The sequence below is a fragment of the Narcine bancroftii genome, chromosome 5 (genome assembly GCF_036971445.1).
Source record: "Narcine bancroftii isolate sNarBan1 chromosome 5, sNarBan1.hap1, whole genome shotgun sequence".
In the NCBI taxonomy this organism is placed as follows: domain Eukaryota; kingdom Metazoa; phylum Chordata; class Chondrichthyes; order Torpediniformes; family Narcinidae; genus Narcine; species Narcine bancroftii.
The window spans coordinates 11076580-11212043 of NC_091473.1; the positions used below are offsets into that span (position 1 = coordinate 11076580).

Below are 135464 nucleotides of genomic sequence, written 5' to 3' on the forward strand. Positions count from 1 at the left end.
GGAGGGAGGGAGGGAGGGAGGGAGGGAGTAAACGACACTGTATATATTTAAGAAGGAAAATGTATGTATCTTGATCAATATGGTTTATAGTGTGAAAAATAAAAAATTAAAAAAAAAACATGTAAGCCACTGACTTTTGATCTGTCAGCAATGTGAATCTTTTCCCTGCTAAATAGTGTCTCCAATAACAAATGAACTCAACTATAGACTGCTTCTTTTTCAATGGAGGAACACCTCAGTTCTGACCCTTGTAATGTCTGTGAGAAAAAGGTTACAGGTCTACCAATTTGGTTTAGTGAGGCAGCTAGAGCACAATCAGAGGCATTAGATTCAACTTGGAAGGGCAAATCCTCGTCAATAGCAGACATCAAAGCTTTGACGATGTCTAACTTAATGCTCTCAAACGCTTTGTGGGCTTCCTCTGTGTGATGGTACACCACCGGCCTAGTGCAGGGGGCAACCTTTGTACCTGCTGGAGTGTAAGGGGACAGGACAACACTTGGCCGGCTGTCAATCAGTCGGCCTGAAGGGATCAAGCCCCACCCGGTCAGGTGTCAATCACCCTCCGGGATATAAGCCTTCGCTGGCCTCCCGAGGCCTCACTCAGAGTTACTGCAGCTGCAGGCAGCCTGGCTCTGTGGAAGTCTTTGTGGATTAAAGCCTGTTGTACACTCTTTACCTTGTGTGTGTCTGTTTCTGGCTAACAGCGCACCACACACTGACAAAAGATAAACAGTAGTTTTAAAAAGTGGTTGTGCCTTGTCTGCATAGGTCGGAGCCTAGACAACATTTGAGAGACTTCTGTGTGGTTGGGGGAGGCAGTTCCATGAGATGTTTCATTCTTTCAGGGTTGGGGCTGTTTTCACCCCTTTTGACAACATAGCCCAGTATTGCCAGGCGCTTAGTGCGATATATAGAGTCGATTGCCCACAGGTTGTCTCCTGGGGTACCGTGATCGAAGGTAGTAGCCCATTAAATGCCAGTACTATACTCTTCATTTGGCATTGGACATCTGAGCGCATAAATTGGGCAGTACATACAATTTAAAATCTTTAGACTCTGTTCCTTGCACATTTAACGTTACAGCAGTTTGCAATTTCTTTCTTGAGTCTATAATATGCCATAGAAATTTGGCGCCTTAAAGGGTACAGTTTAAGCCCCAAAGAGTTCGCTGTCGCAGGGTGGATCTAGCTGTCAGTACTCTCAGAATTAAAAAAACAGTCAGCAGGTTTCCCATTTAACCTTTACCTTCATCATGGAATGTTTCAACCCGTGGCATTTGTCTTGATCAAGAGTGATAGATGCCAGGATGGGGCCATGAGGCTGCGACATGCCGCAGAGGCTTCCCTCATCACCGGTCATTCCGTTTGCGGTCTTGGAGGAATAAAAAGTGTCAAACGAGTCGTCGGTTCTCCAGGTAGTCATTGTTGTCTTGCTGTGATGTCTCATCTTCTCCTTGGTGCCTGTCGTCTTCGCTTTTCCTTTTCTAGCCTCTCGGCGTGGGCTGGGTGATAACTCCTGAGCTCAGCAGGCTTTCACAAAGTTCCTTTTTCCACATCTGCCACAGTCAGCTCGTCAGGCAAGGCACAGTGAGCACAAATGCAGCATCTTCCCACAGAAGTAGCACTTCCTGAAGCGGTTCCGTCATGACTGCTTGGTTAGACTCAGCAGTGGGTCATCATCGCGGGAAACAGACTTTGAGAGAGTAGCTTCAGCACCTCAACCCACCTCATCCCCTAGGGCTTTAGCACTCTGCAGCACTGCCCAAGACAAAGACTGAGGGTCTTTGTCTGCAGTAGGGGACATTAAACATCAGGTTGGGGGTCTCCAGTTGGCATTGTCTAATGTACTGATGAAGGTGTAACAGTGGCCAAGGTACAGACTCTTGACGGTCCCTTCAGAAACAGAGCAAAAGCATCGTCGCTTTTATCGGGATGTTGTTTTCGGGTGTGAAGTTGGTGCCTCGCAAACAGTGTGTTCTGTGGCATATCATAGTAGGTTCTGAGTAGACCAAGGGCATTCTGATATATGATGGTGTAGGGTGCGTCAAAAGAACCAAAGACCTGTTGATCCAAACCAAGGCTTTTATTAACTAGAAGACTGGAGCATATCACAAGTAGGTCAACCAGTCCAGAATGACTTGGCCTGGCTAGGAGCAATCCTTTAAGACCTGCCAGTAGGTGTGGCTACACTCACAGTCATCCTACACTACCATCTGTACATATACACATTGGTGATAGAATCTGTACTATCACAGTCGGTTTCCCTGATCCCTGAGTAGGGAACCTCTACGAGGAGAACGACTAGATGATCCATCTTCATGGGGTTTTGAACCACATTGTTTGCTCGCATCTGCTTTGAAGCACTGGAGCTAATGATGACGTATTTTGCAGACTCTTAGAGCATCTTGATCTCTCTCCAGTCTTCCAGGTTTCAAGGAAGTTGAGTCTGTTAATAAAATTGATATGCCATCAAGAAGAGTTCAGACAAGTGAATGGAATAATTCTTGGATTTTATTATCAGACTCAATGCTACCTTAGTCTGGCCAGTGGGACACTGAGCACCATCTAGGCAGCTGGGCAGACAATCCTACAGCAGTAACCAATACACAAGTACATCTACGCGAGTGACAGAGAGTAATAATACACTCCTCTCATTCTTCTGAATTCGAGTGAGTATAATCCCAGGTGATTTAGTCTCTCATTGTAGGGTCAACACCCCTCATCTCTGGGATCAACCTGGTGAACCTCCTTTGGACTTCAAGCCAGGTACATCCTTCCCCAAGTATGGAGACCAGAACTGCACACAGTACTCCAGGTGCAGCCTCACCAGTACCTTGTATAGTTGTAGCATGACCTCCCTGTTCTTGAATTCAATTCCTCTAGTGATGGCCAACATTCCATTTGCCTTCTTAATAACCTGTTGTACCTCCAACCTAACATTTTGCGATTCATGAACAAGCACTCCCAAGCCCTTCTGCACTACAGCATGCTGCAGTCTTTCACCATTTAAATAATAACCTGCTCTATTTTTCCTACCAAAGTGGATGACCTCACATTTACTAACATTGTATTCCATCTGCCAGACCTTTGCCCACTCATCTAACTTAACTATATCCTTCTGCAGCCTCTCCACATCCTCTGTACAATCTGCTTTTCCACTCAATTTAGTATCTCCTGCAAATTTCACCGCACCACACTCTGTCCCCTCTTCCAAATCATCAACGTAAATGGTGAACATCTGTGGGCACAGCAATGACCCCTGCAGCACCCCACTTATCACTGGCTGCCAATCAGAAAAACACCCATTTACCCTGACTCTCTGCCTCTGTCAGTGAACCAATCCTCAATCCATGCCCATATACATCCCCCAACTCCATTCATCTGTATCTTATTGATAAGTCTCTTGTATGGCACCTTATCAAATGGTTTCTGGAAATCCAAATATACAACATCAACCTGTTGCCCTCCATCTACATCCCCCTTTATGTCCTCAAAGAACTCCAGCAAGTTTGTCAAACATCTGCCTGGTGGAACCCTTTCATTCTAAAAGTCTCACTATTTCATCCTTAATGACAGCCTCTAGCACTTTCCAGACTGAGGTAGCATTAGACGTTAAGCTAACTGGTCGATAGTTATCTGTCTTCTGCCTACATTCCTTTTTAAAAAGTGACATGACATCTGCTGTTTTCCAATCTGCTGAGACCTGCCCAGAGTCCAGAGAATTTTGGTAAATGTCTATCAACTCATCGACTATAACTCCCACCATTTCCCTCAGTACCTTGGGATGCATCCCATTTGGACCAGGGATTTGTGGATTATTTTTATTTAAAATCTCGCGACGTGGTGTCTAGGCCAAAGATTGGAGAATCTGTGATTGGCAGCTGCCACGAGGAGTTGCAGACTCCAAGGAAGCAGAGAACTGGCGCAGGGCACCAGGAAATGGGGGAACCCCTCCCCCCTGTCTGAGAAGGAGAAGGAGAGGAGATGTCCCACGTGATGGTGACCATGGCAGCGGACCAGTGAGGGGTTCTACAGCTGAAGGACCCACACAGGCTGTTGGTGACTTGAAGTGAGGAACTCACGGAGGCTGCGGTCTGCTGGAGACTGGCTGAAGAGGCACCAGGTATAGGAGCCGGGATGTGAGAGGGTGCTGAAGGGTTCCTAATGGCATCATAGGTTTGAATCTGAAGCTTGGGTTGCTGATGATTTGGACTGGACTCTGTGTGGCTGCGGGGGCACTCAGCAACTCTGGGGTGGTGGGGGGCTTTCTTTTGCTTCTCTTTGACTGTAAGAGGCGTTTCAAGCAAATTCTGCCAATGGCCAATCTGTCTGCCTTACAGCAGGCAAAAGCAATTTTGTGTAACATGACACTGTTTTTATTACAATGGTAATCAATTGTCGACTTGAACGTCGGTCTGCCCTCATTGCACATGAACTCCTCAGACTTGACATCGACATAGCCGCTCTCAGTGAAGTCTGCCTGGCAGATGTAGGCAGCCTCCAAGAACGCGGTGTGGGCTACACACTCTACTGGTCTGGCAAGCCTATGGATGAACGACGCCTATCTGGTGTAGGCTTCATGGTCAAGAACTCCATTGCCTCCAAACTCGAAAACCTCCCGACAGGCCACTCGGACCGGATCATGTCCATGCGACTCCCCCTTCAAAACAAGCTTCGCATCACCCTCATCAGTGTCTATGCTCCAACCCTCCAGGCGGAACCAGCAGAAAAGGACAAGTTCTACACTGACCTGCGCAACCTCATTCAACGCACCCCTACAACCGACAAGGTTGTCATCCTTGGCGACTTCAACGCTCGCGTCGGCAAAGACTCAGAAATCTGACCAGGAATCCTGGGCAAGCATGGTGTCGGCAAGTGCAACGACAATGGGCGCCTCCTGTTGGAGCTCTGCGCAGAACAACGGCTTGTCATTACAAACACCCTTTTTCAGCAGAGGGACAGCCTGAAGACTACCTGGATGCATCCCCGATCCAAACACTGGCACCTCCTGGACTACGTCCTGGTACGAGAAAGAGACAAACGAGATGTGCTCCACACCAGGGTCATGCCCAGCGCGGAATGCCACACTGACCACCAGCTGGTTCGCTGCAAGCTCAACCTTCACTTCAAGCCAAAGCCCAGGAACAGTAAAGCCCCCAGAAAGAGGTTCAATGTTGGAAACCTGCAGTCAGACGAAGCGAGAGGAAACTTCCAGGCAAACCTCAAAGCAAAGCTCGACGATGCAACCCGCCTCACGGACCCGTCCCCTGAAACCCTCTGGGATCAGTTGAAGACTACCATACTGCAATCCACTGAAGAGGTACTGGGCTTCTCCTCCAGGAAAAACAAGGACTGGTTTGACGAAAACAGCCAGGAAATCCAGGAGCTGCTGGCAAAGAAGCGAGCTGCCCACCAGGCTCACCTTACAAAGCCGTCCTGTCCAGAGAAGAAACAAGCCTTCCATCGCGCATGCAGCCATCTTCAGCGCAAACTCCGGGAGATCCAAAATGAGTGGTGGACTAGCCTCGCCAAGCGAACCAAGCTCAGCGCGGACATTGGCGGCTTCAGTCGTTTCTACGAGGCTCTAAAGGCTGTGTACGGCCCCTCACCCCAAGTCCAAAGCCTGCTGTGCAGCTCAGACGGCAAAGTCCTCCTCAGCGACAAGATCTCCATCCTCAACCGATGGTCAGAACACTTCCAATCCCTTTTCAGTGCCAACCGCTCAGTCCAAGCTTCCGCCCTGCTCCAGCTCCCTCAACAGCCCCTAAGGCTAGAGCTGGATGAGGTCCTCACCCAGGATGAGACATATAAGGCAATTGAACAACTGAAAAGTGGCAAAGCAGCAGGTATGGATGGAATCCCCCCCAGAGGTCTGGAAGGCTGGCGGCAAAACTCTGCATGTCAAACTGCATGAGTTTTTCAAGCTTTGTTGGAACCAAGGAAAACTGCCTCAGGACCTTCGTGATGCCATCATCATCACCCTGTACAAAAACAAAGGTGAGAAATCAGACTGCTCAAACTACAGGGGAATCACGCTGCTCTCCATTGCAGGCAAAATCTTCGCTAGGATTCTCCTAAATAGAATAATACCTAGTGTCGCCGAGAATATTCTCCCAGAATCACAGTGCGGCTTTCGCGCAAACAGAGGAACTACTGACATGGTCTTTGCCCTCAGACAGCTCCAAGAAAAGTGCAGAGAACAAAACAAAGGACTCTACATCACCTTTGTTGACCTCACCAAAGCCTTCGACACTGTGAGCAGGAAAGGGCTTTGGCAAATACTAGAGCGCATCGGATGCCCCCCAAAGTTCCTCAACATGGTTATCCAACTGCACGAAAACCAACAAGGTCGGGTCAGATACAGCAATGAGCTCTCTGAACCCTTCTCCATTAACAATGGTGTGAAACAAGGCTGTGTTCTCGCACCAACCCTCTTTTCAATCTTCTTCAGCATAATGCTGAACCAAGCCATGAAAGACCTCAACAATGAAGACGTTGATTTCATCTGGTACCGCACAGATGGCAGTCTCTTCAATCTGCGGCACCTGCAAGCTCACACCAAGACACAAGAGAAACTTGTCCGTGAACTACTCTTTGCAGACGATGCCACTTTAGTTGCCCATTCAGAGCCAGCTCTTCAGCGCTTGACGTCCTGTTTTGCGGAAACAGCCAAAATGTTTGGCCTGGAAGTCAGCCTGAAGAAAACGGATGTCCTCCATCAGCCAGCTCCCCACCATGACTACCAGCCCCCCCCCCCCACATCTCCATCGGGTACACAAAACTCAAAAAGGTCAACCAGTTTACCTATCTCGGCTGCACCATTTCATCAGATGCAAGGATCGACAACGAGATAGACAACAGACTCGCCAAGGCAAATAGCGCCTTTGGAAGACTACACAAAAGAGTCTGGAAAAACAACCAACTGAAAAACCTCACAAAGATTACCGTATACAGAGCCGTTGTCATACCCACACTTCTGTTCGGCTCTGAATCATGGGTCCTCTACCGGCATCACCTACGGCTCCTAGAACGCTTCCACCAGCGTTGTCTCCGCTCCATCCTCAACATTCATTGGAGCGCCTTCATCCCTAACATCGAAATATTCAAGATGGCAGAGGCCGACAGCATCGAGTCCACGCTGCTGAAGATCCAGCTGCACTGGGTGGGTCACGTCTCCAGAATGGAGGTCCATCGTCTTCCCAAGATCGTGTTATATGGCGAGCTCTCCACTGGCCACCGTGACAGAGGTGCACCAAAGAAGAGGTACAAGGACTGCCTAAAGAAATCTCTTGGTGCCTGCCACATCGACCATCGCCAGTGGGCTGATATCGCCTCAAACCGTACATCTTGGCGCCTCACAGTTCGGCAGGCAGCAACCTCCTTTGAAGAAGACCGCAGAGCCCACCTCACTGACAAAAGACAAAGGAGGAAAAACCCAACACCCAACCCCAACCAACCAATTTTCCCCTGCAACCGCTGCAACCGTGTCTGCCTGTCCCGCATCGGACTTGTCAGCCACAAACGAGCCTGCAGCTGATGTGGACATTTACCCCCTCCATAAATCTTCGTCCGCGAAGCTAAGCCAAAGAAAGAAAAGAATCAATTGAATCTTGATTATTCAACTATTTCCCCCAGACAAAGGCTTTTAGAAATGCTTCCTTTACAGTTTCCTCGATGTTACATGATGCAGTCTTCCCATCTGCCATTTAAAGGCATTTTGAAGCCGAACGTGAAACTTTCCCCACTGTTAAATGTGTCAATCCAAAACCTGATGACTACAGGGGATCCATCTTTTGTCTTCAAACCTTAGCCAAATTAGATTAACAAGGAAACATATTTCTGATCCACCACAAGCGTTCAAAAACTATTATACTGTATACAGTAGTCATTCCCAACCTCTTTCTTCCCATTCACGTACCACTTTAAGTAATCCCTAAGCCATCAGTGTTCTGATTAATAAGGGATTGCTTAAGGTAGGATGTGGATGGAAAGAAAAAGTTTGAAATTTAACGATCCATAAAATTCCTTCTTAACTTTTTCTTAAGGATTTCAGACCTGAAATAATAGCAGTGTCCCTTTCCAAAGATTCATTGATTCAGCTTCATCCACAACTCCTCCAACTTTCGTATCATCCGCAAACTTACGGACCCATCTTTCCGTTTCTTCATCCAGCTCGGTGGTTTTCAAACTGCCCCCCAAAACTCAAATTTCACTTTCAGTTATCCCTATGCCGTCAGTTCTCTGTGATTAGTAAGGGATTGCTGAAGGTGGAATGTGAGTGGGAAGGAAAGATTGATAATTACTGCTCTTGAACCAATTGTGACTGAAATATTATGCTTGAGAAAAATTGTAATTGCCCCATTTCCTTTGGAGGTATGAAACTGTGCACATTAAGAGTCAATGAGGTACGATTAAAGCAGTGGTTTTCAAACTTTTTATTTCCACTCACATCCCACCTTAAGCAATCCCTTACTAATCACAGAGCACTGATAGCATAGGGAATACTTAAAGTGAGATGTGAGTGGAAAGGAAAAGGTTGAGAACCAGTAGTGTACCGCCTCTGTAATTATATCAAAGAATGCTTTTGTATCTCACTGAAACTGGTTCTTCCTTTCTGTGGCATTTGCCCAACTAATTTGAATCATAGATGGTCCCCAGTAAACATTTATGCACGTTTCTCTTTGCGACTTAAGATTTTCTGATCCACCCAAAATATTTAGTGCCTTGAAGGTTCAAGGTTCCTTTATGGGCACAAAATACATGTAATTTGTTTTCTTTTGTCTGCTCCGTAAAGGCTCAAAGAGGTGCCACTAATCCAATGCCCCCTGTTAAGAAGCAAAAGAGAGCCATTGAGTGTCTGGGGATCCTGCCGCCTCCTCCAATGCTGTCTCATCCTGTGTTCCCCTAACTTTCCATCCACTCTAGCAGTGAAACCAAGCTTCCAGGCATCCTGGTTCTGAACCCTCCATACAATTAGAAAGCTGCCAGTGCCCGAGCCTTGCTTGCTATCAGAACCCAAACAAATCTTGGTACCAATAAATCCTTCCCGTGAGCCAGCCTGCAGGATGATGTGAGTCTTTCAGTGGACTCTACCCTGAAGGATCCTCTCGCAGGCTTCTCCTTCTTACTGTTGGTGTGTTCTCCCGCCATGTCTCCTCCAGAGCACACAAACGTTGTGTGGACTGCTCAGCGCAAGGGCACCACCATCTTGGATTTAGACCTCCTGGGCTCTTTCCTATGTAAAAGAAAAGCCACCTGCCCCATTCCCAGATTTCAAATTTATTGTTAGAGTACATACATGACATCACACTCAACCCTGAGATTCCTTTTCCTGCGGGAAAGGCAGAATTCTAATGCAAAAAAAATTTGTACCCAATGTGCATAAAGAAATGTAAACAAACTGCAATACAGAGAGAAAAAAAATCAGAAAAATGCACAAATAAGAGTCCTTAACTGATTGAGTTTGTTGTTGAGGAGTCTGATGGTGGAGGGGGAGTCTTGTGGCAGCTATACCTCTTTCCTGATAGTAGCAGCGAGAACAGTTGGTGGAGTGGTTAGTGCAATGCCTTAACAGCGCCAGCGATTGGGACCAGGATTTGAATCCCGTGTTGTCTGTAAGGAGTTTGTATGTTCTCCCCGTGTCTGCATGGGTTTTCCCCAGGGGCTCCAGTTTCCTCCCACCATTCAAAATGTACCAGTGATGTAGGATAATTGGGTGTAATTTGGCAGCACACACTTGTGGGCCAAAAGGGCCTGTTATCTTACTGAATGTCTAAATTTTTTTAAAAAACAGTGTGTGCTGGGTGGTGTGGAACTTTGATGATTGCTGCTGCTCTCTGGCAGCGTTTCCTGTAGATGTTCTCGATGGTGGGGAGAGCTGTGTTGTCCTGGGCTGTGTCCACTACCTTCTGCAGGGATTTGCACTTGGGTATTAGGTGTTCCTATACCAGACCTTGATGCAACCAGTCATTTCACCATCTATAGATTTTGCCAAGATTTTCAATGTCATACCAAACCTCTGCAAACTCCTGAGGCAGTGGAGGCGCTGATGTGCTTTCTTCATGATGCCATTAGTGAGTTGGATCCAAGAAAGATCCTCTGAGATAGTGACTCCCAAGAACTTAAATTTCCTCCCCCTCTCCTCCTCTGATCCCCCAATGATCACTGGATCGTAAACCTCTGGTTTTCCCTTCCTGAGCTCAACAATCAGCTCCTTAGTTTTGGTGACATTGAGTGCAAGGTTGTTGTTGGTGCACCATTCAGCCAAGTTTTCAATCTCCCTCCCGTGTGCTAACTCATCATTCTTTTTTATACAACCTACTTCCGTGGTATCGGCCTCAAATTTGTAAATGGTGTCATACCGAGCTGCACAGTCATAGGTGTAAAATGAGTACAGAAGGGGGTTAAGAATGCAGGCAGTTTGAACCTGGACAAGGCCATTGGGAGTGATGACTGGACAGTGGGACCCTGCGAAGGAATAGTGAATAGAGCATCTCTGCTCTCCCGTTACTCCCAGGTCTGCAACAGCACTGCCAAAATAGATTTGACGAAATGTCCTCTCTTTTCAATGAAAATTATACCCCTCATGGGCTATGGGGGACTTCCAAAAATCTAGATAAGGGTAACGTACATCCTTATACGGAACCTATCTTGCACACAAAATGTCAGATGTCCGGGTGTTTTTGTCCCTAAGTAATGAGTGGGACATCGACATTCTTCATGTCCTGCTCTGCATTATCCATTTTTTCGGCAAGGTGATTATGGATCTAATTTTGAACTGAGACAAATAAATCTGGTTTCAAAACAAGCAACTCAAAAGAAATTCTCTGCAATGTACTTCAAAAATAGTCAGGGAAAACTAATCTCATCAGTTTTCAACGGAGAAAATCAAAGTTAGTTCTCCTTTGGCACCTTCCTTAAAGAGTGTTAGTTCCTGTTTATTATCGTCTGTGCACATACAACCGGGAAAAACAGAGTTCTCTGAGCCACTGCGCTTGCATAGAATAATCACATACTGTACATACATGAAGATATCATTTAAAATAAATATATATATACATTTTTTACATCAATCTCGCAGCCCATGGGAAGAAGCCAAATGAGAAAAGTGTGAAACGTGTCCTTGTGTTCAACCTAACTTCCATGGAAAATTTCAGATTTCTCGGTTGTTTTATCACTGAGCTGCGCACGCGGCTCATCTACATTTAATTCTGTTCGATATATATTTAGATGTGGTTTGGAAGAGTGAAGTTGCTGAGACCATTAATGCTGAGCAGAAGGGGGCTTCACTGTAGACACCTAAACCATATATCAATTCATCCCAACATGTGCATCTAGCCACACTAACCTCACACATAACCCTGAATCTGGCATCTAAATATATAATCCAGTTTTGAATGAGAATGATAATGTTAGACTGAAAACAAAACTGAGGCATTGCAAGTGAGAGTGGGAAAATGGGAATGAAAGTAAAGAATGTAGGAGCAGTGTTTGAGGTTTGGAGGCAGAGCAGTAGCGTGGGCAGCAGTAAAAGAAATGACATTGTTCGTGTTGATATGTCAATGACAGGTGCTAAGCATCAGTACAGATAAATGAGATCAGATTTCAGATTTATCAGATTTCAGATTTCTTGTCAGAGAACGTACACGGCATCACACACAAGCCTGAGATTCCTTTTTCTTGCGCGTTTGGCAGAATTGCCACTAATTGGTAGTGCAAAAATACACTGTAGGATCGATCTTGGGAGGCATGTCCAGCTGGCAGTAGCCAATCACAGCATTACTGTGGTTTACCACCCTCCCTTTCACAGATTTCCCCCCGCCAATCATGTAATTTAATGCCACATACACCTATCTTGCCTGTATACATGTAAACAAGTAAATAATTAAACAGATAATGAATGTAAACAAACCAAATGTGCAATACAGAGAGGAGAAAAAAATTATAAAATGCACAAGAGTCCTTAAATGAGTCCCTGACTGAGTTTGTCATTGAGGAGTTAGATGGTGGGGGGGGGTTATGGAGAGCAGCTGTTCCTGAACCTGGTGGTGTGGGTCTCGTGGCACCTATACCTTTTTCCTGATGGCAGCAGCGAGAACAGAGCGCATGCTGGGTGGTTGTGGTCCTTGATGATTGCTACTGTCCTCTGACAGCAGCATTCCCTGTAGATGTTCTCGATGGTGGGGAGGTTTTTTCCTGTGATGTCCTGGCCTGTGTCCACTAGCTTTTTGAGGGCTTCATGCTCAGGGGTATTTGTGTCCCCATACCAGACTGTGATGCAGCCAGTCAGCACACTTTCCACCACACCTCTGTAGAAATTTCCCAGAGTTTCTGGTGTCATACCAAACCTCTGCAAACTCCTGAGGAAGTAGAGGTGCTGACATGCTTTCTTCATGATGCCATTAGTGCGTTGAATTCAGGAAAGATCCTCCGAGGTAGTGACCCCCAAGAACTTAAATGTGCTCCCCCTCTCCACCTCAGATCCCCCCAATGATCTCTGGATCGTACACCTCTGGCTTTCCTTTTCTGAAGTCAATAATCAGCTCTTAGTTTTGGTGACATTGAGTGTGAGGTGGTTGTTGGTGCACCGTTCAGCCAAGTTTTCAGTCTCCATCCTGTATACTGACTCATCCCCTTCCTTTATTCAACCCACTACTGTGGTATCATTGGCAAATTTGTAGATGGAGTTATTGTTGTATCAAGTCACACAGTCATAGATGTGACTATCAATCAACTATTATTGCAAAATTATCCTCCTGTTTACAATGGATCCCTTTTGTAATTTGTAACGTTGATCTCTGAAAGCAACTGAAGGGTTGGAAAGATTCTAATCATACAAGGCAGACTGTAATGGTCCTTAAGCTGTCTTCAACAGAAAAAAAGCACAAGTACAATAGTAGGTGAAGAAAGTTCCGGTAAATGAAAACAAATGACAGACACCCTCAAATTGTGCTTCTTTTCTCTTAATAAGAAGAGATTTAAATGTTTTTGAAGAATCTTGCCTTGAGGAGAATAAAATCCATGAGTGAGGGCATCTTTTCTCGATCTGTACAATACACAAAGTCTGCATGAACACTTCCATTTTTATTCAGCTTTTGTTCAAATACTGCAATTGAATACATTTTCTTTTGCTGTAATAATGTGAGCTTTGTTTAAACTCTCTGATGCACCATCAATTACCACAAAAGGCTGAGGTTATGAAACTGATAGGCTTTTATTGACTATCGACTGATCCTGGCAGAATGAATGGGGGAAGCATGCAAGGGATTGTGGGTAGGATCGATCTCAGGAGGCATGTCCAGCTGGCAGTAGCCAATCACAGCATTACTGTGGTTTACCACCCTCCCTTTCACAGATTTCCCCCCCAATCATGTAATTTAATGCCACATACACCTATCATGCCTGTAGGACCTACAAATATGTGTGGAAAGATGGAGGAGCTAGAACCAGTCCAGGGAGTGAGTGTACCCATGCAGAACAGACAAAACATTCACCCACAAACATTTTGCCAATTCTCCTTCTCAAAGTTGCACTGATGGAGCAGACACAACTAAACATCTCTTTATCAAATTTATTCTGCTTTCAGGATAAATTTGCCATATTATTAACACCGACTTACTATGTTTAAAAATGCATTGAAATGGAACAAAAAATCATTTTAGTATTTTTTTAAAAATTTAAAAATTGTAACAGGCCAATTCGGCCCGACGAGTCCGTGCTGCCCAATTACACCCCATTAACCTGCACCCCAGTACGTTTTGGATGGTGGGAGGAAACTGGAGCCCACGGAGAAAACCCACACAGACATGGGGAGAATGTACCAATTCCTTACAGACAGTGCAGGATTCAAACCCCAATCCAGTCCCGATCGCTGGCGCTGTGGAGGCATTGTGCCAACAGCTGTGCCAACCATGCTGTCCTTTTATTTTTCACTCTCTGGTCTCAGAAGCCCATAAAATTTGATGTGCAGATAAATTCTGGTTTAATATGGGATTAGATTGAAATATTTTATTTATATCCCAGCATCATTTACTTTTGATATGTGAAGTTAATATACTGGTTAATTATCTAATTTTTTATTGTTAATATTTATTTAAGACTTTTGCCTTTTATTTTGTTTATTTAGTAAAATAAATGTTATGGCAACCGGTCATTCATTATGGCTGATGATATACTCACATTATATTTATTGAGCTGGTATCCCAGCAAGGATTGCAACCAGTAATTAAAGGTGCTTAGAGATCACGCATATTTTGAGTGACAGCTTCATGTATTTGTGCTTTGAAATTAATTGCAGACATGCTTGAAGTTTGTGATGTTAAATTTCAGTAAAGAGGGTTTCCTTTTTGTGCACCAATTACCTGCTTAAGTTTATGATCAGTGAATACTAGTTACTAATGATATGGTGTCGTGTTGGGAAGAATATCAGGTTCAATGGGTTCATCAACAGACGAGTCTGGACATAAGTGTTACAATCACATGTCAGTTGCTATTCCAAGATATTTTATTCTACCAGTCTTCCATTTAAATTGACTTCCTTTTTGGTATCTTTCAAATTCAAATTTTGTTAATGGCATTATCTCACTTTTGTCCATATTTATTTTATAACCTGTTATTCTTCCATATTTTTTGAGTGTTCCTTGTAATTTTTCCAAAGATTTAGCAGGCTTTGATAGGTATAGTAGCAAATCATCTGCAAATAGACTAATTTTATGTTCTTCTTGTCCAATTTTTAAGCCCTTTATATCCAGATCTCCTCTTATTATCTCCGCCAGTGTTTCAATTGCTAAAATAAAAAGCACTGGGAACAGGTGGCATCCCTGTCTCCTCAATCTACTCAAGGGGAAAACCACTGGCACCTGATTATTGGTTATAATTTTAGCTTGTGGTTTATGATATAAGGTTTTTATCAAGCCTATAAATATTCTGTCTATACCAAATTTTTCTAGTGTTTTAAATAGAAAGAGCCATTCCAAACAGTCAAATGCTTTTTCTGTGTCCAGGGAGACTGTAATACTTGGATTCTGTTTGAATTTTCCATGAATTTTTCAAATAATCTTTGAGGAATGTCTTTCTTTAACAAATCCTATCTGGTCTGTATGTATCAATTTTGGGAAATATTGTCCTAACCTATTAGCTATTACCCCTAGTATCTTGCAATCAGCATTTAACAGGGATATTGGTCTATATCAGTGATTCTCAACCTTTTTCTTTCCACTCACATACCGCTTTAAGTAATTCCTATGCCATTGGTGCTCTGTGATTAGAAAGGGATTGCTTAAGGTGGTATGTGAGTAGGAAGGGAAGGTTGAGAACCACTGCTCTGGACCCAATTGTTACTCAAATATTTTGCTTGAGAAAAATTGTCATTGGCCCATTTCATTTGGAGTCAATTAGGTATGATTAAAACAGTTGTTTTCAAACTTTTTAATTTCCACCCACATACCACCTTAAGCAATTCCTTATTAATCACAGAGCACCTATGGCATAGGGAATACTTAAAGTGGTATGTGAGTGGAAAGAGAAAGGTTGAGAGCCACTGGTCTACATGATGAAGTTTTTAATGCGTCCCAATTTTTTTTTTGGTATCACTGTAATGATCACAGTTAAGAATAATCCCAGGAGGTCTGTGTTTCTACTGTTTGGTCCAGAACATCCATTAACAGAAGCATTAATAATTCTTTGTATTGTTTGTAAAACTCAGGTGGGAATCCATCCTGCCCTGATGATTTATTAGGTTGCAGGGTGCCTAAGGACTTTTCAATTTATTCTCTTGTAGAGGGAGTGTCTAGTTCTCTCCTTTCTCTCTCCTCTAGTTTTGGAAGTTCAACATTTAACAAAAATTCTTCTATTTCATTCTCATCTGCTACTAATTCTGATTTATATATAATTTAATGCAATATTGTCTAAAGATTAATGATTTCCATTTAGATTATTTACTAAAGTGTCTGTCCACTTTTTATTGTGTTTGTCATTCTTGATGACTCCTCTGCTTTAATCTGCCAAGATAAGACTTTGTGTGCCCATTCACCCAATTAGTTTTTAATATAGCTTTCTCTCTCCTATATGTTTGTATTGTATTATATCTTAGCTTTTTATTCTCCAGTAATCTGTATTCTTCTCGTAATCCTGTTCTTTGATATTTTTTTCTAATTCTACAATAAGTTTCTCCAAACTGTTTACTTCTACCATATATTCTCTTAAGATTCTTTGTGTAGGATATAATTTGTCCCCTCACATATGCTTTGATCTTGTCCCATATCAAAAAAACTATTGTTAGTAGATTTCTGATTTCATTCACAAAATATTTCTATCTGTCTCTTTTATAAACTCACAGAAGTCTGTTCTTTTAAGTAGTGTATTAAAACACCATCTGTATATATTTTCTTGCTTTTCCATTTTTGCAATAGTTAATGTTTGTGGTGAATGGTCTGATAGAAGTCTCGCGAGGTATTCTGTTTTTATAACTCTACTTTTTATCTGGGCAAACGTTAAAAATAAATAAATCCTTGTATGTGGATCGTGCAGCCTTGAGTAAAAGGAGTAGTCTCTCACTGAGGGGTTTAATTGCCTCCATATATTCATAAGATTTAGATCCTTCATATATGAAACTGTGGTTTTTGCTGCTTTTGCTCTCATTACTGTTATTGCAGATTTATCTAGTATTGGGCCCAAGCAAAAATTAAAATCTCTTCCAACCAATATACTTTGTCTTCCCTCTACTGTTGTTAAGAAAATAGAATCTCCCCCACTCTCGAAGGAAAAACACCTATCCACATTTACTCTCTGATAATTTTAAATACCTCTATCAAATCACCCCTCAATCTTCTACGATCCAGGGAATAAAGTCCTAGCCTGTTTAACCTTTCTCTGTAACTAAAACCCTGAAACCAGGCAACATTCTTGTAAATCTCTGTCTATTTTGTTGATATCCTTCCTATAATTTGGTGACAAAAACTGCACACACACAAAATTCCAAATTTGGACTTACCAATGCCTTGTACAATTTCAATATGACATCCAAACTCCTGCACTCAATACTCTGAACCTACCAAATGCTTTCTTCACCACCCTATATACATGTGACTCCACCTTCAGGGAATTATGTACCAGAATTCCTAAATCCCTTGGTTCTACTGCACTCCTCAATTGTTCACCATTTAACGTGTATGACCTTTAACATGTGTGACCTTTGCTGATTATTCCCACCAAAATGTAGCGCCTCACACTTCTCAGTATTAAACTCCATCTGCCATCTTTCAGCCCACTCTTCTAACTGGCCTATCTCCCACTGCAAGCTTTTAAAACCTTCCTTCACTATCCACAATATCATCTGCATACTTATTAATCCAATTTACCACCCCATCATCCAGATCATTAATGTATATGAAAAATAACAATGGACCCAGTACCCTGAGGCACTCCACTAGTCACCGGCCTCCAAGTTGACAAACAATTTTCCACCACTATTCTCTGGCATCTCCCATCCAACTATTGTTGAATCCATTTCACTACTTCAATATTAATACCAAATGATTGAACCTTTCTAACTAACCTCTTATGTGGAACCTTGTCAAAGGCCTTACTGAAGTCCATATAGACAACATGCACAGCCTTCCCTCATCAACCTTAGAAATGATTGCCAAGCTTCCAGTCTCGGCATCTTGCTGATGGAAGGCAACTTTGCAATCACCAAGTTAAAGGATGTGGTTGGGGGAATGTCTCCTCATGGTGGACCATCTCCTCATGGTGGACCTGAAGTACCATGACACCCCACTGATGCACCATCAATCACTTCGACTAATGTAGAGAAACTAATAGGTTTTCATTCACTTGAGAACTTAGCATATCCCTACTGTTTGGCTGACCTTCACTGAGTAACTGGACTGTGGAACAGTTACCTTTATACAGGAGCTTTTGGGGAGCGGCCACAGGTAAAATCGGCCAATAGGTATTCTTGACCAAATAATTCTACATGACAATGGTTTACCACACCTGCTCCAGCTGATCAATGTATACACCTCGCCCATGCCGAACAAGAGGCCAGCCATCTTCCAGCAGCTCCCACCATTGCTGGCGATGCCCAGGCCAGTCATTCTGGCCAGTGACTTCAACTGCATCATAGCTGCAGCTGGATGACTTGGGGTCCCGAATACAAACTAGACAGCTCCTCCAGACTCCAGAGAGCTATGTGACGCCTTCAGCAACCTGCAGGTGGAGCATTGCCGCAACTCACCTGGTCGAGACCAGATGGCTCAACCTGGTCTCGGAGGGATTTTATCTTAGTATCAAAGGCTGTCACAGTCAGAACCACCGACATGATGCCAGTGTTCTTCTCCTCCTGCCACCTACAGGAGGACCAGGGGGCAGGCAGGGGAATTTGAAAGCTGAATATGAAGTTGCTGGCCCCAGAAAACATAGAAGAACTATGGAGAACCTTGAAACCCTTCTTTGACTGTATGATGACCTGGTGGAAAGTGACCAAAGAGAACATCAAGTGATTCTTTATCCTCAAAGGTGTTTAGAAGGTAAGACAGAGACAATGAGAACTGACCCAACTCTAGACAATCCTCCTTCTGCAGTCGAGGAGTGGATGTGAGGGAGGAACTCTGAGAGGTGCAGAGTGAGCAAGCCATGGCTTTTCACGAGAGTTTTCCAAGATCATCTTCCAATCCAGAGTCTACACAGTGGAGCAAGATGAGACATGCTCACATTTCTTCTTCAGAGATCTTAGAAAGTGGGTGACTTCTGCACCAATCACTCTGGGGGAGCTGACAGACTCCATCTGTCCTTCAGGTTGAATAAAACTCCTTGAAGTGATGGCCTACCGGCTGAATTGTACACGGGTCTGTGCAACTGGGTGGGTCCAGACCTGCTGGAAGTATACAATGCTATGCTCCTGGGTGACTCCATGAGGAAGGGTATCATTACCCTCATCTTCATACAGAAGGTGGAGAATTAGGATATCAGGAATTAGACTCTTATATCATTGTTAAACGTTGACCACCAAATCCTGTCTAAAGCCATCGCCAATCGATTCAAGCAGAAGAACCCTGCACAGATCCAGGAAGGAAGGTTTCTGACATTCTCATGCTGCTCAGTGATTCTATTGCCCATATGCAGGACAGGGGGGTGGACGCCTGCTTGGTCAGCTTAGAATGGATATCACACATATACATGATGGACGTTCTCTCCATTATGGGCTTTGGGATTGGAGAAACCTGCTCTACTCAGACATCTGCAGTGCAATCCAAATCAATGGACGGGAAACAGAGAGCTTCCCCATCAAGACTGGATTCAGGCAGGGACATTTGCTGTCTCGTTATATTTGTATGTTGTATAGAGCCCTTGGCTGAATCCATCAGGAAGGATGAGGCCATAAGGAGTGACTTTGCAAGGTAGCTGGGGCACACAGGTCAAGGCCTCCCTGTACATGGACAACTTCAGTTCAGCCACACGATCAGTCTGCAGACTGATCTGCATCTGCAGCCATTTTGAGTCTGCATCAGGCATCAAGATAAACTGGAAGGAAAGTGAAGCAATGCTCTTTGGTGTCTGATCCACCTCCCCTTCATAGTCAGGTATAAATGCCTGAAGGTGTTGGGGATCTGGTTTGGAGGGGCCGAGGCATATGTCAAGAATTGGTTGTAGTGGATTGCAAAGGTCCACCAGAAATTGGGTCTGTGGGTGCAGTGCTCTCTTTCAATTACAGGGAAGAATCTGGTCAACAGGTGTGAGGTGCTTTCAGTCATCAGGTGTGCGTGAGACAGGTGTGATCATCCCCTGTACCTCTGCCATGGCGGTCACCAGACATCTTCTGGTTCATATGGAGTTCAAACATGGAAAAGGTTTGAAGGGGCACCACGTACAAGTTGCCAGAAACAGGGGTAAGAACATATCTATAGTGGCCCCCATCCTGATTACCACCTTTGTGTGTGTGGCTGCATCAGGCTGTGCGTGGAACCCAAGTACGAGGGCACCAAGTGCTGCTATGTGTAGAGGTGCTACTTGTCCCGAGTGTTGTGAAGGATGGGCCTGGCCCCAGTGCCACACAATAACCCAGCTAGCTGGACTTTGCCACACTACCTGTCTTTCATGAAAACGTTTTTCCAGTCACCCTTGACCACAAGACCATCAGGCAATGGTCAGCATGGAATGAGAGATGAGGACTCGATGGACCCGGTGGGACGGTTTCCTGAGCAGACCGTTCAGGTCATTTAACGGAATGGCTCAACATCAGGGCTCACCAACAAGCACCAGGACTTGGCCTGGCTGGTGGTGAGTGGAGCCCTCCCAGTCAGATCCTTCCTGTAGAGAAAATCACCAACCATACATGTTGTCCCCGAGGTGACTGTAGTGGAGACAGTTGCCCATCTCTTTGCAGATTGCAGATTCACTGTGGAGAAGGTTGCAAGGGTCTTTGTCACAGTTCATCCCCAGCAGCAGCGTGACAGAGATCTCTCTGATTTATGGGCTGTTCCCAAAAATACACACAGAGCCAGACATCCATAATTGCTGGACGACTATCAACTCAGTGAAAGATGAACTTTGGTCTGCCTGAAACTTATTGGTCCTGTAGCAGCTGCTACTGCTGGAGAGGTTTCGCTCAAAGAAGAGACACACGCTGCAGGAGTGAATTCACCACTGGTTTATTGTGTTGGCAGCTCTGCTTATAAAAGGGCTCAGAAGCCCATCTCTGACATCATCAAGCTCCCCGACTGGTGACATTATGACCCGCTTCTTGGGATTGGTCGTTTAGTGCTATCCGGGGAGCGGCCAATCAGTAAGCCCCTCTCATCCCCAGGTGTGGCTGCTTCCCTAGCTTCATCCAGTTGGTTGCCTCTGGCCAGCCCATTGGAGTGGGGCACAGCAGACATGTGGTGCTGAGTCGAGCACCGACTTCAAAGTGCGTAGCCCATCTCGGCTGGCTGTGTAGGCCAAGGGCTCCTGGTGTTGGGTCGCCATTTCAAGCATGGCGTGTTCGAGCCACCCCTGGCAGGAATCTGCAGTAAAAATTCTCCTTGCTGGCCAACTCTTGTAGTCCCCTTACTGTTGTAGGCTTGGGAAATGCCCGAATGGCCTCTAACTTGTCAGGTGGTAGTTTAGCCCTGTGGCAATCGATCCTGTGACCTAAAAAGTCAATTGAGTCTTTGCCAAACTGCATTTTGCTGGATTAATTGTCAGGCCAAACTCACTCAACCTGTGACACAACTGCCTGATGTGAGCGACGTGTTCAGCATAGTCACAGTTTGCAATCAGAATGTCATCGAGGTAGATGAACATAAACTTCAAATCCATGCCAACAGCATCCATAAGCCTACGGTCTGCTCAGGAAACCGTCCCACCGGGTCCATCGAGTCCTCATTTCTCATTCCATGCGGACCATTGCCTGATGGTCTGTGCGGTGCTTTTTAGGCTGAAAGGCATTCTGAGGAATTTGAACAGCCCAAATGATGTAATATTGGCAGTCTTTGTAATATCCTCAGGGTGAACGGAATGATGATAGCCACGGATGAAGTCAACTTTGGAAAATATCCATGCCCCCTGCAGATTTGCAGAAAAGTCCTGAATATGGGGGACAGGGTATCTATCCGGCATGGTAGCTTCATTTAGCTGGTGGTAATCCCCACATGGTCCCCAACCCCTTGATGCCTTAGGGACCATGCGGAGAGGGGGCATGGACTGTTGGGGCAGCAGACAATGCCAAGCTCCTCCATTTAAAAAAAAACTCCTCCTTGGAGAGGTTGAGTTTATCTGCCGGGAGGTGGCGTGCTCTGGTGTGAAGTGGGGGGCCTTTAGTGAGGATGTGATTCCTGTCACATTTGTGGCCCGAAATGTGAAGTTAAGGAAACATTAAACACAAGTTTATCAGGTAAACTTCTTAGTGTCTTTATTCTCCCGTTTCCTTTGTCCTCTTGCTTCTGCTCTTATCTCTCTCATACCACGTGACTTCCGGTATATCTCATACATATTCATTATCATGACATCCCTCCTTTAATCAGAAATAAACTTTACCTTCACTTACCAATATCCCTCAGAAACATACAAACATCGTAACTAATGGTAATACTATAACTCAACTACATAAAGTTTACTTCCTACAGCATTCATACATGCACTTTATGATATAAGATTAAAATACTGTCCCAAAGTTCTTATTAAAATTATGGCACAATGTCTTCGTATCGTTTGGGCACTTTCCGGTTTCGTTTCGGCCTGCCTGCGATATTGTCGTCGCTTCTCGGTTGTTCACTCTCGGCGTCGGAAATACTGCTCACTTCATCAGGAGTGCTGGTAACTGCCTCTGGAACATCATCAGGTCTCTCAGTTTCAGCATCTCGTATTGGCCTTTCAACCTCTTCACTAGATGTATCTCTGGACTGGTACCTTTATAAACTTGATACATTTCTCTTATACAGGACTCCAGTTGGAGACTTGACTGTCACCATACTGCCACTTCTGGATACGACAGTATAGGGTTGATGGTAATAAGGTGTGTCTAGCTTACCACCAGTTTCATGCCTCACTAGAACATTATCTCCTGGCATGATGTCTGAATACTTGGCTCCACGTTTCAAATCTGTGTACAGCTTTGCTGCACCTTTCTTTTCAGCATCGTGGTCCCTCATCTCCTGGTCGTCTCGGATTTCCTTTATTTCTGGCATTTTTGTGCAGATTTTTCTCCCAAAAAATGCTTTTGCAGGACTTTTTTCCATTGGTTGCATGAGGCGTTGCTCAATAGACAGCCACATAAGATAGCAATGCTTCTCGCCAATTTTGTCCTTCTGCGTGTGCAATTCTCAATCGTTTTTCAATGGACTGATTTTGTCTCTCTACTTCTCCGTTGGCTTGCGGCCATTTCGGAGTTACTTTATGATGGTGGATACCTGTGGTCCTCATGTATTCTGCAAATGTCTCTGAAATGAATTGTGGACCATTGTCAGAGTATAATGTAACAGGTAATCCATATCTTGCAAATATCTCTGCAAATGCTTGTATTGTTTTTTCAGTGGTTGTGGACTTCAACACCACGTACTCATAGTATCTGCTGTAGTAATCTATCACTACCATAATTGATTCACCCGTCGGTAAAGGTCCAAGAAAATCAACAGCTACGTCGATCCATGGTCCTGTTGGAAGTTGCGTACTCCGGATCGGTTCTGGCGGATTACTCCTACTTGTGATTTGACATCCATGACAAGTTTTAACAAATTTCTCTGCGTCTTTATCACAACTTGGCCACCATACCTTGGTCCTGAGGTTTTGCTTGGTACCAACAATGCCTAGGTGTCCTTCATGCGCTAAGGATACGATCTTCGGTCTCAATCTTTGCGGAATCACCAATCTGCAACCTCTCAATACACACTGTCCGATGCAACAAAGTTCGTCTCTAATGGGAATGTAAGCCTTGTGAGTACACTTGTCCCATTGTCCACTCTGTATGCATTCTCTTACTTCCATGAGTTCTGGATCACGTTCGGATTCTCTCTCGACCTCCTTCGTAGTCACAGCTTTCGGTGTCGACTGAATAGCTACGAAGCGTACAAAGCTCTCTGCTTCTGTCCTCAATTCTGACTTGGATTGTGGGCATCCATCCTTCACCAATCTGGACAGCGGATCAGCAATGTTTGCTTTCCCGGCAATGTGAACTACTTTATATTTGTAGGGTTGGAGTCGGAGTACCCATTGCTCTATTCTGGCACACGGTTTGGATCTAGCAGCATAGATCACCTCTAATGGCTTATGATCTGTGATGAGTTCAAATTCAATGCCGTATAAATATGCATGGAACCTCTCACAGGCCCATACAAGTCCGAGTGCTTCTTTCTCTGTCTGAGAGTATTTTCTTTCCACATCTGATAACGATCTGCTGGCATAGGCAATGATTCGTGGTCCTCCATCATGCATCTGGACCAACACGGCTCCTAAACCAACTTGGCTGGCATCCGCTATGACTTTGGTTGATGCTGCCGGATCATAATATCCAAGAGTTTTTGCATCTGTCAGGCTTTGCTTCAGCGCTGTGAACGCTTTCTTCTGCTCAGATCCAAAATGAAATGGTACTCCTTTCCTGGTTAGTTTCCTTAGTGGTTCTGCCACTGTAGCGAAATTAGGAATGAACTTTGCACAAAAATTGACTAATCCCAGGAAACTCCTCACCTCTGTTGCGTTCTGAGGTGCACGTGCATCTGCAATAGCTTTCACCTTGGCCTCTGCAGGGTTTAGTCCTTCCCGTGTAAGTCTGTGTCCCATGAAGTCCATTTCTGACACACCGAACTGGCACTTGTTTCCATTCACGGTAAGGCCTGCCTCCTGTCGTCTAGATAGTACACGCCTCAACCGTTTGTCATGCTCTTCCTTCGTTGGTGCATGGACTATGATGTCGTCAGAAATATTGGCAACTCCAGGAATACCTTGAATCACTCGATGGATTTCATACTGGTAGATCTCCGAAGCTGCATTAATTCCAAATGATAGTCTCTTGTAACGATACAATCCACAGTGAGTCACAAATGTTGTTACATCTCGGGAACCTGGATCCAGCTCTAATTGATGATAGCCCCATTTCAGATCAATTTTTGAGAATACCTTGCTGGTAGTTAGTTCTTGAAGTATTTCCTCCACTGTTGGCATAGGGTGTCGTTCTCTAATTATAGCTTCATTGGCCATTCTCATGTCAACACATAGTCTTATGTCACCCTTTGGTTTGGGCACAATCACTACGAATGTTCCACCGGTTCAATAATGTCTTGTTCGATCAATTCTTTAATTTTGGCTTCGACTTTCCCACGAAGTCCAAACGGAGTTCGGCGCATTGGTTGTGCCTTGGGTTTGACCGTTTCATCTACCGCTAGCTTCAATTGTCGACCTTTCAGCTTTCCTTCTCCTTGGAAGACTGCGGGGAATTCTTGCTTCATATCCTCATATGACTGAATTGAATTGACACAAGCTCCAATATGAAGTATTGCCAGGTCTTGCGCTGTGCTTCTACTCAGCAATGGTTCTCCCCTCTCTTCTATGACCATAAACTCTGCTTCGGTGTACTTATCTCCAGCTTCAACAGTTGCAGTAAAACATCCAATGGTCTGCAATGGCTTGGTTGCTGTGTATGGATACAGTTTCTTGGAACACTTCTTTGAGGTACAGATGATCTTTTTCCTTTTCATCTTCTCCCATAAATGTTGATCAATCACATTACTGTCACTGCCTGAGTCTACAATGACCTGCACTGTCACTCCACCAATGATCACTGGGACCTTCTCATGATGTCCTTCATTCAACGTAAATTGGTAACAACTCTGTTCCTCCTGGGTATCATCATCATCACCATCTATCTGGCGAATGGTATCTTTCTTTCCAGGATACTTTCCTTTCCCCCAGGCTTTGCCTTTGGAAGTTGTACTCTTCCTCTTCTGGTCTGCATTGGACTTGCTTTTGCACTTCTTTGCAAAGTGGTCCTTACCTCCACACTTTCTGCAAACTTTGCCTTTGGCCGGGCAATATGGGTCTTTTCCAAAGTGACCTCGGTTTCCACATCGATAACACTCCACGTCATGTGTCGGCGTATATCTTGGCTGATTATGGCGATGTGAGAGCCTCTTAATTTGCTGGCTTGAGTTGTCTTTCAGGGACATGGTATGAAATTGCCCTTCAACAGCCTCTAATGCAGCAGCAATGGTTAAAGCATCAGTGAGTTCCAACTCACTCCCTCTTTCCAGTAGACGTCTTCTGAGTTTATCTGATCTGCAGTGCTGTACAACTTGATCCAATAATTGGTTGTCCAAATCAGCTGGCATGTAATTGCATCCAACAGCTAGCTGGCGTAGTCTCGTCACGTACTGAGCAACTGTCTGGCCATCTTCTTGTCTCGTTCTCCGAAACAAATGGCGTTGAAATGTAGCATTCGGTGTCACTACATAGTGTGCATTTAATGCATCTACCGCTTTCCGGTACTAATCCTTTCTTCCAGTATTCAAAAGTGTCTTAAATGTTTCCCGAACTGCGGGACCAGCAGTGAAAAGAAGTAACGCCCTTCTCTGTGCTTTTTGTTCAACTGTACCGCTATCTAGAAACAGGCCACGACTGTCGGTGTAGGATTCAAATTCTTCCAGCCATGCCTTCCACTTCACACTTACAGTGCTTGCATCACCCGTTGGGTCAAAATAAGCAATTCCACTATGTGTTAGAAAGTCACTGTCTGCACCAGCCATGAGGAAATATTCCAGCCCCAAAAGTACTGAGACAAGAGAAAATTCTTATCACCTTGAAGTTGTCTGTCAACCTCTGTATTCTTGTTTAGTCTTTAATTTTCTTCAAGCTTCTTTCATCCTCGTCGCCAATGTCACATTTGTGGCCCGAAATGTGAAGTTAAGGAAACATTAAACACAAGTTTATCAGGTAAACTTCTTAGTGTCTTTTTCTCCCGTTTCCTTTGTTCTCTTGCTTGTGCTCTTATCTCTCTCATACCACTTGACTTCCGGTATATCTCATACATATTCATTATCATGACAATTCCTTACCCCGTGTTCAGGCGCAGTGGAGTTAAAGTGCGGCATCGCAATGGAGGAAACTTAGCTAGAATCTTGGCGAACTCATTGCTTGGACTTGCCACCGAGTGTAGGTGGGAAGCAGTCAATTTGGTGCCTTCCAGTGCAAGGGTCTGAAAGGTCTTTGCGTGTACTAGCCAGTGGCCCTTAATGCCGAGTAGGAGGGAGCTGGCCCTCAGGAAGTCCGCCCCCAGGAGAGGCTGGTGGATGTCTGCTAAAACAAATCACCAAGCAGTGGTTACCAAAATGAAAGGGGATAATACAGGTGTCTGTATTGAAGACTTATTAGCAGCCCATAACTGCCGCCCTGCCTTCCGGTGGCGAGCATTGGAGGTGGAGGGGGGTGGATGCTGACCTCAACCTCAATGTTGACCAGGAAGCGTTGGCTGACACTGAATCTAAGACGTGGAGAAGGCTGTTGTGTAGGCCAGCTGTTGCAGCCTCTAACGATGGCCAGCATTGGCATTTCCCAGGAACCTGCAGGGTGATAGGCATTGGTGGACCTCAGCACCCCATCGCTGATGGTAGAAGCGATATGGCTTACTGGGGTTTGCAGGCTTGGAGGCAGACACTGGTTGGTCTGTCGAGTGGTCTCCTGGTAGGCCGATGATCATGATAAGAGGTCACGTGGTCTAACAAAACACAGGTGTCCCTTTTTAGGCACCCAGAGCAGGTCGGCTCTGGCGGCTACCTTTCTGGGGTCCACAAAGTTCTCCAGCTATGAGTAGCCTGATATCCTCGGGTAACCTCTCCAGGAAAATCTGCTCAAGTAGAGCATAATCATCATTCAAGGCAAGCATACCGCTCATGGGGGTGGATGGGACCCTGTCCCCCAAACCGTCCATGTGTAGCAGATGGGCAGCATGGTCGCACTGCGAAAGCCAAAAGCTTGGATTAGTTGCTCATTGATGGCCTGATATTTCCCTTGGTCTGGAGGTTTCTGGAGCAAGTTGGTAATATAAGCTGCCATATCCTGTTCGAGGGCGCCGACCACATAGTAGCTGCGAGTGTTGTCAGCGGTGATCTTCTGTACGGCGAACTGCACCTCGGCTTGCTGGAACCACACCTGTGGCTGTGATGTCCAGAAACTGGGTGGCTTCAACAAGACCAAGATTGCAGGCTGGTCACGCATTCTTCAGGTCCACATGCTGGTTGGACCAATCGGGGTCACCACCGTCACGGCCACTTCTGCTGGAGAGGTTATGCTCAAAGAAGAGACACAAACTAAGGGAGTGGATTCAACAGTGCTTTATTGTGAAGGGTGCATGAATGGGAGGGGTAGGAGGGTGCAGGTCAATGGGAATAGAGGGCAAGTGGTTTGGTACAGACTTGAGGGGCTGTTTCTGTGCTGTAATCTACTTTGAAACTGTTTTTCCCAGAAGGCGCTGAATCCATCCGCTGCCCACTGAAGCAGAGGAGGCGACCCTCAGTCAGTGTATTTAAGACGATGTTGGATAAATTTTTAACCAAGCTGGGGAATTCAGGGACATGAGCCTGACGGGCCGGGTGGCCAACTCCTGCTCCTGTTTCTTCTTTTAAATCTCACTCCCCAAGCAGTCAGTCAAATGCATTCCAACCCCCAACCGCAGACTGCGTAATCCGAGAGTCGGAACCAGGAGCCACCTAACAATCCGCTTCATGCATTCCGAAACAAAAAGAACTCGCATTCGGCAGCTGCTCTGGAGCCTGTTGAACGCGAATGAAATCGCCTTCTGGGCGGGGCCGGCCGATCCACCAGGGAAGCCCTTTGGGCTCGTGTGGCGCGAGCGGGCGCTCGAACCCCGCGGGTGCGCAGGCAGGGCACTTGCAGACACTGGCGAGTGCGGAGTTCACGCTCACCGGGACGCCCGTGGAAGAGGGAAGGGGCATCGGCTCGCGGCCGGGCTGCCGGTGCTGAGCGCCAATGGAGAGGGTCACGTAGGGAGACGGGAGCGGCCGGTGCCATGAGCTGGGCAGAGCGAGCGGGCTCCAAACACAGCGCGGCGCCGACGATGCGGCTCCTGGTCGGCGTCGCCCTCTGGTTCGGCGGCGTCCACAGCCTGGAGAAGTTCCCGGGACCTTGGTTTGAAGCCGCTTGTCTCCGAGGGGTGAGTCTTGGTTCTTTTCTAACCTTCGCCCGTCCGGTGACCTTTCTTTCCCTACCCCAGTCGCCTCACTACTGTCAACAGCACTTTTAAAAAACTTTCTATGTCGTCGTCCCGACGCTTCGGGATAGTGGCTGCGTTAGGACTAGGGTGGCCATTCCAAAGGGGGACCGTGGTCTTGTAACGTGGGCAGCTCCTCCAGACCCACTTGCACGACGTTGTTTCACTCATAGGGTGTCAGCAGCAGAACCGCGGAACGCGACGACGCGCAGAAAACAGGCCGCTCGGCCCTTCTACAGTCGGTGCCTGCCGCGAGAGTCCCACTCCTTAACCCTCCAGACCTCTCCCATCCATGGTCGAGCCCGCATTCACTTCGTTCCACTCTGAGTGAACTTCCCCCCCCCGACCTTTCAGCTTAAAACTATGACCTCTAGTATTTATCTCCCCCAATCTAAGTGGGGGAAAGTCTGTCTGTGCCTCTCATTATCTTGTAAACCTCGATCAAATCTCCCCTCATTCTTCTTCGCTCCAAGGAATAAAATCCTAACCTTTTTAATCTTTCCCTGTAATTCAGTTCCTGAAGACCCGGCAACATCCTAGTAAATTTTCCCTGCACCCTTTCGATCTTATTGATGTCTTTCCTGTAGTTAGGCGACCAGAACTGCACACAATATTCCAAATTTGGCCTCACCAGTGTCTTAAACATCTTCAGCATGACATCTCAACTCCTATACTCAATACTTTGATTTATAAAGGCTAAGATGTCAAAAGCTTTCTTTACAACCCTGTCCACCTGTGACACCACCTTCAGGGAATTATGTAAAATAGGTCATTTTAGTCCATTGAGCCTGCTCCACCACTTGAATCATGGCTGACATATTTTTCTTTATTCCCTCATTCTCCTGCCTGATCCCCATAATATTTGACACCCTTATAAATTAAGACCTCATTCATATACCCCATGACCTGACCTTTACAGACATGTGTATGCCCACAGATTCACCAACCTCTGGCTATCTAAGTTTCTCCTTGTCTCTGTTCTAAAGGGATACCTTTTTATTCTGAGGTTGTGTCCTCTGACCCTAGATTCTCCCACTGCTGAAAATATCTCATTAAACCAGGAAGTCTGCAGATAAAACAAACTTGCTGGAGAAGCAGCATTCTTTATGGCAAAGATACATAACCAATGCTATAGGAAATGATAGGGGGATGACTTCTCTTCTGCCCTCCCTTTGTATCCATCTCTTTGTGCTCCTCCTCACCCTACCATTTTATTCAGGTGTCTGCCTGCATTTTGCTAATACCTTGACCGAGAGCTCAGGCCCAAAACATTGGTGATGTATCTTTGCCATAAAGACCTACTGAGTTTCTCCAGCACTTTTGTGTGTTAAACTGAAGATATCCATGTCCACCCTGACAATTCCTTTCCATATTCATAGTTCATTAGAGGGAGTGTAAATATTTGTCAGAACATGGAGGATAGCCCCCACCGCCCCCACTTCTCCACTATAATTACATTGGATTGTTAAAATTCATCTGAGATTCTTGGTCTCCTCCAAAATGGGACTCCTCCATCAGTATACAGCATCCTGTCACTGGCTCTGCCCATCATTCTGGTTGACACACTGGAATTGTTCTCAAAGTCAGGGGTGCAGTGGTGCTGGAGCTCACTGGAGTTCCACTCCAGGCACCTCCTTGTCACCGTTTTTAGTGAGCTCCAGCACCTAAAAAAAAAAATTAGCATGGCCCCCCCCCCCCCCCCCCGCTCAAAGTTATAAAGTTCTGACTTCACTGCACTAGCTGAGTTGCAAATAACACTGATCCCTTGAACCAGGGGATTGGTAGAGGTGGGGAGGGGAGACAGGACCATGATCTGTTCGCTAAATTATTTGTTTTATATTGATGGTAAACTTGCTCTTTTGAAACAGGATTGTTGAATCTCAGAGCTGGGATGAGCCAATGTGTGTAATCAATCTCAACATATGTTGCATGTGATGTCCAGGGTACACAGGAAGTTATAGTGAGAGCAGGAAGAGATCAGTCAAGTCAAATGGCACGTTTCAGTGCCTCATATGCCATTTCTTATCTCTCAATGTTGACAATTCTGAGAGAGTGAAGCTAATCATAGCAACTCAAAACCACAGCCCACCTGGCAAATGTATGCATGGAATTGAATTGTTTAATGATACAGTGAAAAGCTTTGTTTTGCATGCTATCCAGGTAAGTCAGCCCATATTTGAGTACGGCAGATAGTATAAAATAAAGTGTAGGGTATAGAATTTGAGGAAGGTATGGAGAGAAAGCAGTTAAACAATGGGGAGTGTCGTCTTTTCCTGACGAGTAGTCCATTCAAGAGTATGATAACAGCCGAAAAGAAACTGTCCTTGAACCTGGAGGCTTGTGTTTTCATGCTTTTGTACCTCCTGGGGGCTCAAAAGGGGTAGCAGAAGAGAGAACAGCCAGGATGGGATCAGTCCTTTAATATCTTTCCTGAGACAGTGGAAACAGAGTTGAAAATCAGGGGCCAAGGAGACAATACAATAGAAAATAAAAGAGAACCGTTCTACTAGTTTGAATGCATATTCAATATATTTACTCACTTTAAAACAATGGTTGTAATGTATCTATCTTAAGAATTTTCCTGGTTATTTTATGCAGAAAGTAACAACTGGAGTTGAGAAATGAGGACCTGCCCTGATTTCTCTTTCCCTATCTTCCCCTTCAGTGGAAATAATGCTGGATTCCTGCACATTTAGTCAACCTTGACATGTTGTAATTGCCTTGGAAGTATTTTGGAGGAATTATGCTTTGCATACTTTTCAGGAATATTGGTGCATAATGCCATGATTTTACAAGGTCTGTTGTAAAAGAGACCTGGAATGTGAACTGCAGTGTAGACCAGTATTTATTAATCTGTGGTGTGCAGAGATTTAGCCTCTTCAGCCATTAAGGTATGTACTACCAAATGAGTTTTGCAGCATTCCTTCTTCTCTTTAAATTGGTGGTTTTCAACCTTTTTTTTCCACTCACATTCCACTTTAAGTATTCACTATGCCATAGGTGCTCTGTGATTAGTAAGGGATTTCTTAAGGAGAAATGTGGGTGGAAAGAAAAAGGTTGAAAACCACTGTTTTAATCGTACCTAATTGACTCGTTATGTGCACTGTTTCATAAGGCCAAATGAAATGGGCCAATAACAATTTTTCTCAAGCAAAATATTTCAGTCACAATTGGGTCTAGAGCAGTGATTCTCAACCTTCCCTTCCCACTCACATCCCACCTTAAGCAATCCCTTAGTAATCGCAGAGCACCGATGACATAAGGCAATGGTTCTCAACCTTTTTTTTGCCCTAGGCCCCACTTTAATTCTTCAAAATAAAACGTACGCCCCGCTATTAGTATAAAAAAGTTATATATTCAAAAGACGTTTTAATCAAATCTTTTACTGCAAATGTATTTCAATGCAATTAAGGTCGGGAATACACTGGAACACATATTTCATATTCAACTTCTAAATCAATATGTCATCCATTTCAAACACACATTCATCAATTGTCGTCACTTCAATGGTAACCTTGCCCTTGCCCCTGATGCTGACTACAGATTTTTTTTTATTTGAGGGACTAATTTTGTTAGTTTCAACCTTAGATATCCACATTTTGTAATTTCCAGTCAATTTCTCTTAGCTTGTAGCAAATCACTAACCGCACTGAAGCCACATTCTACTAAATAAGGCGATGAAAAATGTATTAATAGTTCCTTTGCTAAAGTAGTGGAGTTTGGGTATTTCTTTTCGATCTTGTTAGAGAGCCACATCATGGTTCCTTTCACTTTGAAGAGAGTTTTCACAGATTCATCATGTTGCAACTCGGATAACTCCTCTTGGTATTGCACTGGAACTTAAGACAAGTCCACCAGCAATGGTTGAGTTAACCATGAAGGAAAATCCATTGTCTTTAAATCACAAAATCTATCATTGAAGTCAATAACTTACATTTTCAAATAGTCAACAATGACGTTTCTAGCAGCATTAGTTACCTCCCATTTATTGAACCAATTGAATTGACTGAAATTTCTTGCAGAAATATTCCTTTGGCATAATTCTAGAAGTGTCATGAATCCAAATATCTTTGTTTCTGCATCAACAGGCATCATATTTGGTACTTGGAGTTGCTTGTTCAATGTACTTAGTTTCTCAAAAATGTCCATCATGTAACTCACATAAGCTTTATCATCTGTTGTTAGCAAGAGCTTCATTTCAGGTTTGTCCTTCAAAAACTCTCTGAGGAGATCAAACAGTTCCATAAACCTTTTGAAGCAGTTTCCCTTTGACAACCACCTTACTTCAGAGTGAAGCAATAATCTCACATGTTCTGCATTTTTATCAACACAAAACTGCTTAAACAGACGTTCACATTTGACATTAGATTTGATGGCATTGATACACTTGATCACAGAATGAAGTATCTCGTGTAGAATGGGAAACTTTCTTGACAACTAAGTTTTCTCAGTGGATAACATAATGCACAACCAACATGTTTGGATTTTCATCCTTCATTAATTTTAAACATCCTATTTTTTTTTTAACCTATAATAGCAGGTGCACAAGGTACAATGTTTCCTTTTGGTATTTCATTTTCATCCAAATATGATTCACAAAACATCTCTTCTTGAAACTCTTCCTGATCCATGTATCTCTCGTATGCAAATAACAGAGCCTCACTGTCCCACACAGTAGATTCATCCAATTGTATTGAAAACTTTTGTGATTTCACCTTCTCAATAAGCTGTTTTTCATCATCTTGTCCCATGTCATCTATTCTGCTGCAGACAGAACCATTAATCAATGATATTGCTTAGACATCTTTGTCATGCTTTTGCAGAACTGTTTTGAGAAACACTGATATTGCAGGTTTATTCAGTTCCTCCCCAGTCGTATGATTCTTCCCATGTTTTGCTATCAGCAGAGAAATTTCATAGCTAGCTTCAAGGGTACAATTCAAGGCTGTAGTTTGTGCAGCCAATAATAAAGTAATTTTTGATCTATTTTTGAACTTCTCTTTCAGTGATTTAAAATATTCCAATTTTGAATTGACATAGTTGGGATGTTTTACCCTCAAATGAGCTTCAAGACTGCCTGCTTTCATTGATTCATTTGTCAAAGTCTGTTGGCATAATAGGCAAAATGGTGGACGTTCATCGTGTACAGGAGGCATAAACCCAAACTTCAAGAACTCCACTGAATATTGATGAACCTTTTTCTTGCTTGGTCTGCTCATTTTGAAAATACAACAGTGCGAACTCCCTGAAACAGATTAATACAACAGCGCAAACCCCCTGAAAGATTAATCAATATTTTATTATGTCTTAGAATTGAAAAATGTAATAAAAGTAATGATCGAATCAAAGGAAGAAATACTGACCCTAAAAAAAACATGGGGAAAAAAAAACACTATCGTGGTTTCTGACATTTTTTCTCACAGAGAGTGTATCAAAACTGTGCTCGCCTCATGCTTTATTTTCTGGGGTCCCTAATTTTTTCCTCAATTTTGGTGCCCCCCCCCCCCACTCAGTCTGGTGCTTGGGGCAGACACCCCTCCCCCCACCCCTCCATCAATATATTCGTGCACAAAGATGCGTACAGATACAGGCCTCACTCACGACTGAACTGAAAAAGTAAAGGGGAATGGATGGAGGCGTGATTGTTGAGATCATTTGGAATGGACGATAATAAGACCAGTCAGAAAAAATATTATTATAATGTTAACCAAGGATAACAGCAGTTAAAATAAAAGATACAACAGGGAAACATTGGAAGAGCAAAAACACGTTATGAAAATAAAAAGAACAAAGTGATTTTACTTGGAAGTTACCACAATTGTGTTTTACTGACAGTGTTGCAAAGTCACATCTTTCACACCAACATAAAGAGTTTATTTTTTCAAACCAACTTTTTAATTATTTCCCAAAATATTTCAACACCCCACTAAAATATTCTTAAGACCCAAGCCCCACCAGTATATTCCCACACCCCACCTTGAGAATCTATGGCATGGGGATTACTTAAAGTGGTATGTGAGTGGAAAGAGGAAGGTTGAGAACCACTGGCTTAGATAGACATCTTGATCAGCATGGACGATTTGGGCTGGAGTCTGTTCTCGTGTGCTATAACTCTGTGGATCCATAAGAAAAACATGTACACACGGGACTATATATGAGTCATTAATCAGCCTTTTAATATGCATCATATCCTGTAATCCCATATGACATCATTAAGTAATATGCTGCAGGAATGCCCTTTCATAATGTATGGGTGAATATATTATTTTTCATCAAGACGTGTCATATTCTGCCAAATTCAGTTTAAATAAGTTTTGCAATATTCTCATGTCAGTTGAAATAAAATGTTCAAATCTGTTGCATCAAACCAATATCCTGTTAGAATGCTGTTGCATATTGTATTTCAACACGGCTACACTGAGGAAGATATGTGGGAGAAAGCCTTCATAAAAGAAATGAATTAAAATGGTATTGTTCATTGGTACAGGCACTGAGATACAGCGAAAATCCACATTTTGCATATTATCCTCTCCTGAGCATGGCAGGGGGAGCAAATTCAAACAAAGGTGCAGAGTATAGTATTGTGGAGAAACTGTTCAGTTGAAATAGTTCAAGGACAGCGTTATTTTTACAAATGAGAGGTCCATTTAGTGACAACAGCAGGGAAGAAAGTGTGGTTGAAATCTGCTGGTGTGTACTTTCAAACTCGCATCTTCTTCGAGGTGGGAGGGGGAGACAAAGAGAGTTGACCAGGATCTTTCAGAATGTGGGCCATTTTCCTGAGACAGTGGGAGACATAGATGGAATCGTTGGAGGGAAGGATGGTTTGTGTAATGGCCTGAGCGGTGTTCACAACTCTGAAATTTCTAGTGGTCTTGGGGAGAGCAGTTCCTTTACCAGCTGTGATGCATCCAGAAAGGATGCTTTCTATGATGCACCAATAAAAAATTGGTAAGAGATATTGGGAACAAGATTCCTTTAGACTGCTAAGGAAGTGGAGGGGTTGGAGCACTTTCTTGGCAGTAGTGTAGATGTGGTTGGACTCGAGCAGATTGTTCGTGATGTTCCCCTCTCTTGTATGTACAGCTGCAGTAAACTGAGAAGCTTTGATCATTGGCCTAACAGGAAGTGCGGATGAATTGGAAAGTTTGTAAATGTAATTTGTGTTGACAAACATTCAAAGCTGAAATAAACAGGCAAGAGCTGATTATTTTGATAGACTTCTTTTTTGCATTCTTTCAGCATTAAGTACAGCCCAGTCACCTGTCATCCTCTACGTGAAACTGCAATATTTTATGAAACCAGATCATCAGATGTAGGAGGAGAAGTAGGCCATTCGGCCCATTGAGTCACTCTGCCTTACCATCGTGATAAAGGTTAAGAGTACAGTGAAATTCCCGTTATCTGGAATTCAAGCAGCCTCAAGTAAGCAGCAAAATAATCACGGAAAATATACAGGTTTAAAAAAAAATCAAAGTTTGAAATTGGTGCCCATTAGCGGTTGGTTTGCCAATCACGCAACATTCAATCTCAAGCAATTGGCAAAATCATATATCCGGCATCTACCAATCCCCCATAGGTGCTGGATTCCGGAAGTTTTTTTTTAAACTGTATTTCACTAAACCATAGGGGCTTAAGATTTCTTACCAAGCAAGGAGTGTGACTATCATCTATGACTAGAGTGGAATGGAATTGCAAAGATATTGGGGCTGAATTGCACCACTCACAAAATTTAGCCGAATTGTATATCGTGGTGGTAATTTCACATGTAATGTCATTTCTGGGACAGATGCCCTTGAATGATGTTATTCCCTTGCCCTGGAAAATAAGTTGCTTCGTGCACTTATGGAGATTACTAGGGAACACTACACTGAAACCAATCAGTTACAGCACATTGCTACACAGAGCACCTCAATGCTGTTCTGTCAGCCTCCCTTGATCTTGATGCAACTTTCACAATTCCTGTAGCATTGCTATATCACTAATTATTGAAAGCACTGCAGCATGGACTTTGGATATGATATAAAACTCTAATATGAACTTCCCTGAGGCATTGGTGAGGCCAAACTTGTGTTGTGTCACCAAAGTTTAGGAAAGTTATCAACAAATTGGAGAGAGTGCAGAGAAGATTTATAGAATGTTGCCAGGGTTACAGGGTCAAAGTTAAATAAGTTGGGTCTTTATTCTTTGGAACGTAGAAGGTTGAGAGGGGATTTGATTGAGGAGAGGCTTTTTTCCTTTAAGAAAGGGGGAGATACAAATGAGAGGACATGAGCTGAGAGTTGGGGGGAAAAAGTTTAGAGGAAACATGAAGGAGGACTTCTTTACTCAGGGAGTGGTGGGTGTGTGGAATGAGCTTTGAGACGAAGTGGTGGAGGCAGGCTCGATATTAGCATTTAAAGAGAAGTTGGATATGTTTATGGACGGGAAAGGAATGGAAGGTTACGGTCAGTGGGGTTCGGTGGGAGAAGGAGTTCGGCATGGAGTAGAAGGCCCAAGTTGGCCTGTTTCCATGCTGTAATCCTTTGATATCATCAGCTTTTTACTTTCACTCTGTTTCTCTATCCACCCATTGAGAACTTCCAGAATCTTCTGTTGTATTAATAGAACTAAATGGTCAAAATCATGATGCAATCTGACAGTGCAGAAACTGGCTGCCACATGCCACATAGTTTTAGCATGTCCTGTGATATTATTCAGATGATGATATTCTAGGGAGTCTGGGATCACCACCAAGTGCTCGCTTGCTTAGTTATCTTCTTCAGCAGTCCTCTCCATCCTCCCATCAAGGTCAACATTCCCCATCTCCTGCACACCCTTTGCCCCTTGACACCACCTCAACTTGCCTTCGAAGATTCTCACTCCCCACCCCAAAAAAAATCCCCCAAATCTGCACACAAATTCCCACCTCTGACTCTCCTCTGATTCTGATCCTGATTTGCAGGCTCTTCATGGTGGAACTGCCAAGTTCTCCAATCTTGCACATGGCCTCACTTCCCAATCAAGGTATGGACTCCAATGCCCAGTGTACGCATTTGTTTCCTGCTAATTATGCTGATTCGGGAAGGTGCTGAGGGCGAGCAGGGCTTTCGATGCGCCTTGTGCTTTGACAGCTGCCTGATCATTTTGGGGGTTCAGGGCCCGGGGCCAAGGAGGGTAACTTAAATGTCTTGGAGCTGGGGGTTCACTGCTAAAACAGGCAGGGGCCATACAGCTACAGAGGTTATGGGAGCGCAGGAGGCGTCCATGGGAGGAGGTGACAGAATCCACAGACACAACATTTCTGAAGGGCCCCTCTTTTGCTTCTTGGTAGGGCCCCTGGACATGTGGCATTCTTTGACTTTATGGGTAAACAACTAGATACAACATAGGAACTTTGAACCAATAACATTAAAACGAGTGTAAGTTGAATTAGCTGTAGGGCAAAAGATTCGGACAGGTCACCAAGGTAATGAGAAAATAACTAATTATTTAATGCACTGGTTCTCAACCTTTTTCTTTGCACTCACATCCCACTTTAAGTCATCCCTATGCCATCAGAGCTCTGTGATTAGTAAGGGATTGCTTAAGGTGGGATGTGAATGGGAGGATTGAGAATCACTTCTCTAGACCCAATTGTTACTGAAATATTTTGCTTGAGAAAAATGGTCATTGGTCCATATCCTTTAGAGTTATAACGAGTCGATGAGGTATGATTTAAACAGTGGTTTTTGAACTTTTTCTTTCCACCCATGTCCCACCTTAAGCAATCCCTTACTAATCACAGAGCACCGATGGCCTAGGGACTACTTAAAGTGGGACGTGGGTGGAAAGAAAACGGATGAGAACCACCGATATAACGTAATCCACATCAATAGGCAAACTAACTCAGCAGGTCAGGCGGTATCTGTGGAGGGTAAGGGATAGTTGAGTTTGGGCCAAAATCATCCTTCCAAGAGAGAGGGAGGGGTTGGTAGATTAAGAAAGGATGCACGGAGCCAGGTGAGGAAGCAGAGATGGAGTTGGAGACAGAAGCAGGAAAGTGATAGATGAAAGCAGATAAAGGTTTTTAAAAAAAAGCAAGTAGAGGCAGGAGGTTGTACTGATGTGTTGACACATCATGTGTTGCCGCTGATGTGTACCTGGGGAGGGCAGGGAGCGGAGACTCAGCGCTCCCGCAGAGTCCAACTGTCCAGTCTGACCGCTGTCAGCTCTGCTTTAAATAGCCTGTAAATGGTTTTATTTAAATATTTTGTGACTGTGGGGCTTATATCCAAGATGACGGACAGTGCCTGTGTTCGTCAGCAGCATGAGGGGCTGCAGGCTCTGAAGAAGTGAAGGACTGGCACAGGGCACCAGAAAACAGGGAGACCACCCCTCACCTGAGAAGGAGAAACACAGGAGATGACCCACGGGATGGTGATCCAGTGAGGGATTCTGTGGTTGACAAAACAAATAGGCGGCAGACCATTGGTGACTCGAGGTGAGGAAACCCACGCGTGCTGGGGGCTGCTGGTGACGGCGATTGAGTGATTCACACCCATCGGCGGGCTGCTGGAGACTGGCTGAAAGGGTGCCAGGTATCGGAAAGGGAGCCGAAAGCACTGAAGAGTTCCTGATCGTGTCAAAGGTTCGGATCTGGAGCTCTGGCTGCTGTTGGTTGGGTCTGGAGTCCGGCTGTGGGGCGCTGAAGGCGAATCCACAGACCCTCGGTGACTAGGGGGATCTCTCTGGTGCTTCTCTTTCTCTGACTGAGGCACTTCATGCAATTTCTGCCGATGGCCTTACAGCAGGCAAAGACAATTTCTGTGTAATATTACACTGTATTTTTGAAATCTTGAGGGAGGAGACAGTCTCTGGGAACTGACATGAATGAAAGGTGATTGAGATTGATTGAATATCGTATCAGAATGTGGGTTTTGCTGGAAGGGCCAGCCGTCATTTCACATCTCCGTTTATCTGTGATGATGTGTTCATGTGCTTTTGTGGAAAGAAATTTCGAGAATAATTAAGTGTGAGACTGTGGTGGTGTTACAGGTACCAAACCTTTTATCTGGGATTCCGAGCACCGGCAACCTCCAAAACCAGCACTTACTTCGGTAGATGACATCTGCTCATCAAAGATGGAGTTTGGTGCCGATGTGACCCTCGTTCAACTCCAGTGTATCCTGTCATTTTCCGCAACTTTATAAGTGCCTCCAAATTACCTTTCATGATGCCCGTCCAGCATCATGACGCTTTCCTCCTTCGCAGCGGCAACTCAATGGCCATCATCGCTACCCATAATGCCCACACGGCTGATATGGCTGTGCCAGCGCAGGGGAACTGAGAAGGGGGTGGTTCCCTTGGCACTGGTACAGCGGTGGGGGGGGGGGAAGAGTAGGAAGGGGGTGCTGGGGAGAGAGAGACAGCAGCAAGTCACGGGTGAGGATAATGGGGGAGAGACAGCAGCGTAATTCAGGCAGGCGAGGGCGGGAGATGAAGACAGAAGCCGATTTGGGAGGTGGGGTGGAGACAGCATCGCGACTCGGGCTTCAAGGGACGGAAATCAAAATGATTCCAAAATCCGGAAGATTCCAAACAAGGGCAGGTGTGCAGTCCCGACAATCTGGATAAAAGGTTAGGCACCTGTAACAGGCTGGGCAGAATAATTCATTTCATTTTAGAAGTATTACTGCATGAATATGCATGCAAACATTTCGAATGCAGTTTGAAACTACAAATCAAACTCGCTTCGCAAGATCATCCTCAGCAAGGAAAAAGTTTTGTTCCAGTGGTTCTCTCGCAGGGTAGGGTTGGGTGGTTTCAAGTAGACTGCTGATTCCATCGAGAAATTTTTAGCATGTTACCCACAGTCAAAATGATAGCCCCTCAGTGCCCCATTGAACCATTATTATTGCGGGAAGTTTCCAAATAGTGGCAGAAGGAGAACATTCGAAGGCCAAGTCATTCAGTGAGGTGCAGAAGAGGCCTCCATTCGCACCTCACTGAAGTGGCAAAGCTACCATGCACGTGAGGAGGTGGTCCATGGTGAACTTGAACTTTTCTCCGCGGGTTGATACTGGGCTGGAAAGGGTGACTGGTATCTCAGGAAGTGCTTACCGTGTTTATCAAGTGCCTTATTTGTGGCAACGGCACCCATGTCTCCCATCGAAGTTCGTCTTATTGTGTGAATGTGAGAGTTAATCTTTGATGTTTCTTTGAAGGCTCCTGTGTGGAGTTGCTCACGAGCACACTCCCTGGGTTGTCTGCGAAGATCACTGTGAATCTGATTATATTCTGTGATGGTATTGGGATGGAACAGAAACGCTATGACTTGTGTTCAACTGGGCTTGACTTGCTTTGTTAATCAGCATTTTAACCATTTACAGCCAAGTGTTAACATTTGTGTGTGGAATGATGTACAGTCAGGTGTTTGATTGGAATGATATGTAGTACAAGGTGTATTAAAGGACAATCCATTATAAAATATCAGGAAGAGTGGGGGCTGTGGACTAGTGAATATGGGAATGGTGTACCAACGTATATGATACAGTGTTCAGCTGTTTAAGAGATTAACTGGGTGATGCATTGTATTCGAAGAGAGGGGACATTTCTTTTGTGACTACAATAAAAGGTCTGGACTTTAGAGCCCACACTTTTGGAACAAGTTTATGGTGGCATTTTAATCAATAACGAGTTTAGTGATAAGAATAAAAGTGAAATGCTATCAAATGTTTCTGCTCAACACGCAAGAGTTTTATGTTTGCGTTTAAAATATGGTTTGAACTTGAAGTAAATGTCCAAGGTCATTTATCTGGGTACGTTTCAAATAAGTACTATTTAATTTAAAGCAGCCTTTATCTTGATAAGACAAATTATTATGAGCTCCCATTTCATTTAGGGACTGACATTTTAAGGATTCATACACAACTGTGGAGAGAACTGAATGGTAAGAGCAGGTATAAACTATGCCCAAAGTTGATCCTCTGGAGGAAGAGAGAGAACTTTTTGTTGATTTATCTAGGGATGGGTAGAGGGAGAGAGAGAGACATGTGAGAGAAACATTTAAAGGAACAGCACACTTGGTGATCAGCAGCCATCTCATGAACACCGTGCTGGAGTGACTCCATGTGAAATGGACAGGTTCTCCCTGTCAGAGGAATTATTGAACCCCACTGTGACCAAACGAAAGGTCACTTCGACTGGACTGTGTCAGAGTCTTTGGAAGCATAGTAGAAGACAGCCAATTCATTTCTCCTCGCCAAGGAAAAGGGGAGTTGGGACAACCATTCATCCAAGAGGATAGTTCTCAGAAGCAACTCAACAAGGATTCACAAGTGTTCAGCAGTGCAGTCACTCAATCTCTCCCATTTCCTCGTGATTACTTCTGTGCATCAGTTTAAAAGTCTGAATTTCGACAATGAATTTCTGAGACTGAACTGTGAACAGACATTCCAGAATTGTGCCTAAGCTGTAATGGTTTAGGTATTACACGCACACACATATATTCGCGCATAGTTGGGGGTTCAATTTAGCTAAGTTGTTGTATTATTAGTATTACATTTACTGCTCTTCCTTCATCAATGTGCTTAGTTACATCCTCAAAACATTCAATCAGGCTTGTAAGGCACGACCTGCCCTAGACAAAGCCATGCTAACTTTTCCTAAGCTTGTTAACCTCTCCAAATGTTCATAAATCCTGCCTCTCAGGACCTTCTCCATCAACTTACCAACCACTGAAGTAAGACTCACTGGTCTATAATTCCCTGGGCTATCTCTACTCCCTTTCTTGAATAAAGGAACAACACCTGCAACTCTCCAATCCTCCAGAACCTCTCCTGTCCCCATTGATGATTCAAAGATCATCACCAAGGACAGTCTCCTCCCTCGCATCCCACAGTAGCCTGGGGTACATCTCATCCCATCCCAGCAACTTATCCAAAAGTTCCAGCACATCCTCTCTCTTAATATCTACATGCTCAAGCTTTTCAATCTGCTGCAAGTCATCACTACCATCATCGAGACCCTTTTCCTCAGTGAATACTGAAGTAAAGTATTCATTATGTACCTCTGCTACTTCCTCCGGTTCCTTTCCCACTGATACACTTGATAGGTCCTATTCTTTCAAGTCTTATCCTCTTGCTCTTCACATATTTGTAAGATGCATTGAGGTTTTCCTTAATCCTGTCCACCAAGGCCTCATGGCCCCTTCTGGCTCTCCTCATGTCCTTTTTAGACTCCTTCCTGTTATCCTTGTAACTTTCTCGATCTCTAACATTACTTGGCTCTCTGAACCTTTTGTAAGCTTTTATTTTCTTCTTGACTAGATTTTTTACAGCCTTTGTACACCACAGTTCCTGTCCCCTACCATAACTTCCCTGTCTCGTTAGGATGTACCCATGCAGAACTCCATACAAATATCCCCTGAACATTCGCCACATTTCTTCCGCAATTTTCTCTGAGAACATCTGTTTCCCAATTTAAGCTTCCGATGTCCTGCCTGATAGCCTTATAATTTCCCTTAAACATTTTTCTAATTTGTCTGTTCCTATCTCTCTCCAATGCTATTGTAAAGGAGATAGAATTATGAACACTTTCTCCAAAATGCTCTCCAATTGAGATATCGGACACCTGACCAGACTCATTTCCCAATTCCAAATCAAGTACGGTCTCTCCTCTTATAGGCGTATCTGCATATTGTGTCAAGAAAGCTTTCTGAACACACCTAACAAACTCCACCCCATCTAAACCCTTTGCTCTAGGGAGATGTCAATTGATATTTGGGAAATTAAATTCTCCCATCATGACATCTCTGTTATTTACTACACCTTTCCAGAATTTGTTTCCCTATCTGCTCCTTGATAACCCTGTTCCTATTGGGCAGCCTATAAACAAACACCCAGTTAAGTTATTGACCCCCTTCCTGTTCCTAACCTCGACCCACGGAGACTCCACAGACAATCCCTCCATGACATCTACCTTTTCTGCAGCCATGACATGATCTCTGATCAACAGTGCCACTCCCCCACCTCTTTTGCCTCCCTCCCTGTCCTTTCTGAAACATCTAAAACCTGGCAATTGAGTAACCATTCCTGCCCCTGAGGCATCCAAGTCTCTGTAATGGCCACCACATCATAATTCCAAGTACTGATCCATGCTCTAAGCTCACCTGCTTTGTTCACAATACTCCTTGCGTTAAATAGATGCATATCAAACTGTCCACTGGGGATGTACTTTCTCTATCACCTATCTATCCTCCCTCGTACACTGTGTCCAGGCTTTCTCTGTTTGTGAGCCAACCTTCTCTTCCCCAGTCTCTTCAGTTCAGTTCCCACCCTCCAACAATTCTAGTTTAAACTCTCCCCAGTAGCCTTAGCAAACCTCCCCGCCAGGATATTGGTTCTCCTTGGGATTCAAGTGCAACCCGTCCTTTTAGTACAGGTCCCACCTGCCCCAAAAGAGGTCACAATGGTCCAGAAATTTGAATCCCTGGCCCCTGCTCCAATCCCTCATCCATGCATTTATCCTCCACCTCATTCTATTCTTATTCTCACTGTTGCTTGGCAGTAATCCTGATATTACTTCCTTTGTGGTCCTGCTTCTCAACTCCCTCCCTAACTCTCTGTAGTCTTTTTTTTTCAGGACCTCTTCCTTTTTCCTACCTATGTCATTGGAACCAGTATGTACCATGATCTCTAGGTGTTCTCCCTCCCACCTCAGGATATCTTGGACGTTATCTGAAACATCCTGGACCCAGGCACCTGGGAGGCAAACTACCATCCGAGTTTCCTTCCTGCATCCACAGAACTGCCTGTCTGACCCCCTAACTATAGAGTCCCCTATCACCTCTGCCCTCCTCTTCATTTCCCTACCCTCTGAGACACAGGGCCAGACTCTGTGCCAGATGCACGGTCACTGTTGCTTCCTCCAGGTAGGCTGTCCGCCCTCCCCCCAACAGAACTCAAACAGGGGTACTTATTGTCAAGGGATACAGCTGCAAGGATACTCTCTAGTCCTTGACTCTTCTCCTTCCCTCTCCTGACTGTGACCCACTTGCCTGTCTCCCGTGGCCTGGTGTGACCACTTGCCTATAACTCCTTTCTATCATCTCTTCGCTCTCTCTGACCAGATGAAGGTCAGCGAGCTACAACTCCAGTTCCCTGACACAGTCATTTAGGAGCTGCATTTGACACACCGGGTGCAGACATGGACATCCGAGACTCCAGGACTTCCCACATCTAACATCAAGCATAGAACATTGGCCTCACACATGTACTTCCTGTCTGCAATTAACACAGGTACCTCGACTCGTTACTGCCTAAGCCCATTGAGCCAAAGCCCCACCACTCTGCTACCCTCTCACTCCTCTGCCCGCTCTGAACGCTGCCCGCTGGATATGGCAGTCTTTTAAAATTTTTCCCACTGTACTGGCTGACGTCACGTGCCTACACAATCTTGCCTCTCTTTTACCTGAGTAGAAAAATGCCTCCTGCAATATTTTCATGCTCACCTGTGAGTCAATGCATAAACTGGCTAGTTCAGAATTCCCTTCCTGATGTGATTAATTGTCTCTGTAGTAATCCACATTTTTGGTTGCCAGACCAACAGATGAGATGGAACTCAACATGGAATGGAAAAACTGCAACTACTGGAGATTTGATATAAAAGTGCAAAATACTGGGAAAACTCAGCAGTTCAGGCAGCAAGAGAAATGTTTTGGTTCAAACTGATGAACAGTTTTTGGCCTGAAACTTTAAATTTATCCTCTTTCTACAGATACTACCTAACCTACTGATTTTGAGAACTTTGACATATTTGATGTGATCATGTTTGGCTACACCAGCGGTTCTCAACCTTTTTCTTCCCACTCAACATACCTATGCCATCGGTGCTATGTGATTAGTAAAGAATTGCTTCAGGTGGCATGTGGGTGGAAAGAAAAAGGTTGAAAACCATTGTTTTAATCGACCCTAATTCACTCATTATGTGCACGGTTTCATAACTCCAAAGGAAAAGGACCAATGACAATTTTTCTCAAGCAAAATATTTCAGTAACAATTGGGTCTTGAGTAGTGGTTCTCAACCTTCCCTTCCCACTCCCATCCCACCTGAAGCAATCCCTTACTAATCACAGAGCACCGATGGCATAGGGAATACTTAAAGTGGGATGGGAGTGGAAAGAAAAAGGTTGAGAACCACTGCTAGAAGAAGGGTGAGCTGTTTGCTTGAGCAATATAATTTGCACTGTTACTATTTTCCGTAATGTTCCCAATGGAGAGGAGTATTTTCTAGTATTCTCATTGAAAGCATTGTTGAGAGAGTATTGTGTGCAACTTTAAAGGCTTTGGACCTTCATATAGATGTTTGGAAAACCAGAGATGCATTTTTCAATGATTACGTTTATTGTCATAGACCTAAATTCAATGTAGAAAATGCATCAAAATTCTTACCTAATGCAGATTTTGTAAAATAAACGAAATACTAAAGTCACCTTTATTTATCGTTCATACCATGCTCGCACAATAAAAACGAGATAGCATTTCTCCAGGACCACAGAGCCTAAGCAGTTAAGGTATTAAGACGTATACACTGGAAATCCATGGTGCACTATGCATATCTATACTGGGAGTTCAGGGGCCTGATGGCTTGGGGGAAAAAGCTGTTTCCCATTCTGAACGTAAGGGTTCAAGTGCTACGGTACCTCCTGCCAGTTGGCAGAGGGAGAACAGTTTGTGTGAGAGGGGGTGTGGAGTCCTTCATAATGTTTATTGCCTTTTGCCTGCATCGAGTGTTGCAGATGTCCTTCATGGTAGGAAGAGGTTCCCCAATGATCTTTTCCGCTGACTCACTATCCTCTGCAGGGTTTTGTGGTCGGAGGAGGTACAGTTTCCAAACCAGGCGGTGATGCAATTGCACAGGATAATCTGTAGAATGTAGTGAAGATGGAGGGTGGGAGATGAACTTCCCTCAGCCTTCGCAGGAAGTAGAGGCACTGCTGGGCTTTCTTGGCTATGGAGCTGTGTTAATGGACCAGGTGAGATTCTCTTCCAAGTGCATTCCCATGAACTTGAAACTCTTGATGACCTCAACGATGGAGCCACCAATGGTCAGTGGAATGTGGTCCTCCTGAAGTCAACAACCATCTCCTTTGTTGTTTTTTAATGTTTTTCTTAACGGTTAAATTACCCCTGTACAGAAAGAGATAATAAATAGAAAGTATTGATAAGCAGCAAGAAGAGTTTGTGTCCAGGGTGATGGGGTTGCTTTATGATATTAGCTTCCTTTTTAATGCAGTGTTTTCTTTCCTATCTACTCATGGATAAAACGTGCAAATGTATGATAAGTCATCCATTGCAAAACACTACCAACCTCTGTCCATTTTAGGCCTGCATTGAGCTTCAAAGCTGCTGGTCTCCATCAGCAATGTTCCATGTAGGTTTTCTCAATAGTGGGGAGAGTTTTGCCTGTCACTGTGTCCACTACCTTTTGCAGGGCTTTCCACTCAGATATTGGGAGCCCCATACCAGGCCCTGATGCACCTGGCCAACAGACTTCCCACGAGTCAACTTTAGAAATTTGCCAGGGTTTCCGATGTCATCCCAAACCTCTGCAAACTCCTGAGGAAGTAGAGGCGCTGTCGTGCTTTCTTCACAATGACATTGGTGTGTTGGGTCCAGGAGTGATCCTCTGAGATAAGATTCCCAAGAACTTAAATTTGCTCACCCTCTCCACCTCTCATCCACCAATGATCACTGGATTGTATACCTCAGGTTTTCCCTTCAAACATCCACAAACATCTCCTTAGTTTTCATGACATTGAGTGCAAGGTTGTTGTTGGTGCACCATTTAGCCAAGTTTTTCCCTCCTGCATGTTGACTCACCACCCTTTCTATACGACCTACTACCATGGTATCATCAGGAAACTTGTAGATGTTATTGTTGTCGTGCTGAGCCACACAGTCATAGGTGTGAATCGAGTGGAGTGGGGGGGGGGGGGGGGTGTAAGAACGCAGCCCTGTGGTGCTTTATTACTGATGGAGATTGTGGAGGAGATGTTCTAACCAATCTTCATTGATTGTGATCTTGAGATGAGAAATCCAGGATCCAATTACACAGGAGGATGTTAACTCTCAGGTTTTGGTGACTGCTGATCAATTTTCAGGGGATGACTTCACGTATTAAATTTCACCTGCCATTGATCTGTCCTACTGACATATATTGCCAATTAGATAGTTTCTGACTGATCAGAATCAGTACCCTGACTGAGTCTGGCCAGTTTGAATTTATATTCTGAATTTTAGTAAGTGATGATTTACAAGGAGATGATTATGGACTTCAGGAGGGAGTCAGGTCCATGACCCACTCTTCATCAAGGGCTCAGTAGTGGCAAAGGTCAAGAACTTCAAATTCCTGGGTGTCAACATCTCCGAGGATCTGTCCTGGAGTCTCCACATTGATGCAATCATAAAGACACTTACTTTGTGAGGTGTCTGAAGAGATTTGGTATGTCACCGAAAACTCTCATAAACTTCTACAGGTGTACCATGGAGAGCATTCTGGCTGGTTGCATCACTGCCTGGTATGGAGGCACCAAATCTCAGACCAAGGAAAAGCTCCAGAGAGTTATTAACTTGGCCTGCGTCATCACAGCACCAGACTTCACTCCATCGAGGACATCTACATGAGGCAGTGTCTTAAAAAAGCAGCCTCTATCCACAAAGATCCCCACTACTCTGCTACCATCGGAGAAAAGGTATAGGAGCCTAAAGACGAGCACTCAGTGGCACAAGGACAGCTTCTTCCCCACTGCCATCAGATTCCTGAATGATCAATGAACCAAAGACACTGCCTGACCTTTCATGCACTGTTATTTACATTTTTTATAGTAATGTTGTAAAATGGTTATAATATGATATTTGCTCTGTGATGCTACCACAAAACTGAATTTTATGACTTATTCATGGCAATAAATCCTGAATCTGATGCAGTTTAGAAATGGCAAAAATTTCATCAGAGGGCTATTCAAAGAACTTCTCACTTGATGTGGCACAACTGCTCAAACAAGTACCTATCCATTCCTTCCTCAAACAAGTACCTATCCATTCCTTTCTCAAACAAGTACCTATCCAGTCCTTTCTCAAACAAGTACCTTTCCATTCCTTCCTCAAACAAGTACCTATCCATTCCTTCCTCAAACAAGTACCTATCCATTCCCTCCTCAAACAAGTACCTATCCATTCCTTCCTCAAACAAGTACCTATCCATTCCTTCCTCAAACAAGTACCTATCCATTCCTTTCTCAAACAAGTACCTATCCAGTCCTTTCTCAAACAAGTACCTATCCATTCCTTTCTCAAACGAGTACCTATCCATTCCTTTCTCAAACGAGTACCTATCCATTCCTTCCTCAAACGAGTACCTATCCATTCCTTCCTCAAACGAGTACCTATCCATTCCTTCCTCAAACGAGTACCTATCCATTCCTTCCTCAAACGAGTACCTATCCATTCCTTCCTCAAACGAGTACCTATCCATTCCTTCCTCAAACGAGTACCTATCCATTCCTTCCTCAAACGAGTACCTATCCATTCCTTCCTCAAACGAGTACCTATCCATTCCTTCCTCAAACGAGTACCTATCCATTCCTTCCTCAAACGAGTACCTATCCATTCCTTCCTCAAACGAGTACCTATCCATTCCTTCCTCAAACGAGTACCTATCCATTCCTTCCTCAAACGAGTACCTATCCATTCCTTCCTCAAACGAGTACCTATCCATTCCTTCCTCAAACGAGTACCTATCCATTCCTTCCTCAAACGAGTACCTATCCATTCCTTCCTCAAACGAGTACCTATCCATTCCTTCCTCAAACGAGTACCTATCCATTCCTTCCTCAAACGAGTACCTATCCATTCCTTCCTCAAACGAGTACCTATCCATTCCTTCCTCAAACGAGTACCTATCCATTCCTTCCTCAAACGAGTACCTATCCATTCCTTCCTCAAACGAGTACCTATCCATTCCTTCCTCAAACGAGTACCTATCCATTCCTTCCTCAAACGAGTACCTATCCATTCCTTCCTCAAACGAGTACCTATCCATTCCTTCCTCAAACGAGTACCTATCCATTCCTTCCTCAAACGAGTACCTATCCATTCCTTCCTCAAACGAGTACCTATCCATTCCTTCCTCAAACGAGTACCTATCCATTCCTTCCTCAAACGAGTACCTATCCATTCCTTCCTCAAACGAGTACCTATCCATTCCTTCCTCAAACGAGTACCTATCCATTCCTTCCTCAAACGAGTACCTATCCATTCCTTCCTCAAACGAGTACCTATCCATTCCTTCCTCAAACGAGTACCTATCCATTCCTTCCTCAAACGAGTACCTATCCATTCCTTCCTCAAACGAGTACCTATCCATTCCTTCCTCAAACGAGTGCCTATCCATTCCTTCCTCAAACGAGTGCCTATCCATTCCTTTCTCAAACGAGTGCCTATCCATTCCTTTCTCAAACGAGTGCCTATCCATTCCTTTCTCAAACGAGTGCCTATCCATTCCTTTCTCAAACGAGTGCCTATCCATTCCTTTCTCAAACGAGTGCCTATCCATTCCTTTCTCAAACGAGTGCCTATCCATTCCTTTCTCAAACGAGTGCCTATCCATTCCTTTCTCAAACGAGTGCCTATCCATTCCTTTCTCAAACGAGTGCCTATCCATTCCTTTCTCAAGCGAGTGCCTATCCATTCCTTTCTCAAACGAGTGCCTATCCATTCCTTTCTACCCACATATTCTCCATTGACGTAGAAAATATTTGTATAATCAGTGTAACGCATTTGTGTTAATCTTTAGCTATAAAATATATATTTCTTAGTAAACTTAAGCCCCTTTTACACTTGCATCCCACTAAATTGGCCATTCAGTGACCTGGGATAGGGATGGGGGTTCTGCTTTTCACACTTGACCACTCTTAACTGGGACACTGAATGCTTTCACACTTGCAAGGAGCCATTCCCGGGGTTAGGACTGTTCTACCTTCTACCGGTAATGTCATGATGCATCGAGCGATGGTGGACCTGCCCTAAATCCTGATCGATGTATTATGAACTTATATTTGAACAAAATTAATTATGCCTCATTATGTACAGCCCAGTATGAGCCCTTCAGCACCTGTGGCTGTTGGGCCAACCAAAATAAACATTTATTAGGGACTATTGGAAGGTGCTAGGAATAAATAGTGGTAGCAGACAATTTGAAGCGTATCGCATAAAATTTACCCAGTGTGGGACAGTTGGTAGCGCTGTCGTACAATTTATCCAGGGTGGGAAAGTTGGTAGCGCTGTCGTACAATTTATCCAGCATGGGAAAGTTGGTAGCGCTGTCGTACAATTTATCCAGTGTGAGAAAGTTGGTAGCGCTATGTACAATTTATCCAGCGTGGGAAAGTTGGTAGCGCTGTCATACAATTTATCCAGCGTGGGAAAGTTAGTAGCAGTGTCATACAATTTATCCAGGGTGGGAAAGTTGGTAGCAGTGTTGTACAATTTCTCCAGCGTGGGAAAGTTGGTAGCGCTATTGTACAATTTATCCAGGGCGGGAAATTCGGTAGCGCTGTCGTAATATTTATCCATCGTGGGAAAGTTGGTAGCGCTATCGTACAATTTATCCAGGGTGGGATAGTTGGTAGCGCTGTCGTACAATTTATCCAGGGTGGGAAAGTTGGTAGCGCAGTCGTACAATTAATCCAAGATGGGAAAGTTTGTAGCGCAGTTGTACAATTTATCCAGGGTGTGAAAGTTTGTAGCGCTGTCGTACAATTTTTCCAGGGTGGGAAAGTTTTTAGCGATGTCGTACAATTTATACAGCGTGGGAACGTTGGTAGCGCTATCGTAATATTTATCCAGAGTGGGAAAGGTGGTAGCACTGTCGTAATATTCATCCAGCGTGGGAAAGTTGGTAGCGCTGTCATACAATTTATCCAGCGTGAGATAGTTGGTAGCGCTGTCGTACAATTTATCCAGCGTGGGAAGGTCAGTAGTGCTTTTGTACAATTTATACAGCATTGGAATGTTGGTAGCGCTGTCGTACAATTTATCCAGTGTGGGAAAGTTGGTAGTGCTGTCATACAATTTCTCCAGCGTTGGAACGTTGGTAGCGCTGTCGTACAATTTCTCCAGCGTGGGGAAGTTGGTAGCTCTATCGCATACAATTTATACAGCGTGGGAACATTGGTAGCGCTGTCGTACAATTTATACAGCATGGGAAAGTTGGTAGCTCTGTCGTACAATTTATCCAGCGTGGGAAAGTTGGTAGCGCTATCGCATACAATTTATAAATATCATGAGGAAAAAATGATGAGAAGTTTTCCATCCCAGAATGCCATGTGACATAGAAAGGGCTGCTTGCATGGAACATTGATGGAGGGGTTTCTCTGCCACATGGCATTCTGGGATTTCCCCACGGTCTTTATAAATTGTGTGCTGTAGCACTAGCAGTTTACTCAAGCTGTTTAAAAATTGCCTGCTATTGCTATTTATTCCTATTTCTCTCTCTCTCTTCCCTGCTGCGACTTTCCCACAGCAAAGTTTATACCTTCATTTTAATCTTTTCTTCCTTCATGTTCCTGCACTCAGGCCAAAATTTGGGTAATTTCAACCCCACAATGTTTCATAATACCTGTTTCATAATTGCCTGATTGCATCTGCAGATACTGGGGATTGTATTAGGGGTCAAGGCCATCAATCCCCAGTATGAGACGATGTTATCTGATGCTGGCATTGAGCTGATTTTGCTTTCACACTGGACACTTTAAAGGCCAATTGGTGGTTAATTCCTGGGATCATTTGCAAGTGTGAAAGGGCCTTTTGTTTGTGGGCTGGATACAGTGTCACATATAGGTCACATCACATTTACAGAGACTCAGAGAGAGTTTATTTCGGAGTCGCTGAGTCTGGAAGGACAAAGTCCTAATGGAATTGAAGTGGGTCTTAATTGATTCAGGACAATGATGTGAACACAGCATTATGATGGCAGCTGTACAATTAAACAAGTTCTTCCTAGAGTGACACATGCTCAGACTTTAAGGAGACGTGAACCACCTAAACCTCTTGGACAGAGATGAAGTCAGATGTGTAATTTTAAGGAAGGCAAAGGGTCATCTACTGTGATTATGTTTTGGACAGAAATGAAACTGAAACAGTGGTGATGTCATGTCACATGATTTCAGAGAAACATAAATGAAGTCCAAGAGAGACATTTTGTAACTAGACTGAAGAAATTGACCATCCTGTGAAAGACACAGCTGTGACACAGTAGGGAGATGGTGTTCTGTGTTGTATTATTCTTATCATAGGAGATACACAAAATAAGGGGTTATAAAGTTCGTATAAGACCACTTCACTCTTGATTAAGAAAGATCAACGTTCCATAACCTTAACAAAAAAGAGGGAAACTTGTGAAAACATGCGTATGAAGACCATCTCTCTGAAAGACAACTTATCAAAAGACTTGCGAGTTCAAAGAGAGCTGAAGACATGTTTAAAAGTGCTTCATAATGACCTCTGAACTGCGATTTAAAATTTTTCAACCAACACAAGATGTTTGAAAAAGATTAAAATTGACTTTTCAGACACAAGCTCAAACTTTAATGGTTTGGATTTGGATTTTCTCACACACACACACACACACACACACACACTTCCGCATAGTAGTAATTAAGTTAGGGTTAAATTTAGCAATCAGTAAGAAATGTTATTAATAGTTTAATAAAAACTATTATTTTGAATTTACCATTGTCTGGTGAATTTTCCATTGCTGTTCCTTTGTTAATACTAATAAGAATTTATTAGTTCGTAACAATGGATAAACTTCTATATATCACCTTAATCCTTTGTCAAGAGATTAAAGTGGATGGCCACACAATTTGGATGCACCGCATTTCTCTACCTGTGCTCTGCAGACCATAGATGGTCCACGGAGATGGGAATGGAGCTCTCTCCCCCTCTGGTGTTAAAACAAGTTGGATGGATGGCAGAGAGTGGGCGGTGAACATATGACAATATTTCAATAACTAGGCAAGTTGAACAGGCCATTTTGACCCACGAGTCCGTGCCGCCCAATTTACACCCAATTGGCCTACAGCACTGGTATGTTTCAAATGGTGGGAGGAAACCAGAACATCCAGGGATCCAGAATGTACAAATTCCTTACAGGCAGCCAGGGATTCAAACCCCAGTCCTGATCGCTGGTGCTGTAAAGGCGTTGCATCAACTGCTACGCCAAATGTGCCAACCCCTAAAGGAACAACAAGAAAAAAAATCATCTTTGTCAAAACAGAATAGCTGGTGATGGAAAAATATTAATATTTCACTTCCTGTAAATGCTCTCGTACCGTGTTTAAGTGAAAGAATCGTATGACACAAGAGATTTTGAATAGCAGGTAGAGGAGGAGCACAGGCTGACTGGAATGTGAAGAATGACATCCAGCTCAACTGGAATAAACAACTGAAACACAAGGAAAGCAGAGGCTGGAACCCTCAGTCAATTAAAAACAAAATGCTGGAGGGACAGAGCCGGTCAGGCTTCATTCTTGGAGAGAAATGGCCATCAATGTTTGGGGTCAGAGCCCTGTAATGAGATGGGGAGGGGAGATAGCACACATAAAAAGGGAGAGAAAGCTGAAGGACTCTGGGTGGGGCCAAGGAAAGAGCATACTGGACTAAAGAACATAGGAGAGGTGCTGCAGGAAGTCACTCAGTGTGGTGGAAGGAATGGAAAGTTTTGACAGAGAAGTGAGAATGGGAAGATGGAAATAGTGGAGAAGAAAAACACATCTCATAGTTTGATGAAGGGCTCAAGCCCAAAACATCAGTGTTGTGTTTTTACCTTGGCTCTACAGAGGACACTGTTGGACCTGCTGAGTTTCTCCAGCTTTGTGTTTTTTACTTCAGTCATGGAGTCTGCAGAATTTTGAATTTTACTTCCCATGGAAATAATGGAACTGGATAGAGGTGTGGTTTCCCAAAATTGAAAAAAAAAACAATGTTCATATCATGAGGTTTAACCCTTTGGACGCCAACCATTTTTAACCTTGGATAGCATATACTCCAGTCTGCATCCAAGGGTAAACGACAGTATGAACAGCTGGTGGTTGGGTATAAAACCAGCCCTGGAAAACTGGGACACGGAGTACATGAGGTTATTGTGGGTCCCTGAAAACTGAGACACAGAGTATGAGCTTGTTGGGGGTCCCTGAAAACTGGGACACCGAGTATGAGCTTGTGGGGGGGTCCCTGAAACTGGGACACAGAGTATGAGCTTGTTGGGAATCCCTGAAAACTGGAGCAAGGGGTATATGAGCTTGTTGGGGGTCCCTGAAAACTGAGGCACAGGGTATATGAGCTTGTGGGGGGTCCCTGAAAACTGGGACACCGAGTATGAGCTTGTGGGGGGGACCTTGAAAATTGAGACACTGAGTATGAGCTTGTTGGGGGTCCCTGAAAATGGGGACACCAAGTACGAGCTTGTGGGGGGTCCCTGAAAACTGGAACACAGAGTATGAGCTTGTTGAGGGTCCCTGAAAACTCGGGCATGGGAAATATGAGTTTGTTGGGGGTTCCTGAAAACTGGGGCACGGGGTATATGAGCTTGTTGGGGGCCCCTGAAAACTGAGGCACAGGGTATATGAGCTTGAGGGGGGGTCCCTGAAAACGCGGTATATCAGCTAGTTGGGGGTCCCTAAAAACTCGGGCATGGGGTATATGAGCTTGGGGGCGGTCCCTGAAAACTGGGACACCGAGTATGAGCTTGTTGGGGGTCCCTGAAAACTGAGGCACAGGGTATATGAGCTTGTGGGGGGTCCCTGAAAACTGGGACACCGAGTATGAGCTTGTGGGGGGGACCTTGAAAATTGAGACACTGAGTATGAGCTTGTGGGGGGTCCCTGAAAACTGGAACACAGAGTATGAGCTTGTTGAGGGTCCCTGAAAACTGAGGCACAGGGTATATGAGCTTGTTGGGGCCCATGAAAACTCCAGCATGGGGTATATGAGCTTGTGGGGGTCCCTGAAAGCTGGGACATGGAAAGCTCTTCCAGTATTTCCTCTGTCCTTTCAAAAGCCAGTCTCTGCTAAAATTACACTGCACAACTTTTTTTTCAAAATGTTTGCTTCCTGTAAAAATAAATTGGGGATTATGATAGACAACTTCAAGCTGAACACAAAGATCATTTCAGATTTGCTGTATCACACAGGAAGTTGGAGAAATGTTAAATTAACTTTTATTGAATTTAGCATGTTTAATCGCATAGTGATGCTGACACATTGTGCTTGTTCAACTGATCTAAAAATATTTTTCTGCTGATTTTCATTTGTACTCAACATCTGATGCCTCTCATGTCAGTGGCCAACACTGATGGATTGCAGTTGCCCTGATACTACGTTTCCATGGTTGCAATGTCCCGGTGAAACCTTTCACCGTGTTCGTCACCAACTGCACCAGGAGATGAATTTTCAATGTCATATTGCACTTCATGGTTGTCTGAAGCAGGTTGTCAATTAGCTGGATGTAGTTTGGTGCTCTGTATTTGCCAAGAAAATCCTCAACATCTTTAAATGCCTTCCATACCTAAGACAACATTTACACAGCACCTGCGCTGAGTGCATGCCCAGGCATACTTGGACTGACCGAAACAGCTTGCTTTGGGAGCAATGTACTAGCGGAACTAAAATATGAAAGGAAATCACAAAATAGGTTGTATCTTTAAAAAAAAAAGGTGCGTGATAGAAAAATTATCAGTTGATTTTCATGATCAGCAGCTCAAAATCCATAAAATACACCCAAAAGTCCTCAGGAAGAAAAATTGTCATTGCCCAGTATTATTAAATAATTCTTGAGAAAGCCAATGGGTAATAAAGAGTGTGATTCATTTATGTTTAAAAGAAATGCATTATCTCCCAAATGTAAAATAGTGATGAGGGCAAAACTCAAAAGTCTGCAGACATTGTGACTGAAGTTAAAACACAATGCTGGATAAACTGCTCTCCATCCGAATGGCATTAATATCAACTCCTCCGGTTTCTGTTAGTCCACTCCCCATTCACCCTCTCGTCCCCATCCCTCTGTCTCCACTCCTCCAGTTTTCTACCCCTTCCCTCTCCATTCACAGAGCCATCCCCTCTCTGTGCCCTCCCTCCCTTTTCGACCTCCTGCTTCTGGGACTGTGCTCCTCCCTGCCTCTCCCCACCATTTTGTTTGGACGTCTGACTACATTTTGCTTGTGCCTTGAAGAAGGGTTCAAGCCTGAAATGTTGGTTACCTTTGTTATATGAAGTACACTGTTTGACCTGCTCGCTTTCTCCAGAACTGGGTTTTTACTAAAATAGTGAGAACAATTTCTACAGTAATTTCATGACTTACCTCTGTGAAGTGCAATATTCGTACAGTCTCATTAATAACAGGAGCTGGAGTCACACAGGAGGCAACAGACGATGGAATCTAGAGCAAGGAACATAGTGGATTGAACTGCATCAGTGGGAGAAAAAGACTTCTCGACATTTCAGGCTGAAACCCTTCATCAAGCGGTTCTGGTCCAAAATATCAACTGTTCTTTTGCCCCCCCCCCCCCCCCCCCCCCCCCCCCACCGATGCTGCTCTGTCTGCTGAGTTCCTCCAGCAGAGAGTTGATTGCAAAAGCTAAATGGCTGGACTGATCACACAAACCTTTTAGGTGCAACCTCAGCAGGAATTCATTTAATTAACTCTTGTCCAATCTCAAATGGACAATGAACTTCCAGTTGCCAATTAATTGGAGTTTTGTGACAAAGAAGCAGGCTACAGCCTAAGACGTCTGGATTTCCCTGGTTCGCTCGAGATGCTCTGCGAGGATATGTCAATAGCCACCCTTATTAGTGAAAGCAGCCTCATGATATCCATGGATGATCAGAATGAACCGGCTGAGCTCTGCCAGTGGTTCTCTAGCTGTGCTTTGTTGTCTGACTCTGCAGGGGTCCCACAGTGAGGAGAATCAAAGTTTAGTTGTATGCCTTTTTAGTCAAGAGTCTATGCAAAATATATTTGATTGTATGTTTAGTTTAGATATGTATGAGTACATTACATGCCTATACAAGAGAGGTTCCCTGTTATCAGATGTGCTTCTGACATCGTGGACCTGTTTCCCAGGGCAGGATCGACAAACACCAGAGGACACGTGCACAAAGTTAAGGGAGGGAAGTTTAGGGGAGACATCAGAGTTGTGTTTTTTTTACACAGCCTGGAATGCCTTGCCAGGGATGGTGGTGGAAGCTGAAAAATTGGGGGGGATTTAAGAGATTCTTAGACACATGGTTGAAAGAAAAATAGAGGGTTACAGGGTAGGGAGGGCTTGGTACATTTTTAAGGAAGGAATATATGGGTTGGTATAACATAGAGGGGCCAAAGGGCCTGTACTGTGCTGCAGTGTTCTATGTTCTGTAACAAACAGTCTCTCTTTGAAATTATGGGAGGTGGAAGCCCTTTATTCTTCTCCCAGAGTAACTCAGTCCTTGTTTCTGGATGTTTGCCCAGGTGTGGGTGCAGTGCATATTCAGTACATTGCCTGATTTTTCCCTGAACGGAGCTTCAAGTCCCATGAATCTGTGTCATCACATTCTCAACACAAGGCATGAAAAATAAATTCACACCTATATTAAATCCCATTCAAGAGTAATCCCATCCTGTCAAATTTTCATTTGCTCTTCCAATAAATTTTGGCCTTGACCTTTGTGAATCCTTCTTTGCCTCATCCATCCCGACACCCTAACTTTACACTCACTGCCACTGCTTTGCCTCCTGTGTGAAATCTATATAGAGGGAGAAACACAATGGGCTGCAGATGCTGCGATTGTAGTAAACACACCAAAATGCTGGAGAACTCAGCTGGTCTTTTCAGCATCTGTAGGAGACAAAGATATGTTGCCGACATTTTGGGCCTGAGCCCTTCTTCAAGGAAAAATCAGAAAAGGCAGAAGCCGGATAGATCAGAAAGTCTCAGAATTCAAATAATGGGGGAGGAATCCAGACCAACAAAAGGGGTTAATTGGATATGATAAGGGACTAGGTAGAATTTATCATGTCTGTGCAAAAGGAGATAGACAACAACGAGGGAAGCAGGGGGAAGACAGAGGTCGATATTAATGCCATCCGGTTGGAGGGTACCCAGTGGGAAGATGAGTTGTTGTTCCTCCAATTTATGGGTGGTCTCAGTCTGGCAGTACACGAGACCATGGACAGACATGTCAGCAAGGGAATGGGGTGGAGAATTGAAATGGGTGGCCACTGGGAGATCCCCGTTATTGTGGGTGGACAGAGCGGAGGTGCTCAACAAAGTGATCTCCCAGTCTGCGTCCAGTCTCCCCGATATAGAGGAGACCACAACGGGAGCCTTGGATGCAGTAGACGACCTCTGCAGATTCATAAATGAAATGTTGCTTCACTTGGGAGGACTGAATACTTCTTCCTGCCACTGCTTTTTCTCCTCCTACTTTCCTCCAAAGCAGCAAACATTCACAAACACATTAAAGGAATAGTATATGTTGAAATAATGTCATAACCTATTAAAGTTAGAAAATAAATGTTTTCTAATAAAAGTTCAGATTTATTGTCTGAGTACATACATGGTATTACATACAACCCTGAGGTTCCTTTTCCTGCGGAACAGGCAGAATTACCACTTTCTTCTTTTTACTATTATGAGAAAATTATGCTCTAAGATTTGTAATGTTTGCTCGGCGATAAGTGGAGCCTCTAGCCTTAAAGCCCCCCACCACCCAGGCCACACCTTCTTCACTCTGCTACCATCGGTAAGGTGGTACAAGAGCCTGAAGACAAGCTTCTTCCCTGCTGCCTTCAGATTTCTGAATGATCAATGAACCAACTGCCTTACTTTTCATACACTGTTATTGTTATTTTATATTTTATTGTTGTAAGATTAATGTTTGCACTGTGACGCTGCCGCAAAACACCAAAATTCGTGACTTGTTCATGACAATAAATGCTGATTCTGAATGTGGAATAAAATAATGATTATAATAACTAAAATATTTTTTTCTTCTTTCTTTGAAGGTTGTCTCCTGTGAAGCAATGAGTAAGTATCCTTTTAATAACTTTTTGTTTGGTAGTAAGAGGCAAACTGATTTCCTTGATAAGTTTATATTCTCTATTATTTGTCAGCAAAGAAAAATATTTTAGTTTCCAAGAGTAGTGATGTACAGATTTCTTGGTAAATTTGGCAATGGAACCCCATACTCCTGAACCATCTCGTTAATGGTCAACTGGGTGATGGAGTGAAATTAATCCTGTGAATTGGAGGGTTTCAGGAATTCCAGGAACTGCTCAAAGAAAGAAACAGAGCAAGGGTTCTCCTTTCAGGGCATCATATCAACATAGGACGAGACAGACAGATACCGATCTCTCCAGTCTCCTTTGTACTCCTGTTTCCTTCCCATTCTAATACTTGCCCTGTACATGTGAATGTTAGGACCTTGGTGGTGTATAAAATGGGGAACTTGAATGCACTTAAGGACTTTGTACTTTCTGCTGGTTGGAGTGAAACATCAGTGAAACATTTCAATCATCACGCTGCTCAATTGGGTACTTTTCACCATACATTGTTTTGGAAACTTCCTAAAACTGATTCCATGCTTGGATTAGATATGATGGAATCTATTTTAGTAACCCATAGATTCTCAAGATGCAGTGTATGCCCCACTGGTGGGGTGTGGGAATATTTTGGTGGGGTGTAGGTCTTAAGAATATTTTAGTAGAGTATTGGAATATTTTGGGAAATAATTAAAAAGTTATTTTGAAAAAATAAACTCGTTATGTTGGTGTGAAAGATGTGACTTGGCAACACTGTCAATACGACACAATTGTGGTAACTTCAAAGTAAAATCACTTTGTTCTTTTTATTATCATAATGTGTTTTTGCTCTTCTGATGTTTCTCTGTTGTTTATCTTATTTTAACTGTTGTTATCCTTAGTTAACATTATAATTATATTTTTTCTGACCAGTCTTATTATCATCCATTCCAAATTATCTCATTGATGATGAGGATTCCAAATTATCTCAACAATCATGTCTATGTCCATTCCCCTTTACTTTTTCAGTTCAGTCGTGAGTGAGACCTGTATCTTTATGCATCTTTATGTACGAGCGTATTGATGAGGGGTGTGGGGGATCTGCTCCAGGCACCAGCCTGAGGGGGGCGCCAAAATTGGGGAAAAAATAGGGACCCCAGAAAGTAAAGCACGAGGCTAGAACAGTTTTGATGTGCTCTCTGCAAGAAAAAATGTCAGAAGCCGTGCTAGTGTTTTTTTTAGGGTCAGTATTTCTTTCTTTGATTCGATCATTACTTTTATTACATTTTCCAATTCTAAGACATAATAAAATATTGATTAATCTTTCAGGGGATTTGCACTGTTGTATTAATCTGTTTCAGGGACCTCACACTGTTGTATATTCAAAATGAACAGACCAAGCAAGAAAAAGGTTTGTCAATATTCAGTGGAGTTCTTGAAGTTTGGGTTTATGCCTGCTGTACACGATGAATGTCCACCATTTTGCCTATTATGCCAACAGACTTTGACAAATGAATCAATGAAAGGAGGCTGTCTTGAAGCTCATTTGAGGGTAAAACATCCCAATCATGTCAATTTGAAATTGGAATATTTTAAATTACTGAAAATAGGTCAAAAATCACTTCATTATTGGCTGCGCAAACTACAGCCTTGAATTGTACCCTTGAAGCTAGCTATGAAATTTCTCTGCTGATAGCAAAACATGGGAAGAATCATACGACTGGGGAGGAACTGAATAAACCCGCAATATCAGTGTTTCTCAAAACAGTTCTGCAAAAGCATGACAAAGATGTCCAAGCAATGTCATTGATTAATGATTCTGTCTGCCACAGAATAGATGACATGGGACAAGATGATGAAAAACAGCTTATTGAGAAGGTGAAATCACAAAAGTTCTCAATACAATTGGATGAATCTACTGTGAGGGACAGTGAGGCTCTGTTATTGGCATACGTGAGATACATGGATCAGGAAGAGTTTCAAGAAGAGATGTTTTGTGAATCATTAAAAACAACCACTACTACAGTTGATATCTACAGCAAGCTCAAAAATTATTTGGAGGAAAATTAAATACCAAAAGGAAACCTTGTACCTTGTGCTGCAGAGGGTGCACCTGCTATGAATGGGTAAAAAAAACAGAATGTTTAAAATTAATGAAGGACAAAAATCCAAACATATTGGTTGTGCATTATGTTATCCACTGAGAAAACTTAGTTGTCAAGAAAGTTTCCCCTGTTCTACACAAGGTACTGCATTCTGTGATTAAGTATATCAATGCCATCAAATCTAATGCAAAATGTGAATGTCTTTTTAAGCAGTTTTGTGTTGATAAAAATGCAGAACATGTGAGATTATTGCTTCACATAGTTGAAGGGAAACTGCTTCAAAAGGTTTATGGAACTGTTTGATCTCCTCAGAGAGTTTTTGAAGGACAAACCTGAAATGAAGCTCTTGCTAACAACAGATGACAAAGCTTATGTGAGTTACTTGATGGACATTTTTGAGAAACTAAGTACATTGAACAAGCAACTCCAGGTAGCAAATATGACACTCGTTGATGCAAAAACAAAGTTATTTGGATTCATGACATTTCTAGAATTATGCTAAAGGAATATTTCTGCAAGAAATTTCAGTCAATTCTATTGGTTGAATAAATGTGAGGTAACTAATGCTGCTACAGATGTCATTGTTGACCATTTGAAAATGTTGGTTACTGACTTCAATGATAGATTTTGTGATTTAAAGGCAATGGATTTTCCCTCTTGTTAACTTGGCCATTGCTGGTGGATTTATCTGAAGTTCCAATGCAATACCAAGAAGAGTTATCTGAGTTGCAACATGATGAATCTGTGAAAACTCTATTCAAAGTGAAAGGAACCATGATGTGGCTGTCTAACGAGATTGAAAAGAAATACCCAAACTCCACTACTTTAGCAAGGGAACTATTGATACATTTTCCATCGCCTTATTTAGTAGAATGTGGCTTCAGTGCTGTTGGTGATTTGCTACAAGCTAAGAGAAACCGATTGGAAATTACAAAACATGGAGATTTAACAAAATTAGTTCCTTGAACCAAAAGAATCTGCAGCCAGTGTCAGGGGCAAGGTTCCCACTGAAGTGACGACAATTGTTGAATGTGTGTTTGAGATGGTTGACATATTGAGGTAGTAGTTGAATATGAAATATGTGTTCCAGTATATTTTCAACCTTAATTGCATTGAAATACACTTGCAGTAAATTATTTAATTAAAACTTCTTTTGAATATATAATTTTTTCCACTTATGGTGGGAATTAAATTGGGGCCTATGGCAAAAATGTAATCCCTGTGATTTTAAACCCAGATGCATGTCATGTTAGAGGGCTAAAGATCCTCCTGGCCTCTAGAGGAAGTTAGAGAATAGATTGTTGCATCTTGGGTAGATTCAAGATGGATACCTGTACGCGGAAATGCGTGAGTTAATAAAGTATAGTTGTTTCAAAAAACCCAAGTTTCTTTATTACAATAAAAGAAACATAACATGGTACCAGGAGTGAAAACCTGTCGATATAGCAGCAGAGAAATGGAAAGTGTGAAGGACCCTGATGCTGTAAATTGGATAGGAAATGTCGGCCATGAGTGGAGGTTGTTCAAACAAAGATTCATGCTGTATCTGCAAGCTATTGGACTTGTTAGAAAACCTGATGCACAGAAGATTGCACTGCTACTTACTGTGGAGGGACCTCAAGCACAAGAAGTTTTCAATACATTTGTTTTTTCCAAGGCAAAAGACCAGGGCAAGTTCATCAAGGTTATCAAAATGTTTGATGAACACTGTTCACCAAAGAAAAATGAAACATTTAAGAGGTACATGTTTCCTTTGTGCACTCAGCTGCAGGGAGAGTGCTTTGATACTTTTTTAATCAACTTAAAATTAAAAGCAAGAACATCCAATTTTGGGTTGCTGCAAGATTCAATGTGAGCAAATTGTGTCCAGGATTATTGATAAGAAAGTGAGAGAGAGGTAGTTGCGAGTGACTGCGCTTACCTTGGTGGGAACTGTGAAGATATGCCATGCCAGTGAATTAGCTCTGCAGCATGCGATAAAGTTAGGTGAGAGTGCAAAAGCCAGTGAAAATGAAGGAACAGCTGCAGCCACATTGTATGGACACACACACAAACAAAAAAATGAGACATCGGAAGCAATGTGGAACTCAACAAGCACCAAAACATTATTCATTCTATGGAAAAGTCTGTAATAAGTGCAAAGAGTAGAATCACTAGGCAAAGCAATGTTTTTCCAAAGGGAAACAAAACAGAAGTGAAAGCATGCACACTATGCAAACTATAGAAGAAACTGCTCTCAGTGATACACTCTTCGTTGGCATGGTAGCACAAAAAGATTATAAACCAATGGATACTGAACAGCCAAACATGAACAGAGTTGAGCAAGATAAATGGACTGTGTCATTACCTACAAATGGAGCAGATACTCCTTTCAAACTGGACACAGGGGGCAAAGGTCAATTTGATCTGTGAGCGCGACATCAGGGCAATAAAGATAAACCCTCACATCCATGCAAATCCTGTACTGCTCAAAGCCTACAATGGATAGAGCATCAACACGAAAGGTACATGTAAACTGTTAGGTAAAACATCATGAGATGGGACCGGAGAAGGAGTCACCCAGTACTAAGGAGTAACAGAATGCATCCTTGTACTTACAAGATAAGAGAGACATTGATGGATTGAGAGGCAGGAAGCTAGCAGGGAAAGGATAGCAACAGTTTTAGTCATTGGACAAGTAATGATATGATGATGTTCTAAGCATGTATCCAAGGGTATAAAAAATCACCATTTTGCTGATAACGGCAGAATGCATTCTCCGACTAACCTGGTTGGTCGCAAGTGTTACAATCCGGTAATAAAGAACAAAGAACCCTGATTTCGACTCAGCCTGGTGTTTGTCTCACTCATTCATGAACAAAGCAGACCTAACAAAACTCAAGGTGAAATTTAAAGATAAAGAGCACCACCTCAGGTTCACAGTAGTCCCTGATGGACGTGAATCACTGCTTGGTAAAAACTCATGTGAAAACTCAAGCCAAGTCAAGAGAGTCTACCGCATTAACAGTGACCATGCACAGAACAGTGTAGAGGAAATACTGGATCAGTTTCCCAACATCCTCAAGGGGTTTGGAGTTCTACCATTCACCTATAAGAATCAATTAAAAATGGACGCACAGCCAGTAATGCCTGCCCCGAGGCTGGTTCCAGCACCACTAAAGGAAAAGCTCAAGCAGGAACTCAACCGAATGATGGCACTAGGGGGGTCATAAAGAAAGTGGATGAGCCCACAAAATGGGTGAATTCATTGTTATGTGTCAAAAAGAAGAACAGTGACCAATATGGACCCAAAAAGCCAATATAAAGAGGGGACATTATCAGATTCCAACCAGAGATGAAATTACAAGTGAGATGGCCAGTGCAAAGTTTTTAACTAAAATGGATGCATCCCAGGGCTTCTGGTGAATAAAACTAGATGATGATAGCACAAAATACTGTACATTTAATACACCGTTTGGCCGATACTCCTGTCTGAGGATGCCTTTTGAAATTTCCTCAGCTGCAGAGTGTCCCACAGGATAATGAAGCACATCATAGAAGGTATAAATGGGGTAAGTGTTGTACATGGATGACTTGATCTTATGGGGATCCACACAAAAACGGCACAACAAAAGGCTCATCGAAGTGCCTTCACAGACCCAGAAGTATGGATTAAAGTTAAACAAAGCAAAATGTCAGATTAGAGTGAAGGAAATCACCTTTCTGGGAGGTGTGGAGCCTGATAAGGGCACGGTGAAAGCAATTCTATAGATGCCCAGACCCACTGACAAAAAAGGTATATTGAGAGGGCTGGGAATGATCAGTTTCATTGGTAAATTCATACCAAACCTGTCTTCCAAAACAATGTACCTAAGGAAGTTGTTACAGGATAAATGTGAATTCAGGTGGGCAGACAACCACAAGGAAGAATGGGGATGACTGAAGACCATTTTAACTACAGAACCAGTAGTATTGATGCTCTTTAACACATCAAGAAAGACAAAAATATCCACGGACACTTCAAAAGATGGATTAGGTACCACACTACTTTAGGCTGTGAGAGAAGATTGGAGGCCAGCAGCATACACATCAAGGACAATGACAGCATCTGAATGTCAATATGCACAGCTCAAGGAAGAGTGTCTAGGACTGGTCTATGGACTTGAGAAATTCCACAGTTATGTGTATGGTCTACCAACATTCATGGCAGAGACAGACACAAGCTATAAATAGCAATAATCAAGAAAAATCTCAATGAAATGTCACTGAGAATCCAAAGACTGATGATGAAGCTACAACATTATGACTTTGAATTGGTGTTCACACCAGGGAAACATTGATGCGGTGTCCAGGGTAATGACAGAGTGAAGCACACGATGAGAGTTCCACAGAAACAGATGTGAATCTCTAACTGAACCTGATCACTGAATTTCTTCCTGTATCTGACATGAAGTCCAAGATCCTACACTGTCAGAACAGAGGATGGTCAAATAATGAGGAGGAATCGAAAGAGCCTGCTGAAAACCCAAGAGACGCTGCAAAAAAAGACAAGCACAGAAGATCGAGCCTGTATAGCAACAGAGGAAACACCACCAGTGCTAGACAGTAGTGGACCAGCAGAGCTGACACAAGCACCTGTGTTAAGAAGATCCACACGTGTTAACAAAGCACCTGACAGACTGAATCTATAAAAGAAAGAGAATTGCGCACTTAAAAGTTTGTGTGGCTGATGTTTGTGCTTACATTTGTGTTGAACTTTAAATTTAAATTAATACTGTATTAGTATGTCATGTTGCTAGAGTAAACATCTCAGGGAAAAGTGATAGATTGCTAAAGGTCTTCCCGACCTCTAGAAGGAGTCCGAGACCAGTTGCACCTTGGGTAGATTCAAGATGGATACCATGAGTGAGCTCTTTAGCTAATAAAGTATAGTTGTTTCAAAATAACCCATTTGTCATTACAATAAAATAAACATCACAGGTGCAGTTCATTATGGACCAGCCATCCTGCTGATGAACAGGTACTACTGTTGGTTTAATGGTTTCACTTTGATCCTGCCTCAGCATTATTTCAATGTCACAGTCCTCGCAATTTCTATTTTTGATTTGACGTGCAATTACCATGCTGTCCTTTTTTGTGACTTCTGTCCAACAGACTGTGGGCCTGAAAAAATTAATGAAGACATCCCACCACTACTTCTGACTAATTTAACAAGCTCCACTATACTCTACTGCGAGCAGAACAAGGCATGCATCCCCTGCATTCGTGTCCAATTAACAGCATCATTGGCAGGTAAAGCTTAAGTATTAAAGAGCCAGACTTTCCAAAAGGTCAGAATCTAGGACTGCAGATAATTGTGGGAAAATTACAGCTAATAAACATTTTTCCAACGTTCACAGGTTGGTTTGAAAATTCTTTATTTCTGTAACTTGTCCTCGGCTAATTTTTTTTCCATCAGTGCAGAGCTGGCAGAGGCTGCGTATTGTATTCTCCTTCCAAACTTCACCTCCATTGAAGTCAATTTTAGAAGCAGAGTTCAATATGCTGACAATAGAAAATATGTACCTTTAACAGGGGCAGCTGATCATGAATTTATTTTGTTTACCTGTTGCTTCAGTATGTACTCAATTACATTTCGATGCTGACCACATTTTAAGCATCGAGTTCAATTATGGTCACACCTTAATAGGAAAGAAGGTCAGTCAGCCCAATAGAAATTCCAATACAAGTATGCACCACTTAATGTCCGTTCAGGCAACATCTGACCCCATATACATACGTGGTCCCATAATTAATCAGTTACTGCAAGCAAGTCCGCAGCAATTTAGAAAAAGCAATTGCTAGCTATAGGTAATTGTTACTGTTTACCCATACTGATTCAACTGGACCACTCTCTCCCCACAGCCCTGTATCAGATCCAACTAATCCTATTGCCCCTCTCTCTTCCTACAGCCCCGTGTCGTTTCCCACACTGATCTCACTGCCCCACTCTCTCCCCATTGCCCTGTGTCGGTCTCCACACTGATCCCACTGCCCTGCTCTCTCCCCACAGACTCGTGTCAGTCCCTACACTGATCCCACTGCTGCGCTCTCCCCACAGCCCCGTGTTGGTCCCCACACTGATCCCACTGCCCCATTCTCTCCCCACAGCCCCATGTCGGTCCCTACACTGATCCTTACTTACAAACAAAATGTTTACAGGTACTCTCCAGTATCCCATATCGCTTTGCTAAGTATATAATATGGTGCTCGCACAATGTCCACATCGTATAACACCCAATTTCATAGAACGTATTATGGACATTAAGCAGCAGATACCTGTACTTTGAAGATTTGTAGGGAAACTATGGGATTGGGGCTGACTGAATTGTTACAACACGCTAGAATGAATTTAATGGGCAGTGTTGTCAGCTCCTCTGTTGCACAATAATTCTGTGATTATAGTATACAATTTAACAGGTCATTCACAAGTTTAGACATAAAATAATTCATGGGCAGTGAGGGGCTTTAGGGTGCCCTGAGGTATGGTTTATTTCTTTAGAAGGGATGAATAAATTGTATCTGCGACTGTTTTGGCCAGCATCTGAGAATGTGTGGAGCTTGGGTGGAAACGGAAGTGGATCCACAAAAAACAAAGACCTTGACACAGATGAAGACAATAATGAAGGTAAGAGTGAAAAATATCCATGGAACTCACATAAGCAAAGGATCAGGACACTCCAATTATGAGGAATGTAGATTTGTATGAATTGGGCTCACAAAACATTAAATTTATTTCATACATTATTTTCTAATTCAGGAAAGTAATGTCCTTCATGGACTCCAATCCCGAGTTGTTGTGGAATAATCCAAATGAAAGGAATATTTTGAGGCAACCTGGCCTGATCCACCATTTGCACCACCAGTTGAACAGGGTAGGGTAGTTAACGAATTAAAATCTATCCTTCTCTTACAGTCACTGGGTGGATATATATTTCCACGCATCAACCCGAAGGGGGGATAAACTTGTGTGCACAGGTGAAGATTCAGTTTGCAGACTACAACACATCAAGATCCACAAAAATAGTAAGTAGCATAACCAGAACTGAAACTCAGTGCAGTTTCTTTTGCTGTAACATTGCTTAGACTCTCTTTTGGCTTTGGCAATCTACATTCTTTATAAAAGAAGAAACTAAACACTACTTTTTTCATTCAAAACATCTTGTTCCAACTTTTACAGATGTGAGGAATTTTGGGGGTAGGCGAATTTTCTTCATCAGGACTTGGAATGCTCTGTCTAATAGTGTGGCAGACCTTCAAAGTGAACTGCTTAAATAGTGAAGGAAAAAAGATAACTGCAGGAAAGTAGAGAATGTCAGATTTATTAGATTGCTCTGTGAAAGAGTTGTTGCCGATTCAGCAGATTGAAAGAGTCTCCTGTTCTTAGCCACTCCATGATACTAGGCACCAGAAGCAAGCTCTGTTCCTAGAACATTGAGTTGTGAATCTTAGGTTGGATTGAGGATCGGATTTTTAATCCGGGGCTGACCTCGAGATGTGCACGCGGTTATCAGTTGGAGAAAGAAGGAGCAACTAAATGTCATAGCAAGCAGCGAGAGCACTGTAATGTAGAGGCTCCAATAGCACAATGATTAGAGGAGTGGCCGTGTAAACCAGGGGTTGTGAGTACAATCCTCGCTAGGTGCGCTGCCACAAAGTAGCAACTTAAGGTAGACATGTTACATTCTAAATGTAGTGTTACATGAATCTTTACATGCGTGAACTTTTACATGGGTAATGCTCGAATGAAAACATCCTTGATGTGAGGTGCCAAATTTACTAAGTGGGGGTGCAGGGTTATTTCTCAGGTTCCATGCCCATACTCTCTCCATCACTTGATTGAGGTTGGGGATGGGGATGTTCAGTGGTGGTAGTGAAGGTGAAGGAAGGCTGGGGGGAAGAAGGGAAGACTCTGGAGAGGTGAGGGTGGACCGGTCTCTAATGATAGGATTATCTCTTTCAGCATGGATTAGAGACCCTGGACCAAAAGATGCTCAAAAGATCCAACATTTCCCTCCTTTTCTTTTCCTACAAGATTTCAATACTAATCCAACGCAGTCAAAACAAAATTTTTTTTTTCAAAACAAGGCATGCTTGGTCGTTGACATGCTTTGATATGGACCATTCTCTAAAAACTGATTGGGCAACAGCTTTTCACTCTACCTCCATGAGATGGTCAGTTGTTGGGCAAATGAGATGTGAGTTTGGATTGAATGGTTTCAGCATTCCCAATTCACCAGTTCATTAACTATTTGTGGGGTGGAAGTGGCTCCCATGTTTTAGAAAGGAATGTTTGAATGGACAAATGGCAAACTGTGGCTGACAAAAGAAGTCAAAGCCAACATAAAGTAAAACCGTGGGCATACAAGGAAGCAAACAGTAGTGGGAAGATAGCGGACTGGGAAGTTTTTTTGTAAAAACGAAGGTAACTTAAAACTCAAGGAGGGAAAGATTAATTATCACTGTAGGGTAGCAAATAATATCAAAGAGCATACATGAAGCTTCCTCGTATATAAAGAGTAAAGGAGAGGTAAGAGGCAATATGGGGCCACTAGAAAATGATGCTGGAGACATAATAATGGGAGGCAAGGAGTTGGCAGAGGAACTAAATGAGCATTTTGCATCAGTCTTCACTATGGAAGATACCAGCAGTATGCCCGCTGTCGAAGGGCATCAGGGAAGGGAGGTGAGTGCAGTGACTATTTCAAGGGAGAAGGTGCTTAGAAAGCTGAAAGGTCTAAGGGTGAATAAGTCTACTGGACCAGACAGATTGTACTTTTGACTCCTGAAAGAAGTAATGGTAGAAATTGTTGTATTTTTACCTTTGCTACATAAAGGAGAACGCTTCCACCAGCGTTGTCTCCGCTCCATCCTCAACATCCATTGGAGCGCTCACACCCCTAACGTCGAGGTACTCGAGATGGCAGAGGTCGACAGCATCGAGTCCACGCTGCTGAAGATCCAGCTGCGCTGGATGGGTCACGTCTCCAGAATGGAGGACCATCGCCTTCCCAAGATCGTATTATATGGCGAGCTCTCCACTGGCCACCGTGACAGAGGTGCACCAAAGAAAAGGTACAAGGACTGCCTAAAGAAATCTCTTGGTGCCTGCCACATTGACCACCGCCAGTGGGCTGATAACGCCTCAAACCGTGCATCTTGGCGCCTCACAGTTTGGCGGGCAGCAGCCTCCTTTGAAGAAGACCGCAGAGCCCACCTCACTGACAAAAGGCAAAGGAGGAAAAACCCAACACCCAACCCCAACCAACCAATTTTCCCTTGCAACCGCTGCAATCGTGTCTGCCTGTCCCGCATCGGACTGGTCAGCCACAAACGAGCCTGCAGCTGACGTGGACTTTTTTACCCCCTCCATAAATCTTCGTCCGCGAAGCCAAGCCAAAGAAAGACATAAAGGAGAATGTTTGATCTGCTGAGCTTCTCCAGCATTTTGTGCTTTTTTATTCAACCACAGTGTCCACAGGTTTTCATGATTTACTATGGGTAGAGATTGTGGAGGCATTGGTAATGATCTTTCAGGAATCAATAGATTCTGGTATGGTGCTGTAGGACTAGAAAATTGCAAATGTCACCCCACTATTCAAGTAAGGAAGGAAGAAAATTATAGATCAGTTAGCCTGACATCAGTGGTTGAGGTTACGGAGTATTTGGAGGCACATGACAAGAAAGGCTAAAGCCAGCAAGATTTAAGGGAAAATCTTGCCTAACAACTCTATTGTAATTCTTTGAGGAAGTGACAAGCCAGCTGGATAAGGGAGAGGCAGTGGTTGTTGTGTATTTGGATTTTCAGAAGGCCTTTGACAAGGTGTCACACATGACGTTACTTAACAAGAGCCCATGGTATAACAGGAAACATACTAGTGTGGGTAGTGCATTGGTTGATTGGCAGGAACCAGAGTCAGAATATAGGATCATATTGTGATCAGCTGCCAGTTACTATTGGTGTTCCAGAGAGATCAGTGTTGGGGCTGCTTCTTTTTATGTTGTATATTAATGATTTGGATTGTGGATTGAATGGCTTTGTGACCAGGTTTCCTGACAATGCAAGGGTAGGTGGGGGAGCAGGTAATGTAAAGGAAACAGGGGGGCTGCAGAAGGACTTAGATTAGGAAAATGGGCAGAGAAGTGGCAAGTGAAATACAATGATATAAAAAATAAACGGGAAGACTATTTTCTAAATGGGGAGAAAATTGAAAATATCCAGATGCAAAGGGACCTGGGAGCCCTTGTGCAGGATAGCCTGAAGGTAAACTTTCAGGTTGAGTCAGTGGTGAAGAAGGAACATGCAAAGCTGGCTTTCATTTCAAGAGGGATAGAATACAAGATCAGGGATGTGATGTTGAGGCTTTATAAGGCCCTGCCTGGTGAGACATCATTTGGAGTATTGTGAGCAGTTTTGGGCTCCTCATTTAAGAAAGGATGTGCTGACTGTAGAGCTCGTCGAAAGAACCAAAGACTTGTTGATCCAAACCAAGGCTTTTATTAGCAAAAGACCGGAGCTCTTCACAGGTGGCCGACCAGTCCGGAATGATCCGACCTGGCTAGGGACACCACCCTTTAAGGCCCAGACAATAGGTGTGGCTTAGCTCTCAGCCAATCGCTGTAAGCACAGTCTAGATACAGTAACTATATACACTATGTACATTGGTGATAGATCTGTACTATCACACTGACTTTGGAGACAGTTCAGATGAGGATCACAGGGATGATTCTGGGAATGGAAGGGTTATCCATGAGATGCCTTTGGCATCTCCTGATACTCTTTGGAATTTAGGAGAATGAGGAGGGATCTCATTGAAACATTTTGAATGTTGAAGTGCATTGACAGAGTAGATATAGAAAGGTTGTTTCCCATGGCGGGAGAGTCAAGGACAGGGGTGGGCCACCCTTTTTTTTAAACTCACATTCCACTTTAAGTAATCCCTATGCCATCAGTGCTCTGTGATTGGTAAGGAATTGCTTACGGTGGTATGTGGGTGGGAAGAAGAAAGTTTGAAAGCCATTGTTTAAATCGTACCTCATTGCACGGTTTCATAACTCCAGAGAAAATGGGCCAATGACAATTTTTCTCAAGCAAAATATTTCAGATTTCAGTAACAATTGGGTCTAGAGCAGTTATTCTCAATCTTCCCTTCTCATTCACATCCCACCTTAAGCAATCCCTTACTAATCACAGAGCACCAATGGCATAGGGAATACTTAAGGTAGAATGTGAATTTTTTTAAAAATGGTTGCCCAACCCTGGTCTAGGACAAGAGGGCACAACTTTATGATTGAAGCGCGTCCATTTAGAATAGGGATGTGGAGGAACTTCTTCAGCCAGCGGGTGGTAAATCTGTGGGATTTGCTACCACAGGTAGCTGTGGAGGCCAGGTCATTGGTTGTCATTAAGGGAGAGATTGATAGGTTCTTGATTACTCAGGGCATCAAAGGCTATGGAGAGAAGGCTAGGCAGTGGGACTGAGTGGGAGAATGGATCAACTCGAAGGGCTGGCTGGTCTCATGCAACTAAAAAACAGAGCAGAAATCTATAAAACAAATAGCTTGACAAAATAAAACAGCAACTTTGCTTATAAAGTGAAAGGAGGATTCTGTATTCATTATCCTCCAAATGATGACAGGGGAAACAAATCTCAGCAATGTGAAAGACTTCTGGGGGTAAGAGGAGGGTGAAGGAGGTGGAAAGGGAGGGAGACAGACATAGCCTTTCTTGTAAACAAAACCATGATGGAAATGATCTTCTGGTTAAAGGAAGGGCATCAAAGATTATGGGAGAAAGGAGAAGAAAGGAGTTTAAAGGAGAATACATCGACCATGATTTGAATGGAGGAGCAACTCAAAGGGCAAATGGCCTAATTCTGCTCTAAAATTGTATGGTCTTCGGTCTAAAGAAGGCTGAGTAAGGAGGTCTTAATTTAGGCAAGAGTCTCCTTGGAGCTGCACTGACTGAATTAAAGAATTATCCTTATTTTTCTCACTAGGCTTCTGTAGAGTTGAGTTGCTTTCCAGCAGCCATGAAGAGTGAAGTTCGAATAAAGGCTTTCACGACAAGTGAAGACATGGAATTGGGCCACATACATAAAATGGAAGGTGAGTCCATGAGCAGAAGGCAGTGTTGTGATTCTTTCTTCCAAGAGGGTGAACCACCAGTGCAAGTGTGTTCATTATGATGGGGGAAGGGACGTGGATGGAATGAGCCTGCCGCACACACAGTGGAGACAGACATACCAACCATTTTCATGGCTGTGCCCGAGTAGAATTCTATTAGTAAGGAGCTCTTTCATTGAGATTGGGTGGGGTGGCAGGGTTTCTGATGTACCTCCATAAGGCTTGACAGGCCAAAGGAGGAGTGAGAAGGGCCTAGCATTTGAATGGTGGGAGAAGGGGCAGGTTTATTTTTATTTGTCCCTGGGGAAAGTTCTCCTGATCTTTGGAATGGAGGAGGGTGAGGGGAAATGGTTGAGAAACATACATCATGAGGAGGTCTGAATAGAGGAAAAGAGAGGCCATATTTTTTCTCAAAAGATGTGTCCATTTTTCTGCTGTCTTCAGTTAATATCTTATTCAAGGGATAAATTAGGTCCAACATTGACCTTACTGCAATGTACTGAAATAGAAGGGGATCACAAAGAAATTTATCTCAAAAATGTATTTCTTACTTCAGACGGAAGCCCTAAACAAGGGCTAGACAGATAGATGGGAATCAGATTTGGACCTAGAAATTGATCCATTTTGCTGGTCTGACCTCTGTCAGGACAGCATGAGCCATACAATTAATGTAAGGTATAGGCTGGTGCAATGTAATTTCTTCACATCAGCTGTACCTTACTCTGCAAAAATTAAATAGATTGAAATCTGAATTATCCAATTTATGTTTTCGATGTAGTCAAGATATAGGAACTTTTTTGCATTCAACCTGATCATGCCCTTCTGGGAAGATTTGGGGAATCTCCCAGAACAAATTACCGGAATTCAATACCCTCGTGTGTCAGAATTGTTTTTTTTGGAGGAGGGGGGAATTAGCAGATATAAGACCTAAAATGAGGCTGTTGAAATATCAATTGAAATTCATTAAACTCGCTTTAGCGGTGACCAGGAAATGCATAGCCATTACTTGGAAATCTGATTCTGCTGGAATTCAGAAATAAATAGTTGTGTTCCCCTGGAGAAGATGACTTTGAACTTCAGAAATTGTTACAACATGTTTTTAAGAATATTGAACCCATATTTAAGATACACAGGAGTGTACCTTAATGATTCCGGGTCTCCAACACCACTATCTCCAGTGTCCCTAGTGATGTCTATGTGAAGACATTTATCCCTGAAGGGAAGAAGTAAGCTCTGGATGAATCACGTAATGTTTCATCTGTTGGAAAATGGGTGATTTTGGGGGGTCTTTTGCTTTTCCTTTTTTCTGTTTCCTACTTTTCTTTGAAGAATTGACATGGTGTGTAATTTTATATTTATAAACAATAGGGCAGAATTAGATCATTGTGATAATGGGTTGATTCTTCCTTCTTTGTACATCAGCATCACAAGATTACAAGAAAAAGGAACAGAAGCAGGCCATTTGGCCCATCAAGAGTGCTCCATAAAACCTCCCTGAGCTAAACTGTTCTCACATCTTGTTCCAAGTTCCTTGTCCCCATATCCCTTAATACCCTGACTAATTAGATACCTATTAATTTCCCCTTTAAACTCCCCCAGTGATCCTGCCTCCATAGCTGCAATGAATTCCACAAATCCACGACCCTCTGGCTAAAGAAATTTCTCCTCATCTCTGTTATAAATTGGTACTTTTAAATTTTAAGACTGAGCCCTTTTGTCCTGGATTCACCCAGCAGCGGAAACGTCTTATTTACATCTACTCTGTCCAATCCATTCATTATACAAAATGTTTCTATGAGATCCCCTCTCATTCTTCTATATTCTAATGAATAGAGTCCAAGATCAGCTAGGCATTCCTCATATATTAGCCATCTCATTCTGGAATCATTCTGGTAAACGTCCTCTGTACCCTCTCCAAAACTGCACACACTACTCCAAATAAGGTCTCACCAGTGCCCCACAGAGTCTCATCAACACCTCTTTATTCTTCTACACAATCCCCTGAAACGAATGCCATCATAGCATTCGCCTTCTTTACCGTCGATCCAACCTGGTGGTCAACTTTCAAGTTATCCTGCACGAGGACCCCCCCCGAGTCCCTTTATACTTCTGAGGTTTGAATTTTCTCCCCATCCAAATATTAATCCCACCGTTTATTTCCTCTACCAAAATCCACAGCTGTATATTTCTCAACATTATGTCTCATCTGCCATTTATTCGCCCATTCTCCTAAGCTGTCCAAGTCTTCCTGAAAGCTTTTGATTTCTTCTACACTTCATACTCTACCACCTGTCTTGGTGTCATCTGCAAACTTTGCCATGAAACCATTTAATCCACAATCTAAATTATCAATACACATTGTAAACAGCTATTTTCTGAAACTACATGGAATTCTATATTGAAGCGAGTGCATTCATGCTCTCTTTGTGTGAGACATTCATTATTACAGTTTAAGGTCGTACTCTGGACCCATTACCCCAAAGTCCAATTGTTTAAATTCTAATCTCTCTTCTAAATGTGACAAATGTGGAACTGAAGAAGGTTCACAGTATCATATGTTCAGATTATGTCCTTCTCTTTCCAGTTTTTGGGAAGGGGTATTTCGTATACCTTGTCTTTAGTTCTTTACATTCCAAATCCTTTTCATTTGACTCCAAATCCTTTTCATTTGACTCCAAATCCTTTTCTCACTCTTTTTGGAATAAGTGGGCCAATGGTCTGATATTGTCTGCTTCAAAATCCCATGTCTTTACCCTTGCCTCCCTGATTGTGAGAAAGACCATATTAATGAGATGGAAAAATGCTGTCCCTCCCACTCACACTGTGGTTGCCGATATGAAGGCATGTCTAACTTTGGTAAAAAAATTAAATGTTCCACGACTGAAATGAATCTTCATTTTGTTTCTTTTTTTTTTAATTTTTTTATTTTTCACACCATAAATCACATTAGCCATGATATACACTATTTCTTTTTCACACATATACAGTGACTTTTTCTCCCCACCCCCCCCCCCCTTTCCTCCCAAACCACCCTCCCCACCCCCCCCTCTCATCCATTTTAGGTATACAATCTAGGTTGCATTAAGCCAGTCAGACAATGTTGTCATTCAACAAAATTACACCAGAAATTCTACTGAGTCCATTCTTTTCTTTCCTTCTCCTTCCATCAACTTAGGTAATGTTTGTCCCCGGTAAGTTTTCGCTATTGTATTTAATGTAAGGCTCCTATACTTGTTCGAATATTTCAATATTATTTCTTAACCAATATGTTATTTTTTCTAATGGAATACATTTATTCATTTAAATTTGGGAGTTTCTTCCTTTTAATTTGGTTATGTATTCCATTAATATTTAAAGACATATAGTTCAGCGTAGCCCTTTTATATTTTGTTTATCTTCTCTTTCCGTTTTTCCATCATTACCTTTCCTCCTTTTCCATTTCTGTTTTCTTATTTTCAACTCTTTATAAGACAACATTCCTACAACATCCAACATTTTCCTTATTCTCCTATTTCTATCTTATTTATCCCCAATCTCCCCTTCACCTCCTGAGTTGTCCTTTATCCCTTGTCGGACAACCACATCTCCCCTCTCCATTTGGATTTGCGAATCCACTCGCAAGCGTCAACTGATTTTGCAGTGACCGCTATTTCCCCCCACCCCGCCTCCCCCAGAAAAGATTTCACTTTTCATATGTCACAAAGGTCACTCTTTTAATTCCCTCCTTATTCTCTCTATTCCATTACTTTCCCTTATTAATTCTTGTCTATACTATCTATATTTTCCTCTAAGTACAGATACATTCATGTATGCTCATTGTCTCTATTCACTCTTATACCTCTTTACCCACATACATATCAATCGTGATCATTTTTACTCTCATTACCCGTCTTCATCCCTCAGTCTATTTTTGTCTTTACCCACATACATATCAATCGTGATCATTTTAACTCTCATTACCCGTCTTCCTCCCTCAGTCTATTTTTGTAATTGTTCTGCAAATTTTCGTGCTTCTTCTGGATCCGAGAATAGTCTGTTTTGTTGTCCTGGAATAAATATTTTCAATACCGCTGGATGCTTTAGTATAAATTTATACCCTTTCTTCCATAAAATCGCCTTTGCTGTATTGAACTCTTTTCTCTTCTTTAGGAGTTCAAAACTTATATCTGGATAAATGAAGATTTTTTGCCCTTTATACTCCAGTGGTTTGTTGCCCTCTCTTACTTTTTCCATTGTCTTCTCCAGTACCTTTTCTCTTGTAGTATATCTTAGGAATTTTACTACAATAGATCTTGGTTTTTGTTGTGGTTGTGGTTTAGAGGCCAATACTCTATGTGCCCTTTCTATTTCCATTTCTTGCTGTAGTTCTGGACATCCTAGGGTCTTAGGGATCCACTCTTTTATAAACTCCCTCATATTCTTGCCTTCTTCATCTTCCTTAAGGCCCACTATCTTTATGTTATTTCCTCTGTTATAATTTTCCATTGTATCTATTTTTTGAGCTAGTAGTTCTTGTGTCTCTTTAGTTTTTTTATTAGATTTCTCCAATTTCTTTTTTAAGTCTTCTACCTCCATTTCTGCTGCTACTGCCCGCTCTTCCATCTTGTCCATTTTCTTTCCCATTTCTGTTAAGGTCATCTCCATTTTATTTATTTTCTCTTCTGTGTTGTTTATTCTTTTTCTTAAATCCTTAAATTCCTGTGTTTGCCATTCTTTAAATGACTCCATGTATCCTTTAATAAGAGCAAGTATATCCTTTACCTTGCCTTTCTTTTCTTCTTCTATTTCACTGTACTCTTCCTCTTCCTCTTCTTCTTCCTCTGGGTTGACCATCTGTTGTTTCTTTGGTGCCCTTTCCTCCTCTTCTTTCTTGTTTCTATTGTCTTCTGTGGTCTCTTCTTGCTGCAGGTGTTCTGCAGCTGTCGTTGCCGGCTGTGGAGATCGACTCCCCAGCTGGTCCCCCCTCCCGTCGGTGTGTTTTTTTTCATTCGCATCGCGCATGCGCGAAGTATCGCGCATGCGCGGTTGCGCACTTTTACTCGGCTCTGCGAGCCATTTTTGTAGTCCATTATTTACCGACCTGAGGGAGCGGGTTTCTCTCTCCGCAGCGGGCCTCTTCGGACAGGTAAGGCCTTCACCTTTTTCCTCCTTTGTTTTCTCTTCCTCTCTTCTTACCGTTGCTTTCGGTTTTTCTTTTTTTGTCGCCATCTTCTTTCCACCTTTATACTCACTTTTCTGTAACTTTTATTTCTGTGCCTTTGTGTTTTCCTTTGTTTTTCCCGACTTTTCTGGAGAGGGCTGGAGTTCACCGTCCGGCCACTACTCCATCACGTGACTCCTCCCAATCTTCATTTTGTTTCTTTATGGGATTCTTTTCTCAATTATTTTCAAAATGTGTAAGATGAATTAACTTTTGGTTTTTTGACCCCATTGATGACCTTCCTTTTTATTATCAGGTAGTGGACTGCTCATGTTTAGACAGTACCCTCAGGGGAGAGGGTGGGGGGGTAATGATATTTAGTATAGTGTTTCTTTTTAGGTTTTTTTAGCTTTTTCTCAATGCAATGTAGGCCCTAATACTATTTTTATGTGATTTGTTAATACTTTATTATCATGTACCCAGGTAACATTTATGTGATGAAGCCAATAAAAATATTGAAAAAGAATTCTCGAGAGAAGTAGAGACTCAAAGCTTCTAAAAAATCCTGTGCATTTCCATTAGAAACCGCCAACACAGCAAATATGGAGCAAACTTCCATTTTTCTCACGGGAGCCTCTGGCTTCAGTGCAACTTAGTTGAAAGAGTTATAAATTAAAACCGAGCATAGTGGAAATACTCAGCACATCTGTCCGCATCTGTGAGGAGAGAAAGATTCAAGTAACAGAGCTGATTACACTTCAGCAGATAGTTCCCTCCCTGTTGCTTGAAGACTGTACAAAATAAATCTGTTGGCATAAAACTTCCCAATGATTCTGTTTTTCTTTGCAGACTGCACATTGAAAGATTTCCTGGAGAATATTGAATGGTGCAAAGGTGAGGATACTTTGAGTGATGTGAAAGTGATAAAGGAAATTAGAAGAACTTAATTTTGTAAATGATAATGTCATTTCTAAAGCTATATGGAGGCATGTAAAAAGTGAACAAAAAATGCAACATAAAGAATAATATATCCTCATAGTTAATCCCTTCTAGGAACTACTCAGGGCTGTAAAGACAATAGCTTTATTTCTATTATAGCTTTAACGTATAAAACGGCAGAATTCAGAAAATTTTATTGGACAAAAGCTGATATATTTGGTTATAAAAAATCTAAAATAAAATAAGAAAATTGATATTTTGGACAGGGAGGAGAGAAAAACAGAATGTTTCAGGTCAATAATATCTTCAATTTGAATCACTTTACATAGAAAGCTGCTGACCTCCAGGGATTTTCCTGCAATTTTTGCTTTTATTTCTATCTTCTGACATCCAGGGTGCTTTTGCAAAGAGCTATTAAGGTGCTCAAAGTTTGGGAAAGGTAGTGGGATAAGAAAGTGTACCTTAAGAAGCCAAGGAATGAGCACTGAGAGAGTTTGGGTGAAAAAAACTCCAGATTGTAGGGAAATGAGGGCATAAGCACTGGGGGGGACGACATTGCAAATCAGCGATGGATGTGGCCAGAATTGAAGGATGTCACCTCCACAGAGAGATGGAATTAATGTGGATTTCAATGCATGAATAGTGTTCTATCCCTTTTCATACCATTAAAATAGAACAAGAAAGTTAGTTGCTGATATTGGATGGAATATTGGAAATTTTCTGCTAATTGTACTTAATTGATTCCTGCTTAAAGTGTTCAGTTGGGGAAGGCCTGGAAGCTACAACTATGTTACACCCTGCTACAATTATTGAGGGGAGGTTTATACCAATTGGGAAAGTACATAATTTAGCTTTTCCAGTTTGGAGAGGAAGGAGCATCAGAAGTAGGAACAGGAGTAGAACATCTGCTACAACATTAGAAAGCATCCTGGTTTCATATTGCTTAGCCCCTGAACAGCATAAACAAAGCTTTGTGTTATCAATTTTCCCTTCTTATAGTAAGAAATTCAGGAATCCCAATATCGTGTACATGTAAATCATTAATAGCCAATATGAGATTTTCTCATCCCAAACTTTTTTTTTTGCATTACAGTCCCAAAAATAAATATCACATTGGAAAACGACATACAAATGGCTGTTGTTAATGTACCACAGAATTACTACACAAGGTTCAAGTATGAAGTGATGCCACCCTTTGAGAGCAAAAATCCACTGGACTTTGACAAATTGGTAAGTAGCATTAGGTAAACCTCTAAATGTTACCATTCCATCAGATGCCATGCTCGTTTTGCATAGAATTGATAGATAGCCCCTCATTCTCCATGAAGCATTTCTTCTCAGTGGTGACTTTTCAAAGAAAGATGATGAAACAAGGGAAGTTTGATCTGAATAGCTTCTAATGCTGTTCCTGATTGTCTCTCTTCAAAGTACACTTTCAGGTTTGACCTCAGGGCAGCCAAGACGGCAATAAAGAAATCAATTTGCCAAGATGCTTCACAGCTCCGAAGAATTTTAAATTGCTTATTATCTACTAAAGTAATTAATCTGTCTTGTTTGCAAGTTTGAGATGCGGGGTTTGACAGCGTTGAATTTTAAAAGTTTCAGGCTAAATTTTTAAGATCTTTCCAAAAATTCACTTAAAATACCTGTGTGGTGCGCTGCAGTGCGAACAAGCAGGCACAAACAACAAAGGCCGTACTACAGGCTTTAATTAGCTTAAAACTTGCACACCGGGTTCTGTATCCTTTCTGGCTCTGTGTGCTCTGCTCCTGCCCAAGGAGCTTGCTGGCATGAGCCTTAATGTGGGGCCGGTGATTGGCAGGAAGTAGGAGGAGCCAGCCTCCCAGGTCACCTCCCTGCAGGTACAGTGGGTTTCCCCCTGCAGTAGGCAGTGCAGGAATGCAGATAGGTGCAGGCATTCACAGACAGTCCAGTGGTTTTAACACCATGACCTGACACTGCAATTAAAGGCCTGCTTTTTACTCTGATTTTATTGGTTTTCAGTGGGTAATTGTATTTAATTTTCAAAGCCACCTAACCTTTCAACATGATTGTACATATAAATTATGACCAACTGTGACCCTACATTAATTTTATGGTTAAGAAGTCCTATAGTGAAACCATGAGATTTAGTTACTTAGATATTCAACTAGGGTGGGGTGGGGGGGGGGCGTGGGTGGAGATTGCAACAAAATGTTTACACCTTTGGGAAGCTAATTTTAAAAAATATTTTATTTATAAATTTTCAAAGTCAAACAGTTTCCGGTAATCAATCACAAATTACACTTATCCATTATATACAAAATTCACCGACAAGTCCGAGCCATTTTTCTCTCCCCACACTCACAGACCACAGTTACCCGTAACATTCAAGACTCCCCCAAAGGTAGGGAACACATCAGGGATTTGTCACAGCCCAACAGCTGGCACCTAGACTGTTATATTTTTCTTGACTTTACTTGATTGGGCTGGAATGGACCGCCGTCCCACCCACCACCCCTCCCTCAGGAACAGGATAAACAGGGAAAGCAGGGTGGTGAGACACGAAAACTGTGTTCCAAAGAAATTTAGAAACAGTTGCAAAATTTTTAGGAAAATGTTGTATTTTTTCCTTAAGTTCTAGGTAATTTTCTCCAGGGGAACACAGCTTTGCATTTCCGTATTCCAGCGCGCAGTGCCCAAGTGGGAGTCAGATTTCCAGATAACCGCTATGCACTTTCTGGCTAGGAAGCAAATATGAGTGAGGAATAAATATCTGGTGACCATTCGAGCTGGGGACCTCAAATTGAAAAATGATTGCTACGGAATTTCATTAAGGGTGAAATTAGTTTTTGGCATTCCTACAAAACTAGAAAGCAAATCGGATGTTCATTCCATACCTGATATTTCATCTGGAAAAGGAAAACGGGTAGATTTTAAATGATAATCAAGAATCATTGATTTTGTGCTTTCTGCAAATGGTGACTTTTTTTTAATATAACTACATGGTGTAATCATTTGTTCTTCCCTTTTTACTAGAAAATGACCAAAGTGTATCGCAACTTCTCAGACATTGTCCCGTGTTTGTGTATGGAGGTATGTGTCAACCATACGGATTTACTTAATTGTTTATGACATGTATTATGAAGTTCCTATTAAATATAATTTCCTGGGTGTCAGCATCACTCGCTAGACCTGCATTTATTTCCCATTCCTAACTGTCCTTGAGAATGTGTTGGTGAGCTACCTTCTTGAACTGATGAGGTCCTTCTGGTAGGTGACAACTGTGGTTCATTATTGAATTTGCTTATATATTCCCCTTGCTTTTAATAGTTGTGGTCTGCAACAATAGAAGATGCCAGAAGACGTAAAGAGTGCCCCTTCTCAGAGAGTGAGTTTAATCAAGTCCTTTTGTCTTTTTGTGATTTCGTGATTAAAACATTATAAGATCTACCATATATTTTGGTGTATAAGTCAATCCTCTTTTTCAGCCTTAGTTTAAGGGTTTTATGGTATATCTGGCGAATAAGTCAACCCCCAAAGCTTGCGATACCTGAAATGGGCCGTTGACTGGCATAAACATTGACCGACTCTTCCCACCCCCGCAATAGATCATGTGGATGGATCTGCTGGGCGTTGACTGGAGGTGATTGCTATCACGGAGGGTCCATTGACACAATGCAGCACATGACAAAAATATGAAGTGAGCTTTAAGCTAAAAGTGATAGAAATGGCCAAGAAAACCAACAACTGCACTGCTGCAAGAAAATTTGATGTACATGAGAAGTTGGTAAGAGATTGGAGGAAGAAAGAAGAGCCTTTAAGAAAAATACCAAAAAGGGCAATGTCCTTTGAGGAATCATTCATTGGCCAGAGTTGGAAAATCACGTTGCAGAATGAGTACGTGAACAGGGGCAAGATTACTACATAGCACCCGAAATAAAATAAGAACATTTGCACTGCAGTGGACCAAGTCACACCCAGACCTCAGTGATGATTTTGAGGTTACAGTCGGCTGGTGCAATCATTTCATGTACAGGAAAAATCAGGTATTACACCAAAAAACAAAAATTGCACAGAAACTACCAAAAGATCTTGATCATCAAGTTATAAGTTTTAACTAGTTTATTATACAGAACTGGCAGAAACACCAGTTTGTCTTGGCAAATATCAGAAACATGGACAAAACCCCCATGAATTTTGACATGATGGACATTAAAACAGTGGAATGGAAAGGTGTTAAAACTGTGCAAACCAAAAGTACAGGCCACGAAAGGACCAGGTTTACCATGGTGTTATTGTGCCTGGCCAACGGGACAAAGTAAAGATCCATGGTAATCTTCAAATGCAAAATTAAACCAAAAATGAAATTCCCTGCAGGTATTTTTGTACACTTTCATGAAAAATATTGTAAAATTATGGATAGACATTGTGTAGAACAGGCAGTTTACACAAAGAACAGTTTGCTGGTCTGGGATATGTTTCGTAACCACTTAATTGAGAATACTAAAAGTAGGCTAGCACTACATAATACTTACATGGCAGTTATCCTGGAATACATAGATGTTGAGTGCAGAAAAGTCATTTACTAAAGGCAAAGAAATGCATGCTGCATCACTTGATGTACTGTGTAACTTCGTGATCAAGGCACGGGACAAAGTTAAAGAGAAGACTGTGATAAAATCGTTGAAAAAGTGAGGTGTCTCTTGTGCAATTGATGGCACGAAAGACTATTTATTGTGGGACACTGATGACGAAGCTGATACATCAGATACAGACTGGGACCCATGTGAAGACTCTTTAAACAGTGAGAGTATTGATGTACTTGCTGTCATCTTTGCTTCAGACGATGATAACGAGTGGGATTTTGAAGGGTTCTAAATATGTTGTTGTTTTCAATTAAAATCTGTCGCAGTCAGGTTTTTCAAGGGTTGACATCTGGATCGGCACTGATTGGATTTTGAGTTGCATGAAAAGTCTTAGAAGTGTAGAGATTTTTTGGGGGGGTTTCGTGACTTATACACCAAAATATATGGTATATTTTTAACATTATTTCTCCCATTGGAATTTGTTATAATGTAAATAATGTGAAAGATCAGTTAAGTGAGACAGAAGGACAGGATGTTTATAATCTTCTCAGCAACCAAAAAGCATTAATTCCATTAACAACCCCAATTCTCTGATTTGCTCTTCACAGTGAGCAACACAGAATGGAAGAACCCAATGACATCATCTCTCTAAAATTAAGATTCATAGGTTAGATTCATTACTGGGGGCCAGGCTGGGTGGTAGTGGTCTGGTTGCCTATTATACATGCTATCAGGGGAAGAACCTCTAAGTCTCACTGTAATACTGCTATTTCTCCACCTTCCTGCATTCAGAGCATACCTGTGAAGGAATTGTGAAACAGTAGTCAGTAATATCAGTTCAGTGACAGGTATCTCTAAAAAACTGGTCTCGGGCTGGGAATATCACTATTTCCTTGTCATCTTGGAATTCCAACCTCACTGTTGAAGCAATGTTGTCTATCTAATTTCACTACCCAGTCCATTTTAACATGGCAAATCCATGCAAGAATGGGGGAGCTATTCCAGCTCCCTGACAAATCCTTCTCTCTCTCTCTCAATAAAATCAAGTTATTTGGCCATTATCACACGTTGCTCTTTGTGGGAACTTCTTGTTTTCAGAGTGACATAATTGAATCTGACATTATAGGAAGGATATCAACAAAGTAGAGAGAGTGCAGAGAAGATTTACGAAAATGTTACCTGGGTTTCAGAATCTAGATTACAAAGAAAGACTGAGCAGATTATCTTTTTATTCTTTGGAGCATAGAAGGTTAAGGGGAGGATTTGATAGAGGTATTTAAGATTATGACAGGGATAGATAGAGTTGATGTGGATAGGCTTTTTCCCTTGAGGGTAGGAGAAATTGAAACAAGAGGTCATGAGTTAAGGGGAAAAAGTTTAGAAGTAACATGAGGGGGAATTTCTTCACTCAGAGAGTGGTGGTTGTGTGGAATGAGCTTCCGGGAGAAGTAGTGGCGGCAGGGTCCATTTTGTCATTTAAGGAAATGACAAATGGGAGGGGAATGGAGGATTATGGCAGGGTGCAGGTAGATGGGACTAGAGGAGAGTACTTGGTTTGGTGTGACACATAATTCCATGGCCACTGAAACAGTTAAGGTGTTCCCAAGGCAAAGGACACTACCTTACTGTAAATGAACCTTTTTGTACAAGCACTGCCAGTTGATATATTTTAAGAGTTGCTTTTAATGTCTGAAAATATGTTTTTTTTGCTTTAATTAACGTTATCAGAAGATGGACGCAAAGCTTATTTGTCTTTTGCTAACTTGGTTAAATTCTTCTAGTTGAAGAATTTCAAGAAAACGTTTGGAAACTGAGCAGCTTGGCCGTGGAATACAAGGGCAAAGCACTTCAATGGACACTAGCCTCCCCATGCAATATGTCGGGGGAGATCTTGCTATGTTCCAAATCAGGAGATGGTGAATTTTGTCAGGAGATCCCACACTCCAAAGAAAATGTTCAAGTTAATGTAAGTCCTTTATTTCATCATTAAGTGTTTCTGTGGCAGTCCCTCGGGATTGTGGATGACTTGCTTTGCTTTTATTGGCTTTGATGTTGTCTGATCAGGCGAATGAAGAAATAACAGACTCTGTTCACATCAGTTATTCCTCTTGTATGTCTTCCCCTTTTAGAAGCGAGCTCAGGAATGAACAAGTAACTCAATTGACAGACTATTAGTCCCATCTGAGGGTGACTGGGAAAAATGTACAGTCGGAGAGTGAATAAACCATAGATAGGGTAGCCGTGCCTGGTAGGGTTATGGGTGGGGAGTTGTGAAGTGGTGCACTCATTCTGCTCTTCAGGCAGGACTTCACTTTATTCCAAAGTATGGACCTGATATTTGTGTCATTTTAAGTCCACCCTGAACATTTATTTACAGTTTGAAATCGAGCTTGTCGCTGGTCAGACAGGGAATCATGATTAATAGGCTTTAATCAAAAGTGTCAACACAGCTTGGATGTTGCTGGCCTGGTTCCAAGGCAAGTACCAAGGGAGGGGTTTTTGGGGATGTCTGGGAAGGAGGAGTTACAGGTTCAGGGGCGGGCCAGCCCTTACAGCACATACATAGTGGTAGCCCCACAGAATCATCAACACAAGATTCTCAAACCATTGCAAAGTATTCTCATATGTTAACCCCTTGCCCTGCTGTGTACTCTTTCCATTTTTCTCTTCCTACCCAATTTCCTTTCTTTGTAGCGTAGATTTTTTTTGCTCACATGAACTGTTAATTGGGATTTTTTTTTCCTTTGTCCCTTCCTTCCCTGTCGGCTTTTTTCCTGACGAATTTTAATTCACATCAGTTTTGAACATCATTGCTCATAGTGAGGTATTGCAGATATGTGTTTGACTGGTACTAGATTTTGATTTCTAGTAGTTGTTTAATTTCTTTATATATTCAACCCACAATGGCAAGAATAGAATTCTGAGACTTCCCCCACTTGCCCTGAAAGCAATTAAACATACCTGGGTACAAAAAATGCCTGTGAAGCCAAATGTCCCAAATGTTGTGGTGCCCTGAAATGAGGGAACTATGTATAAACAGTGCTGTAATTTCTACATGGTCAAACCAAAATGTACACAAATAACCTTGAATAAAATCTGGAATGTGCACTTTAATCACATGTAAATTGTTTGATTACAAATTTAAAACTGTGGGGCACAGGGGCTAATAAAAGAAAAAAGTGTCTTTGTCCCAAACATTATGGAGAGCCCTGTTAGTGAACAGGAAATTTAGACATACAACATGGTAACAGGCCATTTCGGCCCATGAGTCCATGCTGCCAAATTTACACCCAATTAACCTCCACCCCCTATACGTTTCAAGCAGTAGGAGGAAACCAGAGCCCCTGGGGAAAACGCACACAGATACAGGGGGCAGGTTGTACTGAACCACAAGCAACTTTTTCCCAAAGTCCTCACAGATATTAGATACTTCAAGATTCAAACATTGTGGGATCTCTGTCACCAACAGAACCAAATATCTAGAAAATGGATGCATGTTAGAAGCAATGAACTGGATCTTGCTGGTTAATATGCACAATTCCAAACAGAAATGATGATATTTACATATGTAAAGTCCAAAACTTCCATATGGAGCCCACCCTCAGGGCCTAATCTTGCTAAGATTCCCCAGCATTTATTATAGAGGATCACCTCTTGAACCCTATGACTGGTTAGATCTGCCATTGGATCTGTAACCTGAGAATTGCCGGGTTTCGCCTTGGGAGGTGAAAGGTTGGTTATACTTTTTAAATTATTTAGTGTTTTGAATTATTTATCAAGCTCTGACCCAGTACAACTGATTGTGGCAAGCTGATAAAACTGGTATATTCACTGCTCTATTGGGATATCATGGAGGCAACACACTCACTGACTGAAAAATTTTTGATCAGGTGGTCTTCTAATGGGTAGATATAATTGATATACGTGCCATGATTGGCTGCTGCAGGCTGGACACGCCTCCCGAAACTGATCCTACCCATAGGCCCTTTTTCTTGGCTTTGATAAGATAACAGAGGCTGTTGGTAGTTCCTGGCTTCAGTTAATAAAAGCCTGATAGTTTCACAACATCAGCCTTTTGTGATTGTTGATGGTACTTCATCAAGTCCTTTTAAAATCAAAATGAAAGTGATATTGTAGTGAAGATGATGAGGTGGGAGTTGTATGGTTAATGAGTGCACTGATGCACATGGTTGATAGGTAAATAATCAGTGCAGATTGATATTGGTCTGGGTATTTATTGCTGGAATTATTGCAAATAGCTGCATTCAAAATGCAATATATTTTAAAAATGTCACTATCAAAAGATTTACTTTGTTTCCTCTTTGTTCCAGAAAATGAGTGAATTCAAAAGCGTGGATCCACACCCCTCCCTCTGCGTGAAGGTAAAGTTTCTATCAGCATTCACACAATGAAGGAACTGCAACTAGACATGTATTTCAAACAGTATATTTGCCATTATTGGACTGAATTTTAATGTGAGGAAGTAATATAGATGTAATGGAAATGCTCAGACAGTTCTCCAAAACCTGCCTGTCTGCGTACCCTCATTCACAGGTCACTTAATGGGAGCTGCCCTCTCAGTCCTTTCCTGCTCCTCCTACTCTGTCATCTTTTATTGAGCTAAAATAAATGTGTGATCTCCCCTGATTCTCTGCTAGGATGAAGCAGAATAAAACTATAAATAATGGTGGTGATATACGGGCGGCACGGTTGGCATAGCAGTTAGCACAACTCTGTTACAACGCCAGCGATCAGGACCGGGGTTCGAATCCCGTGCTGTCTGTAAGGAGTTTGTACATTCTCCCTCTGGCTCCGGTTTCCTCCCACTGTCTGAAACATATAGGGTTGTAGTTTAATTGGGTGTAAATTAGGCGGCACGGACTCGTGGGCCAAAATGACCTGTTACTGTGCTGACTGTCTAAATTTAAAAATTCTAAACTTAAACGGTAGTGAGGATGTCTACAGAGATTAAATAGGTGGAGATGTAGTGATCATACTGCAAAACTGTTCGGACTTTATATAGAGGATGGATGGCGATGGCTTGGGAATCAGTTAAGGGTTTGTATTCCCCATCAGTCAGAGGATCTGCTCTTGCAAAAAGTCCAATTTCAGCACCTACTTCTGCATGTAAATTGTTTAAAGTATCTCTTGTTAATTTGACAATATTGTTTTGATTTGTTTCCTCCATTGTAAGATGGGGACATTGTCAGCAAATGCCAGCATTCCGTTATTCATCCCTAATTTCCCCTGAACTGAGATCAATCAGAATGGCGGATCTGGATTCACATGTTTTAATTCCAGGTTTTAATTAATTGTCTGAATGTACATTTTTTTAACCAAAAATAGACTTTATTCACAATAAATTACTTACAAAAGGAAAACCAGCCAAAGTCTCTTCCCCACCTGAGTGTCGTCTCTGAACATTTTCATCACTGTGGCATTTTGCATCACTCCCCACTCTGCTGGTCTCAGCCTCTGAGACAACTCCTCACCCATAACCCTACCAGGCACGGCTAACCTATCTATGGTTTATTCACTCTCTGACTGTACATTTTTCCCAGTCACCCTCAGATGGGACTAATAGTCTGTCAATTGAGTTACTTGTTCATTCCTGAGCACGCTTCTAAAAGGGGAAGACATACAAGAGGAATAACTGATGTGAACAGAGTCTATTATTTCTTCATTCGCCTGATCAGACAACATCAAAGCCAATAAAAGCAAAGCAAGTCATCCACAATCCCGAGGGACTGCCACAGAAACACTTAATGATGAAATGATGACTCCCCGCAATGCCCTCACGTTGGCTGCACTAAGCCTCAGTGTGTCCCTCAGCACATACTCTTGGAGCCCGGAATGAGCCAGTCAACAACATTCCCACACCGACATCTCGGTGTGCTGAAAGACCAACAGGTTTTGGGCCGATCACCAAGTTGATGGTCTTCCAGCAGTTCTGGCTGTCTGTCTCTGTGTCCCCGGGAACAACCCATAGATCAGAGAGTCCTCTAAAACGCTGCTGCCGGGAACGAACCGTGACAAGGACCCTTGCATCCTTCTCTACACATTCTTAACAAATTGCATTCTTCAAAGAGATGGGTGACTATCTCCTCTCCACTATAGTTATCTCGAGAACAACATGCATCGTGGGTGATATTCCGATTGTACAGGAAGGATCTGACTGGGAGGTCTTCTCTCACCACCAGCCAGGCTAAGTCCTGGTGCTTGTCTATGAGGTCTGGTGATTAGGCAATCCACCAGATGAGCTGGATGGTCTGCTCTGGGAACCACCCCAGGATGTTCCATTGAGTCCTCATTTTTCAGTGTCTGTAAGGCACTGTCTGAAGGGCTTCTGGTCAAAGGTATTTGTTTGCCACACCACCTCTCCTTCGTGGAAAAGTTTTTCCAAAGTCCAGCTGACTGGGACATTGCACTTACTGTGACAATACCTGGGACAAGTAGAATCTCAGCCCATAGCAGCACTTGTTGCCCTCGTACTTGGGTTCCACGTACAGCCCAATGCAACCATACACAAGGTGGTCACGATGAGGGCCACATAGGGGACACCCTTGCCTCCATTGTCAGACGACTTGTACATAGCGACCTTTCAGACCCTTTCCATCTTGGATCCCCATCTGGACTGTAAATCAACTCTAGTGGCCAGCAAGATGGGGGAGCGGCTCAGATAACTACCTGTACAGGTAGACCCTGACACGATAATTTCACTTGACGATATGAGCCATGGAACCAAACCCCATCATAAGAAGGGGTCTAGCTGTATCTAATTTTTGGTTGCACAGCAGAGCCCCTCCAAAGCAGATCCCAAGCGTCTTTAGATAGTCAGATCTGACTGTGAAAGGGACAGTGGACCGGTCAGGACAGAAGATGGAAATGTACAGGGAGGCCTTGACCCGAATGCTTCCACTGCCAGGCAGCGTCAGTCCTCTTATGCCCTCATTCTTCCTGATGGATCAGCACACAATTAAGACTGAAGAGAATAGGTGACCCTGCCTGACTCCAGACCTGATGGGGAAGCTATGTTTCCCACCCAATGATTTGAATTATGCTATGAATGTCCGTGCAGAGCAGTTTAATCCAATTTCAGTTTCCCTGCCCAAAGCCCATTTTGGAGATCATGTCCATCATGTACATGTGTGATATCCAGTTAAAATCCTTCTCCTGGTCTAAACTGACCAAGCAGGTGTCCACCCTACCTGTCCTAAACATAGGCAATGGTGTCTCTGAGCAGTGCGAGGCTCTGAGATTTTCCTGTCTGGAACCATGCAGGTTTGATCTGGGTGAATCACCTGTCCCATGTGACAGGTAGAAGCAGATGCTCTAGGAATTCCAGGAAAAGGTAATTATGGCTCCACTCTTGATATTCAAGCCGCTGTTCATCCTTCCAATGCAGAAGGAACGGGTGATAACAGTAGACGTTTAACCCACATGTGCCAGTCGTGGATGAGCTCACCTTTCTGAGATGTTGAGGAGGAAGGGACCTGCATGGATGTCAAAGACACATTGGGAATCTAAACCAGCAAATGCCAAATGAAGGTGAAGCTGAGAGAGGACAGTAAAGGGGCCATCATCCACCTTCCTCCCCCCCTCCCCACCCCGATGTTTGCCAGTGGAGGGAACTGTGGATACCTGGTCAACACTGCACAGGAACTGCAACAAACTTGGGCATGTGGTGGCCCAATACAGTTCAGTCATCTGAAGAACTGCAGGCAGGAGGCCTCCAGTCCAGGGACTGTACAGAGAGCAAATGCTGCAACCTGTGTTGGGAAGCAGGCCACCTTCCCAAAATGTGTCGCAATCTAAGCACAGGCAACTGGGGGGAGGGGGGGGGGGTCAAATGGCCAACATCACTCCACCTCCTCCCTCACGAGGTCATCACCCCCTCATAATCAACTCTTCATTTTAATCACTTCATTTTTTTTTAATTATCACGTCCCAAGCTCTGGAATTCCCATCATAAATGTATCTCCATTTTCTTTCTCTTCCTTTCTTTCTTTGGGGTTTGGCGGTGAAATGTGGGTGGATTATGGGTATTGAGGGAGGTGGTTATACATTGTACTTTTAAAATTTTAAATAAAGTATTCAAAAAAAAAGCGTCTTATCACTTTAATTGTGCATTATGCAATCTTAAAAAGTGAAAAATCTTTGAGAGGACAAACTACACCTTTGAACCTGTGTTTGTTTATTGCATTGGTTGCCGTGGAAAGAATGTCACAGGGTTTATCAGATCTTTGCCCGATGCATTGTAAATGAATAATGAAACCTAATACTTGATACATAATACTTCAAAGATAGTTAGAGAGACGAGTAAGAATACAGATATTGTTTTGGTAAATGTTTCAAGTTTTAAAATTATTTCTGATGATTTCCTCCTTCTGAATTGTTTTTTTGTTGCTTAGATTATCTCTGGGGAGCACGTCAATATTTCTTGCCCTTTTGATGGCGGTGAGTATTCCTCATTTTTCATTCATTCATGGAAAGCTGACAAAGAGTTCTATTTACAACGAGTATGAAAGATGTTGGCTGAGGTTTTATTTTAGGGTTCATTCCTGACGGAAAGGAAGAAGAACGTGCATGCCTTCACGTTCTTGAGCCTTCTCCCAGATAGGAGGGGAGAGAGAAGAGGGTGTGCTCATGTGAGGCTCCTTCAATATGTTGGCTGTTTTTTCCGAGAGAATGGGAGATATAGTTGGAGTCAATGGAGGGGAGGGAAGTTTGCATTAGATTCAGGGCTGCATTCAGTGCCTACTGCAGATTTTGAACAGAACAGCTGCAGTACCACACTGATGCATCCAGCAAGTATCCTTTCACTGGTGTCCCTGTAGAAGTTGTTGAGGGACATGAGGTACATGTTGAACTTCCTTAGTCTTCAAAAATAGTAGAAGCACAAGTGAACTTCCTTGACTGACACGTAAACATAGTTGGTCCAGATCAAGTCATTGGCCATGCCTGTGCCCAAGAACGTGAAGCTATCTAGCCTTTCCTTTTCAGCACCATGGATGAATTCTGGTGTCTGCCCCCTCTTCTAAAGTCAATGATCATCTCTTTCATCTTACTGACATTGAGAGAGAAATTATTTTGGCACCATGCCACTGGACTTCCAATCTCCTTTCTGTGATCCATGTCATCACAGTTTTATAGCGGCCTATAAACATTACTCTAAAATGTAACCACACCAGTAACTTGTGTTCAAATCCAGTCTGTCTGTAAGGAATTTGTATGTTCTCCCCGTGCCTGTGTGGGTTTCCTCTGGGTGCTCTGGTTTCTTCCCACCCTTCAAAGCTTACTGGAGTATACGTCAATTGGGGGTAATTGGGTGGCATGGGCTCTTGTTACCATGCTGTAAGTCTAAATTAAAATTAAAAGTGTGGAGTGTCACCAAAGTCATGTGCTTGGTATGGATCGTGTGGCCCAGAATATTGCAAGTAACAAAACTCCATCTTCAACACATCTATGATGTAAAATTAAGTGTTTAAGCTTAGATCTGACTCATCTAATATATATTTGTGCATGTATTTCTGTTTCTTTATCTGTTCTCCATCCAAATCAATATGGGGCACTCATAGAGGTTCAGTAGGGGTAACATTTGATGCTGAATGTCATGACCTCATTGAATTTAACCTTTAAGGTCATATGAAGTTCAAACTTTTTTTTTTGACCAGCTTGCACTGACTTGCATTACTGTTAACTATAATTGTGGTAACTTTTGTTACTGAATGTCATGACCACATTGAATTTAACCTTTAAGGTCATATGAAGTTCAAAAGTTCTCAAAAATATTGAACTTGGACCAGGGACACCTCAATGAGTTACAGCGCTGTGCATAAATGTATATTCAGAAACCAAACCCAGTTCAATATGGGCCCAAAAAAGCAAAGCAACATTGGCAGAAGCTCTTCACAAGCCCGTAGAGTTAAATAAAGGAGAAAGCGAGAGACAGCAGAGGAACATCAGTCTCGCCCCTCACTGTTGATACTTCCAGGCATGCAAGGAGCAGGCAGCGGGAAACTGAACAGCAGTGATACACCCATCTCAGCGCTCAGGCCTCCAGACAGGCAAGGGGCAGGCAGCAGAACAACACCAGGCCCATCTCAGTGGTGATGCCACCAAGCATTCCATGAGCAGACAAGAGTCTGCTGAGGGAGAACAAGCAAGACTCCGAACAATACAAACAAAAACCACCAACCTCAGGGCAGCACCATTTACTGTTACAAAGAATATAAATGTTGTGTTTTAAAATATATATTTATGCAGAATTACCATGAAGATTTTGGGGGTATTTTGTTTCAACCATCTAGTCAACAACTGAGTGTTTTATTTCCTGGCCAATGCCGGGTATCCTGCTAGTTATAAATAAATTTAGTGAATGCTGCTTTTTGGTTTCATTCTAAAAATGTTTTATTGCATTAATATATTGTGATTCTCTGTTATATCAGTAAAAGTAAACCTTTAGATAAAAGCAAAAACAAAACAACAAGAACCCAAGTAAGCGTCTGCACCCTGTTGCCAATCTGCTGCTAGTAATGGTTCACACCCTCTGTTATAGCAGGGATTTGGTTAGCTCAGTGCAGCTGAAAAATTCTTCTCTTGCTATTTGGATGACAGCATGGAATTCAACAGATCATTCTGCGATGCTGACACCATGATGACGTGGCAATTGGTTGAAGGCCAGGGTGGAGTTCATTATGGAATGTTGCCCAGTGATCAAAAGCAAGAGAATGTAAGGAGATCGAGCACTGTTCCCAAGGCTGATGCAAGAATCGTCTTACTGTTAACTGTTTGGCAACCACAATCAAGTCATCGTTCATTTTACAAATATGAGTGATCTCTTTAGGCTACAATGGAATGCCAGGCAATCTGTATTACAGCGTCCTTCATTTTGTGTAAATAATGAAGGCACAAAAGTTATGATACTTTATTTGCAGATGATTCAATGACGGATAAGAAGCTAGGCTGTGAAAGAGACATAAGGAAGTCACACAGGGATATAGATAGGTTAAATGAATGTGCAAAAATCTTGAAAATGAGGGACAATGTAAGACGGCCAACTATTTATAACCTGCTTCCTTATGTTAAGAAAGCAATAACAGGAAGTAGTTTACTGTTACCACCCTCCACTACACATCAACAACTCTGCAGTGGAGAACACAAAATTCCTTGAAGTTCACTTAACTAGTGACCTATCGTGGACACGCAACAGCAACTGTACTTCCTGAGAAAACTGAAGCGGGCAAGGCTACCGATCACCATTATATCTACCTACTATAGGAGCTCTTTTGAGAGCGTCCTGGCAACTGCATCACTGTGTGGTATGGTTGCTGCAGGAAAATGGATCGAAGGTCAATCCACAGAACTATAAGAGTAGCAGAGAGGATCACTGTGAGTCCCCAACCCCCATCAATGTAATCTACTGGGATGGTTGTCTGAAGGAAGTAATTGAGGGCCTCTTCCACCCCGCACACAGCATCTTTCAGCTGCTTGCGTCAGGGAAGAGATGCAGGAGTATCAGAGCCAGCACCACCAGGCTGAGGAACAGCTTCTTCCCACGGGCAATGAGAATGGTGAACGACCAAAGGAACTGCTCACACTAACCATCCGAGACTCTCATATTTTGAAACAATATTTATTTATGTGTGTGTGTGTGTGTGTGTGTGTGTGTGTGTGTGTGTGTGTGTGTGTGTGTGTGTGTGTGTGTGTGTGTGTGTGTGTGTGTGTGTGTGTGTGTGTGTGTGTGTGTGTGTGTGTGTGTGTGTGTGTGTGTGTGTGAATACTTGTCCTGCATATGTATTGTTTGTAAGTCTGTTGTGTCTGGTTGCAGTGCTCGATCGCTTTTGATCACTGGGCAACATTCCATAATGAACTCCACCCTGGCCTTCAGTCAATTGCCACGTCATCATGGTGTCAGCACCGCAGAATGATCTGTTGAATTCCATGTTGTCATCCAAATAGAAAGACCCGAATGGCCAAGTCTGGTTGTGTCTGCATGTTTTGCACCAAGGACCGGGGAACGCTGTTTCGTTGGGTTGTACTTGTACAATCGGTCGATAATAAACTTGACTATAAAGGAGCCATGTAATAATGTTAATGGAGCAATGGGCTGGTCTTAGATTCAGTAGCTGTCATAAAACAGTGATTATTCAGTATATAAAGGGTTGAAATGTTGACTGCCCATTGGATGCTGTCTGGCCTTCTGAATTCTTCCACCAATTCTTTTTCTGCTAAATAGTTCAGCATCTGCAGCTTATGTGTTTTTCTGTTGTTCACTATATGTTTGGAAAATAAACTGATTTTTATCAAAATCTTAATACTTTTAGATGTCTCACCCCAGTGGAGAATGGAGTCAATATTACAGCAGAATAATGTTACTATTACAATAATTCATGGAGAACATCAAATGAACTTTTCAGTCTGCATTATGGAAGGAAACAAATGCAGGCATTCCATACAGAACATACAGCAGGTAAGTTCAACATGCCCATAAATTTGTTAAAGCCAACTTCTGTTCAACTGATTTTGACTGAGTCTGACTGTTTAAAACTGAAGCCATCAGCAAAGCCCAAGTGGTGGTTACATTAAAAGAAACAGCAGATATTTTGCAGGCCTGTAGTAGTTATCGAATGCTGAAGAGATAAAATGTTGAGAGCGTCTTGGTTATTAGGTCGTTAATTGGGCTTGTAATTCAGCTAAACCTGCTTTGTTGCCAAGGAGTGAGCAGATACAAACTGTCATAAGCTGGTAGCACACCATCAGAGGACATGCAAATCAAGAATATTTTTCAGAATTAATAAAACCCAACCAAAATCAGTTCACATGCGCTAATTCATAGATAATTATCCTTTACTGACTTATTGCGCAATATTGATGTCTCGTCCCATCATTTGTTCAATACTGCTCTGTAGGTTTCGTGAAACTGTGTCAGAACACAGAAATGCTGGAGGAACTCAGCTATCCATAGAAGGTAAAGCTATTTGGGCCTGAGTTCTTTCTCAATGAAGAAACGCAGCATCTGAATTAAAGGCTGGGGAAAGAAAGGGGGAAGACAGGGGGAAAAGGGAAGAGAGACTCTTCATACCCTGTCCCCTTTAAGGATTCTATTCTTTTCTCTCAATTTCTCTGTCACATATACTCCCAGGTCGAGACCTTCCATGCCAGATCATTAGAGATGTCCTCTTCTTCAAACAACATGGCTTCCCATATACATATCCTCCATTACCTGCACATCTGCTCTGGCCCCCTCTGTCCCCACGTGTAACAAGGACAGGATTCCTCTCATCTTCACCTACCATCCCACCAGCCTCTGCATCCAACACATCCTCCTCTGCCATTTCCACCACCTACTACATGATCCCACCACTAGACACATATTCCCCTCTTCTCCCCTCTCCGCCTTCCACAGGGAATGCTCACTCAGTGATTTCCTCGTCCTCTCCACCCTCCCCACCAATCGTCCCCTTGGGATCTACCCTGTAACCGCAGGAGATGCTCCACTTGCACCCACACCTCCTCCCTCAGCACCATTTGGGGCCCCAAATAGTCCTTCCAAGTGAATCTGCAGGGGTCGTCTACAGCATCCGGTGCTCCTGTGGTCCTCTCTACATTGGAGAGACTGGTCGCAGACTGGGAGATCACTTCAATGAGCAACTCTGCTCTGTGTGCTGCAACAGCGTGGATCTCCCAGTGGCCACCCATTCACCATCCTATTCCCTTGCCAACATGTCTTTCCATGCCCTCAGGCACTGCCAGACTGAGACCACCGCAAATTTACAAGATCACAAGATAAAGGAACAGAAGTAGGCCTTTCGGGTCTTTGAGTCTGCTCTGCAAATCCACCCTGAGCTAAACTGTTCTCACATCTAGTTCCATTCTGGCCTTTTCCCCATATCCTTTGACTAATTAGATAGCTTTCAATCTCCCCCTTAAACTCCCCCAATGAGCACACCTCTACAGCAACACCTCATCTTTGTCTGGGCATCCTCCAATCAGACGGCATTAACGTTGACTTCTCCAGTTTCTGCACCACCACCCCCATTTTCTTTCCCCTGCCTCCTTTCCTGTAGTCCTCATTTTCTCTCTCTGCATCACTCTCTCTATTCCCTTTTCCCATCTCCTTTCACAGAGCCAAAATCAATTCTCACCTTTCCTCTTGTCACATTTGGACTGTTGATCAGTACTCCTCTCTCTCTCGTTCTTCCTCCTTTCTTTCATCAGCTTTTCATTCAGATGCTGTGTTTCTTCATACCTTGAAGAAGTGCTCAGCCCTGAAATGTCGGTAATATATCTTTACCTCCTATGGACGACGCAAGACCTTCCAAATTCCTCCAGCATTTCTGTCTATGTTTTGACTACAATCACAGCATCTGCAGACTTTTGTGTTTCACTCCTTGGTGAAAGTGTGCTGGATAGAAAGGCAGATTCTTAATCGTTGGCACTGTGAGAAAATGTAGAGTTATAAGATGGTATTTGAATCTTAAAAATGTAACGCCAAAACCAGGGGTCATCCTATGGGCCAAGTATAAAATCCAAACCTTAATATCCCGTGGTTTGGAGTTCCCCATGGCGATGGAGAATGGCATAAAACACTCACATAACTTCTCCGGTCCTGCCACTAAATATTTTTCTACTGAAACTTAAGTTTGAGGTGCTGGATTAATTAAAAGCTAAGGTAGAAACAAATGGCAAGTCTCTGACTTTTTTCAATTAATTAGATCCAGTTGACAAGGGTGCCATTGTCACCAGCTTTATTTATTTTGGCAATATTGATTAAGCAGGGAGGCAGAGGCCCCGGCGCCATTTCATCGGATGCAAGGATCGACAACGAGATAGACAACAGACTCGCCAAGGCAAATAGCGCCTTTGGAAGACTACACAAAAGAGTCTGGAAAAACAACCAACTGAAAAACCTCACAAAGATTAGCGTATACAGAGCCGTTGTCATACCCACACTCCTGTTCGGCTCCGAATCATGAGTCCTCTACCGGCATCACCTACGGCTCCTAGAACGCTTCCACCAGCGTTGTCTCCGCTCCATCCTCAACTTTTATTGGAGCGACTTCATCCCTAACATCGAAGTACTCGAGATGGCAGAGGCCGACAGCATCGAATCCATGCTGCTGAAGATCCAACTGCGCTGGGTAGGTCACGTCTCCAGAATGGAGGACCATCGCCTTCCCAAGATCATGTGATATGGCGAGCTCTCCACTGGCCACCGTGACAGAGGTGCACCAAAGAAGAGGTACAAGGACTGCCTAAAGAAATCTCTTGGTGCCTGCCACATTGACCGCCGCCAGTGGGCTGATCTCGCCTCAAACCGTGCATCTTGGCGCCTCACAGTTCGGCGGGCAGCAACCTCCTTTGAAGAAGACCACAGAGCCGTCCTCACTGACAAAAGACAAAGGAGGAAACACCCAACCCCAACCAACCAATTTTCCCTTGCAACCGCTGCAACCGTGTCTGCCTGTCCTGCATCGGACTTGTCAGCCACAAACGAGCTTGCAGCTGACATAAATCTTCGTCCACGAAGCCAAGCCAGAGAAGAAAGAAAAGAAGAATTGATTAAGTCTGATTTTAATATTAAAGGTTTTAGAGTTGGGAGAAAGGAACGCAAGATTAGTTTATTTGCAGATGGTGTAATAATTTACTTGACGGAACCAGGCAATTCATTACACAAATTATATTTGAGATTAAAAGATTCTAGAATAATGTCTGGTTATAAAATAAATTGGGGGAAAAGTGAGATTATGCCTCTTACCACGAGTGATTAGACACAGTTTAAAAGAGATATTCAATTTAAATGGCCAGTAAATGCAATACAATATTTGGGGATTTTAATAGATAATAATTTAATGAACATATTTAAATTATATTATAACCACTTCCATAAGAAAATTGAAGATTTAAGAAGATGGATGGAATTACCTGTTGTACCTGGCATGCGAACTGGCACTCAAAATGGCAGACTAATGCAGCGAGCATGAAAAGCCCTCACACACTAATGGCCTTCATTGACCAGGAGCCTGCACAGTGGGAACCATGTCCAATCAAAGGCCAGCTCACTGGTGATGTCATCCACCCGCAGCAGTGGCGGGAAGCTGGGTATATAAAAGCAGGGCTGGGGGAGATCAATAAATCAGTAAATCGGTCTAAACTTCTCTTCATTTTTTTCTTGCTCTGCAGTAGCGCCTTGCTACACTATAACCTTATTGGGAAGAGTTAATTATATAAAAATGAATATTTTTCCTCAATATCTTTTTCAAACATTTCCTATTTTTATTCCACAGAAATTTTTTCAGGAACTGAATAATTATGTAAGAAAATGTTTTGGAAGGGTGAAATGTTGAGGGTTTCACTAAACTTGAAAATTTGAACTGGGAGATTTGCAACTTCCAAACTTTAAAAAATTATTATGCATCAAAACAACTGAGATTTCTTTCTTCCCTTTTTGAGGAGGGAGAAAAACCAGCCTGGATTAAGATAGAGATGGATAAAATAGGGAAAACAACACCTGAACATTTGATATATAATAATTGGAGAGAGAGAAACACCATTGTAGAAACATTTGATTAATATATGGAATGGGGTACGACTTCAATTGGCAATGAGGAATTATGGAATTCCTAAAATGCCATTGATTCAAAATAGACTTATTCCTTTTATAATAAATAACAGATTTTTTAATAATTGGTATAATAAAGGAATTGGAAGAATAATAGATTGTTTTGAAGGGAGGAACATAATGACATTTGATCAATTGAAAGATAAATACAAGATGCAAAATAATACAATATTTTGTTATTATCAATTAAAGATGTTCTTGTGGGAAAAATTAGGCCCAACAATTTTATGGGCTGAAAGGAGTGAAATATAAAGTTTGATTTGTAATGAATCTATTAATAAATTTATTTCATTATTGCAAAAGTAAACAAGGAATTCGTAAATCTAGACAAAGCTGGGAAAATGATCTGAATACAAGTATTGGGGAGAAAAATTGGTTGGAATTGTGTCAATAATAGTACGACAAACTCAATAAATGTTAGAGTGATTCAATATAATTTTTTGCATCAATTATATCTTACTCCACAGAAATGAAATAGACTGAAATCATATTTATCAGATAAATGTTTTAGATGTAATCAAGAGAAGGTACTTCTTTACATTCCACTTGGTCATGTCCACAATTGAGACCTTTTTGGACGAATGAAGCAGAATTTGTTGAACAGATTACTAATGTTAAATTTCCTCAGGGTCCAATTCTTTTTCTACTAGGTAATATATCTAGGACTAGGCTGAAACTTAATAGGTTTCAAAAGAAATTTGTGAAACTTGCACAAAAATATATCGCAGTGACATGGAAATTTGATTTAAGATTTGGGAATGGACAAATGGCATGCTGAAATACGTAATTGCATACACTTCTTGAAAAAATTACATATAATTTAAGGAATAAATATGATAATTTCTTTAAAATCTGGTGCCCATATTTACATACTGTAGGTATCATGAAATTATCCCCTTAACCTCAAAACCTTATCAACTCCTTGGTATATACGGGTTTAATATTCTAAAGGCAAAATTTGATGAAATTGATTGCGATTTTAGTAACCAGATGTTTTTTTTCCCACTTTCCTATTTTGTACCTTTTCTTTCTTTTCTAATTCTTTCTTTCTCTCTTTTACTTTTTGGGGGGGGTTATTTTGGGGGAGGGTGTGATTTAGATTTAGATTTGTTTAGATTTGAATGAAAGAAAATCCTGTATTTAGATATTAATACATGATTTAAATTTAAATAAAATATTCTTTAAAATTAAAATGTATTATAAACCTGTCTAACATACCCTAAAATAACAGCGCAGCGAACAGGGATAATTCAGCTAGGGTCCCAGGGTGCGTTCTGTTTACACTGCCTGTCAGGCCAATCACAATAAATCTCCCAGTGACCAGTTACCATATACCCAGGAATAAATATGCGACAGGGTCGGCACCAAGGGGGAGCGTACACGGGCACTGCTCCCCCCAAGCAAGGAGCTGTGCCCCCCATACAGTCGGGGCCATCACCCACCATCAGACATGCCCCTATTCCAACCCGCATCACTAGCGTGCGTCAAGCGTCACCAGCAGCTAATGACACTCAGCGCCATAAAAGCAATGTTCTCAGCACTTGGAGAGGGGAGGATTATGGTAACAGCCCCCCACCTCCATCTCCCCTCCCTCCCTCGCTGAGAGGGTTTGAGCTTTGCACCGTGCCCCTCTCTAACACGTTAATGCTCCCCTCTAATATCCGTTCTGGCACCGATGCTGATATGCAGTGAGAGGAAACATGGCACACTGGCCGATTCTAGAGAAGCATGTAACAGCCATGGACAGTAAGCTCTCAGCGGTAAGTGCCAGTGTAGTCAAAACCTAAATTTTAGGTGGAAATTCTGGGGTTGTTTTCTATGCCAGTCATCTTGTACTTTTGATTCATGTATTCCTTTCCCTGTTGGTGGGAAACTGTTTCTAACAGACAGCAATCTGTTTAAAATTTTGCTCAGGCAGAGATGAGTTTTGTTATTCTTAATGCAGGTCTTGCTGAAATTCATAGAACAGATAATGCCAAGAATTTGGCATAAATTGCTATTTGCATTCAGCCAGGGTGTATCGATAGCAAAGGAAAGAAGTGTGAAGTGGAATGGGAGAATAATATTAGGCAAATCAAAGAAGGTGTGTCAATCTCACCACTTTATCCGAAGGTCATGAACCTAAAGTGGAAAATCTTTGAATAAAATGCTGCATTTTCTAAATTTGAGACAGAAGTTTAATCACGAGCTCTCTGTGTATAAACAATTTGATAGTTTTTTAGTATAACTTGGCCTTTGTTAATGACATTTCTTTTTTTTCCACGTTTAATAAAGATCAACCAGAATATGAAGCAAATAAACCTTGATTCACAAGATTGCCTTCAGGTTAGTGCCTTTACTCACCTGAAATGTTATTAAAACTGCAGAAACGTGCTAAAGTGTCTTGAGGACAGATGTGGGAGATGCATTGACTTGAGGACACTTGGTAAAGAACTGAATCTGGCAGGAATGGGAAATACAATTCACTTATTGGGCGACACGGTTAGTGTAGAGGTAGCGCATTGCTGTTACAGCACCAGTGGCCGAGCTTTGAATCCCGTGCTGTCTGTAAGAAGTTTGTGCGTTTTCCCCGTGTCGGCGTGGGTTTCCTCTGGGTGCTCTGGTTTCCTCCCATCCTCCAAAAACGTACCAAGGTTGTAGGTTAATGGGGTGTAAATTGGGCAGCACGGACTCATGGGCCAAAAGGGCTTGTTACCGTGCTGTATGACTAAATTTATGTTTAAAATTTAAATTTGAAAATGTAAATTTACTTGTGGTCATATCTTTTCCTTCTGGAAAGTAGCCCCAAATGTAAGTGGTTTGCTTCTGGTTTGATATAGTGATTATGGAATTTTGAATTGATTTATTTATTGTCACTTGGTGAAATAAAGTGAAAAACATTGTTTTGTGTGATGTCCAAGTAAGTCGAGCCATACTTATGTACAGCAGGGAGTGAAAATATGTTTTTGGATATCCAAAAAGCTTGGGACCAACGTATTTTGGTTAATTTGATTTTTCGGGTAACTGAATATTGGCTTTAAGCAGGCCCAGTAGCAAACAGGTTGTATCGGTCACTGATCCCTGACACTTCCCCACCATTGTCGCCAATCCTGCCTGGCATTTTCAATAGAGGCATTTGTCCCTCTGAAGATTTGACTGGTCCTCATCAGAAGGTGCCACGGCAGTCCAGGCTTTATTTGAATATCTCAATCAAAAATATGCTGTTTAATGTGTGATACAGAATAGTTTGCTAAAATGCCTGATTCAGGTGAGTCTGTATCTTTCAGATCTGGCGATCCGATGTGAAGTTCTCGCCACGGATCATTGTATGTCCCTTTGAGATGTGTGAGTACTGTATATTGTAATTAACAACAAAGTTCTATTGCAATATAGAAGTTCAGAAAACGTCACTGCTATCGACATTATGCATTGGTCGTGTTTGGTACACAACTGATGCCGCTCTTGCCGTGCATTTCTCTACAGCTCCTTGAGTTGGCCAGGTTACCTGACATTGATGATGATGTTAGAGTGAGAGCTCGGCAGGTCAGGATGTTGGGGTTTGACCATGGAATATCACTCTCTGTGGCTTGGCCATATTGATGCCCATTTTAAAATGCTCGATCGATTCTGAATCAATCTTATTTAGCACAATATTAGTGCCACATGACACAATGGAGGATATCCCTGGGCTTTGTCTTCACAAGGACAGGAAGATAGTCAAGGATATCGGTATCTATGTCAGATATGTTGGTGAAGACAAGTAGGTTTCTCCCTAATAGTGACTCTTTCAACCTAGTCTGGCACCTGTGGTTTTTGGGACTCATCCAGCTTGGTTCAGTAGTGCAGCTACAGACCACTATAGATTACATCTCTCACCAGATTGTACTTTCAGAGGCCCTTCCAAGTATCTGAAATTCAGGAATATGGATGCAACTGCTTATGTTAAATTATAATTCAAAAACTTGTCCATCTTCATGGTTAAACTAACTGACCTGTAATTATTTGATTTATCCCCTTTCCCTTTTTCAATAATGCTGGCAGTCTTTCAATTCCATAGCATCACTCCTGTGGTTAGAAGAGTTTGATAAATTGTAGTCAAAGTCTCCAGTTTATTCTGTTGTTTCTTTTAATAGCCTGGGAAATATTTCATACAGCCATGATTCAAATAATTTTTAACCCCTTTCACAAGTGATGCCAGGAATTAACCACCAATTGGCCTTTAAAGTGTCCAGTGTGAAAGCAAAATTAGCTCAACGCTGGCGTCAGATGGCATAATCTCACGCTGGGGATTGACGGCCTCGACCCTAGTACAATCCTCAGTGTCTGAAGATGCTGGCATTTCAATCAGGCAAGTGTGAAATGGGCAATTGCATTGTGGGATTGAAATGACCCAAGTTTGGCGTGAAGGAAGGAAGAAAAGATTAAAATAAAGATATAAACTTTGCCATGGGAAAGTCGCAGCAGGAGAGAAAGGAAATAAATACCAAAAGCATACAATTTTTAAACAGTGTGGGGAAAATTGGTAGCGCTATAATCTCGGCTGCACCGTTTCATCAGATGCAAGGATCGACAATGAGATAGACAACAGACTCGCCAAGGCAAATAGTGCCTTTGGAAGACTACACAAAAGAGTCTGGAAAAACAACCAACTGAAAAACCTCACAAAGATAAGCGTATACAGAGCCGTTGTCATACCCACACTCCTGTTCGGCTCCGAATCATGGGTCCTCTACCGGCATCACCTACGGCTCCTAGAACGCTTCCACCAGCGTTGTCTCCGCTCCATCCTCAACATCCATTGGAGCGCTTTCATCCCTAACGTCGAAGTACTCGAGATGGCAGAGGTCGACAGCATCGAGTCCACGCTGCTGAAGATCCAGCTGCGCTGGGTGGGTCACGTCTCCAGAATGGAGGACCATCGCCTTCCCAAGATCGTGTTATATGGCGAGCTCTCCACTGGCCACCGTGACAGAGGTGCACCAAAGAAAAGGTTCAAGGACTGCCTAAAGAAATCTCTTGGTGCCTACCACATTGACCACCGCCAGTGGGCTGATATCGCCTCAAACCGTGCATCTTGGCGCCTCACAGTTTGGCGGGCAGCAACCTCCTTTGAAGAAGACCGCAGAGCCCACCTCACTGACAAAAGGCAAAGGAGGAAAAACCCAACACCCAACCCCAACCAACCAATTTTCCCCTGCAGCCGCTGCAACCATGTCTGCCTGTCCCGCATCGGACTTGTCAGCCACAAACGAGCCTGCAGCTGACGTGGACTTTTTACCCACTCCATAAATCTTCGTCCGCGAAGCCAAGCCAAAGATAAGCGCACAATTTATAAAGACTGATGGGGGAAAAGCAATGGTGGGCCTGGCTTCCCAGAATGCCGTGCGGCAGAGAAAGCCCTCTATGAACGCTCCATGCATGCAGCCGTGCACACAACCATTTCTCTGCCGCATGGAATTCCTGGAGGGCAGGTCCCATGGTATTTATAAATTGAGTGCTATAGTGCTGCCAACTTCCCCACCCTGTTTAAAAATTGTCCGCTATTGCTATTTATTGCTAGCACTTTCCCACGGTCCCTTCTAAAGGTTTACATAGGTCGGCACAACAACAACTAGCTCATACTGGGCTGTAATAAAGCTTAATTATGTTATAATTTGGCATGATTAATTTTGTTCAAATATAAGATCAGGATTTAGGGCAGGTCCACCATTGCTCGATGTGTCTTGACGTTACAGGTAGAAGGTAGAACAGTCCTAACCCCAGGGATGGCTCCTTGCAAGTGTGAAAGTATTCACTGTCCAAGTTGGGAGTGGTCAAGTGTGGAAAACCAAATCCCCATCCCTATCCCAGGACACTGGACAGCCAATTTAGTGGGATGCAAGTGTGAAAAGGGCTTTTATAATACTTCCTCTTTTCCTATTATCTTGGTCAATATTTCACACCTTTACACCTCAAATACAACATTTTAATATTATTCTCTTGTTTTGTGAAAAGTTGCACAATATTTATACATCCTCATCTTTTTGGTTCCCTAAAAGATCTTGCCTTTAGTTTCTTGTGCTCATTGTACAGTATCAGCTTCACGTCAATTGCTTTCTTCAATATATTTGCATGTAGTTCTGTTTTAAGCAATGTTAGGAATTTCCAGGAACGTTCCCATGGTTGTGTATCATTGTGACGCTACCTCTTTCCCAACAATGGGATTAGATATTGTGGTGGTAAACCACCGACCTACTGCAGGAGGCAACACCTGTACCTGCAGGAGTGTACTGCTGGCTTACTGCAGAGGGCAACACCTGTACCTGCAGGAGTGTACCGCCGGCCGACTGGGAAACCTCTATACCTGCAGGAGTGTAAGGGGATAGGACAACACCTTGCCGGCTGTCAATAAGTCGGCCTGAAGGGATCAAGCCCCACCCGGTCGGGTGTCAATCACCCTCCAGGATATAAGCCTGCGCCGGCCTTCCGAAGCTCACTCAGAGTTACTGCACCTACAGCCAGCCTGGCTCTGTGGAAGTCTTTGAGGATTAAAGCCTGTTGTACAGTCTTTACCTTGTGTGTGTCTGATTCTGGCTAACAGCAAACCACAGATATACCCTGACTTTCGATGGATGGGTCAACAATGTCTGGCAGATATTGTTAGAATGAATGTGTTAGGTTCATTCTCAACAGGCCTGTGGAACAGCTCTTTCACAGAAGATCACAAGGCAAGCTGCAAAGTTTGGATGTGTTTTTGTTGTTATTATTCTTGGTTTGCACAAATGGGTGACAGGCATGCAGCACAGAAGCAGGCCATTTTCCCCATCTTGTTCATGCTAGTTATACAGCACTGAAAATTGGTCCTTTGATCCAATCTGCCCACACCAGCCAAGTTGCCCATTAGAGCTAGTCCGATTTACTTACGTTTGGCCCACATACCTCTAAATATTTTCTAACCTTCTACCTTCTAAATACATTTTAAGTTTCATGATTGTACCTGCCTCCAACACTTTTTCAGGCAGCTGGTTCCACATACTACTACCTCCATGAAAATGTTTCCCCTCAGGTTCCTTTCACCTCTTACCTTAAATCTATGCATTCTAATTTTAAACTTCCCTACCCTGGACAAAAGATTGTGACCATCCATCTTGTCTATACCCCTCTGAAAGGATACCTGTCAGCCTCACACTCTAAGGGAAAAAGCCCAACCTATTTAGTTTCTCCTGATAACTTGAGCCCACCAGTCATGGTAACATCTTTGTGAATTTCTTCTGTACCCTTTCCAGCTTAATGACATCCCTCCTATGGCAAGGTGGACAGACTGTGCACAATACTCCAAGTACACTCATCAATTTCTTGCATTGCTGTAACATAATGTCCCAAATCTTGTACTCAATGCCCTAATCAATAAAAGGCAAGCAAACAAACATCTCATTCACTACCCTGCCTATCCGTGTTGCCATTTTAAGGGAGCTATGTTCTGGTACCTCTAGATCTCTCTGTTCTACAATATTGTCCAGGGCTGTCATTTACTGTGTAAGTCCTGCTCTTCCTTAACTTAGCAACATGCTTCACCTCCCATTTAACAAAGTTAAGTTCCTTCTGTCATTCCTTACTCCTCTTCCAGACTGATGTAGATCTTGTTGTAAACTTAGTTACATTATCATCCAAACTATAAATATAGATGATAAATAATAGTAGACCTAGTATCTATTTCCACATCACTGATCATGGACCTCCAATCTGAAAAACAACCTTCTGACTCCTACTAAGAGCCAACTTTCTATCCAATTGGTTAACTTACCTTGGATCCTATGTGATCTCACCTCCTGGACCAGTTTTGCTAAAGTCCATCTAGATACGTTCACCACCCTGTCCTGATCATTCCTCTTGGTCACCTCTTTAGAAACTGCTTGGCCATTTCAAGAGTAATTTGTCATCCACATTATCATTGGTCTAGAGCAGTGGTGGCCAACCTTTTAATTTTTAATGACCCCTTTCACACTGGCACGTGAACCCAGTAATTAACTGCCAATTTATCGGTTCACCTGCCAGTGTGAACATTCTTGAACCGGTAGAGGGGCCAAATTGACCCAGGAATTAACCGCCTAGGGAGGTCGTATCATTGACGAACCGTTTTAAATTGGTATATCGGGTCGTCCAATGTGAACAGGACACTAGTATGCTGGGTCCAATTAGTGACACATTGATGACGATCTTGCGTGCGTGCAGGAAACAAAAAATATTCTTCCAAATAACAACACTGGTTTAAAAAGAAGGTATAAACTTTGTAATCCATTTACTACATTTTCAATCCTAATCAATGTATTATGACCTTGTATTTAAACAAAATTAGTCATGCTTAATTAAAACATAATTAAGCACGATGTACAGTACAGTATGAGCCCTTCAGCCCATGATGTTGTGCCATACTGTATAAACCTTCTCCAGTATTAGAAAATCATAGTGGGAATAAAACGCACATGAATAAGAGCATGGGAAAATACGTGCATAATTTATAAAGACCATGGGAAAATCACAGCGGAATAAAAGAGCGATGAAAAATACACGCACAATTTACTAAAACAACTGAATTAAAGTATTCTTCAAAGGTTCTGTTTTAGCTTGTGGCAGAATGCAGCCAATTAATTCATTCATCTTTATTGTTTATTATCTTTAATGATTTTATTTGCTCCATTATCCTCCTGCTGTTGGGTGTAGGGGGGTGGTGTGTGTGTGTTTGGGGGAGGGATTACATATGTGGGGGGGGGGGGAACTGCCTGTATGCCTATGGCAAGCACTGAAATTGTGTTCCCCCTGTTAAAACTTACTTACGGGGATAACACATGCACACAATTTATCTTTCTTTGGCTTGGCTTCGCGGACGAAGATTTATGGAGGGGGTAAAAAGTCCACGTCAGCTGCAGGCTCGTTTGTGGCTGACAAGTCCGATGCGGGACAGGCAGACACGATTGCAGCGGTTGCAGGGGAAAATTGGTGGGTTGGGGTTGGGTGTTGGGTTTTTCCTCCTTTGCCTTTTGTCAGTGAGGTAGGCTCTGCGGTCTTCTTCAAAGGAGGTTGCTGCCCGCCAAACTGTGAGGCGCCAAGATGCACGGTTTGAGGCGATATCAGCCCACTGGCGGTGGTCAATGTGGCAGGCACCAAGAGATTTCTTTAGGCAGTCCTTGTACCTTTTCTTTGGTGCACCTCTGTCACGGTGGCCAGTGGAGAGCTCGCCATATAACACGATCTTGGGAAGGCGATGGTCCTCCATTCTGGAGACGTGACCCATGGGTCACGACACAATTTATAGCGTGTGGGGAAAATCACAGTGGGATGAAATATATACACACACACACACACACACACAAAATGAAGTGAGTACATACAACAATCAAGGTATGTCTGTGAGAGACAGGGAAGGGAGAGAAATATGGGGAGAGAGAAAAGGTGGGGAGAAAGAGAGAGACTATGGGTGGGTAAAGAATGAGCTGCCTTTTCCTTTAAAGCCCCTGTGTCCCAATGTGCTGTGACATAATGAAAGGGCTGTATGAATGAAGCACTCATGGAGGGGTTTCTCTGCTGCATGGAATTCTGGGAGGGCAGGTCCGCCATCAGTCGATGTGTCACTCAGGATGTCATCACTGGAGGATAGGTGCCCCTTTGCTCTGCCCTACTGGGTAGGTAATGTGAAAATGCACAGTTTTCCTTAGTCTGGAGTGAACAGCCCTATTAGTATTTCAAAACAGTTCGTTCACCCACCAATTTAGCAGTTTGCCAATATGCAGAGGGGCTATACAGCACGATATCAGGCCATTTCGGCCCACAAGTCCATGCTGTCCAATGAACCTATTCCCCCGGTACATACTCATAGGCCGAAATGGCCTGTTTCCGTGCTTTATGTCTATATTAAAAATTAAAAGGTTGGCCACTCCTGGTCTAGAGTCTCTACATAGAGTTAAATTAATGCCACATTGTTTTAACACATTTTATTATTCCTAGTCAGTATGTTGAATTGTGTGGCTCACCTATTGTGGGGTTTCTCTGTTACTTTTGTAGACAGGAGAGTTCGATGGACTTTATTCATGGTATTATTTCTTATACCAATTATAATTATGATCACCACATTTATGGTCAAAAGAGATATTCTAAAAGGTAAGAAGATCAGCATTTAAAAAATTATTTAGTATAAATGTTGAGCGTGTACATCAAATCTGCATGTAACTCTTGAAAGAAGACCATGTCATGGTTATGGACATATTGAAGGAAAACAAACACAGAACCCATGACTTTAAAATGAGTATTAATATTGGCTGTGGACCTTGGGATTGTCTCCTCTGCCATTTGATTTTTTTTTCCTTTGTAAAGCTAAGAGTCAGTTACAAAGGCATTTCTACAACTCACCGTTTCTAATATTTAAATGTCAGCCAATGTTTGATTGAAATCTGGATCCAAAGGCATGAAAACAAAATGTAACCTAACATTTCGATAAGGTATTGGGAGGGTTCTGCATAGTTGCAGGCGGAGGTTAAAGTGAAACCAAGGCCCCATCTGAATACTAATGGATCCAAAAGATTCTAAAAAGCTCCTGACCCCATTATTGCATTTTATTGTGCTTTTCCACCTCAATTATTTTCTTGTATCAGAATTCATCTGTTTTTGACCTTTATACTGTTAATGTTACAATTCTCTTGATTGTTTTCAAACTAGCCTCTGATTTAAATGAAATAATGGGTCATCTATGGTATCTTACCTTCCATTCCTATCTCTACAAACCCCAGTTACTCTAACCAATGATTGTCATTGTAAATAGATAAGATGATCCTTCCATGTTTAATTTTCCAACCCAAACAAAGTTTTCTTACATTAAGTATTTATTGCTATTTTTACACTCATGACCTCAGTTTAAATTCTGCTCTTTTCCTGCAGATTGCAAAGAGATGATCAAGTGGGATTATAATGCAACAAGCACAGGTAAACTTCTCTGCTTATAACAATACAGAAGGAGGCCATTTGGCCCATCATATCCATGCCAGTTCCCATAAAACCCATTCCCCCATCTTGTTATTTCCCTTCTCACTGTAACAGGTATAATTTGACAATAACTTTGAAGTTCTATCCTTGCAGCTTGATGTTTATTCGTTCCCTTTATTTTTGATGTTGGGTTACTCTAAGGCAGGGGTATCCAACCTTTTAATTTTTCATTTTGACATACAGCGCAGTAGCAGGCCATTTCTGCCCAAGTGCGTACTAGGCATGTAGGTTAATTGGGCAGCAAGGACTCATGGGCTGAAATGGCCTGTTACTGTGCTATATGTCATAATTAAAAGGCTGGCCATCCCTGCTCTAAGGGGTATTTTACAATTGCCAATTAACCTGCCTAAATATACAGATTGTGATGCAAAAAGATCGAATTTTTTTCCAGCTAAATTAAAAGGTCCCAATTTGTGAGAAAGTGTTGCCCATGCTATGTTCCCACTTGTACAGAAAATGTACATTGTGGTTAGAATGCATCACCATGGGTTTATTTCCTAAGTCCCTTTGTTGTATTAAGGGGTTTAAAGAAAATTGGAAGATGAAGTGAATCTGATCAAAAATGCCAACCCAGCAAAATCTGCCTTGAAATACACTTTCAAGTCACAAGTTATTTGGAATTGTGCTCTAGTGCTTAATTGAATATATGATCTACATTGAGACAAATATGTGAAGCCATTCTATGGTTTCTAAGGTAGATATGAGAAGTTAAAACAGCCTTTCCCAATGCGTGGTTAAGAGGTTGCTTGGTGTCTGGGTGAAATTTGTACATGACTGAGAAAGCAGTTAATTTGGTTATTCATCCAACTTTTTCATAGGAATTTGCCCACTTTCATACGAACACAACAGTGGTCACAATGTCTACATGTCAACAGTGGCTACTCATCAGAAGAACCAATGTATTATACTGCAGTCTATGATGTAAATTATTTTGTTGAGTATGCCGTAATATTACAATGCATTTTTTTTCCAGATTCTCCAATCAATAGGAAGGTCCTTCTTCTATATTCGGTGGATCACAGCCAGTTTGAAAAGTTGGTTAATACATTTGCATCCATATTGGTCAATTTAAATTTCAAAGTAGTTGTAGATCTATGGAATCATGGAGAAATTGGCAGACAAGGTCCACTGCTATGGTTCCATTCCCAGAAACTTAACATTGCAGAAGAAGGTGGAAAAATCATCATCCTTTTTTCTAAGAGTGCCAGTATAAAATGTGATGAATGGCTGAATTCCAGTGCAGAGTCTACAACACTACATGACCCATATGATGGGTTTATGGCTTCTTTGAATTGTGTGCTGCCTGATATCACATTGGGAAATGTTTGTGGAAAATACGTTATGGTATACTTTGAAGAGCTGATGAACAAGACATACATACCAGAAATATTTAATAAAATGCCCACCTACAACTTGCCGTTGCAAGTTGCTGAGTTCCTCCAAGAGATTGGGTTACCAGCCAAATGCATTTGGGAGCAGAAAAAATATGACTCTCCATCATCAATTCACAGATGCCTTAGTAATGTCATTAAGGAATGCCAGGTGTGGGAAAAAAGTCACTCAAATGGCTTCTTTAAACAGAAGAAGTAAGAGAGGATATCCAAAGGCAACATGAAAGGGATGCAATGACGTAAATGGAACCTTTCAATGGTTTGAAGAATCCCTTAATGACAGTCCTTTGTTACACTGTCCAATCACTGTCATTCACAGCTTTGGTTAAAATCCAGGTCATTGCCCAGGAATGAAAGATTGTGGCAGTGTTATAACTTGTATCATTATCAAAAATAACTTTTAAGTTTATTCAATTGATGACCCACTCATCAATTTCAAAAGTAAGAATTTAGAACTTCGATGTAATATTTTAAAGAAGGGTCTAAAAAACTGAAAGAATTCACATTTTCTTCTAAAATGTAGATATACTGTTTGTCCACTTGATTTTGAAAGTAAATAAATCTGTAAACACATGAGATGATGAAAAACTGCTCACAAACTCTAAGGATATTCATGCCAGCATTACTCAAGAAGACTTCAGGAAGACGTTATATACATCGAAAAGCAAGCCAATATGAATGTATTAATTATTTTGTTGATGAATGAGTCCCAGACCTTGGCACCTAATTTTTTTTTGACCAGAATCTTTTACAGTGTATGTGTACATATTAGTGTAAATAATTTAATATATTTTGTATGCCAAATAATGATATTATTAGCTCTTAGGTTTAATTACATAACAGGAGCAGGAAATGTTGGAAATGGGAAAAAAAATCATATTTGGGAGAAGGGGTTGTCCTCCTTTTGCATGATTTTGATTCACTCTTGGTTCGTTCTTTTTCCATTAATGAAGCCTAATTAAGCTAGTGTAATTTGTCTACAGAACTTGATCAGTTAAATACTAAAGTTTTAATGCTGATAGTCCACTGTTTCTCCTGAATTGCTATTGTCCCCAACCCTCTTCCCCCATCGCCTTTCCCTATCTCTGTCTCTCTATTCTGTCTCCTTTCTCACAAACATGATAGATTCTACCTAGTCCCTTATCACATCCAATTAAGACCTTTGGTTGGTCTGGATTCCTCCCCCATTGTTTGAATTCTGAGATTTCCTGCTTCTGGTTCATTCTGCTTATTCCTTGAAGAAGGGCTCAGACCCAAAATGTTGGCAATGTATCTTTGTCTCCTATAGATACTGAAAAGACCGGCTGTGTTCTTCCAGCATTTTGGTATGCTTTTACAAGAATCACAGCATCTTCAGTGTTTCACTTTTCTCCACTTGACTCTCGAGAGCTGCTGTTGTGTTTACATCAATGGATCATATTAACATGAAATAATGGGAAATGTTGCAAATGATTTTTTTTCTGAAGTAAATTATTGAAATGTTACCTCAGCTATGAACATATTCTCAAAGGAGGGCAGGAATGAGGGTTAGATTGGAGGAAGTGGTAAATCAGGGAGGATACACTGGGATGAAGCAGCAAAGGCTTGGAATTGCAGATGGACAAAAAAAGGATTTCTTTGCTGCTCTTTCATTCACATCAGTTATCCTTGATCAGGTATGTTCTGCAACAGGCTTTACCTGCTTTCATTTACCTTGTCTGTTAAATTATTCTACTTATTTCTCTCATTTCCTTTGCACTCAAAGTGTGTTCTGTATTCAATGTAATAAAAGTCTGAAAGTGCCAAATAAACAGTTCCTCCAAATTATATGGAGAGAACGTTTCACTGACTGCAGGTTACCTGAATTCTAGAGAAAAAGCACAAAAACTTGCATTTGTCGCACTTTAATTTGGTAAAATGAACTGCAGTGACATTAATCTTATTAAACAGAGCAACTGCAATGATGGCTTGGACAGACAGGTTTGGAAGTGCTCAAAGACTATCAGTTGCTCAGTCTATGATGAAAGTACTTGTTTGCATTGGAAATGGAGAAAATTGTCAACTGTAACTTGGATAATGTGAAATAAAAATGTTGCTGTGAGAATCAGTGGCTGTTCTTCCTGCTTTTAACTGCAGGACGAGTGTTGTAACACCAGCACAAAATATACACTTTAAGTATTGAATGGTGGAGCTAAAGAAAGGTTGGCTGAGAGTTTTAATTAGAGACTTTTGCAAGAGCAGATAGTTTTGGGAGATCAAGATCACAACGAATTAAAACAACCCATTAAAGAAAAAAATGAATGGATCCTCAGTTTATAACAAGCGGTATGGAACATAAAATCACTATGGAATGACAATTTACTGTGCACAATCTTGAGTTTCACAAGACATGAACAATATTAAGCAGATTCAACGAATCTGACAATCAGTCTGTGGTTCTATTTTTGGGAGATGGAAGCCCTACTGTTTAATTGGTCATTGAGTGACAGCGAGCCTGTGAATTAAAAATATGGGAGACCAGGTGCATGTGTTTAAAGGAAATGTAGGAGACTGGTCCCTGCAAGTTTCAAGGCAGCATAAAAGGTCCTATGTGCTTTGAAATGAAGGCAGTGATGTCAGGAATTTGTTTATAAATTTTAAATGCGGACATACAGCACGGTAACAGGCCATTTTGGCTGACGTCCTTACTGCCCAATTTACACCCCATTAACCAACACCCCCAGACTCGGGGAAATTGGAAGAGGCAAGCAGTGAATATAAATACAGTAAGTAGGTGGCCAAAATCCCCCGATGTAAAGCCATATATTATGCCTATATGTGGCTGTCGAGAGGCTACTTGAAAGTTCGAGGCGAACTTTGTAACCCTCCTCTGGGAGGGATAATCGCCAGAGCACTGAGGTCCCCCAGGCACCTGAATGCAGCTGCCTGAAAGTGGCTGCTAAAGGGATGACAGTCAGCTGGTGAGCACCTGACAGCCCCGCCCCTCCCTGCTGCCCCTGCCCCCCGGCGCAGGACAACAGGGGCAGTAGCTGCAGGCTGTCAGCGCTGAGATGGCCAGTGTGGACTGTCAGCGCTGGGGCGGCCGGCGCGGGCAATGCCCATACTGATCCCACTTCCCTATTCTCTCCCCACAATCCTGTGTTGATCCCCACACTGATCCCACTGCTCTGCTCTCTCCCCGTAATCCCGTGTCGGTCCACACACGGATCCCACTGCCCCATGCTCTCCCCACAGCCCTGTAACAGTCCCCACATTGTGGGAGGGCCTGAGCAGGCAGTCAGCGATGGGGCGGCTGGGGTGGGCAGAGCAGTGGGATCCATGTGGGGACCGACACGGGGCTATGAGGAGAAAGCAGGGCAGTGGGATCAGTGTGGGGACCAATACGGAGCTGTGGGGAGAGAGCAAAGCAGTGGGATAAGTGTGGGGATTGACACGGGGCTGTGGGGAAGTGGGATCAGTGTGGGGACCAACATGGGGCTATGAGGAGAAAGCAGGGCAGTGGGATCAGTGTGGGGACAGCCCGCGCCATCCGCCCCAGCTCTGACAGCCCACGGTGGCTGCCCCAGCTCTGACAAAGGGACAGGAGCCGGAGTGCGCTCTGAGGCGCCACCCATGCAGCTGAAAGCTACACTTTCAGTGCTGCCACCTGAATGACCATTCCACTGGTCTGAATCCGCTTCTGTAGGTGCATTCTTGGTAGAGAATGCACCTGAAGAAGCCTTATGGGAGCCACAGACCTTGTCAGTTCAATGGAATGTGAGAAACAAGGAGCACTCTGGGTTTAATGTACAAGGCAGAGACCCCACAAGCATAAATGAAGCATGGGAGCTGGGTTCCATGAGTTTAAAGGAAGCTTGGGAAACACTACCCTTTATGTTTAAAGGCTGTGTAGAAATCACAAGCCGACAAGTTTAATGGAAATGCAGGACAGGGTTAGTTTAAAACACTGTGAAAGACCATAAGCTGCAGGTATTTAAAATCAGATTCCATACCATGTCATAATGATGACCAACTAGATACTGATCTTCTGAATATTTAAAATTTAATTTACAACACAGAAGAAGCCAATTCTAAATTAACCTGCAACCCCGTCCATTTTTGCAGGATGGGAGGAAGCGGAGCACCTGGGGAAAACCCAATCAGACCTGGTGTATTGATCAGCTCTTGTTGCCAATGGGCCTCAGTGTTTTCATGAGTATTAATCTGGTGATATGTAATTACACCACTAGGTCACCAGGGGTCATCCCGGTGACCTTGTACATAAAGCAGTCCAGAGCTACAGTCTAGCCTTCCAGGTTTGTCTTGCAGAGAGACAAGACCTCTTAGTGTACATATTAGTTTATTAAAGCAGTCTTGTACTCGCACTGCTGGTGTGGTTATTGTCAGTACAATTACAGCATAAACATCAACAAATTACATCACTTCTGATGCAGGGATGATCACTTAAAAATTGGCCTTAATGTGCTCCATGGTCATTTTTATGAAAAACTCCAGAAGTGATCCATGATCTCGTGTAATAGTTAAAATTTACAGACCAATTTTTAGAGTAAAATTTAGGCGGCTGACTATTACTACAGGACCGGGTGGTAAGTCCACGTTCGAGGTGTTGGGAGCTCAGGTGGGTGAGCAGGTGGCAAGGACCAGGTGGTAAGTCTGCGTTGGGGGTGTCAGGAGCTTAGATGGGCAAGCGGGCGGCTGGGACCAGGTGGCATCCATGTTCCAGGCATCAGTAGCTCAGATGGGATGGCAGGTGGCCTGGACTGGGTGGTAAGTCTGCAGTCGGAGTGTTGGGAGCTTACCATAAATATTCGTGTATAATGTGACCCCGTCATTTTTGAGGGGGAAAAATTTTACCCCCATGTATAATACAACCACCCCCCCCCCTTCACTCACCTGAGTCACGCTGCTGTCTCTCCAGTCACTTGTTCGCCTGCCTGAGTCGCACTGTCATCTCTCACGACCTCCCCTCCCCTCGCCCACCCAAGTCACGCTGCCACTCGAATGCAGGAAAAAAATTAAAAAATTTTACTCTCGAGTATAATGCGACCCCCCCCCCCCCTATTTTTGAGGGGATAAAGGGGGAATTTTTTTTGCATTATACACGATTATTTACAGTAGATGGGCAGCCAGGTATTAGCCAGGTGACAATCAGCTGGTGAGTGCCTGACAGCCCCCCTCCCCACTTCCCCTGCCCCCCGGTGTGGGACAACAGGGGCAGTAGGTGCAGGTATTAGTTAAGTCTGCATGGGGGCGGGGGGGGGGGCATGGCCATGTGTTTTGGTTGAGCTCTCCTTAAACAGTGCTAAATGATCAAAACTTGAAAATCAAGATTTTCTTCAAGAATGGATAAAACCTTTTTTTGAAAATTTTATTTTCCATTTACATCAAAACATATACAGTATTTATCCGTTAAGGTGAAAATGATAAAATTATGGCATAAAATTAATACAATTTTTATATATTTCCCCTCCCCAAAAAAGAAAGAAAAAGCCTATCTAATAAATCTATATATTTTAATTAATTAATTGCAATTTACATAATAGTCTTAAACCACAACTAATTAGGACGGATTGGATGGGAGTGCAGTGGACGCTGCAGGTAAATTTGTAGCAATAAAATCCATGTAGGGTTTCCCAATCTTATCAAATTTTTTTGGTTGATTACATAAATTATACGTTTGACGTCTGTGGTAGGTAAATTAATGGAGAAAATTCTTAGAGATAGTACTTATAAACATCTGGATAGACAGGGTCTGATCAGGAGCACTCAACGTGGATTTGTGGGAGGAAGGTCATGTTTGACCAATCTGATTGAATTTTTTGAAGAGGTGACTAGGAATGTGGATGAGGGTAGCGCAGTGGATGTTGTCTATATGGACTTCAGTAAGGCCTTCGATAAGGTACCACATGGAAGGTTAGTTAGGAAGGTGCAGTCTTTAGGTATAAATTTTAAGATAGTCAAATGGATTGAACATTGGCTGAAAGGGAGAGGCCAGAGAGTGGTAGTGGATAATTGTCTGTCAGGTTGGAGGCCGGTGACCAGTGGTGTGCCTCAAGGATCTGTATTGGGCCCATTGTTGTTCGTTATATACATTAATGATCTAGATGATGGGGTGGTGAATTGGATTAGTAAATATGCAGACGATACTAAGATAGGTGGAATAGTGGATAATGAAGAAGGTTTTCAAGGATTGCAGAGGGATTTGGGCTGCTTAGAAAAGTGGGCTGAAAAATGGCAGATGGAATTTAATGCTGATAAGTGTGAGGTGCTTCATTTTGGTAAGAAGAATCAGAATAGGACATACGTGGTAAATGGGAGAGCATTGAGGAATACAGAAGAGCAGAAAGATTTAGGAGTAACGGTACATCGTTCCCTGAAGATAGAAACTCACGTGAATAGGGTGGTGAAGAAGGCTTTTAGTATGCTGGCCTTTATCAATCATTGCATGGAATATAGGAGTTGGGAAGTGATGTTGAGATTGTATAAGACGTTGGTGCGGCCTAATTTTGAGTTCTGTGTGCAGTTCTGGTCGCCTAATTATAGGAAGGATATAAACAGAGTGGAGAGAGTGCAGAGAAGGTTTACCAGAATGTTACCTGGGTTTAAGCATCTGGTGTATGGGGAGAGATTGGACAGATTGGGTCTTTATTCTTTGGAGCATAGAAGGTTGAGAGGGGATTTGATAGAAGTATTTAAGATTATGAAAGGGATAGACAGAATGGATGTGGATAGACTATTTCCGTTAAGAGGAGGAAAGATTAAAACAAGAGGACATGAGTTAAGAATTAAGGGGCAGAGGTTTAGAGGTAACATGAGGGGGAACTTCTTTACTCAGAGAGTGGTAGCCGTGTGGAATGATCTTCCGGGAGAAATAGTGGCGGCGGAGTCAATTGAATTATTTAAGAAAAGGTTGGACAGGTATATGGATGAGAAGAAGATGGAGGGTTATGGGCATTGTGCAGGGAGGTGGGACTAGAAAGAGGTGTTTGGTTCGGTGCGGACTAGAAGGGCCTAATGGCCTGTTTCCGTACTGTAATTGTTATGTTATGTTAATGATATACAATTTAATAGTTCCATTCGCCATGTTTTCAAACCCACAATGTCACCAGATTTCCATGTTACAGCTATAGTTTTCTTACTATTGCTAAACATTAAATCTTTTGATAAATATCTAACTTATCAAAATTAACAGATATAACAAAATTGGAAAAAAATAATATCAGATAACAGGACTACAAGAAAAATACAGAATATTAGGGAATAAAAAGTTATAATATAATACATGCAAACTAACAGAATGGAGGAAACTATATTTTAAAAAAACTAAACTATAATATGATGAACTAGGAGAATGGGCGCACAGAGTGTTATCTTGATTAGAGCAGAGGAGTCATCCAGTATGATGAATGCCATAGAAGCAGATACTATAGCATATAATCAAAAATAAATAATTAATACATTTAGACAATACTATATGAAACTATATAAATCAGAATTAATTTTTAACAAATGTTGAACTTTCTAAATTAGAAGAGAGAGACAAAAAGATAACTTAGATGCACCCTTACAAGGGAAGAAATAGAGAAAACCTGAGGTACTTTACAAGCTAATAAGTCCCTGGGGGAGGATGGGTTTCTCTCCTGAGTTCTATAGACAATTTAAAGATTTGTTGATGGTTCTTTTGATGGATGTGTTGGACCAGGTGATGGAGACTGTTAGGTCTGCTTTGTTCATGAATGAGTGAGACAAACACCAGACTGAGTCGAAATCAGGGTTCTTTGTTCTTTATTACCGGATTGTAACACTTGCGACTAACAATGTTAGTCGGAGAATGCATTCTGCCGTTATCAGCAAAATGGTGATTTTTTATACCCTTGGATACATGCTTAGAACATCATCATATCATTACTTGTCCAATGACTAAAACTGTTGCTATCCTTTCCCTGCTAGCTTCCTGCCTCTCAATCCATCAATGTCTCTCTTATCTTGTAAGTACAAGGATGCATTCACATCTTGTTACAGCCCTGTACAGGGTAACTCCTTACACATTCCCATCTCATGATGTTTTACCTTACAATCCCTCCTTTGTCCTCTTTAGAGGACAATCTCGCCCTGACTATGCTACCACCGCGTTACATTAGTTCGCCTATTATTGCCAAGCTCTATACGGGTTCTGTTCACAGGGTAGTTCGGCTGGTGGGCGAGGGCTCCCCCAACCCTCCTTTGCGTACACCCCCCATCCGTCACCCCGATCCCATTGCCCGTTTACAAGTTTCATCCCATTTGCCCCCAAGCAAAAAACTAGCTAACCCCCCGTACATTAGTAAATTCCCAAGTTAACATATGGTCTACAATCTAATTCATAATACTTGTTCTACAATCTGATTAATAATGTTTGTGTTACAATCAATGTTATAATATTTGGGTTACAAGCAAGGTTAAAATTATATGTGTAACAATCTAATTCACAATCCCTCCTTTCCATCACATTCCCCTTCAGACTCCAGATCGATCTCAGCAACTTTCTCCGCCTCCTGTAATGTGAGATAGTCTTGCTCCACAGCCTGCACAGCTTGATATTTCGGAGGCAGTTCATCACGGTCAGCAAAGGCTTTCTCTATGGTCCTCGTGACCAGCGTTCGAATGCATGGAATACAACAACAGCCACAAGTGATAAAAATTGATACAGAAATGAACAAACCCAGCAAAAGTTGTCCTAACAATGTGCTCCATCTCCCAAACACTCCCTGTAACCAGGATAAAACAGGATTGGAGACTCCAGACTGGGCTTTTAATTCTTTCGCCAATGCCCTAAGTTTCGTTAACCCCTTAGTGAGTGATCCATCTGGCCCTGTGTTATTAGAGATAGAAGTGCAGCATAGATCTCCAAACATAGCACACACTCCACCTTTCTCTGCCAGGACCATATCAATCGCTATCCTATTCTGAAGTGTCATAAGGGAAGTTTCTGACAGTTGTTGATGTATTGCCTCAACAACGTCCCTGGTCAAATTTGCAAGGCGCTGGACATTATAGTGAATAAGGTTGATCCTATTAACATTTTTATTTACAGTGATGGGAAAAATTGCACTAAAAACAGGAAAGCTTTCAAACCCAGCTGCAATCTCATCGGCTAATTTAAATTCGTCCGGAATATTCCGGGCTTGGCCAATGGCATCAATCCATACCCCATCAGGGTTCCTTCCTCCCGGCCCCAAGAGTCCAACACTCCTCCTTTTTCTCCACAGCCAACTCTCTGTGTGGCGCAATTCTAGGGAATCCTCGTCTCCCTCCTGCCTTTTGACAATCAGCACTGGCGCATTAAGGGTTACTAGAGCACACCGACCATCCCAGTTAGCGGGGAGCCAGTTGTACAGCACTCTTCCTCCACAAAACCACCAAATATCCGCCCTAGCCTGGGTCAAGCGGGTTGCACTACTGCTATGTGAGAGATCAACATGAGTCCTGCACGAGTCGCTGGGCAGCCAACCCACATGGAAAACGTGCGCTGCTGTGTTGTTGTTGGCAAAACAAGTAACATTAGTTATGCCTGTGGATCTAAAGACAGGGGGAGCTACATTAGTCGGAGCTATGGGAAACGTCTGTTCCCATATCAGACACCTATTCAGTGGGTTGGATTCTGACATTAGGTTCAAGGCGCAGTCCATAGCATCTGTCTCCTCAAAAATTGATCTGCTCATCCGTAATAATGGCCTTCCTCGGGCACAGACCCAGCAGTTCCCATACCCTGCTTGGTCCGCATATTTACCCATCTGATCTATCCAGGAGTTTGACTCATCAATACCTGTCTCAATTGCTATCTTCTCTCCCCTGGTCATCTTCGTACTGTCGAATTTTCTCACTTCCCCCTCTTTCGAAGTGGGTTTAATTATGTCCTTTGTGTATGTTTGTAAGTCGAACCTCACCACTCCCCAAGGATCTTTTCCATTAATAGACACTCCAATCATTAGATAGAAGAGGTCTCCGACACCATGTTCTCTCCCTGTGCCCCCCTCGCATGTCTTAGAGCTCCATCCCTTCATATTCCACGGGTTGCGCAGCCCCGCCTTTACTGTCAAAATCAGGGGATTCTCTCCTTTCATTGAATAGGTCACAGCACCACGTATCAGGGAGATTTTAGTGAAAAAATTATAATAAGGTTTGCTGGACCCTTTGTTAAGGGGTTTTCTTATTCATCTAGTGTCGGGTCCTGTCCACCACCAAACCTCACCCCAAGACGGACAGACATGTAGACCCCATTTAGGATATCCTATTTGAAAGGCACACATGTAAACATCATATCCTCTCCAGGACGCCTCATTCTTACCACACGCTATTATACTGCATAGATCGAACTGGAAGGTGTTATCCCTGTCTTTGTCTACCTTTAGAATAACTTTGGCCCCGCAGGAATCCGAGCTATTCTGCTGACTTATCTGGCATCCCATTAGTAGTACTGCCCATAGGGCCCCCGGTATCGTCTGCATGAATCTCATCAATTCTATCAAGGCTGGCTACGTGCTGTTTTGCCTTGGAACAGTAGGCAAAATGATGCCAATTATGATCCCCTGGTTTGTCAATTCTTACCGACCTATCTGTTACGGCGGTAACAGTGTATGGTCCAGACCACCTAAATTCAGTCCAATGTACTTTACCTGGTTTACGGATATACACCAGGTCTCCCTTCTTTACTGGAACTCCTTCAGTGTCCGGGTTCTCCTTACTAGCATTCGCCACCTGTTGTGAAACTAAAGCAACCATATTACCCAGCATCTGCATATAATGATCTAGTTCCACTTCCCTTTCTTCCCACAACTTAACCCATGCTGGATCAGTCTTTGGACCGGGCATGGGTCGACCCGTTAGAATCTCATGCGGTGACAGGAAGGTATCTTTGGCCTTCTCTTGTCGCATAGACATCAGTACTAATGGCAATGCCTCAACCCAATTCAACCTGGTCCCCCCTAAAACTTTCCCTAATTTAGATTTTATCGTTCTGTTTGCCCTTTCTACTAACCCCTGGCTCTCAGGCCTATAGACACTACCAAAACGGTGTTTGATCCCTAGGTATTCTTCAACCTGTCGGATCAGCTCATTCTTAAAATGAGACCCATTATCAGAGCATATCCTGCTGGGGACTCCATAGCGGGGTATTAACTCTCGCGTTAGCCAGCCTATTACACTATCCGCATCTTCTTTCTTTGTTGGAATAGCCTCCACCCATCGTGAGAACCTATCTACTGCCACTAAAAGATATCGGTAACCCTCCTTTGTCCTAAGGTCAGTACCCATATCTGTATAGTCAATATAGATCTCTTTCCACGGGGCTGTCGGTACTGGAAATCGTAAAAGCGGGTGGGGTAAGGTGATCCTTTGGTTATGCCCGTTGCAGATAGTACATTCAGCTCTAAAGTTGTCAATGTGCTCGCGTAAGTGGGGATTCCACCAATGTTGTTTAAGCGTATTATAAGTTTTGGTGGCGCTAATGTGAGTCGGCCCATGAGCTTCTTCAAATAATAGTGGGAGTAATTGACGAGGGGCAACTATCGTACCTATAGGGGAGCGCCAAACATGTACTGTCTGATTTTCATAGCTGATCTCCTGTCGAGTGGCACCGCGTTTCATCCATTCCTCTTTCTCACTTGGGCTAGCTTTTTCCTGTATTTCTATTAGGTGCTCAATATTCGGTGGGGGTCCCTCTCCCTTCTCATCTGTGTAGTCATTCAATCTGCTACAAGTCTCCTTAGTTTCAGATTCATTTTTTTTGTTATGGGACCTCAAAATCATCCCCTGTATATGTTCATGATAACCAGTAACCTGTTTGGCTGCCCTGTCAGCCGCCGTGTTTCCCTTCCCTTCCTTTGTGTTATCTGGGGAATGGCCCGCCACCTTAATTAGGCTCAGAGCCCGGGGAAGCATGACCGCCCTGACCAGTCTCCGTAAAACCAGATCATGACGGACGTTTTGTCCGGCAGCAGTCCGAAAATCCCTTCTTAGCCAGCCTGGTGCTTCAATATGTACTGCACTCCAAGCATATGCAGAGTCAGTATAAATATTAACTGTTTTACCTTCGCTAAGCTCCAATCCTCGTATGAGCCCTATCACTTCTGCTAACTGAGCTGATGCCGGTTGGGGAATGATAGAGGACTCTACTAGATAGGGTGCCTCATCCTCCCATCCTACCACTGCATAACCCGCCACATTACCCTCAGAATTTTTATGGCAACTTCCATCTGTAAATAACTCCCAGTCCACCTCCTCCATGGGTTCCTCAAATAGCTTTTCCCTCAGCTTGGAATCTACCTTGACTCTTGCTACACAGTCATGCGTCTCCATAAACCCCGAGTTCAATCCTCTAGCCATGTTGGAATAGTTGTCCCTGGGTGACCTGAAGGTGATGTGAGGACCCTTAAGGGCGTCCTCCATCTTAATGGATCTGTTGGCCGAAAAGCTGAAAGCATTAGACATTAAAAGGGCTGAGACACTGTGGTCTGTATTAACAACTAGGGGATGACAGAGAACAATATGCGCGGTTTTTTGTATCGTTCTAGCTACTGCTGCGAGGTAACGGAGACATGGGGCTTTTCCTCTCTCTACATTATCCAGTCTGCAACTATAGTAACTTAGTACTTTCCTTCTTCCTCTATCTCTCTGATACAGTACTGAGCTAACAATGCTCTCAGTTTCAGCCACGTCCAAGTAGAATTCTTTACTGTAATCTGGATTAGCCAGGCTGATCGTTCTTCCCAGTTCTTGTTTGACACGCAGAAAAACCGCTTCACGTTCTACATTCCACCTGACTGGTTCTTTAAGCCTCCGGTGACCTATCTCTGTGACCATTTCCCTCAGACTTTGGGTCAGACTCACATATCCTGGGACATATGTTCGACTATACCCGCAAAACCCCAAGAATGCCAGCATGTCTTGTACTGTAGTAGGTTTTCGATACCCTAGTATCTTTTCTCTATGTGCCTCAGACATGGCCGTACCGTTTTTACCCACGAGTCTTCCTAGGAAAGTTACCACCCTCCTTCCGATCTGACATTTCGACCTTTTTACTTTAAATCCAGCCTCGCCTAACCCCTTGAGTAAAACTGCTGTCCCTGTCAGGCACTCATGTGGCGTTTTCCCTGCTAATAGTAGGTCGTCTACATACTGAATCAGTGTAACATCTTCCGGGAGCTTTAATTTCATTAGGATTTCGCTAAGGGCCTGATTGAACAGTCCTGGACTGTCCTTATAACCCTGAGGTAATCTAGTGTATGTGTACCGATGTGCTTGGTAAGTGAAAGTTAACCAGTCTTGGCATTCCTCAGCTAATTTCAAGCAGAAGAATGCGTTTGCCAGATCAATGACAGTATAGTATTCGTGCTCCGGACTCAGAGCCCTAAGTGCTACATATGGGTCTGGGACTGGTCTCCCGATGGTCTTGGTAGCCAAGTTAATCTCCCGGAGGTCGTGTACCATCCTCCAGTCTTTTCTACCTGGTTTGGGAACAGGCATGATGGGCGTGTTCCACATACTGTCAGGTGCCGCCCTTAAAACCCCTGACTCCATTAACCCTTCTATCGTTCCTTTAATACCCTCCTCCTGACTGGGCGACAAGCGGTATTGTTTTCTCCATATTGGTTTCTGCCCGGGGTTGGCCAATTCTAGAAATACCTCTCCTTTTATTACTCCCACATCATAGGGCCCCGTTGTCCATATATGTGGACTCAGATTAGAAAGATATTTGTCTGAGTCTCTGTGATCAATATTTTCTCCTTCTATGGCTCGGTCTCTTTCTACTTTCTCATTCACTACCTGGTCCCATGCTTCAATATTCAGTCTGACAAATTTTCCTCCCTCCGAGGTGGAATATCCCGGGATTTCTGTCTGCCTGTATTCACACCCTATCGCTTCCTTTACCATCGGACCCAGCTGTCGAGCGTGATGATCTTTGGCAATACCCAAGGTCACATGAGGCACACTTTCTACTCCTAAGCAGAACCACTCCATTTGTTCTTCTGTCATGACAACCATAGCAGCTATTCCCTCCTTACCTACAAAGATAAATGGACAATGTATCGTTTCTGTCTTCCCTTCTTTTAGAGAGTCCCACCTCTCCTCATATTCCTGGTCCGGGTGGATGGTGTAGTTTAATGTAACATGCATAGGATCTAGTGGATAATGGTAATCCCCATACCGAGGAATACTGGCCCTCCACTCAAAAAACTGTTTAATCAGCCCTGGGCCTGGTTCATCATACAGTAGCCGACTCCAGAAAATACTAACCTCCACAGAGTCTTCTGAAGCGTTAGATGGGGTCATTACTATAAACTCTCCTCCCCTTCTTATTGTATCCCCTGGGTATGTTAACCGAAGGCCCTTCTCAGAACATTGTATGGTTATTCCTAGTTTGGTAAGAATGTCCCTTGCAAATAAATTAATGGGGCAACTTGGCACAACCAGGACAGGCGTTTTAACCCTTTGTCGTCCAAATGTCATGTCGATGTTATCTGTATAGGGCTGTGTTTCCCTTATCCCGGAGAATCCTATTGTAGATAATGTTTTGCCCGAAAATGTGCTCCCTGGGGGTTTTTTAATCACTGTCGTAACTGCTGCCCCTGTGTCAACCATAAATTCAATTTTTTCTCCATTTACCGTCCCCCAAATTTTTGGTGGCTCCCAGGGAGGCGTGATTTTTGATTCTCCAGGGCACCTTCAATAATCAAATTCAGCACCTTCCTCAATATAGTCATTACACTGAGGTGCCTGGACTTGTTGATCACTCTGCCACCCCCCGATTCTCTGGGGCCCATCAATGTGTCCACCCCTACCCCTTGCTTGTCCTCTTAAGTTTCCTCCTCTTCCCCGATAGCCTCTAATAGAGGGTAATCTTTTTCCCCTTGCTCTCCCAGCCTCCTGACAGTTCCGCTGGTAGTGTCCAGGATTTTGGCAGTACCAGCATACTGCATGTTCCCCTCTATACATTGTACCTAGCTGTCTTTCCCAACCATTTCTTACTTGGGGTCCCGGATTTATCACTGGCCCCATGACCTGTGGGACTATCTGTTGGGCCGCTAATTTAACCCCTATATGTTCTATGGCTCTCACCAATTTATCGGTTGTCTTGTCCACCTCCTTCTGGGACGCACTTTCTGACCTAGCATGCTCTGATTGACGATGTCGTTTGATTGCATGTGTCAGGTGTCTTTTCCACAAATCCTCTGACATTGTCTCTACTCCCACAATGTCCCTTAATTTTGCTTGAACCGTAGCAGGTAGTCCGTTTATTATCCCATTACGAAAGTGAGCCCTTCCTAAGGGGCTGTGGTCAGGTCTTTCTCCAGTCCCTGTTACCCATAAGTCCCATGCTCGAGTGAAATACTCGTGTGCAGTCTCTCCTTCCTTTAGTTGAAGGGTTACCAAGGCATCCAAACTATAGGGTGTAGGAAATGTTTCTCTAAGTGCTTCCCAAAATTTATTCCGAAGTGGGTTAAATTCTATTTCATCCCCCAATTTACTGCTTCTTACAATTCTCTCTATTTGCTTCAGGGCCCCTTCTGCCTTTAATTTTATCATGATAGTTCTGACATCTGCGAGTGCTAATTGTTCTTGGCAGGTTTCTCGCTCAAAACAAGAAATCCATGGACTAGCCCCATTACTCAACGGAGGTAGTTTTTTCATTAAACTCTCTAAGTCCATTCGTGACCAGGGTACATATTTTTGAGTTCCCCGTCCCGTGATCAGTAATGGGCATTGATATCTCAATTTTGGGGATTTCTGCTCCTTCTTTACTCTTGGCATGCATTTATTTATCCCACCTTGTTCTGACTCTTCTTCGTCACTGTCACTGTCCCTATCAGCTTCCAATGTCTCAGGGTCAAAGGTATATTGGTCACGTTCATCTCTAAGATAATCTTTTCGGCCATAGTTTAGTTGTTTCACATCTTTCTCTTTTGTTCTAACTATGTCCAGGTAGGCATGTCTATTTTTTCCCCTCCCGAGTCTTTTCCTTTTACTTTCCTCCCATGGTGGATCGTATCTCGTTTCCTCATCTGTACTACACTTTTCGTCCTTTACTCCTATTACCATTCCTTCAGCTTTAATTTCTCCTGACAGTGTTGTAGTTATCTTTTCCACTTCCTTCAATACACCTACCATTAATTCTTTTTGATCCTCACTGATCTGCCCCAGCACATTAATATCTCTGTTTAAGTTTTTAATGTTATCCTGAACCTTTTTCTTGTTCCATTTCTGTATCTCTAACTCCTTTTCTATTTTCTTGGACTCCAGAGGGGTCTCTACATCTATTACTCCCCCTTCTATTTTTATTAAAGGGGCCTGTACCTCATCTGATGTGTCCCTATTCCCGAGGTTCTTGTCACACCCCAGTGTCTCAATATCTGGATATAAGGGACGTGACTCCAGGATCCCATCTGGGGTGCCAGGGGCACCTTGTGACTCCACATATGCATAGGGCGGGGGTCTACAAGCTATTTCTACAGGGGCCATAATAGGTGGGTTATCAGGGAGACCAAATTCTTCGAATATAGCTAGGACATCGCGGTACTGCATCTCCTTGTCTCTCACCCTCTTTTTTGCTGACTCGCGATTAAAGATTTTGTTTTCTGTGTCCCGTTTGTATAATTGTATAAGACTCACTTATAAATGATTTATTGTCAGAGTACATACATGACATCACATACATCCAGAGACTATGAGAGAGAGAGAGAGAGAGAGAGAGAGAGCATAGCGAGAGAAAGAGATAGAGAGGCAGATACACAGAGCACAAGAGATAGAGAGAGAAAATGCCTTGCACTGGCCCCACTGGGAGAAAAGTCTTCAGATTAACACTTTCATTTCAAAGGTTTTAAAAGGTTCTCATCCTGTGATCACTGGTCTGGATCAGATTGGGTCTCCCACCACTGGGAACTATCACTCCTTCCTTCCCTCCCACCTCGAGTGAGCTACACGTCAGCCCACAATGTCTGCCCTGATCCCGCAATGGTGGGGGTGCGGGAAAGAGGGAGGGAGAGAGGATAAAACAGGATCCCATTTGATGCGGAGCTGGAATTGTGGGCACAAAATTAAAACCAAATTGTATTTCTCTGCCCTGCCCAACCTGGGGATTTCAGGGCAGCACCGCCACAGATTGGGATTGGGAGGGGGAGTGGGTGAGAGAGGAGGGGGGGGAGAAGAGAGAGAGGGGGGAGGGTGAAAGGAGGGAGGGAGAGAGCAAACCCGGACACTTCGTGGCTGGAAACTGGAAACAGGCACTTTTCCTTTCCCTTCTGTGTTTTGTTTCTTCCAGCTTATCTAAGCCTCTACGTTTTAAAATTTTGTTTCCCTCACCTGTCAGGAACATCTCAGTGCCCCCGGGTAACCAACCCCTCTTCCTCCAGCGGTCTACACATTTTCGGAGCATTTTTTGTTTTTCCAATGCCGCATTACTGGTATTTCGCTCCTCTAATTCCTGATTAATTTCCTTAATAACTTGGTCAAAAGTCTTAGCAGGCAACTGTACAGCCATAGCTGCGGGACCGCTTTCTAATGCCTGTTTTAATTTAGGTTTTTGTCCGTTTAGGGGATCTATGTCAACGAAAATTGCTTTTAAAAATGTCTCCTTGCAAGCTGGATGACTAATATCTTTTAAAGGAACAGTCTCTAAGTCTTGTCCTCCAATTGACTTCAGACTGTCCTGTATACTCTGATTGCTCGTTTTCCACTCTCTGTTTTCCCAAAGGGGTCTGAAAGTTAAATTACAACTAGAAAACCAAATATTTGGGCTATACTTTTGTCCTGTTTCCCTGTACCAATCTATGAATTTACGTAACTTCATCTCCTTGGTGATGTTGGGAATACCCTCATTTAACTTATCAAAAGTATTTCGAATAAACCGGGTGTCTCTTAGGAGTTTGTCAACTTTTTCATTAATATCTCCTACCTGATCCGGACACAGCTGTCGCAGCCTTCTGTCGTCGTTCTTGTTCACCAGGCAGGCGTCCCTGAGTACTTTTTTTGTTGTCTCAAGGTCTCTAGTGTCTGCTGTGGTATTCCACCACGGCGAATTGGGGAAATAAATTCTTAACTTCTCAAGTGTACAGACATTATCATACCTACCGGACATTTATAAGTCAGTCTCTCAGATACAATTGAGGCCAATAAGCCTGAACCTTTGTTTTCTTTCAAAGCCCAACCTTCACGTGGGAGATTTCTCCTCTTAATAACCAGTTTAGGGCAGAAAACTCAGGTCCTCAATTGTTTATAGACCACCTTCTCACTCTATTGGACTTTGCAACGACACAATAAAGACTTTTAAACTCTAGTAGTTTCTTGCGAAGCACTTAATAAATGTCATTCAAACACCTTAAGGACTTTTATCTTGTCTGTAATCACTTACGTGTTACAATCCTGGCATGCGACCTTCAATTGTGGTCGTCTAATTTGTCCGATCTCCAGTTCTTACTGACAATCATAAAGATTTTTAAAAAAAAAAGAGAATTTTGTTAAAACAGGCTTCTCTGGACCTTTTTATCAGCCGGCTGAGATGATTGTCAGAAAAAACAGAAACCGTCGTCCAGTGTTCACTCACCCATCACGTCGGGGTCACCAAATTGTTAGGTCTGCTTTGTTCATGAATGAGTGAGACAAACACCAGACTGAGTCGAAATCAGGGTTCTTTGTTCTTTATTACCGGATTGTAACACTTGCGACTAACAATGTTAGTCGGAGAATGCATTCTGCCGTTATCAGCAAAATGGTGATTTTTTATACCCTTGGATACATGCTTAGAACATCATCATATCATTACTTGTCCAATGACTAAAACTGTTGCTATCCTTTCCCTGCTAGCTTCCTGCCTCTCAATCCATCAATGTCTCTCTTATCTTGTAAGTACAAGGATGCATTCACATCTTGTTACAGCCCTGTACAGGGTAACTCCTTACACATTCCCATCTCATGATGTTTTACCTTACAAGACCCAGACCCTCCAGGAAACTTTTTCAACTCCGATAATTACAGTGCTACTGAAGAAAGGTAGAGACCCATTAAAAACCTCATCATACAGACAAATATCACTTCTGAATGCAGATTATAACATTCTGGCAAAGGCACCAACCAACAGATTGGGTGAGTATTTATCAAAATTAACACATCTGGATCAGGTGGGATTTGTTAAAGGAAGACATTCTTCAAGTAGTCTTGGTAGATTATTCAATATAATATATCACAAAATCAAAGTTGAATCCAAACGTAACTATTTCTTTAGATACAGAAAAGGCATTCAACTGACGAAAATGTTTTTTTTTATATAAAACATTGGAAAAATTTGGTATAGTAGAAGATTTATAAATTGATTAAAAACTCATTATCATAAGCTACAAGATAAAATTATAACTAATAACCAAATGTCATCTATTTTCCCATCTCTAGCATTATTCATCCTAACCATTGAACCTCTGGTGGAAATTACAAGAGTTCCAGATATTAAGGGATTCAAAGTTGGACAGGAAGAAGATAAAATTAGTTTATTTGCTGATGATGAGCTATTATGAGCTATCAGTGAATCACTGATAAGATTACAAACAATACTTGAAAAAAAATGGAAGAATAAATGGAAGAATATCAGGATATAAAATAAATATGGATAAAGTGAGATAATGCCACTGCAGAACTTTGATTATTTAATTCCATCTTTCTTCCATTTTAATCTACTACTTTTTTGCTATAATACTTAGGAATAATAACAGATAATAATTTACAGAATTTATGTAAGCTTAATTATACCCCTCTACTAGAAAAAATAGAAAAATATCAACAGAAATGGAAAGATCTGCTGATTACATTAATAGGAAGGGTGAATTGTATAAAAATGAAGATAGTGCCAAGACTACAATATCACTTGCATTCATTGCCTATTGTACTAACTAAAAAATTCTTTAAATTATTACTTAATTGTATAAAACCATTCCTATGGAATAACCTAGAATTACACTGGAAAAGTTAACATGGGACTGTAAACTGGGAGGACTTAGACTCCTGTATTTTAAGAAGTATTGTCTATTGGCACACGCAAGATTTCGATCATCTTTCTTTGAAGAAAACAGTCCCTCTTTCATGGATTTGAATGGGACAGAATTCAATAAAAGAGGAGACAATGAAGATCTTTATTTATGTGGAATGTTAAGTCAATATTAAAAAAAACTGGATAACCCTATATTAATACAAATGATTAGAATACGGCAAGAAATGAATGTATAAGGGGATGAAAGCAAGTATATCACTGAGGACATCATTATGTAAAAATGTACTAATGCCTATGAATCTGGGTAACAAAATATTGAATTCATGGTATGACAAAGGAATAAGATATGTTGATGATATATGGAAAGATCTCTTATGTCTTTTGCACAATTAAGAAATAAGTATGGGGTGGCTAATAGGACATTCGTTTTGCTATCTCCAGTTAAGATCATTCTTAAGAGGAAGTTGGGGACCAAACTTGGTCCCCATTAGTGAAATGGAGCAAATGATTTGGTTGGGGACACACCTAAATTTATATCAAAGATGTAATTTTCTCTCCGAAAGGCAAGTGCAAAACCAGGTTTACAGAGATCGAGAGAGAGAGACAGGAGTTGGATTTTGGAGTTGCAATAATGGAAAGATGTTGGTCTGATTGGTGTTTGGATAGCATGATGTCAATTATAAATGTAAGATATGGATTAGAACAATATAATTTTCTACACCAATTATACCTCACTCCACAGAAATTACATAAATTAAAATCAGAAATATTTAGATGTGCAATAGAAATGGGAACATTCTTACATGCTATGTGGTTGTGGGTGAAGGTGAAACCTTTCTGGAAGGATATTACTGAAATACAACTAGGATAATAGGGGTGGCCTTTGCGGATGACCCGGAGCTTTATCTTTTAGGCAACATTATTGAAATAAGTAATAAACTAACTAAATTCCAAATTTCATTTGTTAAAATAGCTTTAATGGTGGCTAAAAAATGTATTTCGATTACTTGGAAATCCGACTCATCTCAACAGACAGCACAATGGAAAAAATACAAATAATCTAAAAACAAATTTAATGTATTTATAAAAATATGGTAACCATATTTAGATTATATAGGGGCTCAAATATAAATTTTAAAAAGTGGCTATTACAAAAATATATGACCTCCCCAGTGAAGACTTTTTTTAACCCAACTTTAAGCCTTGACAGTATACGGATTTATATTGGGAAGGGGGTGGAGGGGAAGGGGTTGTTGTGTTTTGTATATATGTATTGAAAATGGAAAATTTTGATATGTATATTTATGGGAAAAAAACAAAAATATTTTAAAAAATCCACAGTCTGGGCCTTGAGAGCTCAGATGGGTGAGTGGGTGGCTGGGTGATAAGTCTGTGGGGTGTCGGGACCTCAGATGGGTGGGCAGCCTGGGCCAAAAATAGGAGTGGGGGGGGGGGGGTTTGCTTTTACATGCAATATATGGAAAATACCAGTTTGTGGCCAAAAATAGGGGGTTGACTTTTACAAAGTATGAATATTACTTGGGTACATATGGTAAATGTTTTTGCAATGATTAGCAAGATCACATGCTTATCGACATTGTTTCCCAAAGTTTTTGCTTCTGCCTTACGAAAATCATTTCGTAAGGCACCAGTTTCGTGCAATGATGAAGAGAAAGCTGGACATACTGGCATCATGCATCATGGGGCTAAAATATCTGCAATGCTGGAAATCTGAAATAAAAAGAGTGAAGGATGGAATTACTTGAGAGGTCAGGAAGCATTTGTTGAAAGCAAAGTAGCAG

At 42.6% G+C, this 135464-nt stretch overlaps 1 protein-coding gene across 1 annotated transcript; it reads left to right on the plus strand.

The window, feature by feature from the left end:
- Positions 1-28291: 28291 nt before the first annotated feature.
- Positions 28292-115755, plus strand: LOC138763108 (interleukin-17 receptor C-like). Its single transcript, XM_069936765.1, has 19 exons — positions 28292-28635; positions 59755-59776; positions 67008-67145; positions 68434-68520; positions 68809-68918; positions 73892-74000; positions 80008-80052; positions 81191-81327; positions 83116-83172; positions 83410-83467; positions 86447-86631; positions 88997-89047; positions 93077-93122; positions 96992-97137; positions 103564-103614; positions 104556-104613; positions 111307-111402; positions 112177-112221; positions 113255-115755. The coding sequence occupies exons 1-19, from the start codon at positions 28492-28494 to the stop codon at positions 113869-113871; spliced, it is 2202 nt and encodes a 733-aa protein (XP_069792866.1). The 5' UTR covers positions 28292-28491; the 3' UTR covers positions 113872-115755.
- The last annotated feature ends 19709 nt before the right edge of the window (positions 115756-135464 follow it).

Coding starts and splice junctions, on each gene's coding strand:
- LOC138763108 (XM_069936765.1), top strand. CDS start 28,492: ATGAGCTGGGCAGAGCGAGCGGGCTCCAAACACAGCGCGGCGCCGACG. Junction 67,146..68,433: donor ATTAACAGCATCATTGGCAG/GTAAAGCTTAAG, acceptor TGTTTTGGCCAG/CATCTGAGAATGTGTGGAGC. Junction 112,222..113,254: donor TTATAATGCAACAAGCACAG/GTAAACTTCTCT, acceptor TTTTTTTTCCAG/ATTCTCCAATCAATAGGAAG.